Raw genomic sequence first — 106,063 nt, 5'->3', positions numbered from 1 at the left:
CTTTTTTTAAAAAAAGGCCCTACCTTCTAGGAATTTGGAATTTGTTAGGTGTGTGTGAAGATGAATTTTAAAGAGCCCTTGTTTGCCTGCTGACTGTGGCACTAAATAAAGAACGTCGGCTGTGCTTCTGATTACACCAGCTACAGCCCTCCTTAACGGTCCGATTTGGTTGGCTTCCTGGAGACTTCCGGGGCTCGGGGAACAATGCTCGTGCACTAATGACTGGGCTAGTTTCCCCGTTCTCCTCTGATGTTAGCCATTGGAAACAGATTAGCTCTCTGACCAGACAGATCTCTCATTCCCTGCTCCAGGAAGAGAGAAGCTGGCACTTGGCCAGGCCCTGCTGTAGTCCTTTCTGGTCACTGTGCATTCTCCCTTACATGAGCTGTCGTATCCTCACTAAAAAGCTCCCGAAGGAGCAGGACGGTCCTTGGCCAGCTGCTCGCCAGCCTATCAGCACCATCAGCACAGAGCAGGGACTTTCTCAAGGAGAGGGCCTCACCTGAGATTGGGGTGTTGCAAGCAGGTAGCTCAAGATCCATGGCCGGAAGCCCCAAATGGATTTGCCACTGGCCGTGAAAATTAACAATTAAAAAAAGGAAGAAAAGGTGATACTCTATGGTTCTATTTTCATTCAAGACAAGAAAGGACGGAGGCAGAGAAAAGATACACCCCCAAACGTAGATTATTTCATAGATGCCATTGGACCTGATCATCGGTAACACAGACCTTGGGGAAATGGTCTAATTTCTCATGCTGAACCAGGCCACCTTTGCAAGAGTTTGGAAGAGACACTTCTGAGACACAAGCCAGGTTGCCAGGATGGGTGGTGATGTGGTTTACCAGAGGCGAGCTGTGTGTGTTCGTGCGATGACCCTCACCTTTGACGGGGCTGATGAGTAAGGGCCCTGTGCCTCCTCTCCAAAGAGTTCTCGGGGCCCAGCCTCCCTCGTCCCAGAGGCTCCCATGTCTGTCTTTCGTCAATAGGAACTGGGCAGAGAGCCCTCTCGCAGGGCCTGGGCTCAATGGAGTTCATTTGCGGGCCAGTTACTACAAACCTTCTCCTCCCACTTTTGTCCTGGCTCCAACTGTTGCTTATTTCCTTCTGGGATCTGGTATCTTCTACTGTGCAGGAGGAGGAGGGGACTCCTTTCAGGAAAAGACATGATAGTGGAATTCTTAAGCCAGGAGGGAGGTTCATAGCCACAGGCCACCGTCTCTCAGCTTGCCTTCCAATCAAGGATGAAGCTATCCTACGCCCTGCCAGACGGAGAAACCCCGTCTCAGCGCTCTGAGAGCTCCAGGCAGGGGTGATTTCATAGCCCTCCAGACAGTTTTAACCGTTGCTCTCTCCAGAACGTATGGAAGCACAGAAACAAAGCATGAAGTGATTTCTCCTAAGGAGAAATGGCATTGCTCCCATACTTTCCTTTCCAGAGGCAGAAGATAATGCATTGTGTACAGCTTAGGTTCAGGATAAACGAAAAGGCAGTCTGACTTGCATTTAGTTTGTAAGGCTCACTGAAAGAAGCTGGCTTTAGTGGGTGGGAGGGAAGCAGCTTGCCAAGCGAAGAGGGCCCTGCCATCTAGCTTACCACCGTCTCTCTCGACAGCTCAGCCCAGGGAGCTCATGTATCCATTCTGGCAGAATGACACAAAAACCCCGAAAGTAGACGACGGAAGCTCATCCGAGATTAAGCTGGCCATCCCCGTTTTCTTCTTTGGCGTTCCTTACCGCACCGTCTATGTAAGTGGAGGAGAGCCGGGCTCTGCTCTTTGTTTATCATTAAGGAAAACATTTTAAACACCTTCGTCCAGGGTTCCAGGAATGGAAGATTTATTGCCAGCTGGAACGACAAGTTCTGAGATTTCATGAGCTGATAGGTTTTATGATTAAGAAAGTCAAAGGTATATTTAATGGCTAATGTTCATAGTAGAGGAGTATACAGGGCAATAAATTGCTTTTGTGGGTGATTAAACACAGAAGTGAAGCAGAGGCCCCGATGCCATGAACATTATTTCTGCTACGCGACAAGATAAAAAGATACAATGAAGCACAATAGGAGCAATATCATTTTTCTTTCCCTTCTGGGGGTGTGAAAAGTTTAGGCATCTGCTGTTCTTTAGCTTCCTACCAATTTGGAATAGAGCCAGAGCATCGTAGAGGGATAATCAACTATTATATGTAAGTTGTTTGCAGAACTGGCCGTCTTTGTTGGGTCTGAGATATGCCATGGGGTCCCGTTTTCAAACCTGCATGAAGAAATGGTACTGTTTGTGTCAGAGTTCTCCTGGGCACCTGTGTTCTCAGGTTATTATTATTTTTTTTAGGTCTTTGAGTTTCTTGCTAGTGAATGGTGGCACACTGAGAAGGTTCAGAGAAACTGAACCTGTCTCTGTCTTTGGCCTTAAAGCATGGGGTGAGGTGTATGTAGATTCTATCACATTCTATTCTATTCTATTCTATTCTATTCTATTCTATTCTATTCTATTCTATTCTATTCTGTGTCTTGCCCTGAAGGAAGAACTGAAACTCCAATGCCTCTGTCTCTGGCCATCTCTGCACCTGGGACCTCTGTATTGCCCACACTTTGATGTATCTCTAAGGACTGACACCTATCAGAAAGTGGCTCCCTCCTCCACTGTCGAACCAGTGGTCCTTGAACCTGCAGCATCCACATCACTTTGGCGCTTGTTAGAAATGCCACATCTCAGGGCACGCCCCCCCCCCCCCAAACTGCTGAATCAGAAGCTGGGAAGGGAGCCTGGTAATCTGAGTTTTAAGGAGCCCTCCAGGTGATTCTGAGGCCCACAAAAGTCTGAGAACCTCTGATCTTCACTACAGAGTATAAGCAAAACACATGTGAGTCAATACCACCTCCCTCCGCTAGTCTGTGAGTCTTAATGACAGCTGTTATTTCCTAGCCAATACCTTGCTCTGGCATCCTGAGATGCCTTTGGGGGTCCACTTACAGCAGCGCCTCCTTAGTCTGTAACAGCCGATTGTAAATTTCAGAATGTGTTGAGCTGGTTTTGGAGATGAGAGGCGTGTACAGGACTTCCATTCTGGAAGCCTTAGTCTCCCAGACCTCTAGAAAACATGAGTTTCATCGAGCTCCTCTTTCTCCTCTATTGTATCATGGAGTCTGAACAATTCTTGCCCTTGCAAAAGGAGGGTCCTTAATTTGGGGTAGACTTATTTGGGGGTAAAATGTTCCCTGGGTTTCCAGTACTTTGAGTCGTGCAATCTTTTTCGAGCTTCTCCTCTGGGTTGTTGGCTCTCTCGCGCACCCAAGAGGCTCTTAACATCCTTGTAGCTGGATCTCCGCTTCCCTTCCAAACCATACACTGTGGCTCCCCAAACAGATTGATGCACCCTTGGCCCAGGCACTGATAACTTACCGCTGGGATCTGGGTCACTGTTAATGTCCATAATATTACTGATTAAGAGGATGCAACCAACAATTAAATGTATAGGCAAGTGATCTCCAGGTTTTCTGGAGGTGTTGCAAGTGTTCCCATCCCAGACATTTCTGCTGTCGAAGCCGTTGTACAAGCCACAGGTTAAATCAATCTCACGGAGCTGCAGGCACAGGCAGAGGCTGAATTGTGTACAGGTCCTGCATCAATGGAGTGTGCATATTGGCTCTGATTTGCAGTAGGCTCAGTAATTTAATAAGCTTACTAAGCCTTTTGCAAGTCATGAAGAAATCACCATAAGATAGTCATTTACATATACAACGTATAGATTTCACATCTCCATTTTTATGCAGCGATTATACAAAGACGCCATCAGACTGCAAGAGCTATCATGGAATTGGGCATCTGTAGGTTGTAACCTCGTCCTTGATGTGGGTACAGAGTGGTTGTGAAGTCAATTGAATCAATAGCAGTCCTTTAAATGCCTCATTCAGAACAGGGTATGGTTGATCCTGAGATCTGAGTTCAATAATGGAGTATTTGATTTAGCTTTTACTGACTCTCTTCTACTAGGAATCCAGGTGTAATATACAGCTCAACAATTTTTTAATTTAACTTGTTGCTTCCATGGTTTTGTCGTTGTTGTTGTTGTTTTTCTAACTATTTTGCATCTGTCATGCTGGATCTTCTTTATGGTCCACATTACCTCTTGCCTGGCCCAATGCACGTGCGCGCGCGTGCGCGCACACACACACACACACACACACACCGGTAGCATTTTATAAGTGTAAACAGAGATAGGATAAAAAACATGAAAACAAGACTGATTATTAATAAGAAATGAAGCTGACCACAAATTGGAAGTGAAAGAAAACCAATGAGTTTGTCTGGGAGTAAATGAACCTCCTCGTTGAGTGCTGGAAGCTGGTGTTTGGGGGTTCCAACTCAGTGGTTTAAAAGTTGTTTTCATTCATATGATTAGGCCAATGTCTCTACTGGTTTGTGACTCTGACGTCACATTTGCAGATCCATTCTGGCCAACCTGTCTTATTTTTTCAGGTCAATAACAACGGAGTAGTTTCCTTCAATGTGCTAGTGAGCCAGTTCACGCCAGAATCCTTTCCCCTGACGGATGGGAGGGCCTTCATTGCTCCCTTTTGGGCAGATGTGCACAATGGAATCCGGGGCGAGATCTATTACAGAGAGACCATGGACCCTGTCATCTTGAAAAGAGCCACCAAGGACATCAGGAAGTACTTCAAAGACATGGCAACCTTCTCTGCCACTTGGGTTTTCATTGTGACATGGGAGGAAGTCACGTTTTATGGAGGGAGCAGTACCACACCTGTAATAATTCAAATTTTCTGTTTTCCACTTCCTATCCTGACATCTAATTCTTGTCCGTCTTCACTGCTATGACGGAGTCTAATTGTTAGAGCTGAGGAGTGTCAGTTTCCTGAGTTAAACTAATGAGTCTTGCCACCCACTTTCCAGGAAACAGAGGGAGATATCATACCTGAGCAGTCCAGTCAGCTGTAATGATATCTCGCATGTGTCATCTCCATCACTTATCATTACGAATATCTAAAAAGAGCCTCTCCATAATTTTCTGGCAGAAGGTAGCATTCCTATTTTGCAGGAGAGTGATTGAGGTCCTGTGACCCTATCCAGGCCACATGCTCAGGGGCCCGTCAGGAACCCAAAGGTCTTTTTTTCTTGCCAGGGGCACAAATGCCTCTCTCTATCAGCTGATTTCCTTCCCCCTCCTTTTTTATTTTATTTTATTTTATTTTATTTATTTATTTATTTATTGCTTTTTTTTTTTTTTTTTTTTTTTTTTTTTTTTTTTTTTTTTTTTTTTTTTACAAAGCCTGGTAGGAAGTGGAAAATAGGGGGCTGGATTTGGGTACAAATGACCTACCTGGTTCATTTTATTATGTTATGACCTTTTTTTTTTTATTGTGACCAGGTCTGGAATTATTCATATTTGATGCTAATTGAAGTGGGCAGTTAAAGCGTTTCATGAATAAAGTTTCAACATCTGCTCTGAAATCCCAAATGAGCAGTCAAATAAAAGTCAAATAAGGAAGATTATCACTGGCATTATCGTAGAGATAATCAACTTTCTATATAAAGGGACAGAACACAGTTTTCACAAAAGTCTGCAGCTCATTTGGGTGACTTTGGCAGTGGAGATTTTTGAAGTAGCAGACGTATCTCCAACTGTATAATTTCCAGTAAGCAAAGACATTCAAAACTCTGCCCTCTGCTTTCTTAGCATTATTTCCAATTCCATCTGTTTTCCAATTTCCTTGGCAATGAGTCAGTTGTTTAGGGATGGAATAGAAACTACTGAGTTAGAGGCAGAGGTGGAAAAGTGCTGGGCCAGCCATTCACGGCTGCCTGCATTGAGCACATTGTGTTTTAGAACCTTCTGACCCCAGAGCATGAGAATGCACTTTACCGCTAAGAGGTTCTGGAGAACAGAAAGACGCAAGTTTAAACAGTGGATGCGTTGGCTAGAAATAACCTCTCAAGCAGCATACATTTCCCTCTGTCGTGTTATGGATTGCTAACAACTCCTGGAGTGATGTTTTATGTCCTTCAAGCCTCATACCTTACAACGTTAAAATGCAGGATGCTAGTGATCGATAAATTTTAGCGTCAGTGGGGGGGAAAAAAGAGAAGAAATGCCCATCAAATGCTGACCACCATTTTTTCCAAAAAAACTTCCATTGGCCATAAAAATGGCAAGATAATTTAGATACTTTCTGGTTCGTACTTTGGAGGAAATTTGGGGGCTAGGTAAGAACTCTTTCGATGAGGATGAATGAGGCAACAGCTAAGTGCTTTGGGCTCCTTGGAGAAAAGATGGTACAAGCCTTCCAAGCTGCTGATGTGTCCATCCATCTCTATCTTTTAAATTGACTCCTCTTCCATCTGTCGTCACCCCAGGTTTCCCCTCCTCTGTAGGAACACACATCACTGGGCCAAATAAGCAAATGGCGTGAGAAGTCTCTTAGAGGTGGAAGTTGCCATTCATTGGAAGCCTGATAGCAAGGAAGAGAGAAGAGGACATCTCTACTTTCAGGAGGGAAAACCAATGGTTATTAAGAGCTTACTGTGAGCCCAGCGCTGTGATAGGCTAGTTGTGCATTTCATTTAGCCCCCACAGGGATGTTGTGTAGTAAGCAAAACTCATTCCACCTGAAAGGTGGGGCCATAGGCCCAGGAAGTTAAGTGAGCTGCCCTAGTGACAAGCGAGGAGATTTGAACCTCACGGGAGGCCAAGCAAGGTTCAAGTTAACATGCCCTCACTCCAATTCCTGGACTCTCCCCTCCAGCTGCCTCCTCCTCCAGGCATCACTGAAAGTCCTCTGCAAAATAAAAGGGCTTTTCAAGAATGGAAAAAAACACGGTTCCGCCAAAAACAGATCGGGAGGAGCCTAAGAGCAAATGTTGAGGAGATACGTACGCGTAGGGTGTGTGAGAGCGAGGCAGAACGTGCGCGAGGGTGAGCCAGCCCTTGTGGGGTGGTTAGGGTGCTTGGTTGGCTTTGGGGTGACTTCTGGGTTGTTCTCAAGACCTGCTTGCACCAGAGATATTTCCAACTTTATTTCAGGAGAAGGGATACCCTCCTGGAAGGAGAATCCCAGTCTGGAGGAGGGTTGCTCTTCAGACCTCCTGTGACCTTGACTTGATGCCTGTCTCCAGAACCTGACCCTGCAGTGATCTTAGAGCAAAATCTCGAGCTGACTCCTCGGGCATCTCGGTGCCCCACTTACCTCTTTTGTTGAGCGGGGCCAAAGAGTAGAGGCATATACCTGCCCGACCCTATCATGAACGCCATCGGCTATGGCAGGCACCGAGCTGGAGGAGAGAATCCGCATTTACAAAAAGGGCTTTTCTTTACTTGCACCTTGTCTCCGTCCCCGAGACTGTCTAGGATGGGAGATTTGGGGCTTCCAACATCCTCCACCCCAGTCTGATTACACAGGATAAGAATTTGGGTCTTCCTCTGTGTCTGACGGAACGTTAGCCGGGATGGTATCAGGCAGCTGGGGAAAGTGTGAGGCTTGAATGGAAAAGGTCAGCCTCCTCTCTTTTAGCCCTCCTTTTATTTGCATTTCCTGAAAACCCATGTCGAGGGGTAGGGATTAACCAAGGGAAACCGTAAAGGACAGAGTTGGCTACGGCTTGTTTCTGGAAACTGTTCGCGAGGCTTGTTTGAATTTATATAACATCTCTATCCTAAAAAGGTGAAAATGAAGACCGCGTGTAATGACAGTGCACTGAGAGAGAGACTGGGGGCTCCGGCTCGAATCCCATCTTCTGTCGCTAGACCCTTGCAAAATGTCCAGCAATTCATCTCCCTTAGCCCTCGGGTTTTAAGCTCTCAGATGAGAAAGGGCCAAAAAATTGCCCCCCTTAGCATTGGTCTGAGGTACAGGCGGGTGCTGAGATTTCTGCAGATATAAAGTGATACATGCATGCTCAATTAGAAGAGCAATTTCTCCCCAGAAAGTGCTTTTTAAAAACCACATTCCCACTTCCATTTTAAAGAGGGGAGACAGCTCACCAAGATTAGCGGGTGTTTTCCAGGACGCAAGAGAGCACAGCACAGACGTTGGCCCTTAGTCAACACTGACGGGCATTTGATGGCCCTCCTCCCCGCCTGCCGACGCCCCATCCAACCTGCTCAGGGAACAGGTGCTTGTGGCCCTTCCCCTGCCTGGACCACTTCCTATAGTTTATTCTCATGCTGCCATCTATAGGTGCTCACGCATTATCACAAGCCGAGCGGGGCCTCTGACTTCCCTGGTTTGAATCAGAGCTGTAAAAGGGGGTGCTGAGTCAGCCCCTAGGTTCTCCTCAGGCAATTTCTCTTTTCAGGTGCATGCTCCCACATGTCTTGCTTTCCCGACTGGGGGCGAGAACAAAGTCAGAGAGGAGGCAGCGTGTGAGGGCTGGCACTGGAGCAGCTCTGAGCTGCCGGGGGGCAGGGAAGGCGCAGGGTAGAGGGGGCTGGGGAGAGGAGCTTCTGGGAAGGGAAGTCATGAGACCACCCACTGCCATCCTGTAGGTGAACACCTTCCAGGCTGTCCTGGTGTCTGATGGATCCTATACATTCACGCTCTTCAATTATTATGAAATCAATTGGACCACTGGGACAGCGAGCGGCGGTGACCCCCTGACCGGCCTTGGGGGAGTGATGGCACAGGTATGTGGCTCTCCATTTCATGTCCACCCTGTTTCCGAAGTACTCCTCTCCTTGCTTAGTCTGCTCAGCATGCTGGAGGGAACCCTGCCAACCGTTTTGAGCTAGAGAAGCGTGTCTGATTTTGCAGGTGGACCGAGAGGCTAATCTTGCCCATCTGTGGTACCTTGACGTGGGTGTGGCATGAACTAGGCAGGCCTTTCTCACCTGCAGTGGTGGCCCCGGGAACTCCAGGAAAAGGGGTCTCCTGATTTCGATGTGCTGGAATCTGAAAATAAGTTACGACGGCCAGTTAACCCACAAGGGTGGTGTTTGTGTTCACGTCTCGCCTTCCTTTTGTGCTCTAGGCAGGATTTAATGGTGGAAACCTCACCAATTTCTTCAGCCTCCCGGGGTCAAGAACCCCTGATATTGTGAATATCCAAGAGACCACGAACGTCAATGTTCCAGGCCGCTGGGCATTCAAAGTTGACGGGAAGGAAATTGACCCAGCCAATGGCTGCACCTCCAGAGGTAAAGGCTTTTCCTCTTCTCCATATGGCAAAGCAGGGTTTGCTTGGTGTGGATTGACAGGCAGGCTTTTAAGCCACGGGGGCGGGCTCGTTCCCGATGCCTTACTCTTGACATCTCTCAGCTGGGTAATGGAGATCAAGGTAATTTTAGCATGCACATTCATCACACCGGGAGCTGAAACCCTGCATTTGCTCCACAGCAGTTTTCGAAGTCCTTGCCTGGGGTGTGAACACAGCTTCCCCTTCGAAATAACTCCGCAGAAGTGGACGTGGCTCTTGAGCGATTGCTCAGCCAGAGGGACAGAAGGGAGCCCTCCTGCTTAACATTATTCTTGTTGTTGTTGCTGCCATCCCCCCCTTTCCATTTTTCTTCTCCTCTTCACTCCTGCTTTGCCATCTGCACCCTGTAGATCTGCAGGAGTGGGAGAGATCAGAGCGTTGCCACGTCTCCACGGGAGTAAATCAGCACTCCCTAGTGTGATTAGAAAGAAAGGGGGGGGAAGTGTCATCGTCTTCAGGGTAGCGTCTCCTAAACTCGTGTCTGCAGCGGCAAAACATACAGGAGTTTGGGGAGAATCAAAGCTGGCTTTAGGTCTGTGTTCAACAAGCTGTAGCTGAGCCTCTCTTCCTTTACGGTGGCATCCAAAGTTTGGGGCCTTTTCTGAACTATCCAAAACCTCTTTGGATGTGCACAACAGCCTGGGACTCTCACAAGAACATCCTGGCTTATAGATTCCTGCTTCTTATGTGTGTGAAAGTAGTCAGAAAGCCGTATTTCTGTTCGTATTTCTGCTTCTGGAGTGGAGACCCCTGCAACTAGGATCAGGACATCATCCACCTGTCTATCTGTCCGTCCACCCAACCATCTGCCCATCTATCCGTTTAGCCAGCCAGCCAGCCAGCCGTTCATTGCTTCTTTCCAACGAACATTAGAAAGCCCCAACAGGGGGGCTCCACTCCATCAGGTGCTGGGCATGAAGGAACTCTGGCTTTCATGACACTGCTGTGATAGAGGAGACAGCCAGGGGGACAGTGATGACACAGTCTAGGCCACATTGTAATGGACGAGAGGGTAGGGGGGCTGTGGAAGCACAGAGGAAGACACTGGGGGGAAATGCAGATGTTTAAGAAAGTTTTGGCTTGGGATGAAGGTTTCAGGAGGTCTCTTGTCCTCCTCCGATAGGAAGCATGGTCTGGGGACCTACATGTCTCAGCAGCCCTGGGAGGCCTCCGAGTTCTCTCTTGACTCAGCTTCCATTTGTGTAATAGACAGAAAAACCATATCCACCTGTCCTGAGATGCCCACGCCTCCTTCCCCATTCCCTGCACTGCGGCCAGGCTTATCAAACCTCCTGACTTGGCTCGAACGAAAGGTCATTTGTAAAGATGGGCATTTACATGCCTGGGCATCCTTGTCTCTGTAGACTCTATGAAGTCCTCCACATTCCAAAATTAGCAAATAAATGATTTGGAGCTAAGCCGGTATGAAACCGGCTGGGAAAGAATCTAGCTCTTGAGCTCACCAGTCTTGCAGAGATCGTGCCCTGCTCCCATACAGAGTGTAAATACAGCTCCACTTAAGGTCTTGTGAGAGATACAAGACCAATGCCACGTTCTCTATCTCCCCTTGACGGCCCGGACTAGATGCACCCAGTGCCTCTGCCCCTGCGTCCAAGCATCGCAGAGCCGACTGGCTGTGGCCGTGCAACCTGAGTGCCCAGTGACAGCCTCTCGCCTGAGCCCTGGGAATGAAATGCCGTGATAATGGAAAACATTGGCTTGCAGAGCTGTGGAGTTGGTCGGATGCCAGCCGTGTACAAAGTCTCCACTTTGACTTCATTCTTTTCCTCCTGAGTTATGGGTTTGGGTTTCACATACAGGGCAAATTCAATATCCTTATACAGACTGCTGTGCATTTTTATGTGCCACTAGACATATATCAATCTAATGAGAATCGGGTTTGGCCTGGGTGATAGCAGGGGGAGATTTGCATAGAGCTGGTTTATTATATCATCGCTTTGCAAACAGAATTATCTCAGAGAGTCTACCTTTTGGTCCAATCCTCCTCTATTCAAAGGCATTTTCCTCTCATTTATTGGAAGCCTGAAAGCAGAGACTGGAAATCATACTTAGCGGAGGCTGTTAAAATATATGCAGCCTGGACCGGTGCCAAAGAGCATTGAGGTTCGGGGCCTGTCTTCGGGGCTGATGCATATGACCTGCTGGGAATGTGAATAAATCTATTATCCCACATTTGGGCTCTATGCTCAGCAGGTATGAAACATAATTGCCTGTGGAGACATCGTCGTTCCTGCTGCACGGATACAGAAAAGACTGTTCTGGATGCGCCCATGCTCTCTGCTTGGGGTCGTCTTGCAGCCTATGCTGTTCACTGAGTACTCAGTTCTAGAGACGAACCTGACCAATCTTTCCAAACTACAGTTTCAAACAGTCAACTCCCGATGTAGGACATCATTTACATTTCTTCATGTTGTGTCTCTGGTGCTTTCCTTTTCAGACATGTTTCAATTTACAAATGCTTCCACCTCTGTCGACTTGTGTATGTGGACTTGTTGTGGCATCGCTGTTCCCCATGGGACAGGGATGAGAAAATAGCACTGCCCCCCACCCTTTACAGGTTAGAACACTGAGGCAGATAGAAGTAAGCCAGTGGTCTTGGAAGTTGGCTGCGGGGTTTGTGACCATTTTCTCGGTCTCTTGGCTCTGACCCAGCCGAGGACAAGATCACAGGCCCCAGCCCAGAAATGCTTCCTTTTCAGTTGAGGGTTGATATTAATTACTGGCAAAGTTTGAGTTTTTGGTGGGGGGAGATCTTCGATTTAGGAAACTGGTTTTATTTTTTATTATTTTTTTGATTCTTTAAATGTTTATTTATTTTTGAGAGAGAGACACAGAGCGTGGGCAGGGGAGGGGCAGAGAGAGAGGGAGACAAAGGATCCGAAGCAGGCTCCAGGCTCCGAGCTGTCAGCACAGAGCCCGACGCGGGACTCAAACCCACAAACTGTGAGATCATGACCGAAGTCGGGCGCTTAACCGACTGAGCCCCCCGGGTGCCCCTGGGAATTGTTCCAAAGCCTGATTGTCTGCCAAATAAACAGTAGCACATATTAAAATTAGTACATCCCATAAAGGACATCCCTCCCCCAACCTCACTCTCCTCCTAACCTGGATTCTGTCTAGAAGTTCTGCCGGTGGATAAGGACAGGGCCTACCTAGGGTGAGAGAGAAGGCAACTTGTATCATGTACGTTCTGCCTAAGCAGTGTTTGCACGATTTATGAGCCCTTGAAGCTAGAGTTCAGCCCTTTCCAGAACCCTCCCAGGGAGCCTGGGATTTAAACTTGTGTGTCTGCCTCCTGATTCATGCTTATTGATCCCTTCCGGCACATACCGGGCCCTCAGCAAATGTTTGCTGAATGAACGGATGAGCGAACAAGTTAGCACGGGAGGAATCTGTGTTGCTGAGTTTCCAGGGAAAGCTGGGCCTGTTTCTGGAGTACCCTTCTTCTTCTTCCTGGAAGGAAGGGTATGACTCCCGTGCTTCACAGCCTTTGCCGTGGATTAAGATGACGTGTCTTCCCTTGAATGAGAGTGTGCTCTCTAGCCGTGGAGACGATGATGCCAAGAGGTAGACTGGATTCCCACAGCCTCGGCTTAGAACCCTGGCTTCGCTCCTGAGGGGCTGAGCGCTCTGGGCTGAATTGGTGACTCAACCTCCCCTTAGCCTCAGTTTCCTCTTTCATCGAGTGAGGTCGATAATACCTGCCAAATAGGGCTCTTGTGTGGATTCCATGGTATAATGCAGGAAAAGCATTCAGCCCAGCGCCTGGCCGGGAGGGTAAATGCTCAATAAATGTTGGCTCTAATGTCATTCTTCCCCAGGACAGTTCCTTCGGCGAGGGGAGGTGTTTTGGGATGACCTGAACTGTACCATCAAATGCCGCTGTCTAGATTTCAACAATGAGATCTACTGCCAGGAGGCCTCCTGTAGCCCCTACGAAGTGTGCGAACCCAAAGGCAAATTCTTCTACTGCAGCCCCGTGGAGACCAGCACGTGTGTGGTGTTTGGGGAGCCACACTACCACACTTTTGATGGCTTCCTCTTCCACTTCCAAGGCTCCTGTGCCTACCTGTTGGCCCGACAGTGTTTGCAGACTTCCAGCCTCCCCTTCTTCAGCGTGGAGGCCAAAAACGAACACCGCGGGGGCTCAGCCGTCTCCTGGGTGAAGGAGCTCTCTGTGGAGGTGAATGGCTACAAGATTCTCATCCCCAAAGGCAGCTATGGAAAAGTCAAGGTGAGACCCTCTCCAGCCCTCCTGGGAAGCTGGAGAAGCTGGAGAATCTTGAGCCGGGGGAAGACTTCCTCAGATCTGCTGGTTCTGCTGTGTGATGTTTGTACGGAAGAGATTCAGGGCTCTGCTTTCCTTGCAAATAGCTTGTAACATTTTTTTAACTAGGCTAAATTTTATTTGTACAAGAGCCAACCTCAGCTCTCTCCTTGATATTTCTTTCTACTATATAACTTAAAGTACACTGAAATTGCTGGTTACCTCATAAATACGTACACACACACACACACGCACACACGCTGTCACATACGTGCATACATGCCCACATGTCCAAGCTCAGAAGTAACTGGGAAGAGAGGTAGGCTGAGTTTCTCAGGGACCTGGCTTGCAATAGCAGCAGCCACGTGGTCATGCCCTGGAGATGGTGTGCCGACACAGAGTATACATCCATAACTCAGTACGGCCTTTCATTAACAACCCTCCCCCACCCCCCCTATTCTGTTTGCCCAAAATCTACTGCTGCGTTGTTGGAAAAAGCTCCAAATTGATTGGTGTTTCCAGAGGCACCGCTGGTGAGGGCCCCCCCTGGGAGCAGGCTTGCTGAGCTCTTTGACGACGCCGGTGGGAAGGTTCTGAGAAGGCTTTGCCCAAACACCCTCCAAAAGGTTCCCACTCCTGCCTGGAATAAGAGAGGGGAAAGTGGATATCTGCCGGTCCGTTTAGCGTATGCAAATGATTCCTGTCACTGCCCACCTGGATTTCAGGCAGGCACATCCGCAAAGGAGGGAGAGCAAGAAGCCACTGGCAATTACTCAATTTGTGGAGGCCCCAATTTTCATAATGTTAATGAAAACCTTGTTGCAACCGTGTATTTATTCAAGCAATAATAACCAAGACCACGAGGGGTTGATTGCGCAACCCCGTGCGATCCTTAATCCCCATGCATGGAGGTTATTACGGAGATTACAAACCAGCACTGATGCCAATGCGGGGATTTCTTTCTTTCTTTCTTTCTTTCTTTTTTTAATATGTGTTGTAGTTTTAATTGGCACAGCATGTCCAACAAAAGGCAGGACCGAGGAACTAATTCCACTTTTTCTGGCTCTGCCTGGCCTAGGTCTGTGCAGCTTATCATGGTCGTAATTAGAAAAGTGAGGTTTTACTGTGGCCGAAATGTCAATTTGCCTGTTATTTGGCCAGTCTCTCTAGGGACAGTTCTGCATATGAAATCAAGGTCAGAGTTGGGGGTACGGAAGTTTGACGTTTCTCCCTTTTAAATTTCTATTGTGCTGTTGAGCACAATACTTATTCTTGTAGATAGATGCTACTATTTCAAGCCAGAAAAATGTTCCCCAGCTTTCTCCTGCTTGCCTGTATTGTGGGGATGGATGTGTATGATATCTGTACTTGAGGAAGAAAGCTTTATGCTTTATTTCTATTTTCCATTTTGATTAAAAATCTTTTTCACTCACAGTCAGACTTTTTTTTTTTTTTTTTTTTTTTTTCAGAAGGAAAGGAGCATTGCCATTTCTTTCAGGCCCAGCAGCTCTGCTAATTTTGTGTGGCTCTTTTCCGTCGTCCAGGCATAGGGCACGGATTCCTCAATTTTCTGTAGCGACAGGGAGATGTGGACGTGAATGTAAATGTTTCAGAAAGAAAAGGTTATGTGACTCCCAACTGTGAGCTAACAATGGCTTCCTTTTCCTTTGGCCAAACGGCTTCCCAGTGTCTCTGGATACACCTGCTCTGCTGGGTGTGGGGGGGGGGGGTGACTCCACGGACAGTGGAGCCCCCACCCAGGGTCAAATGGGGACAGGCAGGGAGAGGGATAGGAAGCGAGAAGGAGGCTTTGAAATGCCTGTGAGGCAGCTGACTTCTCCAGACACACTCGGCCTGGCCGGAATGGCCAGCAAGATCTGTTCTTGCAACATATAGATCCCCTTTCTCCATATGCTGGGGACTGGTTCCTGTATATGGATTTCCCCCCTTTGGATTGTTTTCAAATAACAAAGCAAACAATTTAGGATTGCATATGCTAATGGGGGCTAAAGACAGCCAACTAACATCCATAATATAATAAATGTCTCCTTCTAGCTAATACTTCTCAGTTTTCATATTTCTCCCCCAAATAAACTCAGGTAGTTTAGGGTGCCCCATTGAAAAGGGCTTCAAGGCCAAATAGCATATGGGGAGGAAGAACTCAGACTCTGGGGTCAGATCTGCACAATCCCTGTGTGACCACTGCCGGCTGAGTGTGCTTTGGGCTTCTTTTTTTTCCATCTGTAAAATGGGGTGATAGTGTCTAGGAGGCAGGGCTCTATGGCCGCAGTATGGCTACCTCTCCTTAGCACTGGGATAAAAGCAGCAGAAAGCAGTGGCTTTGCAGCCCAGCTCATGAGAGTCAGGCCCTGTCACCTCCCAGCCGTGCAAGCTCTGAACCTCAATTTCCTCATCTGCAAAAGGGGAAGATGATAAGGTCCTTCTGAGTTTGTCCTGGGGATGAAATAGAACAGCCGTGTGTGACATCTGGTACACAGCCTGGCACACAGTGGGCACCTAATACATGCTGTTTCCCACATTTCCACTGCCACCCAAATCCCTTTTAGTTCTAAGACCTATGCTTCTACGATTCTAGTTCTCTCTCCTCACCCCACCCTCCCACCCAGTACCCACATCCTAGGAGAGACAGTATCGGAGAGGAAAGTGGCTAGAAGACAGGGAGAAGAAGGGAAGTGATGAGAAGAGGTCCAGTTACCCTTGGCTAGTCAAGAGTTGAGGCCGGCGGGATGAAAGAAGAAATCACCCAAGAGCTCCTTCTCAGAGCACTGTGGGGGACAAACGCAGTATCTCTCTAATCGGTGGTTTAAACGGAGACATGTTTTCTGTTGGGAATGAATGGGGTTGCAATGAACACTTACACCAGGAAGAAGGGTAGAAACTGGGAAATGGTGGTGCCCGTGGTCAGCCTAGGGCTTATGTCAGTCTAAGTGGAACAAGATCTGATGCAGAGGAACTGGGTTGGGGGGGGACTGTTGTAATATCCAGAGACAGTTCACCCCATGGCTTTTGCTTCGAGACACAGAAGACTGCCCTTTGTTAGCAGGAGCTTGAGAGAGAGTGGAGGAGGCCATTGAGGAAATTGAGGCTCAGAGCTTATATGGCTGGCAGGTGACATTGGCCATTGCCAGCATTGGTCAGTGGGCATACCTGGAACTTACAGTTATACTAACCTTGGGGAAGAGTTCATTCTCCGTCTCAGCATGGACAGTACCTAATGGTCATCCAGGGCTCTTGCTAGCTGACCTTCCTTATAACATGGCTTTTCTCACCCTTGTTGGCTAAACTGCTACCTAGGAGATAAGGATAGATCGATCAATTCCTAGGTTTTTCTCTCTACTTGTAGCTCTCTGTAGGATAGCTTATTTCTCAAGCCTATTTTTTTGGTCCCCCCCTCCCATTAGAGGCAGGCCATGGCACAAGACATCTGCGATGGTAAATCCTGGAGAGATGCTTAGATAGGCTACTGCCTCACTTCCTAGAAGACTGAGGAAGTAGCTACAATGGTGGCCGTAAAGACCCTTTTCCTTCCCGTGTGCCCGAAATCGATATAGTTCCAATGTATTGACCGTGCACTCACAGTGTGTACCACCTAGGACTGACCTAGGATAACCTTCCCATCCCAGACTATAAACGTGATGTCTCCAGGTGCTCGGCGTGTTAAATGTGAAAAAGAAGAAAATGAGCTCTCTTTGTTGGAGGCTTCTCAAGCCACCCACTCACGTGAGCCAGATGCTTGAGACTCGCCCTTGACTGTTCCCCATTTCTTGCTCCCCGCTGCAAAAAAACCCACGAGGTCCTACCGAGCAGACTCCATGAGCTTGTCCCACTCTCTCACGTCTGTATGTAGTTTAGGCCCTCATGCTCCATCGCCCCTGGATTTTTGCATCAGTTTCCTGTCTGGTTTCTCTGCTTCTAATCTTGACCTGCTGGCCAGAGTGGGCTTTCTGAAATGCAAATCTGACTATGTCATTCCCTTACTTAAAACCTTTTGGGGCTTTCTCTGCAGCATAGAAATCCAAGTTGTTTTTGCTTTTATGGAATTTGTTTTGTTTAAAACATGGCTTATAAGGCCCTCCAGGGTCTGCACCCAACACGAAAGCCAGAGGAATTCTTTTAAGATGGAAGTCAGATCACGTCCATCCTTTGCCCTAGACACACTCTTGGCTCTCCATCTTGCTCGGAGTCAAGGCCAAAGGCTTTACAATAGCCGACAAAGGTCTACCTGTTCTGGCTGCCCTTATCTCTCTGGCATCATCTGCCACTGCCCTCTCCTTGCTGTCTCTGCTCCAGTCGTGCCGGGAGCACCCAGGCACACGCCACCTTTGGGCCTGGCTGTCACCTCTGCGTGATCCACTGTCACCCCAGATAAGCTCCTGGCTTGCTTCCTCATCTCAAATATCCCCTTCCCTGACCATCCTATTTCAAGTTAAAAACCCTCTTCCCCGGCACTTGTGATCCCCATTCCCTGCTCTATTTTTCTGCATAATTGCTCAACCTGGCATACCTATATATTTTACTTGTTTATTTTGTTTGGTTTCGGTCTCCTCAACTAAAATATAAGTTCCGTGGAGCAGAGATTTGTGTCCATTTCACTCAAAGCGAATCCCCAGCTCTTAGAACAGTGCATGGCACACAGAGAGGCCTAAATTGCCATGTGTTGACTAAATGGACCGTGGACCTTGCTCGTGTCTCCAGCTTCGTTTCTGGCCGCCCCGCCCGATGGGCAACCCCGTATTCACGTAGCTGTTCCTAACCACCCGCCTTTACTCTCTTGTCCTAGAATTCCCTGAGCCCAGTCTTCCTTTGTCTACTTCTGTTCATCTTCAAAGACCCAGGGTAGACTTACTGCCTGCAAAAAATCTTGTGTGACCACCCCCCCCAGGCTGGATATAGTGGTCACTTGCTATCCTCCCATTGTATGATCCATTAATGCGTATTTAAAACAGGGTATTATAAATATCTATTTGTGTCTCTCTTCCTCAGTAGACCGGGACCTCCATGAGGGGTGGGGACAATTATTTTCTTTATTCTTTATTCCTTAGCACCTAACACAGTGCTTGGTACACAGTAGGCGTTCACGTTTGCTCGTGTTGCTGAATGATTACATGACATAGTCCTGGTATCAGGACATGACAGGGTGATGCACTCAGAGAATAACACCAGGGCAGCATGGCACACATTTCAGCTGGGAGGAGGGATCAGGGAGTGCTATAGGCAGTGACGAGGTCATGGAAAAGTTGTGACTTCAGTGGAGACTTAAACAATGAATTTAGACGAGTGAAAAGGAAAACAGCATCACTAGTCTTTCACCAAGAGACTTGAAGCCAGCCCTAGAGCCAGCCAGGAAGGGTTGACAACGACCTGGTCCCCAGAGGAGTCTAGGGCAGTAGTGGTAATGCCTGTCATGTCTCAAATGCACAGTGCTTGGCTGGCCCACGCCACCCGGCTTTTGTGGCTTCCCCCAGGCCTCTGTCTTAACAGAAGTCAAGCTTACCGGAGCCTAGGCCATCGGGGGGGGGGGGGGACCATTCTCTCTGGAGAGTGCTTTGGCCTCCTTTTCCCGACCTCCGCGGGACCCATTGCCCTGGCACCTGCTCACCTGCCTTTTATTGTTACTGTTGTTGGCAGGTTAATGACCTAGTGACTTCCTTGCCAGTCACCTTAGACTTGGGGGCGGTGAAAATCTACCAGAGTGGCATGTCAACTGCCGTGGAAACGGATTTTGGGCTCTTAGTGACGTTTGATGGCCAGCACTACGCCTCCATTTCCATCCCAGGCTCCTACATAAACTCCACGTGTGGGCTCTGTGGGAACTACAATAAAAACCCACTGGACGACTTCCTCCGCCCTGACGGCAGGCCGGCCATGTCTGTCCTGGATCTCGGAGAGAGCTGGCGGGTCTACCATGCCGACTGGAAGTGCGACTCGGGCTGCGTGGACAACTGCACTCTGTGTGACACAGCCACGGAAGCCCTCTTCTTTGGTTCGGACTACTGCGGCTTCCTCAACAAGACGGACGGCCCCCTGTGGGAGTGTGGCACCGTCGTGGACCCCACAGCCTTTGTGCACAGCTGTGTGTATGACCTGTGCAGCGTGAGGGACAATGGGACACTCCTCTGTCAAGCCATCCAGGCCTACGCGCTCGTGTGCCAGGCCCTCGGCATTCCAATCGGAGACTGGCGGGTCCAGACTGGGTGTGGTAAGCTGGCATCCCATCGAAATGGAAGGGCGTGCTCGCGCAGGGGGCCGGGGAGAGGGTTTCCGGGCTCCTCAAAACTCTCCTTGTTAAGACAAATTGCCCAAGAGTGAGGGTGAGGTTAACATAGCCACACGTTATGAAGAATGAACAGCAAAAAGGGTCTTTACTTTTCCTGCCCACCCAATACCATAGCCAGAAAACAAGAAAACCATTTGAGCACAAATGGTCCAGAAACAGGGAGTGAGTGGCAGGAAATGCTTGACGGGAGGAAGGCCCTGTCCCAGGGATGGCTATCCCTGAGTTAAGAAGGGAGGTGGGTGTTCAGAGCGAAGGTGGCTGTGTTTGTGGCCATTGAGCAAACACAGACACTGGTCTGAGTAATCATAACCAGCTTTGGGGGAAATTCACCTCCCAAGTGGAACCAACAGCATCTGTTCTTTGACTCTTCTCCGCCTTCCGTCCCTCTAGGTTCTGTGTCTCTTGCTCTGCCATGTTTTTGCTGACCCACTGGTGCCAGTGGGAAAAGGGCTGCAGCCAGGGAGCACAGAACATCAGGAAAGAAGGCCCTTTTTCAGAAGCGCTAGGTGGTTAGGAGAAAGCCCTAACAGCGTGGGGAAATTCAGCTTCTTTTGAGTTACATTTTTGCATGAAGCATTTTGTACGACTTAGTCGTCTCGTTTTTCTCCTTCTATCCCACTTAAACCTCTCTTTTCGTAATTATATAAACTTTTAAAACAAGCAAGCAAGCAAACAAGTAAAAACAACTCAGCTTCTTGGAATTCTGTTTCTCTCCTGGCCCTTGGTTTTTCCACATGGGTATACAGAACATTATGTCCGTGCATTTTAGATTCCCATGCAGATGAGAAGGTTTCAAAGTTTCTTTCAGTTCCGAGACCAAAGGGAGATTTTTCTTCCCCCTCAGTACATGTTGGATTCACAAAATCGTGTATCAGGTTCAATTCTCAGAGAATTGATCCAACTACGAAGAGACAGTGTTTTCTTATTGCTTGTTGTGTGACTGACCAGCCTCTAAGTATGCCAGGAGCATACTCAAGTTGAGATTGATTATGGATTTTTTTTTTGATCCTTGTATAATCTAAGAACATCCAAATTACCTAAGCAAATTGCCTGTAATGGCTACTTTTTCCCCTAGTGGTCCCATCTTCCACATTGCCCACCCCCTCTCTCTCATGTTAACGCTATGAATTTCAGTTAATTCAGACAGCTAGTTTAGCAGTCCCTTGAGCCCCTGCCTCTTGGATTCGACCCGACTCAAGCATTTATGTAGACTCCCACGTTCTTAAAATGAGAACCAGAGGCTTCTGAGGCAAGAAGGGCCTTGAGGAGACCTCTAGCTCCAACCCAGTCTCCTGGCAGTGCAGACACACAAATTCTTTCCCATAACCAAGGTTCTTTCTTATTTTTAAGATCCTAGAGTACTCATTTTCATAGTCTTCGCTCATCGTCTTTTATAGCCTTCACTTAGGTATTTTGAGTGCCTCCCTGTAAGAAATGTCATGTTTTCAAATGGCCCCTCCCGCCTTTTCATCTTTTCTTTTCTCCTGCAAGTTGGATTTATTTCCTCTTAAGAACAGGCTATGCTGTTTAAGGTCAGATTGACTTCTGTGTCCATCAGCCGAAGATCTTAGAGCATCTGAGTGGTTGTAGATCCTCCAGTAATAAATCGATGTCGAGTAACCAGTGTAGTCCAGTTAGGATCGCCACTTGAAGTGTAATTCAGTCAAGATGATCGCGATTCGAAAAGTCGAAAGTTCACGATCCGATCACGTTGCCCCGTAGCTGTCACAAAGCAGCGAGCTGATGGCTGCGGGTGCAGTCGCAAAGTCTCTCGCCCGATGAGCACCCTTCCCCGTGGGGCTCCCGTGTGTGGTGGCTCCCGCAGTCACCACCCCGGGGCCTTCATCTGTTGTCACGCTCTCTCCTCTCCCCTACGTCAGTGTCCACGGTGCGGTGCCCGAGCTTCAGCCACTACTCCGTGTGCACCAGCAGCTGCCCGGACACCTGCTCTGACCTGACGGCCTCCCAGAACTGCGCCACGCCCTGCACCGAGGGCTGCGAGTGCAACGAAGGCTTTGTCCTCAGCACCAGCCAGTGCGTCCCGCTGCACAAGTGCGGCTGCGACTTCGACGGTCACTACTACACCATGGGGGAGTTCTTCTGGGCCACGGCCAACTGCACGGTGCAGTGCCTGTGCGAGGAGGGCGGGGACGTCTACTGCTTCAACAAGACGTGCCGCAGCGAGGAGGTGTGCGCCGTGGAGGACGGCTACCAGGGCTGCTTCCCCAAGCGCGAGACCGTGTGCCTGCTCGGCCAGAGCCAGGTGCTGCACACCTTCGACGGCGCGGCCTACGCCTTCCCCACCGAATTCTCCTACACCCTCCTCAAGACCTGCCCCGAGCGGCCCGAGTATCTGGAAATTGACATCAACAAGAAGAAGCCCGATGCGGGGCCTGCTTGGCTGCGAGGCGTTCGCATCCTGGTGGCTGACCAGGAGGTCAAGATCGGAGGAGTTGGGGCTTCGGAAGTCAAGGTAAGACTCCGGCTGCCCTTGGGGCTTTTCTGATGCGTCTCACCAAGCCAAGGAACTCTTCGGGTATGCCTTTCTGGCTCTGACCATGAGTGGATTCCAGGAAGGCAACGGCTCCGAAGTGGGAGCGCTGCCTAACGTTCGGCACCGAATCAGCCTCCCCGGGGGTGAAATGGAGTGAGGCTGGAGTCTCTCAAATTAGATACAGCTAAAGCAGGACTAGGTCTCCGTAACAGCCGATGCTTACCGGACGCTTACCGTGTGCCAAGCGCTAGTCTAAGCAGTTGTCACACCTAACCTATGGGGGATATGTTTTCATCCTCATTTACCTTTTACATATGAGAAAAACGAGGCGCAGAGAGGTTAAGTAACTTCCTCAGGGACACACAGCCATAGAGTGATATGTGAGCCCAGGCAGGCTGGCTTCAAAGTCTGTGCTTTTTACCTTGTACTATACCGACTCTCCTCCCTGTAGATGGGAACCCATTGAGGTCAGGCAAAGGGTACCTGCCATCGCACCTCCTGCCCCTCTGACCCGGTCTAAAATATTCGTCGTTAGGCATCCACATCAGTAGTTGAAGAAAGACCGTTAGGAATCATCTAGTACAACTGTTTGTTTGCACATGAAGACCCCAGGGGCTAAGCGAGGGATGGGGAGCTCACAGCTGAGTGGTGGCAGAGCTGGCATGACGGGAGGGCAGGCCTCCCTGCTCCTAGCCCAACATGAAGTCTAATTTGGAAGACAGAAGTCAGCGTGGTGCTGTGCTGTGCAAGAAGAGGAAACACACCTCCGCAGACTGAAAAAGCTGTTTTCATTCCCATTGACACACTGGCAGAGATGAATTTATTAAAAGAATAGTAAAAGGTAGATAAGGTGGATGGACAGCTAGATAACTATATGCCTCCGAGGGGCTAGGGCACAGGAACAAATCTGAAGGAAAGGAAAGGGCCAGAACGGTGGGGAAGAAGGGACGCCACCAGTGAAAAGGAGCCATCACGCAGAAGGAGAAAGCCACATGTATATCAAGACCACGTCTACTCACATTTCACTGTTGTTTGGGGCTAGCCTAGGGTCGCATGTATACGCAGAGAAACAGCAAATGTGTTGAATCGGAGGAGTAGAAAGAAAGAAACAGAGGTGCCCATGAGAAAACAGTTTGCGTCTGTCTGTGTGGTGTCCATAGACTGTCAGCCTCTTGACATTTTCTCAAAGGGTGAGTCGCCGGGCAGAACCGTGTCTCTATTTCATAGCCTAGGAAACGGTGGGTACTCTGAGCGCATCTGGAAGTGATGAGAGTGATTTGATTTTTTTTCAGCTGAATGGCCAGGAGGTAGAATTACCATTTTTCCATCCTTCGGGGAAGCTGGAAATTTATCGCAACAAAAACAGCACGACAGTAGAGTCGAGGGGTGTTGTGACGGTCCAATACACAGACATCGGACTGCTGTACATCCGGCTCTCCACCACCTACTTCAATTGCACCGGCGGGTTGTGTGGCTTCTTCAACGCAAACGCCAGCGATGAGTTCTGTCTCCCCAACGGCAAGTGCACGGACAACCTGGCGGTGTTCCTGGAAAGCTGGACGACCTTCGAGGAGATCTGCAACGGGGAGTGTGGGGACCTGCTGAAGGCCTGCAACAATGATTCGGAGCTGCTCAAATTTTATCGGAGCCGCTCCAGGTGTGGCATCATCAATGACCCCTCCAACAGCTCCTTCCTCGAGTGCCATGGAGTGGTCAACGTCACCGCCTACTACCGCACCTGCCTCTTCCGTCTGTGCCAGAGCGGAGGCAATGAGTCGGAGCTCTGTGACTCCGTGGCCCGGTACGCAAGCGCGTGCAAGAACGCCGACGTGGAAGTGGGCCCCTGGCGGACCTATGACTTCTGCCGTAAGTCGGGGCTACCTCATGCGGGAGGCCCCGGGGAGGTGGGGGAATTGAGCTCCGGGGCAGTCTGACTCTGGTGTGTGGCCTCCTCATCTGATGTGTCCTTTGGAAGGCCCATCACCCCCAACCAAACTGTTCCTCACCTTTATTTCTGTTTCTAATCACACAATATCTCTTCACTGTAGAAGGATTAGCCATCCCGTTGACTCCTGGTTTTATCTAGTGGAGGATACACGTCATATCAAAGACTGGGAGTCTTTGTGATGGCTCCATCGGTGTCTTCTTTCTTGGCAAAGGAGGGCTCCGTTCTTTCAACAGAAAGTGATCGGTCAGGGTGCCTTTCGCGGAGCAGAGATTAGCACCGCTCCCTGGGGCAAGCCTGACAATGGCCGTGAAGAGTCCCATGTTGGTTTTTTTACTTTGTGCCCAGAGTATCTGACCCCTCTCAGCAGGGCAGTGCCAGTATTAGCAGTAATTAGAATAATTGCTGAGAAGACCTGACGTATAGCCCCTTAGGCGATGGGGGAGGCCGGTGGGAATAGTGATGTAGAAAGGCAGGAGAAGGAGTGGCTGAGAGGGCAGGACCCAAGCCTGGACCAACAACTAACCCCACCTGGACTTCAGCACCCATGCCTTTCCCACCAAAAAGATCAGCCCTAAACCCAAACCGATGCCACCATTAAGATTCCATCGTCTACATCTGTTTCTCCCATTTCCACTATATCTCTTTCTAAGTTTGTTTATTTCTCAAAACTTTTTGTTTTGAAATAATTTCACAGTTGCAGAAAAGTTACAAGAATATCTGTGTGCCCATTACCCAGATTAACCTACAGTTAGCATTTTGCCCCATTGCCTTATCATTCTCTCTCACATGCTCTCTCTGCATTTGCAAGTAAGTTACATACATCATACCCCTTGGCCCCCCTAAATACTTCAGTGTGTATTTCCTTAGAATAATGACTGTCATTTACAGAACCACAGTATACTCACTGCCCTTAGGACATTCAACACTGATATAATCATTTAATATCTATATTTCAATTTTGTCAATTGACTCATAATGTCTTTTATGGCATCCCCCTCCCCCCAATATGGATCTAGGCTAGGATACATGTTGTGTTTAGAGCTGTCACGTCTCTTTGGTTACCCTCAATCTGGAACAGTTCCTTGACTTTTTCTCTTTTATTGTCATTTTTAAAGACGACAACCTCCCGCCTTTGAAAATAGAATGGCTCTCCGTTTGGGTCTGATGTTTCCTCATGATTAGGTTCTGCTGTGCGTCCCCTCTCACACTCTGGCAGAGGTGATGTGTGTTTTTCTCACGGTATCACATCACATGTAGGGGCCGTGTCCATCCAGCCTCCTCTCAGTGGCGATGGGCACATTGGTCCCCTGGTCAGGTGTCAAATGTCTCCACTCTGCAGGCACAGTGTTTTTTTCTCTTGCAACTAATGAGCAACCCGTGGGAAGATACTTTAATAAGACGGTGCAAACATCCTGCAGAGAGTGAGAGAGAGAGAGAGAGAGAATGAGCGTGAGAGATTGATAAAGCAAATGGGGCAAAATGCTAACTGTAGGCTGATATCAAAATCCCCTTCCTCAATTTAGTGCCCATTGATGACCTTTGCTTGTATCAGTCTTTAGCATGACGATTACAAGCTGATGGTTTCCAGCTCCAGCCCTCTGTCCACTTTGACCAAACAATAGATGTCAGTCCACTATAAGTAACAGTCTTCCGTCTCTTCTGTGTGTCTGCCTGCCATCTATTTATATCCAACCATCCATCCATTCACTTATCTATCTCAGTCACCTTTTTTTTTAATCAAAGTATAACTTTCACTCTTATACTAGTTTCAGGTGTACAGTACGATTCAACAACTCTATGCAATTCTCAGTGCTCATCACTATAAGAATACTTCTAATTCCCTTGATCTATTTCACCCCTCCCTCCACCCATCCTTTGGCAACCACCAATTTGTTCTCTATATTCAATAGTCTGTTTCTTTTTGGTTTGTCTTTTTTTCTTTGTTCATTTGTTTTGTTTCTTTTTTTAAGTTTTTATTTATTTATTTTGAGAGAGAGAGAGAGAGAGCAAATGGGGGAAAGGCAGACAGAGGGAGAAAGAGAGAATCCCAAGAAGGCTCCACACTGTTAGCCTGGAGCTTGGTGCAGGGCTCGAACTCATGAACTGTAAGATCATGACCTGAGCCAAAATCAAGAGTCAGACACTTAGCCAACTGAACTACCCAGGTGCCCGTATTTGTTTTATTTCTTAAACTCTACAAATGAGTGAGATCATATGGTATTTGCTTTTCTCTGACTGACTTATTTCACTCAGTATTACACCCTGTAAACCCATCCATGTCATTGCAAATGGCAAGATTTCATTATTTTTTATGGTTGAATAATATTCCATTGTGTGTATCTATCTATCTATCTATCTATCCTTATATATATACAGATATATATCGAAAGAGATGTAGATATAGATATAGATGTAGATGCTGATATAGATATATACACACCACTTCTTTATCCATTCAGCTATGGATGGACACATAGCAGCCTAAATGTCAATTATCTATCTTATCAGTATGGACACATAGATTCCTATTTTTTCAATTATTTATATTTCCTATTACACTTGTTAATGATCTTGGTGTTAAAATTATTCCAGGTTTGGGAGCCCTTCGAGTTGCCTCCTATGTCCTTTTGGCACGCCTCTGTCACGTTCTTACTTTCTGCTGAGCTGGAGGAAGTTCTTTTAAATGCCTTTTTTAGAGAGAGACACGTGGACAGAAGCAGCCCAAGAGAACATGCTTTCCTCGGGTGGAGGGTCAGGGCTCATGCTTGAGACATCCCCCAGCGTGCCTCAGCCAGACCTTGCGTACGTGGGTCTGGCAAGAAGGATGGGAGTATGCACGTTTGATTAACGAAGACTTGGGTACTAAGGGGTTAATCTGGTCAGGATCTCGTAGGGTCATTAATCTTGGGGATTGGACCAGGCAACAGCTGCAAATCAGGAACACGATCTTCTTTGGACCTAGGAAGAGACAACCACCGCTTCTGTGTTCAGATATTTTTAACCAGCCTTCTTGTCGGCGGAGCCAGGCTGCCCAATTAAATAATTTCACAGAGGCATTTCAGGGGCCAGGGGAAGTTTTATTACTTCACGTCTGTATGTTCCAGACTTTCAGACAAATTCAGACAACACAATAAGTCATAAAGTGAGAGCCATTTAAATAAGTCATGTTATTTGCTATCACCATAAACCTGCAGTCAATGTTATAACATTCATAATTTAGAGACAAATGTGAAAATCCCTCCATACAGACATATTTAATCGGTGCTGAACTAGCCTTCAACTCCAAAACCGTATGGTATTGTAGTCAACGGGAGTGGAGATGGTCCTTTAGCCCAGAGGAAAAGGATTGGCTTTCAGTACATAGTGCAGAACTGTGGAGTTGGTACTTGTGGGCAGAGATTTCATTGCCGTGCAATTTATTTCTCTGTCGTGTCCCCTCTGTCCTTGGATTGTAAAACACGATTAAGGAGGGATAGCATGCATAAAAGCTAAAGAACGTTTTAAAAAGGCAAGATGCTGTTCTTCCAGGTGGTGATGGGGACCTCCACAGACCTTTAGACTACACAGACGTGTAGGTAGATTTCTTCTGGCTCTGGATTCATCCATGCCCGGGCCAGGTCGAATTCTGACAGACTAAAATAATAAAAAGACATGGAAAGGTTGCCCAGAACTCCATGATGGTAAGCAGCACGTGCAGTTAGCATTTCGTGTGCTGTACTTTGTGACTCAGAGACTTGATCTATCAGGGAAGGCTTCCGGACAGAGGTGCGGTTTGAAACGAATCTTGACAGGTGGGTAGGATTTGGCTTTGTGAGGTCCATCCAGGCAGGGGAGAGAATGTGAGCAAAAGACGGGGTGACCAAGGGCAGAGGAGGTAGAAGAGGCCAGAGGGCATGAGGAGCAGAGAAACGACAGACAAAGACAGAGTCAATCTGTAGAGTAAAAATGCCTACATAAAGTGTATCCTAATAGAAGGAAGGGTGAAGAGGGGAAGGGCATACTATTTAAGGAGACTGTACTATAGACTTCATATATTAGGTCATTAATCCTCAGAATGACTGCACTAGGTAAATATTGTCCTCAGAGATGGTATCCACAGGTCTCTATGGTCCCCAAAGTGCTGATTCTTTCCAGGACGCCGTCTCTGAGTCTCCAGAGTCCTTGAGTCAGGGGACTTGGCACTGGGAGATCTGGATTCGAATCTCTCTGGTACTTACGGGCTGGATTAAGTTAAGTCACTGAACTTGAGTTTGTTGTCTGTAAGATAGGGATGATGAGGCTTTGCTTACCCTCCCAGGTTGTCGAGCAAAGTCACACCAGACAGTCGACAACGGTGCCTGGCATGTAGTGACTGCTCGCTGAGGCTCAACGTCTCAGAATCTTCTACGTGGAGCGCTGAGCGCACCGGGAGCACAGGAGCACGAGGCGTTCACTGAGCCTTTGGTCACCCCAGATGAGGATGACAGTAGTCCAGAGCACACGGCACTCATCGAGCTCACTGTGCCGTGCAAGTAAGAGTGCACGTGCAGCGTGCACACACTCACATGCATCCAGTGAGCGCGCACACACTCTCCCTGACCTCTGTCCCTTTCCTGTCTCCTCCTTGGCCACCCTCAGCTCTGGAATGCCCGGAGAACAGCCATTTCGAGGAGTGCGTGACATGTACAGAGACGTGTGAGACCCTGGCGCTGGGCCCCATCTGTGTGGACACCTGCTCTGAGGCGTGTCAGTGTGACGAGGGCTACGCCCTGCGAGGCAGCCAGTGCGTCACCCGGAGCGAGTGCGGCTGCAACTTTGAGGGGCACCAGCTTGCCACCAACGAGACCTTCTGGGTGGACCTGGACTGCCAGATCTTCTGCTATTGCAACGGCTCGGACAACAGCGTCCACTGTGAGAGCGTCCCATGCAGGGATGATGAGTTCTGCATGGAGGAGGGCGGCCTGTACTACTGCCAGCCCCGCACCGACGCCTCCTGCATCGTCTCGGGCTACGGCCACTACTTGACCTTCGACGGCTACCCCTTTGACTTCCAGACCAGCTGCCCACTCATCCTGTGCACCACGGGAAACAGGCCGAGCTCAGACGCCTTCCCCACGTTCGTCGTCACAGCCAAGAACGAGGACCGGGACCCGTCGCTGGCCCTGTGGGTCAAGCAGGTGGACGTGACTGTGTTTGGCTACAGCATTGTGATTCACAGGGCCTACAAGCACACTGTGCTGGTGAGTAGTCACAGGCCGGACACCAGGAAAGGGGATGTGAGAATGGGGGTCCTGGGTCCGTGGGCCAGGCTGCGCGGCTGAAATCAGGCTGGCCTAGAATCCGAGAAGCATAGGATGTCCGAGCAGAGAGGGGCCCTGGAGATTTTCTGTCGTTTTATCTTGCAGATGAGGGCACTGAGCCTCAGAGCGAAAAATATTCTGCCCAAGTCACGGGCACCAAGTTAGGAACAGAAATGGTATCCTTCATAATGTAGCACAGTGTACTGGAGACAGCACAGACCTCGATTCGAATCCCAGCTTGGCTAGGGCTGTGTGTCCTTGGGCAGTCACTCCATCTGCAAAGGAGGACACATGCCTAGCACGGGTTAGGCGTCTGTAAGCGCTACGCCTGCCCAATCCACCTCCTCCCCTTTGTTGAGATCAGGATATTTCCCTGCTCTGGCCTCCTTCCACCTCTTCCAGTCTCCCCGTTGCCTGCCCCCCCCCCCAGCCCCCCTAGGATCCGGGGATTCAGGAGTCTTGCACACAGTCGGAGCCCATCAGGGGCTCTCCTACAATCTCCCTGTTCACTTGGGTGTCCGTTCCCTCTCTCTGCCCTCCACTCCCTTGATGAGGACGGGGCAGGTGGGGGTTGAGGAGCCCCGAGTGCTCATCACCCAGCCTGAGGACACCACCCGGCGACACACCCAGCCACTCCTCCTCCCAGCTCCTGCTCTGGGCACAACTGGGAGCACTAACAAGCCACCGGCAGCGTCACTTCAGCGTTTCGGAGGAGCTGGTATGGGGTGTGCACCTTTTACCATCATCCTCGCTGATCTGTGGCATCATTTATCTCTAAGGGGACTCCTTTCCATCTTGTATACATGCTCTTCTAAAATTCTGAGCTGTTACTGGAGAGTTCCCTGAGCAACGTTCCAGATCTCGTTCCTTCCTTAGAATCGCCCTAACCTCCTTCTCTGACAAAGAGAGGCTTCTGAGCTTCCTAATTGCCTGCCCTTTCACATTTATCTGAAAATGTGCCTTCTTAGCCTCTAAGGCAGGGGTCTCACTGCGCCCATGTTTCTTCCCTTCCTTGGATATTATACCCAAACCCCCGATTGCTTTCCTCTGTGCTTCCCAGAACAGTCGGCTCCTGTATCCATGATGGCATGAATCATATTGTGATTTGGGGGGATGTTCATGTCTAACTCGCTCAGTACTAGTCGTGGGCCCTTCTCGGAGGGCAGGAGCCCTGCCGAATCCGTCTTTATGTTAAATGAGCACACAGCACCCAGTCACGGCTCCACACGTTCGTCAAGTGGATGAACGAGATGGCGTCACCCTTCTCTTCTAAGGATCCTAGGACTTTTATTTTGCTGCCGGTCACTTCTTCATCAATCTGTGAGATTAAATGGCCACGGAGGTGAGGTAGGAATACATCAGATGCCTCGCCTTTAGCCACGTGAGGTTTCCAGCGGAGGTCCGGGTAGATGAAGCCATCCGGTGCAGTAATAGCCCTCTCCTCTGTGTCGTCATCATATGTGCCAAAACAAGCCTATCAGTCATTCTGTCCATGTGGTTTGCATCCTAGTTGTCCTTTTCTCCTCATCTGATCAACTTCTACCCTTAGACTTGTACATTTTCAGGCGGTTCCTTATCTCCTTGACGTTCGACATTCTTCTACCGTTCTACCTCGTAGGGTTATTTTCTTCTTTTAAAATAGAACTTGCTCGTAGGTTGTCCCAACCAGTGTATTATGAAATTGCATTTTTCTGCCTTGTGTCACATGCTCTTCAGCATTTAGGTATATGGACTCCTGAGACTTGCATGCTGTTTTCTGACCCAGTTATTTTCACACGTACACCATTGGAGCCTCATGAACACTTACTCTTTTTTGTGTGTGTGTGCCGCCCCTTCTCTTGTTCATGGTAGCTGATTCCTTGCTCTCACTGGGAGTCTCTCTCCCTTGCTTCCTGCTCTAGAACCAAGGCCCTAATGGGGCAGCTCACCTTCCAGGCCCGTGTCCTGCCCTGGTCTCATGGGATATGGTCACGGCTAAAGGCAAGAGCCATGGGAACCACACAGCTCGTTTCTTCCCCCATAAAGAGATAGAGAGGGAAGGGAATATTCATTTCCTGGGGCTGCCATCACAAAGTATCACAGACTAGGTGGCTCTAAGCAACAGAAAGTTATCCTCTCACAGTTTTGGAGGCTAAGAATCCAAAATCAGCTCCTAGCTACTGGCAGTTATAGGCGATCCTTGGCCTGTGGCACCATAACTACCCTCTCTGCCTCGTCTTCACGTGGCCTTCTCTCTCTGCACCTTGTTTCTTTGTGCCAAGTCTCTCTCCCCCTTTGAGGACACCACTCATTGGGTTTAGATCCCACCCTGATCTAGTACAACCGCATCTTGACATGATTACATCTGCAAAGACCCTATTTCCAAATAAGGTCACATTCACAGGTACCGGGGATTAAGACTTCAGCCTATCTTTTGAAGGGGGAGGTGGGGGGGGAGGGGGGACACCATTCAGCCCACAACCAGGGGTAATTAGTAATGGGCATCAAGGAGGAATCGATTAAAGGGGTGGAGGGGCAGGGTAGGAGGAGCCCAGCAGGGCCCGTCTTTCTAAGTCACCCAGATACCCCGAATGTCCAAGCTATGAACTCAGAGTATGTAGCTTTCACATCTCTGACATGAAGATCAAGTTCAGGATGCTTGAAGGTTCTTTTCTTTGGGGGCCTGAGAGATAGATTTAGTATTTACTTTGAATTATTAATATGCATTACGGGATCTGCTTGTTCAATGATTTGCATTTGTTTTTCCCATGATGTTATTATTAGTCACCATCTCTCCCTGAGAAAAGAATAATGGCCATCACAATGACAGTGTGCAGTGAAGTGTTGGGCAAAACACAGCATAGAGCCCCGGGTCACTGCTGGTGCTCTCAGAGATGGAGGTGACATGGAAGTGATTCCTTGGGACACAGGGTCCCTCTATGACTCTGACATTTCCTTGCAAAAAACGGTATCAAAGGATGCAGGGAAATCCACTAAGATAAGAGACGCTAGAAATAAATATGCTATCTGTATCCCAGCTGGGGTTATGGGGGTGGGCAACAGAAGGTGAGCCACTCCTGGGGGCAATACAGCAGCCCACGTCTCAGCCATCCACAGCTAGAGCTCAACAGAGACGGCCTCTCCCCTGCCGTGTGCCCCCAGGCTTCAGCACAGCCAGGTTCTTCATGGTCCAGGACAAGGACCCTCACAGCCAGTGTCTTTATCTCTTACTGGCAACCCTGTGGCCACCAGTGAAGGGTGAGGTTTTGAGCATCCCCCTGGCTCAGTTTAGTTTGGTGGACTTTTATCGATGCCTATTCTGTGCCAAACTCTAGGGGTAGAGAATGAACCAAATTCTGAGTTCTGTCCCAAGAGAACTCAGAGTCTAGTAGCAAAGAAAGATGCACTAGCAGGTTACGTCGACGTAAGGTGAAGTGCTCCAAAAATGTGTTGTGTGGAGAGTCGTGAGCACACGGGTTGCCTACGCCAGCCTGGGAGGCTTCAGGAAAGGCTTTCTGGAAGAGGTAACCCAGAGCTGAGCCTTGAAGGAGTATGTTAACCAGGCTGAGAATGAGATAGAAGTATTCTAGGAAAGGAAAACATCAGTGAAGATCCGAGGGGTAGCAAAGTGCGCAGTAGGAGGGGACCTCAGGACAGCCGAAGAGGCCATAGAAACAAATTGGGGCCAGTTGTGTAAAAGAAAGTTCTCTGCCAAAGATCTGGTATGTGGTCTTATTCCTGATGCTTGACTGAAACACATGTCCTGACCTCACCCCCAAGCCCTGTTCTCTTTTTCCTCTGCGGCTCCCTGCCCACCCATCAGGCTCTGCTTCCATCCCAACCTCTCCCTTCCTGTGTCTCTCTCCTCTCCGTCTGCTTCCTCTCTCCCTCCATTAGTCACCCAGAGAGAGAGAGGGGACAGTGAAGTTGGCAATGGGGGTGGCATTCATGGGGCTTCGGAGGCAGACAGAATCCGTGCCTGCCCGGCTGAGTTGAAGGGGGTTCCTTTCTCTGGGTGCTCCTGGGCAGTTTCGGAATTTGCAAGCCCTATGGTTTGAATCTGATTACATTGCCTCCCCCAAAGTATCGCCTCCTGCTTGGCACCCTGTGGCCAAGAATACAGAACGCAAGGAAACTCAGGAGGGAAAGCAAGTGGGCACAGGTGAGCCTTTGGGGGGGGGGGGCACAGCTTTGTTTACCAGTGTGGGTCTTCAAGGCACGTGGGAGTCCCATCGGCTTCCGCTTCCCTCAGTGACCTTCCACACCTGTGTTCTGTGTTTACACCGAGCCCACATCGCCACCTCTGGGCCTCCTGGTTCAGACAGTTGTGTTCCCCAGGCACCACTCCCTCCTGCACTCGGCCTCTGAAATGACCTGTCGTGCCGTGCTATTCACCCCCTCTCTTCCAGGTTCAGAGAAGGAGGCATCCTCTCCCCTCCCCCTCCCCCTGTCCCTCTCTGTCTTGCCCTCTCAGGGGTCTACCTGTCTGTCATCACCTCCCCCTCCTGCGCTAGGTCCTTCTCTTCAACCCATAAACATGTTCATTCTAGAGCAAACCTTGACCCGGATCACCCCCAGCTTCTACTCAGTCTCTCTCCTCCCTCCCTCTCCAGTTTCCTGGAGAGAGCCACCTCTGCTTCCAGATCTCCCATTTGCTGTTGAACTGTGCCTTCTGACTTCTGGCCTCCTCGTTCTGCTGAAGGTCTCTTATTAGGGTCACTGAATGGGAAGAGAAGACAGAATGACTTCTCTCCTGCAAAATGAATGGGTCTTTGTCAGGCGTGATCTCATGGCCTCTGCCATGTGTGACATTGCACCCAAGGCCTTCCATGATCCAGGCCCAGCACCCCCACCTCCCTGTCTTCATTTCCCACCACACCTGGTATTCATCTCATTCCTCCCTGACTGTCCTCCTTTAGGACCAGGTGTGCACATCATCGTCTTCCGCAGGCATGCCCGATTCTGTCCCCAGGCTGAGTCTGGTGCCTGTGCATCTATTTATCTTTATCATTGCTTTTATTGGATGATGTTATTAGTATCTGTTTAGGTACTTATCTCCGCCACGTGCCTGTGAGCAACCAGGGGAAGGGCCCTGGGCTTTATTCCAGCATCTAGCACAGTGCCTGAAACACAGCAGTGACAAATGAATGAATGAATTCTGCCTGGACAAATATTCGTCAAAGAGGAGACAGTTGGGTTACAAGGTGAAGGGTGAACACTGCCCCACAGAGAGGGAGGACAAGAGGAAGGATGTCATTTCTGGACTGGGTCAGGTTCCTTAGAGGCAGAGTCTGACATGGGGATTCTTAGGAAAGTGAGGTAAGCACCAGGGGAAGAGAGCTCAGCAAGGACGTGGTCTGAGGTGGACGTGTTGAGTGTATTCGACATTTTACTCAAGCCATGGAAAGGGTTTGAAGTGTTGGATTAATGGCTTTTGACGCCATTAAAAAAAATGGTGGAGTGTGGCAGTAATGAGTGAATGGAGGAAAGGGGCAATACCAGAGCAGGGGGACCAGTAAGGGGAGTATTCAGTAGTCAAGGTGAAGGTGGTGAGGGTCTGAACCAAAGCAGTAGCAATGGGAATGGGGGAGTGTCAGATAGGGGAGAGATTAAGGTCAGAATCTGGTCAGAGAGCCATCTTAGAACACTCCCAGAGGAATGGCCACCTGCGTCTCTCAAGAAGAAGACCAGCTCTCCTCTCGGCCCTCACAGTAATCTCTATTTTTCATCACGCACCCAGCCAGCCAAGGGCTACAGGATTCAGCTCATCTGAATCCAGAAAGGGGCAGTGCAAAGGCAGTGCAGTGTATGTTAAGGGATTTCCTTTCGCGAATTAAAAATATAAGGGAGGAAACATGTGTCAAGGGCCCTCTCAGCATGAGGCATTGCGCGGGGCACCCGGCAGGTAACGAGGGGAAGATGGATATAAAGATCAATAAAGTGTGGTTCCTGCCCTCAAGTTGCTCATGATCTTGTAGGCGAGACGGGAACGTAGACAACTAACCAGAATATAAGGCCGACTGTGATGTGTGCTGCCCCAACAGCAGCATACATGTGCTTGATCTTGGCCAAAGGTGAAGAAGAATACGAATATAAATAACCTTCTGGTTGCCCAGATGAGAGAGTGATTAATTCTCGCCACAGGCTCAGACAGCCTTGCTTTATAGAACAGGCGACATCTGAGCAGGGTCTGGGAGGAGAGAGGGAGGCTGACGGGTGAAGAATGGCATCCTAGGTAGAGAGACCAGCAAAGTCAAGTCATTCTTCAGGGGGAAAAAAAAAATCTCAAAGGGATTAATAAACTGGGGCTTACCTAAAACAAATTCACAGCAGAGCTGGAAATAGAGACACTGGCGTTCTAGATTTTGGTGTTTTCGTCTAAACTTTAATTGAATTCTTATTACCCTCTCATTACCTTGAGAAAACAGTTTGAACTCCTGGGGGAAATAATGCTATGTAAACAGAAGGCACCGAAATAAATAGGTGTATTAGTGTACAAAGGATAGTCATTTAAGTCTGTTCAAATCCTAATAATAATAGTTGACTGATACAAACGACACTGCACGCCAAGATTGCATTCACCCGGCTCAGACCCCCCTCTGGGGCTGCCGCTCTAAAGACTGATCGTTAGGAGAGGTGGGTGTTCCCGGGGCCGACTGTATTTCTCCACTGCCACCCTCTCTCTCCTGTAGGTCAACAATGAACGCTTATATCTGCCCCTGAAGCTGGGACAAGGGAAAATAAATATCTTTTCCTTTGGCTTCCACGTGGTGGTGGAAACCGAGTTTGGCCTGAAGGTGGTATATGACTGGAAGACCTTCCTGTCCGTCACGGTCCCCCGGAGCATGCAGAACGCCACGTACGGCCTGTGCGGCCGCTATAACAGCAACCCCGACGACGATCTGGAGATGCCCATGGGTCTGCTTGCTTCCAGTGTCAACGAGTTTGGGCAGAGCTGGGTGAAGCGGGACACTTTCTGCCAGGTTGGCTGCGGGGACCGCTGCCCTTCGTGTGCCAAAGTGGAAGCGTTCTCCAAGGTGCAACAGCTCTGCAGCCTGATCCCCAACCAGAACGCCGGCTTCACCAAGTGTCACAGCAAAGTCAACCCCACCTTCTTCTATAAGAACTGCCTGTTTGACTCCTGCATCGATGGCGGCGCGGTACAGACGGCCTGCAGCTGGCTGCAGAACTACGCCAGCACCTGCCAGACGCAGGGGATCGCCGTGACCGGCTGGCGGAATTACACGTCCTGCTGTGAGTCCTTCCCTCTCCCTCTCCCCTTGCGTCTCGGTGGCATGTGGGCAGGCCGGGATCCCAGCCCCCGTAGAAATCCACTGAGCAGTCTAAGGAGAGGCACGTGGAACTCAGTTTGACATCTGAAACGAGATATGTAACCTCCCAGAGCCTCCATTTCCTTATCCATAAAATGGGGACAATACCACCTATTTCATGCGTGGCTCTGAGGTTGGACTAAGATCACGTACGTAGAGCGCAGAGCACCACGTATGGCCTTTGGGCTCAGCGAGGGCACAGTGAAATTTTAAGAAAGGACCGATGGGGGAAGAGTTAGTAGGTAAGTTTGTCCTAGGACCTCAGAGGCCCCTCCCTGTGCTGGTAATTTACATGCTTTCTCTGTGCCATTCAGTTTGGCTCATCTATGTCACCTATCAGTCTTTGCGTTCATGAAACAGCAGAAGGTTAAAAGCGCGAGAAAAAGAATTAGAGCCCCTTGCTCTTTCCTCAAGGGTTGGTGTGACCTTGGAGCAAGTTGCTTTTCCTCCCCGGTTCTTAGTGTCCCCCTGATAATGCTGTGATAACGCCTGCTGCCTATACCCTTTATGCTACAGAAATATCCAGAGGATCAAATTAGGTAATTGTAAGCATAACACACTTCATGCATGCCAAGTGGTGGTGGTGTTACACAAATGGCTTGCTCTGAGCCAAGCCCAGTGCTAAACACTTTATCAACATTATCTCGTTTATTCTCCTCAATAACCCAATTAGTCAGGGAGAAACAGAGACTCAGAGGAGTTAGATAACTTGCCTCAGGTCATATGGTCTGCGCAGCAAAGTCAGGATTCGACCTTCTAACACCAAAGCTCTTGCTCTCAACTCATATCCACGAGGCTGGTGTGCTATGTACCGGAATAATTTGCCCGCATTTAGCACATCATAATAGGAAAAGATTGGGAGGAGAGACCGCTAGGGGGTTGGCTAGTCTGCCTTGGTTCATTTTCCCATCTCTACCCCATTAGCTCTAGCAAATTTCTTTTAGGCCTGACCGTATGAAAAGGCTACAAATGGATACTGAACGCTCAGCTCTCTAAATAAGTGATCCAGTGGGGGTCCCAGAGAATAAACCCCCTTTCCATCCTGAAAAAGGGGAGAGTTGGATGAAAACCCAGAACAGTGCTGTAGTGTGATGCTCACACGGCTAGTTTATATTCCCCAGAATTGGATGTTGAACTTGGAGGAAGGAAGGGAGGAAGTAGGGAGAGGGAGGGAAAAGATGCCAGTACCATTTCATCCAGGCTCAGTCCCTGAGAGAGAGATTGTGGGGAGGATGTCAGCAGGAGTGACTGTCCAGGCTAACTGGCCTCTGGTGACTTCAGTGAAATAAATGCGCCTATAAAAAAGTCAGGGTCTGGATAAGTCCCCAGAGCTGCCCTGGATTCATTGGGGTCAGCATGGGGGAGCTCGAGAGCTTGCCCTCATCTAAATCAGAAAACCAGGCTTTGGCCTCAGGGGCCTAGAAATGGTGTAGGATCAGGAAACTCCTTTGGGAAAGAGACTGCCTGCTTCCTCTTGAGACCTGCTATAGGGAGTTTCCCCTTTTCCTGTGGCCATGCCATGGTGACCGTACCACTCACTAGGATGGCTGGGACGGGCGTCCAGGGCATAGTATTTGCCACAAAGCATTGCTTCTGGCTGCAATATGCAGGGAAATCATAGGCAAGAACTGTTTTTGGAGGAGGCTAATGTCAGGGACTCTCACCTTAAATTACGGGTCTCGATTTCCTCCATGGGAAGGAAAAGGAATTGAGTTAGTAAGCCCTTTCCTTATCCATGAGGAAGAAAGTACCCTCCCCCTGCCCCCCACCTGTGACCCCATGTCTATCAAGCTTGAACCCATAGGGCTAAAAATGTGCAGGATGTAGGATGGGGAAATGGTTTTGAAAAGGTAGACTCTTTAGGATATAAAGACCATTTCTTCTCGTTCTTCTCCCTCTCCACCAGCAACCCTTTCCTCTCCCCTCCTCAAAGTTCTGCATAGACTTTGATTGCCTCCTTCATATATAATAATGGGGAGCTCTATCCAAGGCACTCAGAGCAGAGTCTGTCCTGCTTCACCCCTGTCCTTGGGCCCCATCCCTGCCCAGACCAGTTGCCTGCCAGCAGGGCTTAGGCTGGATACATTATGGCCAACCCTCATTAAGAGGGTTTGACTTTCCCCTACCTTGGCACTTCAGGACAGGGGCAAAGATCCGAAAGACAGCTTCTGTTAAGATGGATGGTGGTAGCGACTAGGAAAAAGAAATGCTAAAATAAGAGAAAAAAATCATGCTTTAAAGGAGGTATGTGGGTGGGGATGGGGGGGCGGGCACAGTTGGAGGCAGCTGAGTTTTCCATTTTGAATTTCAGAAGCAGAGAAAAGCTGCAGGAGACAGAGTCTTAACTCAGCCATTCAATCTGAGATTGGTGAACACAGAAAGCCTGTCGTGAATAGGGTTGTTAGTAACCATATCTGACTTGATGTTAACCTCTGAGCAGTGAGGGCAGGGTTCACAGTCCCCTGTCCCCCACCCCCGAGAATTAATCCAATTCAACACCCGCATGTTGAGATACGAGAACTCGTGTTTTCGGGAGAAAAAGGGTTAAACCGGAATTGTCTGTTAAACTTACCCCTTGTTGGTGACAAGGTAGAATGCTGTTGTTTTTCAATGATTTTGGCTATCCCTATCAATGGGATAATTTATTACTCAATTACCACATCTGTAAATGAAGTGGAAAACTTCACGCAAGTTGAACAAATAGGTTTAGAGGGGGGAGAGGGAGGTCAGTTGTCTTAATTACTAACCCCTCCTTAACATTCACTCAGCTGAGTCCATCATTCCTTCAGCCCCTTAATGGGAGACTTAAATTAGCTGTGTAGTTGGTGAGTCTACAGTAAGCAGGAGGAGAAGAAAATTATATGCATAACAGTGACTTGTCTCTGACTGGGTGCCAGGCACTATTCTAGGTGCCATATGAGTCCTCACTCATATTCTCCTCCCAGCAACCCTGTAAAGCAGGTGCTATTAATAGTCCCATTTTCTGGAGGAGGAAAGTGAAGCTCAGAGAAACGCAGGAACTTTCCCAAGGAAAGTGGCTGCAGGCAGTGGTCTTTCCTCTGGGCAGTGCCGCCCCTCCAACCCTGGGCAGGCCAGGGGCCCCAGGGACTGGAGCCCCCCCTGGTGCTGCAGCAGGTGTACAGGAGGACCTCTGTACAGGATCAGGTCTGCGGGGGCCGCTGAGAATTGAGTGTGATGATGTCTTGTGATCCGTGTGCCACCCCCTGCTTGACACCTGGTGAACGCTCAGTCAAGCTGAGTGTCATTTTCATTTTCCCTTTTATTCAGAGTCCTGGGTCCAAAGTCTGGTAATGAAGGGTTCTCTCCCACATTTTTCTGCAGATCCAATAAATTCTTGTTGAATTTATTCAACTGCTATTCAATTAATAGCAGAAGCTGTCACCGATGTACCAGGCACTGAACTAGGAGCTTTGTAAATTACGCCTCGTTTTATCTTAACAACTAGTTGATGAAGGAACGCTATCTGCATTTTTACAGAGGAGGAAACAGAGGTTTAGAGAGCGTAGGTAACCTTCCCAGGTGACCCTGCTAGTTAGTGCCAGAACCGGGGCTCAAACCAGTCAGTCCAATCCCCCCGCCCTTGTCCACTGTATTCTACTACATTGCTTTTATGGGGGATCCATATATCCTGCCCACCTGGGACACAAAGGCTAAATAAATCAGTGCCCTGCCCACAACAAGAGTCACGTTCACGACCACAGTAGAAATCCAGGGGCAGAGACATCATCCCCCACAGCTCTCGGTACGTCGTTTGGGTGGAGACGATCCACATGAGGAACTTTTAAAGGTTGCTTTCAAGAATCAAATGTTTTATTAACCACCTACCCTGATCTCAGCACTGTTTTGGACCTCATGGAAGACTCAGAAGGACAAAATAGTTCAGAGTCTAGTCGGGAAAATAGGATCAGCATCCTTGGAACAACAGTAGGCTAAATCAGTAGTGGATCTTCTCGGATATTAAAATGTATTGTAGAGCTTCGGTAACAAAACCAAGTTAACACTGGCGCATGAACAGCCAGATCAACCAGTGGGAAGATGAGAAAATCCGGAAATAGGCCCAAACTCTAAAGAGAAATTAACATTCAGTAAAACTGGCATTTCAAATTACTGGGCGGGGGGGGGGGGGGAGGGGGGAATGTATTTATTCTTCAATAGACAGGAAAAGGACAAAGGACAAAATAGAAGAGGGGAAATAGCGAAAGCCTCCTTTCACTCCTCACTCCAAAATAAGATCCAGACAGAACCAAGATCAAACATAAAAACGTAAGTTATAAACGTACTCGGAGAAGACAAAGGCGTTTTCGTTTTTGTTTTTGTTAATCTTGCAGTAGAGAGGGCCTTCCTCAGCAAAACACTCAAAGCCATAAGAAAAACCTCGTAGATTTGACAACTTTAAAATTTTAAATTTCTCTATGGCAAAGAGCATAATCAAATACAGGTCCAAAAAGAAAAAAAGAAAAAGAAGAAGAAGCAATTTAAAAGACAAACGGTAAACATTTTGTAACACATGACAGACAAAAGTCTATTTTTAATTTTTTTTTCAGATTTTATATTTGATTGTGTTCATTGCCTTAGACTTTAAGGGCATTACATATGTAGGCATAGTGACCTCAGGATATGTTACAACCTCTTGTCTCCCTCTTGGTTTTTAGTTATTTATTTCATTTTCATTTCATTTTTTTCTTTTTTTAAATTTACATCCAAATTAGCATATAGTGCAACAGTGATTTCAGGAGTAGATTCCTTACTGCCCTTAACCCATTTAGCCCATCTCCCCTCCCACAACCCCTCTGGTAACCCTCAGTTTGTTCTCCATATTTATGAGCCTCTTCTGTTTTGTCCCCCTCCCTGTTTTTATATTATTTTTGTTTCCCTTTCCTTATGTTCACCTGTTTTGTCTCTTAAAGTCCTCATATGAGTGAAGTCATAGGATTTTTGTCTTTCTCTGACTAATTTCACTTCGCATAATACCCTCCAGTTCCAACCACGTAGTTGCAAATGGCAAGATTTCATTCTTTTGGATTGCCGAGTAATACTCCATTGTGTATATATCCCACATCTTCTTTATCCATTCCTCCATCGATGGACATTTGGGCTCTTTCCATACTTTGGCTATTGTCGATAGTGCTGCTATAAACATGGGGGTGCACGTGTCCCTTCGAAACAGCACACCTGTATCCCGTGAAGAAATGCCTAGTAGTGCAATTGCTGGGTCATAGGGTAGTTCAATTTTTAGTTTTTTGAGGAACCTCATACTGTTTTCCAGAGTGGCTGCACCAGCTTGCATGCCCATATTTTTAATTTTTAAAAAGCTTTTACAATTTAATAAGAAAAAAAAGTTCAACAACACAAAATGTGCAGAAGACACGAAAAGGCAGTTCACAGAAGACATACGAATGGATTATAAGCAAATGTAAAGATAATCAGCCTCATAAAGAATGCAAACTAAGTAAGGGCATAGTCATTTTTTTTCAAGTTTTTACTGCTGTAGAATACACAGAACATAAAATTTACTATGCTAACCATCTTTAAGCATACAGTTCAATGGCATTAAGTACTCACATTGTTGTATTCACATTACTGTGAAACCACCACCACCATCCCTCTCCAGAACTCTTTTTATCTCGCAAAACTGAACCTTTATACCCATGAAACACTAACTCTCCAGTTCCCCACCCACCCCAGCCCCTGGCAACCAACTGTTCTGTTTTCTGTCACTATGAACTTGAAGACCTTGGATAGCTCCTGTAAGTGGAATCATACAGCATCTGCCTTCTTGTGGGCGGCTTCTTTCCCTTAGCATAATGTCCTCAGGATTCATTCATGTTGTGGTATACTGCAGAGTTTCCTTCCTTTTCAAGGGTGAATAATATCCCATTGCGTGCATACACCACATTTTGCTTATCCATTAATCCAACCAGGGACTCTGGGATTACTGGCATGTTTTAGCTATTGTGAAAAATGCCGCTGTGAACATACGTGTATAAAGAGCTCTTGGAGAATCTTCTTTCAAAATTTGTGAGCATGTGTCTAGAAGTGGCATTGCTGGGTCATATGATAATTCTTTTTGTTTCCCACGGCATATTGTTTCCCATATTGTTTCCCACGGCAGCTGTGCCATTTTACATTCCTGCCAAATTGCACGTGTTATCTTTTCACATCTTTGCCAACAATGGGTTTTCTGGGGTTTTTAAAATAGTAGTCATCCCTAATGGGTGTGAGATGGTAGGTATACCTTTCACTGTAGTTTTAGTATTTATTTCCCTGGTGATTAGTGATGTTGAGCGTATATTGGCCACTCATATGTCATCCTCTTTGGAAAAATGTCTATTCAAGCCCTTCGTCCATTTTTGAATTGGGTTTTTGTTGTTGTTGTGTTGAGTTTTAAGAGTTCTCCACATATTCCGGTCAGTAATTCCATTTATACATGGGATGGAAATATGTATATATCATATTTATATATGACATTTAACCTTTGGTATTTCCAAAGATCAGAAGGCTTGGTGCTAAACAATCAGTGAGGTTGTGAGAAAATAAACCCCCTCGTATAGCCTCGGTAGCAGGGCAAATCGGCACAGGCTCTTTTTAGAGGGCAATTCGAATGCATCTATCAAAAATTTAAATGTACATACCCTTTGACCCAGTAATTCCGCTTCCAGGAATTTACTGTACAGATTCATTTACTCAGGAGGTCAAAGATAAACGTCCAAGGATGTTCGCTGCAGCATCATCATAAACGGAAAATACACACCATGTAGCAGGGCAAAACCAATCATTCAAGGGTAATGGAAGGAAAGTCGCCATGAAAAAGCAATGAGCAGGAAAATATGGATACTATGCTCCCATTCGTGTGAAGACAGTGGAGATGGAATACACGCATGCACGTGCGTACACACACACACGCACACGTGTGTTTGTACATGCTTAGAAGATTTCTGGAAGATTCAGCTGCAATTTGTTACCAGAGGTTGCTTTTCTGTTGCACTTTTACATGTATGGCTTGCATTGTCTACCACATGTAGGTACTATCTTTTAAATTTAATGTTTTTATTTAAAAAATTGTTTTTAATATTTATTTTTGAGAGAGACAGAGCATGAGCGGGGGGTGGGGGGGCAGAGAGAGAGAAGGAGACACAGAATCTGAAGCAGGCTGCAGGCTCCGAGGCATCAGCACAGAGCCTGATGCGGGGCTTGAACCCACGAGCTGTGAGATCAAGACCTGAGCCGAAGTCGGACACTTAACCAACTGAGCCACCCAGGCGCCCCTAAATTTAATGTTTTTAAAACCACAGTAGATAGTGGTTTTGGACACATGAAGTATACATCTGTTAAAATCCATAGAACCGTGCACCAAAAAGTCTATTTTTACCATTTGATAATTTAAAATTGTTTTTTTGTTTTTTTTTTTATTTTTGAGAGAGAGGGAGAGAGAAGGGCAGAGAGAGAAAGAAAGAATCTTAAGCAGACTCCATGCTCAGCATGGAGCCCAGCGCCGGCCTCAATCCCACAATCCTGGGATCATGACGTGGGCCGAAATCCAGAGTCGGATGCTCAACCGACTGAGCCACCCAGGTGCCCCTTTACCGTTAGACAATTTAAAAAACAAAATGTGCCCTAAAGATATACTGTATATGGTATAGAGAAGAAGTTCTGACATAATAGTCCTTGTGCTTTTCATATGCATTGATTAAAACAATAGCCTCTACAAAACTTTTAAGCGAACCTATCTTGATTGATCGGCTAACATCGAACACGTCCGTGCTCAGCACTGTTCCAGGCACACAGACCCACATAATTGCTCCCACCCAGCCATGAAGTAGGTGCTGTAAGTACCTGCATTTTACAGGTAAGGAGCTGGGGCCCAGAGAGGCTATGTGACTGGCTCCGGTCTCCTACGGCTGGCTCCGGAGTCCCACTGGTCACCAGGACCCTGACTGTCTTCCATAAGAGCAGCCATATGCATTTGAAAACGGTAGAACATAGTTGACACACCCACGCATGTGCACACACTTGCCTCCTCAGAAATCCGGGGGGAGTTGACACACCCACGCATGTGCACACACTTGCCTCCTCAGAAATCCGGGGGGGTGTCCGGGGAGGGCCGCCGTTTACTCACTCCAGGCTTAGAAAAGATTCTGTGGAAGTTCTGGGGTGCAGGCGGGTTGCCACTGGCTTTACCAGTAAGAGGGGGCTCCACGGAGGGCTGGAAGAGTGGGGGGTTGGGGTAGGCCAAGAGGATGAGGAGGGCACGAATACGGGAGCCCAACAGGAGCGAGGTCTAAAAGCAGGCATGAGTGCCAGGTGCCCCGGGGGGCCAGCAGGGGTGCCCGACTGAAGTCGAGGTGCACGATGGGAGGCGGGGTTAAGGTGGCAGGGTTACGGCGGCCCTCAAGAAGCCAGGCCGAGCAGGGGACAAAGATGCGAGGAAACCCCAGTAGCCTCACCTGCCCTGCGGTCCATGACGGAAGGAAGCCGCGAGGAGTCAGAGGGGGGCTTTCCAGAAGCAGAGGGGGGTTCGCGGCAGGGCTCCCTCCGGGCCAGGCCTCCGCCTCCCTGAGGGCCTAAAGGGCGGGCCGGAAGGAAACTCTGAGCACCGTCCCCGTGGGCGTGCGAGGCCTGACGCGCGTCTTCCGTTCCAGCCGTCACCTGCCCCCCCAACAGCCATTACGAGAGCTGCGTGAGCGTCTGCCAGCCGCGCTGCGCCGCCATCCGCCTCAAGAGCGACTGCAACCACTACTGCGTGGAGGGCTGCCAGTGCGACGCCGGCTACGTCCTCAACGGCAAGAGCTGCATCCTGCCCCACAGCTGCGGCTGCTACGCGGACGGCAAGTACTACGAGGTAGGCGGCCCCGCCCTGCGCGGGCCTGGGCCCCGGGGCCCCGCTGTCAGGCCGCCCGGCGACGCCGGGTTGCCCAGCGTCCCCACTTCGTTACGAGGAGGGGGAGGCGGGGCAGGGCAGAGGGGTCGAGGAGGGGTCAGGCGAGGCTCCCGCTGGCTGAGAACCTGATGAGGAAACGCCCATCTGGGCCTCACCCACTTCCGGCCTCCGTCCTTGGCATCGGCAAGGCCTCCCGCGCTGCTCACCCACGCCGTTCGCTAGCCTGGGCGTCTCTCTCCCCACCTTGCCTGTCGTGAGGCTCTTCTGATTGCCTCTCCTGTAAATCTCGGTTTGAGAGCTTCTGACGCGCCTATGGTTTGGAAATACGGTGGCTATGAATCTGACATTTGTAGCTGTCTTGGCTGAGGACATTTTTAACTGAAAAATATGGCGCTGGAGGCCAAGAGGAACGGCCTTCCTTCTCCGGGCTCTTGAAGCTCCATGAAAGCGCCCGAAGGCTACCATCTCCTCGTGTGCCACTCGTCAGTCGGTGCCCTCTCCGGAGAGTTCTGTCTGGACTGCTTAATGCTCTGCCCCCCACATGCTGCCCTCTGCGCCCCTCTCCGTGGGGGCTTCCGCATAGAGCCGATGAAGATGCCCTTTGTAGAGGCCGCTCAGTAAAACATTACACGATAGATCACTGAATCGCTTTCTTTTTGTGCTTTCCAATGCTTCTTTATGTGCCACGATACAAAGCTAGAAAAGGCCCTTCCTGGGGAAGGTATTTGGTCTGTGGTTCCGCCTCAAGCCCAGTCTCTGTAAACGACACGAACATCTTGTATTGGTGAGTTGACAGGGAACAAGTGCAAGTGTCGAGTATCTGCTATTTGGAGATCATTGTTCTGGAGGTGCTGCTGGGGGTGAGAAAGCATGTTCCCTGCCTTACGGATCTTACGAGTCTTTTAAGGAGAGAAAAACATGCACTTTAAAAAAAAAGAGGTGCTTGGGTGGCTCAGTCGTTTGAAGCATCTGACTTGATTTCAGGTCAGGTCATGAAGGGTCGTGGGATCAAGCCCTTCGCCAGGCTCCACACGGAGCGTGGAACCTGCTTAAGATTCCCTCTCCCCCCGGGGCGCCTGGGTGGCTCAGTCGGTTAAGCATCCGACTTCAGCTCAGGTCACGATCTCACAGTCCGTGAGTTCGAGCCCCGCGTCGGGCGCTGGGCCGATGGCTCAGAGCCTGGAGCCTGCTTCCGCTTTTGTGTCTCCCTCTCTCTCTGCCCCTCCCCCATTCATGCTCTCTCTCTGTCTCAAAAATAAATAAACGTTAAAAAAAAAATTAAAAAAAAAAAGATTCTCTCTCCCCCCTCTGCTGCTCTCCCCCACATGCTCTGTCTCTCTCTTTTTCTAAGAATAAAATACATTTTTTTAGGGGCACCTGGGTGGCTCAGTCGGTTAAGCATCTGACTTCAGCTCAGGTCACGATCTCATAATCCATGAGTTGGAGCCCGCTTCGGATTCTGTGTCTCCCTCGCTCTCTGACCCTCCCCCGCTCGCGCTCTGTCTCTCAAAAATAAATAAACGTTAAAAAAAATAATTAAAAAAGAAAAAGAACACGAGAACAGTTACAGAATAACTATCAACAAGTGAAAAATAATACCCTACAGAACTAATCAATTTTAAATGAAAAAGAATCGCAGCATTAGAAAAAAATCTAATTGAAATGTCTGGACTGGAAATAAATTAGGCAAAAAACAAAGAAAGTCTCCCTTTTTGTAAAAATGTAGTGGCTTGTTCGAGAACAACCAAGCTGATTTTGAGGGTCAATAAAAGAGAATGAATGCGGAAGTTACTTCAGTTCCGCATTGGGTGGGAAGTCTGCTTCGCTGTTCTAGTCGAAAGACAGAAGTGGAGTAGAGGATTAGAACGAATCCAAGAAGACTTCTCGGGGGAGGTGGGTTTAGAAACACCAATTATTTGAGAGGAAAAGGCAGAACACATGAGACAAAAGTAACAGAACATTCATTTTCCTGACAGTCTCAGAGGAGCGATAACCAGGCTCAAAGGTGAAAAAGCACCCTTACAGTCTCTGCTCCCGGATCCAGAGACTTACTGAAATGTTTCCATCCACCGGCGGCATCAGGTGCTCCTCAGCAGGGATCCCGAGGGTCTGTGGCACTATGGAACGGGACCTGGGTTTGAGCCTCGCCGAGCCACCCCTGAGAAACTGCGTCATTTCCCTGAGCGTCAGGAGCCCTGTCTATGAAACGTGGCTAATAACACCAGCTCACTAGCTTGTTGTATAAACCATCTACACCACACGCCTCGCCTAGTGTCTGGCACCTAGTAGTTCACTAATTGGTAGCTGCTATTGTTTTTGTTGTTTTTATTCCCTCAAGTAGCATTTTGTAAATAAAAAAATCCAGGCGTGTTAATGAAATGATGCATATAAAAGCCCTTGGAACTCTCAGGAAAGGCAGGTACGGCTCTCAGCAGCTATTAGTACCATAAACATTATTATCTGATTTTCATCAGACAGTCAGTGGGTTTTGACAACTGCTTATATCTGGGAAGCAGCAAACTCACCGAACAAATAACCCACATCTACTTGCCAGGATTCAGACAAGCTCGGGGGCTTGTGTATACAACAAATTTCTTTGGAAATAAAGGGATAACACATCTAGCCATTAGCATGTAGAGTAATCACCCAGCTGTCATTGCCAGGTCTAATTAAGGTAAAGAAAGCCTCGAGGGGCCCAGTGACTTCACGGTGAAGCTAGTTTCGTGATCAAGTTCTCCTGTGGGATGAGTTATTTACCCTTTATCATATCCACAGATGCCAGGTTATTTTTCTCTTTCCACCCATGTAACGTCTGACTTCTTATCAGAGAGAGGCCAGACCATCCACTCAATTATTCTGCAAATCTGATAAGAGGAATGAAGCCAATTTGCAAGGCTGCTGGCACCCAGAATATTTTACAGGTCTGGGAGGAGGAAAGAGTTGGTTCCGGGAACGACTTCACTTTGAGAATGAAAGAATCGGCAATGGCATCTTGAAGTGCACTGCACTGAGGAAGCTTGTCCTGCAAGATCTTGTTCTCCGTTTGCCTTTGAATCAGAGTCATATCTGCATGGGACAGCCGGGATTTTGATAAGTCTATAGATAAAGCGGAAAGCGGTGACCAGACGGGAGCAGAGGCCTTCTTGTGCCATTAAAACAGCGTTTCCGGAAAGCACTGTTCTGTTCTGGTAAATTGAATCGGTGCTTCCATCTGGATGACACAGTCTGCTTGTTGAGACTACGCCCCACCTGGACAATCATGACCAAATTTCCAACCGAACTCCTTGGAGTTCTCAATCTAGAACAAGTGCATGTTCAAGAGCACAGGCTCCGAGTGGAATTGTGTCTACAGATTATTGCTTGTTTGGGGAAAAATAGGAAAGAATAGCCACCACCATTGAGGATGTACTTTGTTAGAGGTATTTGCTATAACTATATAATTTCTCACCTTCTCAAAAGAGAATGAGTGACTCTTTTCCAGGAATAACAGCGGCTACTATTTATTAACAGTGCCTACTCTATGCCAGGAAACGTGCTTTACACGTCTTATTTAATTTAATCTTCACAGCTGCCCTGCAAGACTTTATTATCTCCAATTTAAAGCTGAGCAAAGGGACCCTCTGGGAGGTTGGTAATGCTCCTCAGGGTGGCCCCTGTAGGGTGGCAGGGCTGGGATGGAAACCAGACACCTCTGTTCTCTACATCTCTCACTTCGGGGGCACGTAGGAATGGAGGTAGTTGCAAACAGAAGTAATTTAGAAGTAGGTAGTATCAGGAAAAAGTTTGGAGCGGTGACTTCAGCGAAATATTGAAATGATTCATCCTAGGAATTGGTTATAACTTTCTTTTAACCTATTTAAGATATGAAAGGCCGGTTTTATCATTCTTGAGCAAATTTTTAAATTTCATCCTCAAAGTGGAGCCGGTACTCGCCGGGATAATTTTCTACCAAATATCCTTCCTCTTCACCTACTGCACACTCCCAGGTTGGCTGTGATTAACACTACAATCCAGCCGTAAAGATTCCCGAGTTCTTGATCGAAACCAATAAAGACCCGATTGCCTATTGTCTGGCATCTGAGTTCCGTGGAACTGCTGTCGTATTTGCACGGCAACAGCCCGCCGCCTGCTCCCTCCTGGGAATGCCAGCCCCGTTAGAGGTAGGCTAGCCCCGCCCGGAATAAGGGTCCGGACGGAGAGGCCTTGGGGTCCCCAGCCCTGCCCGCGGCCGGGATTAATGCCCGCGGCTCCTCTCTTCCAGCCCAAGCAGCTGTTCTGGAACAGCGACTGCACGCGGCGCTGCCGCTGCTTCCGGCGCAACCTGATCCAGTGCGACCCGCGCCAGTGCAAGTCGGACGAGGAGTGCGCACTGCGCAACGGCGTGCGCGGCTGCTTCAGCACCAAGACGTCCTACTGCCTGGCGGCCGGAGGCGGCGTCTTCCGCACCTTCGACGGCGCCTTCCTGCGCTTCCCCGCCAACTGCGCCTTCGTGCTCTCCACCATCTGCCAGAAGCTGCCCGACATCTCCTTCCAGCTCATCATCAACTTCGACAAGTGGTCGGCGCCCAACCTCACCATCATCTCGCCCGTCTACTTCTACATCAACGAAGAGCAGATTCTCATCAACGACCGGAACACTGTCAAGGTGACGAGCCTGACGTTGGTTCTTGAGAAACGTGCCCCGGAACAAGGCCGTGGCTAAGGGACCTGCCGGTTTTCCCAGATAACCAAGTTTGGGGATCATGGGTTGTTGCCCCCTAGGTGCCATACACAGATGGCCAGATTTTAAGGAATGAAAGTAGAAAGATTCTGCAGGCATTAAGAACGGGCCTGGTTTAGCCCTTTGCTCACCATTCCGAGGGCCTCGCAGAAAATGGACAAGGTCTCAGGGCAGTAATGACAGCGTGGGTGCTAATAGAGGCTCAGGTGACAAAATGGTAGATAAGTCTGCTCTTACTCTGGATTAATTTCCCAAAAAAGCATCTCGTTTGTTTTCAAGAGCCTTTAAAAGCGTTCTTGGCTCTGATCAACTGTACCAAGACAAGCTCTTTCAACTCTGCTATCCTTTCTATAAGACTGGAGAAGGCCAGCATTTTCCTGTAAAAACACCTGTCGCACTAGAAACCTGATGGAGCATCCCCCTCTATCAGCGGGCTCCATGGTGACAAAGCAAAGTGAAAGAAAACGGGAGGCTGGGTATGGGGGGTTTCTCTTAGCCTGGCTGGCCGGTTTCGAGTGAATCTTAGGCTTGCATATAAACAAAGCACCCACCCCCATAACTGATATGGCTTCTGGGCTTGGATTCCTCCTGCCCCTTCCATTTCAGAAATAATCTACTCTGATGAACGATTGACAGCGACCCCCAGTCTCTCAGCTAAACCAGGCTGGTTACCAGCAGGCAGACCTGAAAGACGGAACCAGTCCCCAGTGCTGTGATTCCAGCTAGAGAGGGGCAGGTGGAAAGCCAGGACGTGCACATTACCATTTTTCAGAATCGAGTGTTGTTGTATGTATGCTGCTTTCTGCCGTTGGCTCTGGTAATCGTGCATTGAGTGTGTCTTTATTTGAAGAGTCATCAAATAGCTTGGTGTCCAGCATTAGGCAAAAGACGGGCGGTATTTTGCAAGCTTAAAAGGAAGAGTCTGGATTTTAATCGTGGGTTTTGACTTCAGTGAAAGCTGCTACTGTTTTTGACACTCCAATTCCTCTTGCAAATTGGCCCACGTAGACACAACTGCATTGCTCCGGAATACGGGAGCTAGAAAGTAAAAGTGACCACCTGAGAGAGCAGAACTGACATTATTGCTGAATAAAATACTCCAAGCTGGCCAAAATAGTAAAGAATCATATTTTTGAAACTTTTTTTTTTTTTTAAGAAACGAAAGGTACTAATAACCTGGGGGGAAAAAAAAACTCGATTGATATTGTAAGTACAGGAAAAGCATATTATGTTCTGTCCTAAGGGCTAAGAAAAGAAACTGTTAGAAAGTAGGAAAATGATGAATGCAGAAAATATCTTGCCTATAGGACCTTTGGGGAGGGAGGGGGACCTCCAGTCTGGACGTTATACACAAGAAAATAAGAAACATGGCAGTGATCCCCAAATTCATTTTTAACCATTTTAGACACCCCTTAGCACAGGATTGGGATTTCATTTCAGTAATTGGTTTATGCTGGGGAAAGTTTCATACAAAATCCAGCCATTTGTAGAGAACTATACCCTTCTAATGTTTTTTCATCTTTCTGCCTCTGGATTTTGCTTCTTTGGGGGGAACTGTGGACAGTAAGATAAGCAAATGCACTTACACTCTAGGGCAGTGGTCAGCAAACTACAGAATTCGACCAAATCCACTTGCTGCCTATTGTTGTTTTTTTTAAATAAAGCGTTACTGGAACATAGCCTCGTTCATTTAATTATATATCATCTGTGGCTGTTTTCATGCCGTGAGGGCAGAGTCGAGAAGCAGTAGAAATCATACAGCCCACAAAGCCTGAAACATTTTTGCAGTGGCCCTTTATAGTAACAGTTTGCCAACCCCTGCTGTAAAGGTAATCTCTTCCTTTTCCCCCCCAATAGGTGAATGGCACACAAGTGAATGTTCCATTTGTAACTGGACTGGCAACCAAAATCTACAGCAGCGAGGGGTTCCTGGTGATTGACACCAGCCCCGACATCCGGATCTACTACAATGGTTTCAATGTCATAAAAATCAGCATCAGCGACAGGCTGCAGAACAAAGTCTGTGGCCTCTGTGGCAACTTCAACGGGGACTTAACCGACGATTATGTGACCTTGAGGGGGAAGCCAGTGGTGAGCAGCGTGGTGCTGGCCCAGAGCTGGAAAACCAATGGCATGCAGAAGAGGTGAGAGTTCTCGTTGCTAGGCTCAGTGGCCCAAATCCTCCCGCACCCGTGACAGGTATTGATGAGGAATGCACTTTCCATAGCATCACCACTCCCCTCCTGCAAAGGGTCGAGCCCCCCAGGTCTTTGGAGTTTCCAGAAGACAAATGGGTACATCAGAGGCCTCGGTCATTTCTTGAACAGCAGAGGAAGGAATTGGGCTTGCATGATCTGATTCTGAATTGGCATGGCATCCAGCCCCTGGCCAAAGAGAAGAGAGTGCCCAGGATTAGAACACTGAGGCCTTGGCCAGCGCCCACCTGCTGGGAATTGGGCCAGAAGAAGGGCCACCTACCCCTTGCTCCCCAGGGCTGGGCCTAATTGTGTACCTGTGATTCTCACCGGAAGGCTGGGTTGAGGTAGTGCAGGTAGAGGTTGGTGGAGATCAGGAAAGCCTTTTTAAAAACAGAAGTCGCCAAGGTTCTTATGAGACGCCTCTCTTGCCAGCTGAGACAGAATGAACTAAACAAGCTATTCCAAAGGTGCGTAATTCAGGTCACCTCTGAGCTGCTGCGTCATGTTAATACATTGCTGGATCTATAGATAGGCTTCTTTTTCATGGTATTTCTTTCCTTGTATAATGGCTCAATGTCTTATACTTCAACCTACCGAACATCAGCTAAATACCAAGATGGGGAAATGATGCAGATGTAAACTCGATACTACCTCATAAATAAGACTATCCTGAATTATGGGACCAGGAGCTGGAAGAAAACCTCAGGGATACCTAGTCCAATCTCCTCCTTTTCTAGGCGAAATGGAAGCTAGAGCAGAATAAGTTATGTGGGGGGCCCTGTGAGTGGCGAAGTCCAGAATCTCCTCCTGAGGAACTGATTCTGTTTGAGCTCCTCCCTCCCTCACCCCCTTCCTTCCTTCCTTCCTTCCTTCCTTTTCTTCCTTCCTTCCTTCCTTCCTTCCTTCCTTCCTTTTCTTCCTTCCTTCCTTCCTTCCTTCCTTTTCTTCCTTCCTTCCTTCCTTCCTTCCTCCCTCCCTCCCTTCCTTTCTCTTCTTCCTTTATAAAGTATTTCAGCTGGATACCAATTTTCTTGTGAAGGTTTGCTTTTGGTCTCTGCTAGCTATACTGGAAGTGGTCTCCAAGGCTTCTAGACAACTGTTCTACCAACTATCATTATTATTATTGATTAATAATAATGGTAACTCTCATTCTTATTATAGTTATAAGTGGTTATTTTATCAATGCCTGTTCACAGTTATTGTATCAGTTGTATCAAAGGTTAACAGTTATATGAGTATCTGCCTTTCGACTGACACTCTGGCTCACCCACCCACTATTTAGTTTACTCTCACTTCTGCCAGTGATACCAACAGGAGAAACTACTGGGGCACCCGGGTGGCTCAGTCGGTTAAGCATCCGACTTCGGTTCAGATCATTCTCTCGTGGTCCGTGAGTTCGAGCCTCATGTCGGGCTCTGTGCTGACAGCTCAGAGCCTGGAATCTGCTTCAGATTCTGTGTCTCCCTCTCTCTCTGCCCCTCTCCCATTCATAATCTGTTTCTCTCTCTCTTTCTCTCAAAAAAAAAAAAAAAAACCAAAACAGTAGAAACTTCTGGGCTGGAGAGACTGAGACCAGTCCTACCTGACTTAGGTGAGATTACATAGCCAATTAGCATTGGAATCCGTGCGCTTGCCTCACTTCTGGGTTAGCAGAAGAGGTAACAGATGGGGTCTTCCCTTCCACCGGGGATCTCGGGCGGTGGTTTTGGCATCCTGTTATCTGACCAGACTTGTCGCCCCCAGCTGTAATGAGCTGCAGTTCTCGCAGTACGCGGCCATGTGTGACAACGTGCACATCCAGATGATGCAGGGCGACGGCTACTGCCTGAAGCTCACGGACATGAAGGGCTTCTTCCAGCCGTGCTACGGGCTCCTCGACCCCCTCCCCTTCTACGAGTCCTGCTACCTGGACGGCTGCTACAACCACAAGAAGTTCCAGCTGTGTGGCTCCCTGGCCGCCTACGGGGAGTCCTGTCGCTCCTTCGGGATCCTCAGCACTGAGTGGATTGAGAAGGAGAATTGCTGTAAGAGAATTATTTTATTCCTGCGGATTCTTTTCTGAGTTAAAAGCACAGCTTTGCTGGCCGACACCGCCGGCCCCACCTTTAGCCACAGGCCTGCCCCCAGGGTCGAGGAGTTGAGAGCTACTGCAGAGATTGTATGGGGGGCATTTGGGGGGAGCCTCACCCGCCTGCGGTTCCTGTCCAGCTCTGGAATTTGGGACACCGGCTTGGGCGGATGAGGTTCTCTGGGTTGGAGGAGCACCAGTTTAGTGACTTATGAGGTACAGGGACACAGGATGGCATCTTGATTGACGTCAGACCTCAAATTCAGCTCTTCCCCGGCTCCTTTACCACGGGTCAGAGCCTAGCTCAGAAAGGGAAGGCTTGTGGCAAGCGGTGAGCTGAGTTGGGATCGAGTTGACTGTGCCTGGCTTCAAAGGAAGCTGCGGTTGGATTTATGAAAGGATTGTACATATATTAAATTAGGTGATAAAAGAAGATCTATACAATTGTTTTAATGTTTATTTTTGAGAGGGAGTATATGCAGGAGGGGAAGAGAGAGAGGAGACAGAGGATCCCAAGCCCTATGTGGGGCTCGAATCCACGAGCCATGAGATCGTGACCTAAGACCGAAGTCGAACACTTCACCGACTGAGCCACCCGGGTGCCCCAAAATGAAGATTCTATAGATTCTTGTGTTTTTTCTGTAGTAAGAAAACTATTTTGAGATTTACGTCCATTATACTGTTTGTCCATCTTCTTACTATGTGAATCAAAGAGATGGAGCAAATCTGTATATAAATACCTGTAAATGTGTCATATACGTGTATGTGTCCATATACATAAATGGTCACCTGTCCCATTAATGCAGGACGATATTGTGGCCAACAGGACGTGTGCATGTTCCTTGACACGCACCATTAACCCGGTACCACCGTGAAAACGGGCACATCGCAAGACTGCGTGCGTTTCAGTAAATTTGCAGACGACGCCCGACCCAGTGTAGGGAATGCGCTTAATTCAGAACCTAAGCACAATGAGGTAGATTCAAATATGTATCCGGTGACTTGAGAAGCTCTTAACAGGCAAACTACTAGTCTCTGTTGGAAACCAACATAAGTTGTTTTTGATGACTTTAATATTTTGCCCTGTTAATAAGCCACACTGTAAATGAAATGAACTGTCTTAAAACTTTAAAAACCTCCCTCTGTGTAAGGGCGTGTCTTATTTGCCAGCTGGTATAAGGGCCACCGTATTTGTAGGCTATCACCTCCACGCTTTCCATTATTCTCTGGGGTTGTTTTCAAGTTGTGTTAATTACCCATAACGTTTGTTGACCCGCTGCTGTGGGCTTAGCCCTGTCTAGGTCCACGCACTCATCACATAAAGGGATCTTTATAAAAGGAAGCCATTAAAAAAGAAATGTATTTACATTATGCTGACGGTTCCCCTTTAGTTATGCTTCTGGGGATTAAGACAGGGTGATACTAAGCCATTAGCAGAGGTGAACGTCAGCTGGGTCAGGGGAGGCATCCGAGACACACGGGGGCTTTGCTTTGCTTTTAAATTCTTGAAGCTAACTTGGCTCACGCTGGGATTGAACAGTTGTTTCTTGAAGCACTCACCTTCCCGTGCCATGACGAATAGGAGGATTTCTATATCTGACAGGGGGAGAGCTTCTTGAAATAAAGAAATGAGCGTCCAAAAGAAGATGCTCTCAATTAGTGTTTCTCAAACTGAGGAGTTGACGGTCTTACAGGTGGTCTGTGGACTCATCGGCTATGGAAATAATTATTTACAATATGATGGTGATGGCACTCCACATACGTTTGTTTTTTCCTTACAGTTTTACTGCTGTTGGCAAAATAGTAGAATTAATCTAAGTCATTGCTGGCGAGTTGTATGTAGGTTTCGGTTTGTCTATTTTTATAAAATTAAGTACATAGACATTTATGGGAAAAGGAGAACGTGAATCAGAACAGACCAGGAAGTCCTATCTGAAGGACCTCTCTGGGATTTTACTGGCCCTAAGATTTTCGTTCTTTCTTTTTTTTTAAATGTTTATTTATATTTGACAGAGAGAGAGAGAGAGAGAGAGACAGAGAGAGAGAGAGAGAGAGAGCGAGCATGAGCGGGGGAGGGGCAGAGAGTGAGGGAGACAGAATCCGAAGCAGGCTCCAGGCTCCAAGCCGTCGGCACGGAGCCCGACGCAGGGCTCGAACCCACAGACCGCGAGATCATGACCTGAGCCGAAGTCGGACGCTCAACCGACTGAGCCACCCAGGCGCCCCTAAAATTTTCATTCCTGACAGATATTTATTGAACACTCAACTGTGAGGCGTCTGGGTGCGGGGAATATGGAGATAAATGATTGGACCCTACTCTGTATAAGTACAAAGAGACAAATGCGTGTAATGGTAGAACAGTGTGGTGAGAACATTAATCGTGCCGTATCTTGGCAGTTCTCAGTGTCTCTGCCCTCCATCCTCGCCACTTACCTTCCAGTGTGCGGACCTTGGGCAAGTTTCAGCTGCGAAACGAGGGCTACTCAGGTCGCAGAGCATGTGTGAGGGTTGGAGGAGATAATGCAACCAAAGCGTGAAGCCCGGTGCCGAGCCCAGAGCAGGGGCCCCGCCGCTAGCTGTTGTCATCGTTTTCTGGAAGGTGGCTCTGTCTGTTGATTCCCAGCTGCCCTCTGACCACCACCGATTCCCTGACAATGGCAAGTCCAGAGTATAGCCACGTGCTAGCAAGCGTGGGTGTGAAAATCAAGTCGTGCGTGTTTCTGTTTGTTTTCCTTTTTAGCAGGAGTGGTTGAAGATCCCTGTGTGGGGGCAGACTGTCCCAACCGGACCTGTGAGCTGGAAAACGGAGGAGAGCTGTGTGGCTGCATCGAGCCGCCCCCCTATGGAAACAGTGAGTGACACCTGCCCCCTCCCCGTGCGGACAGACCCCCACGGGGGAGGCCTGGTGGCTGCACCGCAGGGCAGCTGGGGTGGAGCCCACGCGTCCCGTGCTAGCTAGAGACCCACATAGCGGAGGTTTCACAAGGAGCATCGATCGAAGCAGGACGAGGAAGCCATCTGACATCTTCAAAGCAGGCTAATGTTCATCTCCTCATAGCGACATCCTTTTCTTCGATAAATGGTAATGCCCAGATGTGTACATGAATAGAATCAGCCACTTCCACTGTGGCCGTGTTCAACATCACAGAGATCCGAATTGATCCTCTAGACTTGCGGGAAAGTAGCGTAGTTTGGCGAAACATGTGAGCCTCAGAGCGAGAGCGCCAGGGGCCCTAAAGGCAGATTCATTGGTTCTGAAGACACAAGGGCGGTCTCTGATGCCAACAGTACATAACCAGGACCCCAGGCCCTGCTCCGAGCCGCAGTCCCCCGGAAGGTAGGAAAGGCCTTGTCCCCGCCGGGCGCACCCGTGAGGTCGGCCTGAAGGGGGGCTGCGTTGCACCCCCGGCTCCCCGCCCCGGCCCGAACCGGGTCACTCGGGAGGCACGCGCTGACCGTAACATCGTCATTGACCAGAAGACTCCCTCGGAGGGTGCCGTTCAAGGGCTCCACCCGAGCAGATCAAACGTGTCCCTGTGTTTCTATAGTGCTCATTAGCCCGTGTTTATGTACTCGGAGAAAATGTCAGTTGGTGCATTATCGTGTCAGAAAGCAAGAGCTCCTGACGCTCGCCTGGGAACCCGCGGGGGGCCTCGGGGTGGGCTGCCCAGGGCTGCTCCCACCTGGGGGTGCGCCCGTTAGCCGGGGTCCCCAGTGAGCTCCCCGGGGAAAGTAGCTCCCACCAGAGTGGGGCGGAGCCCTGGGTCTGGGAAGAAAAGACAAAACACAATCTGCTAGCGTTTCCATCTTTAAAAAAATAAAAATAAAATAAAATAAAATAAAATAAAATAAAATAAAATACAATAAAAGCTTAACAACGCCCCGGTTTTTGCCTTGAATGCATGCAAACGTGCATTTGGTTGGATCAAAGCTTAATTAGAAGTGCCCCAGCGTTTGCGTGAGGATATTAGCCTCTTCCAAAGCAAACGGTGATGGGACGCCTCGCCCCCACCCTGCAGCGCCACCGGCCCCCACTGACTGGCCTTTCGTGATAACTGTCCCCACAGACTCACATGACATTATTGATGCAGAGGTAACCTGCAAGGCGGCCCAGATGGAAGTGTCCATATCTAAGTGCAAACTCTTCCAGCTCGGCTTTGAGAGGGAGGGTGTGAGGATCAATGACAGACGGTGCTCCCACATCGAGGGGGAAGACTTTATCTCCTTTCAGATCAACAACACCAAAGGGAACTGTGGCAACATTGTACAGGTGAGAAACCCGGGGCCGGAAAGAACATCGGGCCGAGGTGGGGACAGCTCTGGGTGTTTTGCACGTGGGTTGTCCTCAAAGCCAACCTCCCGGGGGGGTCTGCTTAGAAAGATCCTCCCCGGAAAACAGCACAAGGCGTATGTGAAATGAAAGACATCAAGGAGAATAGGGGCACCCGGGTGGCTCCGTCAGTCAAGCACCGATTCTTGGTTTCAGCTCAAGCTGTGATCTTGTGGTTTGTGAGTTCGAGCCCCACGTCGGGGTCTGCGCTCACAGTAGGGAGCCTGCTTGAGAGTCTCTCTCTCTCCCTCTCTCTCTCTCTCTCTCTCAAAATAAATAAATAAACATTAAAAAATTGAAAAAAAAAAGACATCAAGGAGAATAATTGGTGCTAATAGTTCGTTGAACTGAAAGATCATGATAAGTGACAGACTCCTGTCCTTGATTGACACTATCTGCTGTTGTCCTTTGCCTAGCACATTGACAAATTTTTGTTACCTCGCTCCTGCTTCTCTTGTTCTTCTGGGTAAATACAGCTGGGTTCAGCTGTTTGGGGGGTAAGGGTGTCCCAGACATCATTTAACAATTGGCTGCACACTCTCAACAATAGCCAAATGATGGAAAGAGCCTAAATGTCCATCAACGGATGAATGGTTAAAGAAATTGTGGTTTATATACACAATGGAGTACTATGTGGCAATGAGAAAGAACGAAATATGGCCCTTTGTAGCAACGTGGACGGAACTGGAGAGTGTGATGCTAAGTGAAATAAGCCATACAGAGAAAGACAAATACCATATGTTTTCACTCTTATGTGGATCCTGAGAAACTTAACAGGAACCCATGGGGGAGGGAAAGGAAAAAAAAAAAAAAGAGGTTAGAGTGGGAGAGAGCCAAAGCATAAGAGACTCTTAAAAAATGAGAACAAACTGAGGGCTGATGGGGGGTGGGAGATGGGTATTGAAGAGGGCATCTTTTGGGATGAGCATTGGGCGTTGTATGGAAACCAATTTGACAATAAATTTCATATATTTAAAAAAAAACAGCTGGCTGCAGAAATACAGCAAAGTCCCACCTTTCAGTGTCAGATTGTCCTACTTATATTTGGCAAACCATCTTGATTCTCTTCCTCCTGTTCCTTCCTGCTGTCTTTAAAAAAAAAAAAAAAAAAAAAAAAAAAAAAAATATATATATATATATATATATATATATATATATATATATCTGCATTCATTAACTCAAAAGGAGTGAGCAGGTGAAACTTGCATTTGTTCCTCTTGGTCCTTGTGGGAAGGTCCGGTAGAAGATCCGGTGGAGGAGAGATTTTGAATTAGGACTTGAAGAAGATTTATATGACCCTGGGATAGCAATACTTCATGCTGTCCCCAGCTTGGGTTCCCACAGATAACTGGGGCCGGTTGTAGTTAGAATTCAGGGTACATGAATTCACCCTCTGTGGACACTCAAGGTTATCAGCCTGAAGGGTGCCGTTGACATCTAATGCGACCTTTTTTGTTGTTGTTGTTAGTAAATGCTGAAGCTAGCTCAATACTGACTTATACCAGCCTCTGGATTATGTATGGAATGAAGCCATTTCTCTACTTTCGGGGCTGTGGATTTGAAATGCAAGCCACTTATTCACTCCCCTCTTTAATGATTTCTGACCTTCCTTTGCAGTCCAATGGCACTCATATCATGTATAAAAACACAATCTGGATCGAAAGTGCCAACAACACTGGCAACATCATCACTAGGGACCGGACGATCAATGTGGAATTTTCGTGTGCTTACGAGCTGGATATCAAGATCTCTTTAGATTCTGTTGTAAAGCCTATGCTAAGGTAAAGAATCTCACGGGCTGTGCACATTGCTCTGTCTTTTCCTTGACAGTTGAGGTTAGCATAATCAAAATTGCTAGCATTTGTCTTTGAAGCACCGGGGAAGAAATAGTTCCTATTTTCTTCACCTAAATGCCTTGGACCAGCACTGTGTAACAGAACTTTCTACAGTGATGGAAATGTACTGTATCTGTACTATCCAATAAAATAGCTGTATATGGAAATTGAGCAATTGAAATGTGGCTAGGGGTGCTGAGGAATTGAATTTTTAATTTAATTTTATTTTAATTGCCACACGTGGCTTCCGGGTACCATTTTGGACTTAGACTTTTCTGTCGTCTGCTTTGCCTTCCCTCTGCGTTTTCAGCTTGCAACTGGTAGTAACTGCATAAATATGATTGTTTGGCATTCCTCCTCACTGCATGCTTATTTCCCTTTCAGTGTCATTAACCTCACAGTTCCAACCCAAGAAGGCAGCTTCACCACCAAGATGGCGCTCTACAAAAATGCCTCCTACAAACATCCTTACCGCCAGGGTGAAGTGGTGTTGACAACTCGAGATGTGCTGTACGTCGGGGTCTTTGTGGTCGGCGCTGACGCCACACATTTGATCCTGACGCTGAACAAGTGCTATGCCACCCCGTCCCGAGACAGCAATGACAAACTCCGATACTTCATCATTGAAGGGGGGTGAGTGGCCTCCTCTCAGAGGACCGTCCGAGAGCTTTTAGGGTAATATTCGCCAGTACCAGTTTGTAGAGAAGGTTTTAGAGAAGAGAATGGGAAGGGGTATTTGTGCTGTGCATCCAGGAACTCTAATTCTCTGAACAAACCTGTGAGGTAGACATCGTAAGCCTCACTTTCTACCCTAGCAGGCTGAGGCTTCGGGAGACCAAGCCACTTGCTTCAAGTCACACAGCAACGTAGTGGTGGGTCCCCAAGGCCCGTGGCAGTCACTACAGAATGCTTTATTCTCACGGTGATCAGAGAGGGGATCCTGTCCTGCCTATTTGAATTGCAGTCTGAGAGAAATGGGGATCACCTGCCAAAGAAGGAATGCCATAACTACAGTCTGGCGAACAGGACATCCATCAGAATATAAAAAGAGCTAGAACCGTAGAAGAGAAGAAACAGAAGCACAGAATACACTAGAATCGTTTATAAAATCGATGATTTTCGTTTTATTCACTGCTATATGCCCAGCACCTACTGTGTGCCCTGACACATATGGAACAAAATTTATTGAATGAATAAAGAAGAAGAAAAGACTATAGACCAATAATAGTTATTTTTCCTTTTTATTTATTCATTAAAATTTTTTTTTATATTTTATTTTTGAGAGGGAAAGAGAAAGACAGAGTGAAAACAGTGATTGGGGGGGGGGGGGTGCAGAGAGAGAGGGAGACACAGAATCCAAAGCAGGCTCCAGGCTCCGAGCTGTCAGCACAGGGCCTGACATGGGACTCCGACCCACGAACTGAGAGATCATGACCTGAGCCGAAGTAGGACATTTAACCAACTGAGCCACCCAGGCACCCCAATTTTTCTTTTTTAAAAACACATACGGGTTATGTCAAGCAACGGTAATTATAGCTGGGTATGAAAATCAGGCAAAGACTAACAGGAGAAAAGCATACAGACGTATTTAATACCAGTTTTCTGTGATACTGAAAGCCTTCATGAGGAAACGAGGATCTCAAGAAGTGGTTGAACCTGAGTATTTTTTGCTAGGTTAGGTGAAGAGTAGACGGTCACGGACAAGTATGAGAGGTCAAAGGGTATGAGGTCAGTGTGGTAAACGGGAGGAGCTTAGCAAAGTCTGTTAGGATTCTTCTTGCTGTCCCTCTGTCTTTGGAGATAAGGATGTTCCTTTCCTGCAGGTGTTGGGGGGGCACCTCTCACATGAGGGCTCTGTGACCTGTTTCAGGGGCAAAGAGTCAGGGAAAGGTCAGAGTGACCTTTCTGCTTCTGCTTTTCTCAAACTCCTTCACCTTAAAATATTAAGTATGCCAAGGTGCCAGATTTGAGGGGTAGCATGTCCTGAATCCTATCCCCAGCCTGGGCAGACACCTACCCTGGCGTGGTCAGGGAGCATTATAGATACTATAATTAGTTTTAGGGTTGAAAAGGAATAGTTTTCCCAAAAGAAGGTGTGGTTCTGGGCAAACCATGAATAACCACTATTTTTGCAGATTAAACAGGTTCAGAGATGTTAGGTACACAGCTCACCTAAGGCCACTCAACTTACCAGGGGCAGAAGAAGAATCCTTCCAAGTATCAGGACACACCGCCACCCTAAGTGGTCAGATGGGGCTTGTGGCAGGGGTCACTGAGGGATTTGTCTTCCTGAGCTGGTTCTTAGCCTCCTTGGAGGCAAAGGGAGGGCCTTGGTGACTACTGGGTAACTCACCGCGTGGATTTCTCTCCTTCCCATCATAGTCGTTTCCCTAAGGGAAAGAGCTCAGTCCTGTAGTGTTGCAAGCCTGGTTGTAGGGTCTGTGCCTCCTTTGAAGGACACAGTGGTTGGCAGTTTTATTTTATTTTATTTTTTAAGTTTTTAAAATTTATTTTCAGACAGCATGAGTTGGGGGATGGGCAGAGAGAGAGGGGGAGAGAGAGAATCCCAAGTAGGCTCTGCACCATCAGCACAGGGCTCAACGAGGAGCTGGAACTCATGAACTATGAGATCATGATCTGAGCCAAAATCCAACACTTGACCAACCGAGCCACCCAGGCACCCCAGTGTTTGGCAGTTTTAAGATAGTGTTTAATACACTTGACCCAGAGAGGAGAGAGAATGAGCGAGTGAGCATGTTCATAAAACTGGGCCTGCCCCAGGGTCTGAGCAAGGGCCTTCAGATGAAACTGTTGTTTGATTTTGTCATATGAGGGAATTTTAACTCATGAGTCCTTCTGACCTTTCTTGGATGGATGTGGTTAATTGTTTTTCCAGTGAACTCATCTGGGCAAAAGCATGAGCAGCAAAATGGGTTCACTTCAGAATTTTGGGGGGTCAGCTCTTCCTCCGTGGCTCTGCAGAGGGTGGCAATGGCACCCCCAGTGACTCATGAGTCCCAGGTCTGGCTAAGACGGAAGGCCTGGGTGAAGGTTGGAGTGCTGTGAACATTTTAGAAACTTTGAACCAATTTAGATTATTCAAATGAATAACAGTGACAAGGAAAAGTATGGCAAGTAAGTTTTCATTTCAAAGCATTTAAGAGATTATTGCCTTGAAGACTAATTATAAAACCTAATAGGTGTGGGGGTGCTGAAGGATAACTTCAGTTTTTCATTTTCCTTATCACTAAGCTGTTTAATCCTGTGGGCTCGGGGAAGGAGCGATTAAAAAAAAAAAAGAGTCACCCTTTTTATCTTTATCATTTTTAGATAACTTCTTGGCTCCTAGAGGCCAGCATTAGTGATGGCGGCACAATCCATTCATTCCCTCGTTTGTTCCTTTACAGAGATGTTTAGATACTTCCCACGTGCCCTGCAGTGTGTTAGAGACACAGTAAGGATCACAACCTGATTTTTTGCGCTCCAGAAATCCAGGAAAAGCCACCTGTTCTTGCCCGGTCAGGGCATTGCGAGGGGTTATTTGTAGAAAAGGGGGGAGCTATAGACTGGTGTTGGGGAAAGAGCGGGAGTAGGCATGGGAAGACTCCCCGACTGGGGAGACTTCACGTGGAAAGACCGTGGGCCCTAAGAGGCTGTGATGCATTTGGGGAGCTCTTAGGTAGCGGAGGCAGGTCTGTGTGCCTGAGGGAGGCCGGTGGCCCAATACCACAAGGGGTGGAGGCAGAGGGAGAGAAGAGGCGCACCTGCAGCCAAGGGAGCTTTAGGTCATCCTGGACTGGTCTTCCCTCTTCTCCAGCTCCCACCGATTTGAATATGTGGGAAGATGACCCAAGAGGGTTTTGATCAGGGGACCCTCCCCAGATGGATAACCAGAGAAAGTACAGCTGTAGCAAGGACTAATCGTGTGCGTGTGTTGAGTTGATATCACGACACTATGTCGGTCGGGTAGTAAAGCACGACACTATGAGGGGCAGAATAGAAACTGAGGTATAGGAAAGTCGGGGGCAGTTCCTGCAGTCATTTTGCTTTTATGCGCTTAGGATACTAGTTTGAGGTGTTATCTGATGCCTTTAAAGCAAACCGTGAAAATCAAGTGGGAGTAAATGTGACACCCACACAGTCCAGAGGTCACTGTCAAAGGCAAAGACGTTTTTACCTATTAAGATGGTTTTATATGAAATAGAAGCAAACGTGTGAAGCGAAGATCCCATTTTCCTCTGAACAGGTGTCAGAACATTAAAGATAACACCATCGGCATCGAGGAGAACGGTGTCTCCCTAACCTGTCGCTTTCACGTCACCGTCTTCAAGTTCATCGGGGATTATGATGAAGTTCACCTTCACTGTGCAGTGTCACTGTGCGATTCAGAAAAGTACTCCTGTAAGATAGTAAGTGAGAGCGTGAAAATGAACTGCCTGGCCCTATTTCTCGCTGCCCCGCTTTTCCCAACGTGGGGATCGTGGACGCCAGGATCTGTGTGGCTCCTGAGAGTTCTTTGGGACTCACAGCACCTGGAAGTGGCTGAATTGGAAGCGTCCCCAGATGGGAAGCCTCCCCAATGGCTCGTCTTTGGTGAGACCGTAAGAGAGAGGATGCGGTAGAATGCTGTCCATTTACTCTCCTTCTCTGTGTCTGAAATCTCTGTCGTGGGCATAGAGCACAAGACCAGGGTTTCTCAGACCTCGGCATTACTGACCTTTTGGACCAAATTGTTCTTGGTCGTAGGGACGGTTCTGTGCACCGTAGGATGTTCAGCAGCACCCCTGGCCTCTGCCCACTAGACGCAAATAGCACCTCCTCCCCAGCTGCCACACCCCAAAAATGCCCCCCCAACACTGCCAAACATCCCCTGGGGGAAGGAGGGGGCAAAATTGGCCCTGTTCAAGAGCCACCACACCAGACTCTCAAGGAGCCAGGCCACCTGAATCTGACAGGAACAGTGGGACCCAGCTCCACTACACTGTAGAGGCAGACCCCTGGGTTCAGGAATTTTCTGCCAGATGTTCTTCAGACGGTGACTTTCCTGCAATTCATCCAGATCCACGCCAGCCGGTGGCTCTGGAGAGGCTTCTGGAGAGGCTGTTGGAAGGTGGTGACAGACCAGTCATCTCTCCCATGTCAGGCTTACATCCGCACCTGAGATTTTATTGCACTGGTATCAGCTCCCTAACCTTTAATATTCCAGCTTCACGTTCTCCCCGATGTTTGCAGAATCACACCATGAATTATGGTCAGAGCTACTTACAGATGCTGCTGCATACCTTATTGCCCGATGTGACCCAACAATCCCCGTTCCTGGGAAGGGAGCATCTTTGAATCTAATTCTTGTGCGAGGAATATATTTAATTCTGCTCAACATAAAGCCCAGAGTCCCAGTGGGCTCCATGATCAAGAATGCATTCATTCTAATTAATCTGAGCAGCGATAGTGCTCGAGGCTGGGACCACTGCCTCTTTCGGAGGTGGAAACATGGTGAAGAATAAGTTATCAGCTTAATTGTGTGAAATTTTCCCTCTGGTCTTCTGTCTTTCAGAATTGCCCCCAAAATTCCAGGATTGCCACAGATTATACCAAGGAACGTAAAGAGCAGATCATTTCAGTGGGACCTATTAGGAGAAAAAGTATGTATGTCCCCTCAAAACACATTATAAATGATTAAAACAATGGGATTTGAAGGCCCGGCCCAACTCTGGGGTGTGTTTCAACTGCAATGTGAATCTGGCGAATGAGGAAGTTGAGGACACCAGGTGGAGAAGATGGGCCGCTTCCGTAAAGAAGTCTTCTCACGGACTCCTAAAATGCCACGACAGCATTGGGCTTTTCTTCTTCCTCTCCTCTGTCTAAAGTCTCACCCTGAGATAGGAGTTCCAGACTTGACCTGTCTGAAGTTGACTTAACCCGCTGCTCTTTTTCAGGGCTGGACTGGTGCGAGGACAATGGAGGGTGTGAGCAGATTTGCACGAGCCGGGTAGACGGGCCTCTGTGCAGCTGTGTGACGGGAACCCTTCAGGAGGACGGCAAGAGCTGCCGAGGTAAATGCAGCCTCCCGTTCAGGGCAGGTGGCTGGGAGCACAGGGAGCTCTTTCCCCTGAGTAGGAGACATTCATCTGTGAGGTCCCCCCAGCAAGTGACCTAAATTCCAGAAATTAAGATGGGAAGATGGAGACAGCACCAAGGAATTGTAGCAGCATCTTGGAGACAGATAGAGATAGAGATAGAGATAGAGATGATAGAGATAGAGATAGAGATAGAGATAGAGATTGATTTAACCTTTGAGCCTTGTTCTTTCATCTAAAAGATGAAGGTGATTTTTTAAAAAATAAGATATCCAACTGTTTAAGGACCAAATATTGGTGCTCAATCAGGTCACCAAGTGTACCTGGGCTGTGGTTGGGACTGGGATGTTTGATCCAACAAACCTTAGGCCATGGTCTCCCTGAGGTTAGCAGGACTCTTCTAAAGGTTGAGTTAATTCTGCTGCTTTCCTGCCTCAGTCAGCACCATTTGGATAAAGTGAGTCCTTGGCCATGAAGAAAGTGGGCTCATTTATTTGGTTGAGTACCACAAAGTGTTTCTGATTCCTGTCCAACAGGTATTTTCCTTCACAGGACTTACTATGTTCCTCTCTGTTCACAGCATCCAATTCTTCCACTGAACTTCAAGTTTGGACGCTGCTTCTCATCATGACCCAGATTTCACTATGGCATTTTGTCTATAAATCAGGCATGACCTCATAATTAACTCAAGGTTGCTATATAACGTACTGTAATTTACTTCAACTCCCTGTAGGATAAAAGGTGTGTACCCTTAAGTCAAAACCTATTTGAAAATGTCCAGCAATTCTCAAAGTGTAACCACCTGCCTCAAACAGTGTGAGTCCCAGAAATGAGTGAAATTCCAAGCTCCACTTGCAAAGCCCACAACAGGGCTTCTAAAAGCCAGTTGTGGAAAGAGCATGTAACTTGCCTAAAATTTCCAAACAGTTGTCACTAGAAACTTCGGTTCACGTGAAAAACCAGTAAAGGAAAAAAAAAAATCCTGGTTAGAGAAGTCTGACCAGAAATCTAACCAGAGAAATCTGTCAAGCCAGTGCTATTTCTGGATCATAGTTTTTCACAGAGAAAGGGCCTGTTGGAACAATATTGAGAAGCAATGACTGGAAGGTTTGGGTCTAAGGAATCTTTCTGATGTTTGGAAGTGTCTGATCTCTGATACGTACGTGTTGCTCACTTCTGTTTATGATGAGCTCCTCCTTCCCTCCCCCCGTGTCCCTCAATCTTGCCATGGCAGCTCGGCAGATTGTTTGCAGACCTGGGGAACCCTGTCTCCATCCCGCACCCGGACCCTTCTCTTTTACAAATCAACCAAATAATTTTTAATGTATTTTATGCTTAAATAAACTTTGTGTTCAAGTATTCTCATTACTTAGTGACTGAAGGAATTTTTGCTGATATTAGGCTTTGCACACCAAATAGCACGCTCTGATTTCAAAAATCAGCAGCGATTGGACCGGGTAGATAACTGCTGGCTAGAGCTTTAATGGGATTTTGTTACATGGCCATTCGTGTGGACTTACAGAGCATCAGCAGGACGTTACCGGGCAGCGTGGAAGAGAAGCAGGTAGTGTCCTCTTTTGTATGTGGTACACAAACTCGCATTTGCTGTAATTAACTGCCAAATGGGGGACTGCTAAATATATCCGTGGGCCGCCTCTCTTTTTTAAGGTTAAAAACAAAGTAAAACCCACTTCAAGTTTATTTTGAAGTTGTTTTGGATTGAAGCTGATGGTATTTTTATATTTTTCTGGGAACTCTGAAAAGCTGAGCATAAATCCTAGTGTCCTTGACCATGGGTGTGGATATGATTAGCGTTGTCTTGCATGCAACAGGCAACTGTCCCTGGGCTGAGGAAGCTGGGGTGTAGACGCAGTCTGTGCTGAGGTGCTTTGACCTCCCAGCCCTCTGGGAGGGTCCACAAATTCTAGCTTGTCTTGCCAGTTACACATGCCATGTGGCTAAGAGGACGGCTGGTATTGCTGGGGGAAAATGTGCACCTGCTTCGACTTGGACGTCTTGAGATCTTCCGGGAAGACGCTGAGCATCGAGGTGGGTTAAGGGACCCAGCCGCCTATCGTAAGTGAGACACAATGCCCCTTCCTCACCAAGAGAGAAACTGATGTTACATGCGTGTTCTGTCTTCACATGAAAAACCTTGTCATTTACACAGTTGAAGGTTTGGATGTTCACAATCAGATCCCAAGTTGAACGCAAGAATGTCTCATTCATTCTTTTACTTGATTTCCTGAGATAAATCTTAACCAAAAAAAAAAAAGAGGAAGTGTTTCAATATTTAATAACTTCCCTTTATTGATTTTCTTATGGGAGTCATGAGAAATTTCCAAATGTCCAAATTGAAGACTATAGTTTGTTGGGTTTGGGTTGTTTTTTTTGTTTGTTTGTTTAGGTTTCTTTTTAGTTCTTTAAACCTGTTCTTCCTACACTTTTATTCTGGCCTTTGGTTTTCTCACTTGGTTGACGTCCTTAGCTTGTCTCATCATTAGGATAAGTTAGGTCATGGTACCATCGCAGAACACCCCAGAATCTCAGTGGCTTACACACCAAGGTTTCTTTCTTGCCTGTGCCTGTGGGCTCCAGTCCTCACTCTCACCCTGGGACAGGTTGATGGAGACTTCACTATTTCTTTTTTTTTTCCTCAACAGAAGCTATTGAACAATTTATCCTTTCCCCATAGAACTGTGGTACTGCCTTTACTGTATAGCAAGTTTCAGTCTCTGTGGTTCTGTTTATGAGCTCTTGATTTTCTTCCATTGATTTATTTTTCTGTTCCTGCTTCAGAACCACACTTCAAAAAATTGGGGGATATAATTGACACGTAACATTATATGAGTTTCAGGTATACAGTAGGCGTTGCTATTTGTATATACTGTGAAATGATCACCACAGGAAGACTCGTTAACGTCTATTACCTCCCACAGTTACCAATATTTTTTCTTGTGATGAGACCTTTTAAGTTCTTGTAAGTAACTCTTACTGACTTTCAAATATACAACGCAGTATTATGAACTATGGTCACTATGCTGTCCATTACATGCCCAGGACTTATTTGATAACTGGACATTTGTACATTCTGACCACCTTCACTCATTTTGCCACTGACCCCCCCCCCCCCACCACCTCTGGCAATTCTGTGTATCTGTGAGCTCTTTTTTCTTTCTTTCTTTGCTGTTTTTTTTTTTTTTAATTCTAGGTGGTCCAGTTGGTTGTCTGACTCTTGATTTTGGCTCGGGTCATGGTCTCACAGTTTGTGGGTTCAAGCCCCGTGTCCGGCTCTGTGCTGACAGCTCAGAGCCTGGAGCCTGCTCGGGATTCTCTGTCTCCCTCTCTCTCTGCCCCTCCCCAACTCACATGTGCGTGCTCTCTCTCTCTCTCAAAATAATGAATCTATGTATAAGTGAGATTATGCGGTATTTGACTTTGATTTATTTCACTTAGCATAATGCCCTCCAGGTCCATCCATGTTGTTGCAAATGACAGGATTTCCCTCTTTATTTTGTGGCTAAAAAATACTGTGTGTGTGTGTGTGTGTGTGTGTGTGTGTGTGTATCACTCATTCTTTATCCATCTGTCCACTGATAGACTCAAGTTTTTTCCATATGTTGGCTATTGTAAGGAATGCTGCGATGAACATAGGGGTGCAGATATCTTTCCCAACTGGTGTTGCTGTTTCCTCTGCGTAAGTACCCAGAAGTGGCATTGCTGGATTGTATGCTCGTTCTAGTATTCGCTTTTTTGAGGAACCGCCATACTGTTTTCCACAGTGGCTGCCCTGATCTCATTCCCACCAAGGCTCTCTTTTCTCCACGTTCTCGCCAACACTTGTTGTCTCTTGAGATTTCATTATCTTTTGATGCTTTTGTTTTCATTATCAACACAAAGCTTTGGGGTTCACCGAGGCAAGTGGGGGGGAGAATGTGGAGACTCACACCCTGGAAAGGACACCAGATCACTTCTGTTCCCATTTCGTCGTCCGCGGTGAAATGTCCAGCGTGTTGCACGGCTGGAAACTAACTGAGAGCAGGGAAGGATGAGCTTCCGGTGAGCCTGGAGGACAGAAGAACTGGAAATCCAGGGTGACAGCTGTCATGTTATCTTTGAGTCAGTCATTCCTGTCTGTGTTAAAGGGAGATAGTTTTACAGAACTAAAACCCAAGACCGTCAGGAAGGCAGAACTGGACGGTGATCCTGATGCTTCTACTAAATCTCCGCTTGAAACGAATCATTCGACAGGGTGATGCCTCAACTTTCCTCTCTGTAAAAGGAGACTATGAAGCTTCTTTTCAAATATTCTTGTGTTAGAAAATGACACCATACAAATGTAAATCATACGGCAGTATATATTTAGATTGACTCCAGAACATTGCCTTTTCCTGCCACTCAAAAAGATTTGCCTCAAGGAAGGGGAGGAAAAAAGAGCACTTGCTTAGCAAAGGTTAAAAAGGAAGTTAATTGGGAATCTTATTAACCTGGTATTTGTCTGATATCAAAAAGAACAACATCGTGGGGTCTGGCATTTCTGACAATTGGGAATTCTATAATTAGTTTCTTAACCAGTAGTAGATGTGTGCACTACTCAAAATCCTGGTGGCAAAACTTGAGAGCATTAATTGTTTTACATTGTCTAATATTCTATTTTTAGAACCATTTGACATTTAGTGAGAGCTTGAAATCTAATAAAATTTCTTTTTAAAAAAAATTTTTTTTAACATTTATTCATTATGAGAGAGCACGCGAGCAGGGGAGGGGCAGAGAGAGAGGGAGACACAGAACCCGAAGCAGGCTCCGGTCTGCGAGCTGTCGCACAGAGCCCGACACGGGGCTCGAACTCGCGAGCTGTGAGATCATGACCTGAGCCGAAGTCGGACGCTTAACCGACTGAGCTACCCAGGTGCCCCCTAATAAAATTTCTTTTGACCAAAGGAATTATCAAAAGGGGATAATCATGTAGGTTTGAGGTAATAAAGAATTACTTATTTACTAATTCTGAATTTAGCCTCTACCCCATTGTGAAGCTCCTAGCCTCTCTCCTGGAACTCAGCTACTTCTTTACCCTATATTTCATTGCAATTTGGCCCTGGTTAGGAGAACAGGGCATTTTTCAGCGCCCCGATGCACTGGCAGTGCGGCACAACACAGTGAAAAAGAAAATCAAATAGCGCCCTCTAGTGTCTTTTTATTTTTTGCATGAAACCCAAATGTATATTGAACCACACCAATCGAAACATGATTTCTCCCCCTGCCCGGAACCTTAGATGCAGAACATTACCAGAATATAGCTTTAGAGAACACACCAAATGCCAAGGACATTTTCTGGAGAACAGTGTGAGATTTATTTTAATGCACACAGTAAGCATCATTCCAGGAAAATACCAGCTTTTGTCATCCCATGCAAATTTTGCCCTTAATATCTATTTCTCTAACGCGTTGACGAAAATAGCTGTCGGGAAAAATTAAGTATCTCTTTAAAATGTTGAGAAATAAACAATCTGATCAGGAAAAACCCATGAAATATTTAGTGGTCTTTCTTTTCCCCCAGCAGAATGTGAAATACTTTCATATGCGTCTGAGGCACAACAGCAATAACTCTGGTCTGACTAATGGAAGGCTCTGTTTGTGATGGTTTAATTATGTTTGCTGAAATACGATCCTCCTGTAAGACAACATCTCCATGGCAGAGGGACAGATCTCTGTGTCTATAGATAGAAATAAAACACAAAAGACTCATCGTTCTGTGAAGAACTTGGCAATCAAATTCTATTTGCTAAGGAAGCAAATGAAGGAAGAACGTTCACTGTACATTTTGTTGTTTCTGTTTGCGTGTAGCCTCTGGGTTAGCTACTGTTTAATCTACTGTTGTATTGCATTGACTGCGAAAGAGTTTTGAAACTAAGATATTCTCCCATCAGATGAAATCTCAGTACCTTACACTCATACAGCATCTTCCATACCTTTCGATGCTTTCCTACGTATATTTAATAGCGTTCAGTCCTAAATCATGCTGTGTTTTGACAGAGAAATCGGAGGAAGAGCGTTAACTCGAAGTTGTATGGCACAAATTATCAGCCTAAAGTACTAACTGAAGAAAAAACCCTACCCACCCACACATGTGTTCTCATGCCTGTAGGTTTAGCTCATCATTTCCAACTTGTAATGAGACGATTAGAATGATAGCAACCTTTTATGTCTTTGAAGCCCTTTAGAAACAAAGAACCTGGACACAGAAGTCTTGAAATTTCCCCTCTAACTCTTGAATTTCTTCATGGGATAGTTTAGGGTACAAAATTCCACAGATAGTACCCTATTCCAGTTGGGCAGATATCTGTTTTTATCAAAAAGGAGACCATATTTCTTTACTCAAGGCCTTGAAAAAAAATCTTTCCATTGGATCTGTCCAGAACTTGTGGAAGTTTTTGATGGAAAGACTATACTCACATAGAAATATGCTATTAATTATATGTTAACCAAAGGCAGAAAATGCATGGTTCCCAGTATTTTTGTCTTACCTGCCATAACATGCTTACTGCAACTGGCTGACCTGGTTCATATCTACGTGGACCATTCAAATCAAGGCGTTACAAGTGGATATTCAATCATCCTCTCCATGCGTCTCCGTATTGATGAGAGCAAAATGCTATTAAGGAATACCTGCGTGCACACCAAAGAGGGAGTCTGCTCTCCTGAAGAGTCCCGATCAGAAAGCAATTTGGCAAACTAATTCGACAAGGACCAAATGATTGAACACATAATGTGAAAGCACCTAGGTGTTGTATCAGAATATTCAAGGCATAAAATGAAGCAGAGAAGAGCTGTAAGAGTATTCTGAATAGTAATTCAAGATTAGCAGAGTCTAGAGATGTTCGGCCACTGGGAATTTGTTCACATCTCCCACGTGTTAGCATTTTCAAATCGCACTTTTATCCGGGTCCTCCTCATAAGCAATTAATTTCAGTAGGTAAGTGGAATCCAAGAACCAAGTCAACAGAGGGAGGGGAATCCTACCTGTGGACCACAGTGAACCATTTACTCAACGATTGTGATCAGTTTAAATGCACGCTATTTAAGCAAATTGTCCGGAAAGCCCAGGCTGCCTAAATCATAGGGAAACACATCATCATACAAGTCTAAATATTTCTGTTTTGTTTTTAATATTTTTTTTTAACTTTATTTAAATCCAAGTTAGTTAACATATAGTGTAATAATTGTTTCAGAAGTAGAATTCTGTGATTCATCACTTACGTAGAACACCCAGTGTTCATCCCAACAAGTGCCCTCCTTAATGCCCATCACCCATTTAGCCCATCCCCCTCACCCAGCACCCTGCTGGCAACCCTCAGCTTGTTCTCTGTATTTAAGAGTCTCTTATAGTTTTGCCTCCCTCTCTGTTTTTGTCTTATTTTTCCTTCCTTTCTCCTATGTTCATCTGTTTTGTTTCTTAAATTCCACATGTGACTGAAATCACATGATACTTATTTTTCTCTGATTGACTTAGTTCGCTTAGCATAATACATTCTAGTTCCATCCACATTGTTACAAATGGCAAGTTTTCATTCTTTTTGATCGCCAATATTCCACCGTGTGCGTGTGTGTGTGTGTGTGTGTGTGTGTGTGTGTGTGTGTATGCGTGTGTATATACACACCACATCTTCTTTATCCATTCATCAGTTGATATGGAAAGATTTGGGCTCTTTCCACAGTTTGGCTACTGTTGGTAGTGCTATAAACATTGGAGTGCATGTGCCCCTTCGAATCAGCACTCTTGTATCCTTTGGATAAACACCTAGTAGTGCAATTGCTGGGTCGTAGGGTAGTTCTATTTTTAATTTTTTGAGGAACCTCCATACTGTTTTCCAGAGTAGCTGCACCAGTTTGCATTCCCACCAGCAGTGCAAAAGGGATCCTTTTTCTCTGCATCCCTGCCAACATCTCTTGTTTCCTGAGTTGGTTAATTTTAGCCTAAATACTTTTTATTTTAGGAAAAGCAGTTTCCAACAGTCATAACATGTGAAGACCTCGTTGTATTTCTAGGCATTATACTCGAGAAACACAGATTCATCAAAACTCAACTTTCCTGGTAGCCCTCCAAAGAGGCACCCACGACTCATAGAAACCGAAGGACCTCACAGCTACATCAGTGTGTCACAGCCATATCAGTGCTATTTCTATTTCCTCTGCTTTTGAGTTTTCTATATTTTGATGGGAGGATGCAACTATCGAGCTTAAAATTGGATGGTGATTTTTTTTAATTTTATAATAAAATGTCACAAGATGTGTGGGTGTAAATTCTAAGTCTTCTACCAAAAAGTATCATTCTGCAGTGCTCTGTTACAGAAACAACAAAAACAACAAAATTCCTTCTCTTCGAGGCTAATCTTAGAAGTGGGTTCTTTAAATGCCACCCCAAAACCTGAACCGGAGTCACTGATCACTGACAAAGTCCTCCTGGGGCTGTTTTATCGGTGCAAACAATTGTCAATGGATGCATTTTCACCGGTCCCTGCATTGTCTATTCCAATCCCATTCTGGGGTTTTCCCTCTCACCAGAAGGGTGTACAGGCTTGGAAAAACGAGACTAGCAGAACCTTTCAGCCTTGTGAAGTCAAGACAGGAAACGTTTCCTTCTGGTGCGTTAACAAAGCGCCAGTGAAGGAGGCAGTGAGCACATGGGGGCCGGGGCTGGCCCTGACTTCTCCTGGGAGCCGGAGGGAGCCAGACTGAGCAGGTGGCATCGAAAGTATTTCTTCCCTTTCCAAAAATGTCAAAAAAGGAACGTTCACTTTTACTAAAACCCCTCAGTAGATTTTATTAAAAGGTAGGAGAGAATGATCTTGTCTTTCTGAGATACTTAGAAACACTATAAAAAGCAGAACGATGACTCCCTCAGATTTAATTCTGTGAGTAAAAATCGAATGGAGCCCAGAACCAAAAAATGAAATGTAAAAGACAGGATTGCCCTGAAGAAGAGAGTTTGACTGTAATAAAATGTTCCTCGCGGACACTAAACTGATGTGAAGAAAAGTACAAAGTGTCTCGATACAATTGCCCTTGGAATAAACTTACCTGATTTTAGAAATTAAAAAATGGAACTGATTACCTTGAACGGTAAGTAAACAAATCGTAAAGCCAATCCAGAAGAGACATCAGAAGCACCAATAATTTTGCCCTAGGATGTTATAAAACAATTTCCCTGGCCATTCCCTTTGACCAAGTTCCAGTCAACAAAGGCAGGTGAGGCTTCATTAATTTTACAGTGGGCGTGTATGTCCAGCAGGCTAAAGCCTCAGAGTGACTTGTAAGGAAATAATACCTTTATGATAAATCTTAAAATCTGTAGTACTTAGCTCTAAGTTTTTCTCCTCCAAAAAGAGTATTTAGCAAGTGGTCTATTTAATTGTCCTGGAGTCAGAAGGCACTAGGAATCTATTGTGCCACCGTGGAAAGCAGTATAAAATGTCCTCAAGAAAACTACAAATAGAAGTACCATACGATTAGGTCATTTCAGTTCTAGGTATGTCCCTGAGGAAAACGGAAGCACCAATTTGGAAAGATATGTCGCACCCCTATCTGTATGGCAGCATTATTTACAACAGCTGAGATATGGAGGCAGCCCAAGTGTCCGTCCATAGATGAATGGATAAGGAAGAGTGATATATATGTGGTGGAATGTTACTCAGCCATTAAAAGAACGAGACCCTGCCATTTGCAACAACCTGGATGGACCTAGAGGATATTATGCTAAGTGAAATCAGGCAGAAAAAGACAGGTATCATCCGATCTCCCTGGTGTGTGGAATCTGAAAAGCAAAACGCAGGACCAAACAGCAACAATTACAACAGAGAAACAGACTCATAAGTGTAGAGAACAAACTGGTGGTTGCCAAGGCGGGGAAGGGGGCGGGGGGATGGGCAAAATAGGTGAAGGGGGTTAAGAGGTACAAACTTGCAGTTATAAAATAAATACGTTGCGAGGATGAAAAGTACAGCATAGGGAATGTAGCCAATGATACTGTAATGCACTACCTGTAGGGAGCATTTCATGAGATGTAGAATTGTTGAGTCACTATGTTTTACACCCGAAACTGATTTCATAGTACATGTCAACTATACTTCAATTACACATTAAAAATTTTTAAATCCATTCAATTCCATTTTTTAACACTTCCAGATTCTCTAAAAATTCTGTGGCTTCCTCCGCCAGCTTGTCCAGTTTTGTCACGATAACATCCAAAGCCTGAGAGGCAGAAAAGAAATTCTGACATTTTTTGTTAGGAAAGCATTATGATCCTCTCAAATCGATCTCAAGAGAAGTGGGACCCAAGACTTTCATTAAGCACATGAAATAGAGGACTTGGCAAATCCTGGAGAGCAAAGTCCTGTGAGACGATAGAAAAAAAAGAAAGAAGGAAAATTTCCCATCCCTAAATACCAGTGTTTGTCTCACTTTGTGGTGTTGTTGTTCAAGGCAGAATCAATGAGCCGAATCAAACTTCTCTTGAAAAGTTAACTGAGAAAAGAACAGGTAAGTTTCCCTATTTTTCTCGTACATTCCTCAAAGCTGCGCCTTGGGAAATGTACATGGCGGGGAAATGTAAACTCAGGAACCAAACACAAATTCTTGGAATGGTACGGACTTCAAACTGGGGCTGGAGCTGCCGGTCACATAGACTCTGAACTCAGTATGGATTTAGAATGCGGTCTGTCCGGACCCGGAACCTGCCTGCAGATATCAAAGGTCCCCTGCGTGGGCAAGCCTCCTTCCTACCTCTCCCTGTATCATTAGTTTCTGAGGACTTGGCATGTTACTCCAGCAACTCCGAACCATGTCGGAACTTAGAAATAGTTTTAAAAAGGATCCCTGGTTAGTTAGCCCTAATGATTAGAGTTTTTCAGTCAACTGAAGAATTAAGACTTTAAAAAAGAGAGAGAGAGAGTCCTACATTTACTACCTGCCCGCCGTAGACTAACCCCACCGTGAGGACTTTTCATCTCTGATTTCCTTCAGTCCACCTAAATGATCCCATGAAATAGCTCTTTCCCCATCTTGTAGGTGAAGAACGAACGGTCGAAACCGGTTAAGTAACTTTCCCAAAGTCATTTGATGTGCTTTCACAGAAAACTTTAAATAGAGTTGATAGAATCATTGCAGGGGACCTTGTCTGGGCATCTCAGTAATAAGCAAAACGCCAAATATGGCCTTGATGTTATCCAGCCTCACTGTTTATTTGCAGGGCACAGGCCAATCAAGCATGACTCTCTTGTCACGGAAGGGTTAGCATATGGATTATTGCATTTTAAAAGAATTTTAGATTTTATACTAAAATTAACTTCACACTACAATTCCACCAAAGACGAATTACTTTTACTCATAGCATTAGAGGTCACAACACAGATTCCAGAGTCAGATTCTGGGTTTGAATCCTGCCTGCACCGCTTACTAGCCAGATGTACATTCACGCGTTCGTTCGTTCGTCAAACATTTACCGCTTGCCTACTTCGTACAAGACCTCAGGTCTACGGTGGTAACTGAAAACAGATCCAGTCCCTGCCCTCAATGGAATTTACAGTTCAGTGGGACAGAGCAATAATAAACAGGCAAACGGATGAAGATAGAATTTGCAATGGAAGAAAGTCCTGTGAAGAAAACGGATAGGAGGTTACAAGAAAACATGGGGGCGGAGCTCTCATTTCGATACAGGGGTCAGGAAAGCCCTCTGAGACAGCATCAATCTTCAGTTGAGATTTGAGAAAAAAGGAGGAAACAAGGAAGGATGAAGGAGGGGATGTCCCAAGAGGCATTGCAGAGAGAGGCTGGAGGAAAGGCAAACTCCAAGACACGAGAGGGGTTTGTTCACAGAGAGGAGACGCCAGCATGGGTGGAAGGTTCGAGGCTGGCATAGCTGGGGTTGGAGAGAAAGGTAGGGGTCTTGGCAGCCACAAAAAGGCATCTGGATTTTATTTCGGAGGCAAGTTGTAAGCCACTAGAAGATTGTAAGCAGGGAGAGTGGTATCATCCAATTTATCCTTTAAATAATATTTTTAGAGCGGTTTTAGGTTCACAGCAAAACTGAGTGGCAGGTGCACAGATTTCCCAAATACCCCCTGCCCACACACTTGCCCAGCCTCCCCACTATCAGTGTCCCCCACCAGAGTGGTTCGTTTGTTACAATCCATGACCCTACGGTAACACGTCACCCGGAATCCATAGTTCACATTAGGGCTCGATCTTGGTGCTGTACATCCGATGGGCTTTGACAAGGGGCAGATTTGAAGCATGTACCCACCGCTAGAGTATCGTATAGAAAACCCTCTAATCCTAAAAGTCCTCCGGGCTCTGCCTATTTATCACCACCTCCCCCCCTTTACATTTTAAAAATAATTCCAAAGACCATGCCTGGGTGGCTCGGTCGAGTGTTCGACTCTTGATTTTGGCTTAGTCTCACAGTCGTAAGCTTGCATCAGTCTTGGCGTTGGGTGTGGAGCCTGCTTGAGACTCTCTCTCTCTCTCTCTCTCTCCCTGTGCCCCTCCCTGCCTTAAAAAAAATTCCAAATACTATATGGAGAATGGATTTGGAGAGAGGAGGGAGCAGGACACATAAGAGTATTAGTGCGGGGCTGGAGTGTTGGCAAAAGCCTAAGGACCAAGGATGTGAAAAGAAATGGAGGGCGTTGAGCTCCATTTGAGAGGCACAGGCCATGACACGAGGTCATATGTTGGATTTGAAGGCGGGAGGAAGATAGAAATAAAAAAAGGCTTCTGGCGTGTACAGCTGGGTGGATGATGATGTCATTCACCGAGACGGAGAAACCTCGTGAGAAATAGTCTCAGGGAGAAATCAAGTGTTGAGTTTTGTACATGATGCGCGTGAGCTGTCTGTAAGAGATCCAAGTAAAGGTGTCGAGTAGGCAGTAAGATCTATGACAGGAACTCGTCAGACTAGTCTGGGGTGGTGATGAAACAGATATAGGAATCATATACATTTAGATGGCATTTTAAATTTCAGACAGAATGGAGAGAGAATAAAAGAGCCTCAATCTCAAGGGGCCTGAGAATCTACAGGGTCAACATTTCGAGGGGAGGAAGGGAGGGAGGAAATCACCAGAGGAAACTGAGGAATAGCCCAGAAGACGCCGAGGAAAAGTCAAGAGGAAGTATGACTGTAGCCAGGAAAGGGGGTATTTGAAGTGGGACCGAGTGGCCAGCTGTGTCGAGTACGAGAAGATCTTAGGCAACTCATTTAATCTTTCTGAGAACCTATAGATTCTAGAAAATAGGGATAATACAATTATCCCCTGTGGTTGTTCAGAGTGTTTAGTGAAGTGACCAGTCTGAGTCACTTCACGTGCGGCTTTGTATACAGTGAGCACACAGTAGGGTTTTTTCTGATCTTTACCATCAAGGTCATCAATTAACCTTGTATGGTGGACGTGCCTGAGAGAAGCTGGTAGAGAATTGCCTTTATGCGAACGCCAGTAAAACTGGCTTTTACTAGTTCTCTTTCCTTCCTGACCTTACCGATTATTAAGAGGGTATAAGAATACATTTCTTCTTGTAGCATAACACTCCTTTTCATTGTCAAGGACGGCTCATACCATTAATTACCTCAAAACCCGTTTTACTCGTCCACCATTCTCCAATACTACTCGTCTGCCCTGTAAAGTGTATGAGTCATTTTTTCCCCCGGCTAATTTTAACTGCAACCTGAGGGGAGACCAAATCAGTGAAGTTGTTAACATCTTAAAAATACTAGGCCACTTACTGTAAAAGCACTCATACAGATATCTCTTTGGGGAATATTCTCCCAAAAAGCTTGCTGGTGTTTCTGGATGCTGAAGTACTATTTAAAAAGGAAAATGATTGGGGCGCCTGGGTGACTCCATCAGTTGGGGGTCTGACTCTTGATTTTGGTTCCGGTCATGGTCCCAGGGTCATGGGATCAAGCCCCCGTGATGGGTTCCGTGGGGAGCATGAAGCCTGCTTGGGATTCTCTCACCCTGTGCCCCTGCTCCACTCACGGGCACGCTCTCTCTAAAATTAAAAAAAAAAAAAAATTTAAAAAGGAAAATGATTAAGCATGCAAGCTTTCCAAAAAAGCGTGAGAAATTAAAAGCCATTAAAAACAGTGAAGCATTGGTAAAAAGAAAATGGGTAGCTTTCATTTATTAAAAATTAGGTAAACACAGTCATTTCAGACCCATTATTACTGTTCTTGGATATTTTTGGCTAAATGTTACCAGCAGGTAGAAATGGAAGATGACAATGTGCTCTGAACCAGCAAGTAAAAATAGAAACTTCTTTTCAAAACCGTGATCCTCACCAAGTTCTCTTAAGACTAGTTGGAATGGTAACAATTAGTTTAGCCTACGAAAATTCAAGCAGTGAAAATTTAAAGATTAATTAAAATTAGTTTTTCTAAGTTCGCAAGAAGAACCCAAGAGAAACGGGGTAAGGACTGCTCCTCTTTGAACGCTTGGACACTTTCCCCAACTGAAAAGATGCGTCTCGAAAGCTTTTACGAAGCAATGGAGACCACTTTATAAGCAAAAATAACAGGTAATTCTCCACAACAGTGGTTATTAATTTGGTAACATTTATGTGATGAATAGAGAATTTGCGGATAAATATCCATCAGAGAGTGAAACGCCCATGGGGGACTATCACAGGGATGGGGCATCTGACCCCGATTTCTGATTATCGCAACAGGGGCATGTACGAGCTGGAGTTTGACTGAGACACTTCGGTCCCTCCTGTCTGCTCATGTCTGCTCTCAGCCACGTTCCCCCTCACGCTCTCTTTCCTCTCTTCCTCTTCCGACGAAATAACCCAAAAGTAGCATTATTTAGAAGTTGGTGAGGGGCACCTGGGTGGCTCAGTAGATCGAGCATCCAGCTTCGGCTCAGGTCATAATCTCGCTGCTCATGGGTTCAAGTCCCGAGTTGGGCTCTGTGGTGACAGTGTGGAGCCTGCTTGGGATCCTCTCTTTCTCCCTCTCTCTCTGCCCCTCCCCTGCTCATGCTCACACGCTCTCTCGCTCTCTCTCTCTCTCTCTCTGAAAATAAGTAAACTTTAAAAAAAGAAGTAGGTGAGAAAAAAAGGGTTAGAATATAAAACAGTATGAAAAATGAGATGCTTTTTTGCACACGATGAAAGTCTACCTAGGTGATACGAGTCACTAATTTGGTTCCAAGCTCCCTAGAAAACAATGCAAAAGTCACTTAATTGAGTGTCTATTTTAAAAAAAAGAAAAACCAAACTGCTTAGAATAACTGGTCAATGAGGCAGAAAAAATAGGTATAATCATTAAGTCCAACCAATGATTCACTTCCTCTGTTGAGATCTACATATCTGCGGGAGGTACATTTTGTCAGCTCTGACAGCCATTTAAACCGAGTATCAAAATAAATTGAACTAAGAACCACACTGCCAAATTGCTGTGCTATAAAGAATAGCGCAATTCTTCTAGACTAAAAGAACTTGCCCCTAAGTGCTCTCATCAGAAGAATTAATACATAAAACAGAATTATAACAAGCAGCAGCCACCATTTATTGAAAACACACTCTGTACTAGGCTCCGCGATCTCCCTCTACACGCCTTATCCCGTCAATTACAGCTTCATTCCAGGTACTGGCACGAGGTGAAAGGGGCCATTTCTTGCTTAAGGAGCCCCTCCGTGCAAGTCAGTGGCATCACGCCGAGGTTCAGTTCGGTAAAAGCAGTTCTGCACAGTCTGGGGACACAGCTCTCTAAAGATGTGGCTTGCCTGTTGTGTCAACGTACAGCAAAATTGTGGCGGGCGAGCCGCTTCCATTAGAAAAGCCCGCAGTGCGGATTCAAACTACATGTTCCGGGGTCTCTCTTCATACTAACTGAATCAGAATCCCGGAGGTTATGTCCAGGAGGTGGCATTTGAAACAGGTGCACAGGAGACCCTTAGCTGCCTCCAGTGAGAGAAACACTGCCTGTTTCCTGAGCAGTGGTCTCTAAATGTTTTAATTGCCCAACCAGTGAGGCGTTTGGGGGGCATGCCTCCTCAATTTAGTATTGTTTTGGTGGACAAATGAGATCTCAGTGCTAGTTTACGCGTACACATACTATAAAGCACACATAAATGTTTAAAGGATGAGGCTTTAAATAATTATTACGTAGTAATATCTGACTAGAAGCGAAGTGATAGAATAAGCTTCATTATTTTTGAAAATTTTAGGTACTTATCCAGGAATTCTAGAATCATCAGGCAAATACCAGCAAATGAAGAAGATTCTCTACAGTTAATGTTATTCTTGCTTTTGAAGGTGGCTTCTGATTTATGAAAAAGCTTTGAGATGCATGTTTGTAAATAATGCCCAAATATGCACTTTGCAGAATTGTAAATGTTTAAATTTTTTGTTGTGAAATATATTGTATATATATTTGTTGTGAAATATATATATAATATGTGTAATAATCATATATTATTATATATGATATATATCATGATATATATGATATATATCATATATCTCATCATATATATATATGAGTGAAAAAAATATATATATATGAGTGAATAAATATATATATATGAGTGAATATATATAATATATATATTATATATATATGAGTGAATAAATATATATATGAGTGAATAAAGATTATTCATAATATATATATGAGTGAATAAATATATATATATATATGAGTGAATAAAGATAAAGAGTTATAATAGGGGCTCCTGGGCGGCTCAGTCGGTTGAGCTTCCGACTTCAGCTCAGGTCATGATCTCAGTTTGTGGGTTCGAGCCCTGCATCAGGCTCCGTGCTGACCGCTTGCTCAGAGCCTGGAGGCTACTTCAGATTCCGTGTCTCCTTCTCTCTCTGCCCCTCCCCCGCTCACGCTTTGTTCACTCTGTTTCTCAAAAATAAATAAGTGTAAACCTATGCACTTAACCCTCCTCTGCATTAACTATTATCTTTTTAATCATTCATTCTCCCATCCTTATACTTTTACCACTACTTAGTGGTGGTTTGTATCCCCAAATAGCGTAGTACTTCCTTTTTCTTGAGTTCACGGTATGTATACAATGGATCAAACTGTACGTGTTTACTGACTTGCCTTTTCCCTCAACATCATCATTGTGAGAACAGTCCATGCTAACAGGTGTCACTCCTGTTCATTCTTCTGCACAGCGTTCATTAGAGGAATAACCCACAATTCACGTACCTTTCTATTATAAAAGGACAATTTCATGGCATTCAGGTTTCTATTATTGCTATTATGGTTATGATTACTATTACTACCACTACAAACGGTGCTACCATGTAGTTTTTTGTTTCTCAAGGTGTGTATCCGGGAGTGGATATGCCGGCTCATAGGGGATGTTCAGCTTTACAACGTGATGCCAACAGTTTCCCACAGGGATTGTATCCGCCTGTTCCCTTAATGACAACGCGCTGGAGTTGCCATTGATTGGACTCCTCGCCCAGGAGGTCTTGTAAAGCCTTCTTTAATTTTGCCAATCTGTTGAGTGTGAAACAATGTCTTGTGTCTTTAATTTAAATTTTCTCGATTACTGTTAAGGTTAAGTATCTTCACATAAGTTTATGACTCAGTCGTGTTTCTTCTGTGCCATCTGTTGGTGTCTTTTGCTCATTTTTCCGACACATTGTCATTTTATTCATACATTTCTTTTATATTCTGGACTGTAATCTTTATGATTACATAGGTTGAAAGTATCTTCTCCCAGTTTGTGTACTGTTTTTACCCTATATTTACTTGACGTATTTTTGCAGGGAATATACATTAATTTTAATATAATTCATTTGTCAATCAATGGTTAGAGGCATCTGTATTTTAAGAAATCTGTATTTGGGGCACCTGAGTGGCTCAGGCAGTTAAGTGCCCTACTCTTGATTTTGGCTCAGGCCATGATCTCACAGTTGGTGGCATCAGCTAACAGCACAAAGCCTGCTTGGGGTTCTCTCTCTCACTCTCTCTGCCCCTCCTCCCCCTCCCCCCACTCTCAAAATAAATAAACTTTAAAATAAATCTTTCTTACCTCCATTTCATAAAGCTCTTCTAAAAGTTTCAAAATTTCAAGTTGTATATTTAAGGATTTAATCTACTAGGGTTTATTTTTTTGTGTGAGATTGGGAGAAGTTCACTTTTTTCTTTCCATTTGGTAACAAATAGCCCGAGCACCATTTATAGAATTATCCTTTCTCCAACTATAGGGGGGGCTGACAACACTCCATCCTTGGCCCTCCATCTTGTTCACGTCCCTGAGATGACCCCCCCTCGAGACTACATGTCCCAGGCCCCAAGGAGGTGAATGAGTGCCCTGACTGGAATGGGAGAAGGCTTGTTCTGACCTTCCCTGCCGTGGCACACAGAAGGCCCCACAGAGCATAGACCCTCTGGTGCACAGGTGGTGCCCATTTGGATAACCACCCTGTGACCTCACCACCATTCGCCTGCGCCGTAAAGCTGGGATTAAGGAGGGTCAGGGCAGAGGAGAGCTGTGGAGGATGGCTGCCTATCATCTGGGTCATTGCCCTTCTGACTCCCCTGACAGTAAGTTGCCCTGCATAATACTGCAGAAGTGGTATGGAGTTGCTTGCTCCGTTCTTCGGTCTTAAAGTGCCTTCTCAAGCTAGAGGATACTTTCCTGGTCCTCTTCCACCTTCTAGAAGTTGGTGGGTCAGGAAAGAGAGTCAAATGGGAACAAGCACAGGTAGAGGGGCCAACTGGGGGAGAGGCCACAGTCTGCTTGAGTCCCACGCTGGCTGGCCACCACTACGTGGGGAGACAGCCAGGTCCCTGGAGTGTTTGAAACCAGGGTGTAAGTAGAGGATGCCCCCGGAACATCTAGGACACCCGGGGGACTGTTACTTTCTCCTAAAGAGTAGGGGAAAGGAAATGGAGAAGGGGACTGAACAAGCTCTCCCGGGTGTAGCCTGGCCTTGATCTGTGTGTTGTGAGTCCCCGCAGCCTGGGAGTTGTAAGGAGAGCACTTGGACAGACGAGGGAAGCGTTGCCTTTAGACAACAAAGGGAATGTTCTGCCGCGAGTTGGTGAAGCTAACCAGCTGCTTTAAGTGGGGGTGGGGGCCCAGGTGGGGGTGGCAGCTTGGTTGTTGAGACTGGGGGAGATGGGATTGTGTTGGATAGGTTTGGGATGTCGGGGATGGCCTCAGTCGCTATTCTACCTGCCTTGTGGTGGAGACAGTGTGATGCAGGCACGGGTGAGAATCACTGGTGCTTAGCTAATTTGATTGATTAGATAAATGCTGGCATGAAGATAACCTGACCCAAGGAAGGGATGTTCCCTCCCCTCCATTATGCTGGACGTCTGTGGAAGAACTACACAATATTGTGCATGAACCGGGGATGAAACCTGCCATTTACACCCAACATTGTACAAGCCCAGACAAAGAATTGTTTTCCTCTGGTAGGAAAGACCCAATCTCAGTCAGCCCTGGGGGCATGGTTCAGGACTTGAGTATCTGGCCTTGCCCCTATGGCTAACTGGCCCGTTGGTACAGTGGCCCCTATGGTGGCTGGCCTAAGTGGAACTGAAAGAATCCATCATAAGGGAAATAGGTTGGAGAACAGGGAAAAAGAAAGAATCCTGCCAACAATAAAATGGTGGAAAGTGGGCCCATCAAGGTGTCATGTAAGCATTGTGGCAAGCCTTAATGTCCTCTGGGGCCCCAAGGAAAATCTAGACCAACAACCCAGTTCAGCCTTGCTAAGACTGGAAGACCTTGCCCAAAGGAAAACCTTTTTCTCTATTGAAAGAAGGCTCAAAAAAGCCTGGTGTGTCATTGAGTGCCCCTCCTCTAACAGAGGATTTTGGGGGTGGATACCCCTACCCCTAGAAGCTAGGGATTAGGCCAACTTTGCCCTCTAGGGTGTTCAATAAGGGGCCTTCTGAGGCTCTATGTGGAATTAAACATTTATTGGTCTCACAATAACAAATGAACTGTACTGGCTCTATTAGACCCCAGAGCTGAACGTGTACTTATCTATGGAGACCACTCAACATTTCAGGGAGAAACAAAGGCTATTGTTGGTATAGGGGGACAAACTATCAAGGTCAGACCAACTAGTCTCTACCTACAGATTGGCACGCATAACAAGATTACCACCATGAGAGAATTAGAAAAGGCAGGGGTAATCGGGCCTGTTGAAAGCTCTTCAGTAGTCTGGTTCATTCTATAAAGAAATCTGCTGGGGCCTGGTGAATGACAACAGATTATAGGAAATGCCACAAATTTACTCCACCCGTCCAAGCCAACTAATATGGCCTTATTGTTAGAAAAACACCACAGCATCCACTAAGACTGGGTGATTTTGTACTGGATCTATCTATGTAATGCCTTTTTCAGCATTCCATTAGGACTTGAATCCCAAGACCAATTCACCTTTATGTGGAATGGGAAAAAATGGACCTTCCAGGCTCTGCCCCATGGTATCTCCATAGTCCCACAATTTGTCACAGGATGGTATAGGTGATGTTATGTTAACTTGTAACTTCTCCCCCCTGTCTCAAGCAGCTGTATCATTACAGGTGTGCTTAGCCATGAGGATGGGAGGTATATACAACACTGTCCAAGGATTGGGTCAATAGGTAAAGATCCTGGGTGTCATATGGGTGGGTAAGATAAAAGTGATGCCAGGGGCAGTCACTGATAAAATATAAGCCTTCCCAATCCCTAAAATGGCAAAGGATTTACAAGCTTTTGTTTATTGGGCTACTGGAGACCTTTTATTCACCACCTAGCACAGACGGCAAGACCTTTATAAATCTTGGTTAAGAGGGGTGCCTGGGTGGCTCAGTCAGTTAAGCATCCCACTCTTGGTTTCAGCTCAGGTTATAATCTTGCAGATTGTGAATTCGAGCCCCACATCAGGCTCTGTGTTGGTGATGCAGAGCCTACTTCGGATTCTCTTTCTCTCTCAAATGAATAAACATTAAAAAAAAAAAAAAAACTTGGTTAAGAAAGGAAGCCAATGGGATTGGGGTGCTAGCCAGAAAGAAGCTCTCTTAAAGGCAAAATGGTAGTAAATCAAGCATAGGCCTTGGGGGTATTAATGCCAGATAGGAGTTGTGAACTGGATATAAGTTCATATCCAGGAGGGTTTGGCTGGGGTTTGTGGCAATGGCTAAATGGGAAATAAATTCTGGTTATTTGCATAAGTTCAATAAGAACATGTTCTTATAATAGGACACCATTGGAAACATTGGGTATATTACCCAGGTTTGACTGGAATGTCCTATTTGAGAGAGATGCATCAGCTCAGATATGACCAGATGGCTTGAAGGAACTAAGGTTGATTTTTACGGAGGCAATGAAGCCCCTTGGGAAAAAAAAATCACCCTAGTCCCTTGTTTACAGAGTTCCCAGGAGCCTTTCCAGATAAGTAAGGAAGGCCAGGTCCTGGCAGGCTCAGGGACCTCAGAATATTTTAGGGAGAGGAAGTAACCCGTATCTATAGGTATTGAAGGCATGTCTGATGGCAGGTGTTTGGCTTGGCTCTTGGCCTTGAAAGGCTGTCAGAGGCTCGATTTGAAATTTCTTACGAATTTTTTAAATATAATTTATTGTCAAATTGGCTTCCATACAACACCCAGTGCTCATCCCAACAAGTGCCCTCCTTAATGTTCATCACCCACTTTCCCCTGTCCCCCACCCCCCATCAACCCTCAGTTTGTTCTCTGTATTTAAGAGTCTCTTATGGTTTGCCTCCCTCCCTCTCGGTTTGTAACTTTTCTTTTTTCTCTTCCCTTCCCCCATGGTCTTCTGTTAAGTTTCTCAAGATCCACATATGAGTGAAAACATATGATAACTGTCTTTCTCTGACTTATTCCACTTAGCATAATACCCTCCAGTTCCATCCGCCTTGCTGCAAATGGCAGGATTTCATTCTGTCTCATTGCCAAGTAGTATTCCATTGTATATATAAACCACATCTTCTTTATCCATTCATCACTTGGTGGACATTTAGGCTTTTTCCATAATGTGGCTATTGTTGAAAGTGCTGCTATAAACATTGGGTACAAGTGCCCCTATGCATCAGCACTCCCGTATCCCTTGGGTAAATTCCTAGCAGTGCTATTGCTGGGTCATAGGGTAGATCTATTTTTAGTTTTTTGAGGAACCTCCACACTGTTTTCCAGAGTGGCTGCACCAGTTTGCATTCCCACCAGCAGTGCAAGAGGGTTCCCGTTTCTCCACATCCTCTCCAGCATCTATAGTCTCCTGATTTGTTCATTTTAGCCACTCTGACCGGCGTGAGGTGGTATCTCGGTGTGGCTTTGCTTTGTATTTCCCAAATTTCTTATGAGATTTAGAAGAACCTGAACCACCAGTCAATGTTCTTGCTGCCCTTATATACATAGGCCAAGTAAGTTAAAACTGGACTTGTTTTACAACTAGAAGTGAGGGTGATTATAGAGTGAAAAAATTATTTCAGTAACACACCTTTATAGTTAGATTCTAAATCTGAGTAATTATCCTTGTATGTTTATTGTTTACCCATAAAACCAGGCTGGATCCTGAGTTCTTCTGGTTTCCTTGCATAGCTAGCTAACTTTTTACCTGATTGCTTGCACACAATAGGCCTGACTTTGACAGCTCACTGGCAGGACCACCTCCTGAAACGAGGCCACTGTTTAACTGAAACGACCTAATCAAGCTCATGATGAAATGTGGAATAAGACGCTAAGACTATACATGGGAGTGCCAAAATAATGGGTCTACGAAGGATGGGGTCTCAACTTTGCACTAGGGACTATCTGTAATGGGATACAAGGCAGTTTCATTCCTCAAATGCTGATCTACGTCCCTTTTTAGCAAGAAGTAGCTAGAGTGAACGTTGCCCTTACTTCTCAAGAATGATGAATGGTGAAAACCCAGGGGTGCTACTGGTTAATCTGTTGCTGTTTCTACTGCTGCTGTGGCATAAGGATGCGAGTGACCTCCCAGTATTCGGCTCATGGAAGGACGGTATGCAAAAGATTGCATGGCCATAAAGATGTCATGAGTGGGGTGTGGGAGTGCCGATAACACCGACCCCATCGTTGGCCCTCCATCTTGTTCATGCCAATGAGAGAATTTCCCTTGGGGTTACGTGTTCCAGGCCCCGTGGAGGTTCGTGAATGCCGTAATCAGAATGGGAGAAGGCTTGTTCTGATCTTCCCTAAAGTGGCGCACAGAAGGCTTCACTTTTGGTAACTGGTAGAGCTGACTGGTGCACAGACCACCGTGCCCCGCGCTCCATGAATGCTGGGGATTCAGGTCTGGGCTGGGCAGAGAATATTTGTGTACCACCTGGATTGTCCATCTGCCTGAACCCACCTGTCAGTAACTTACCCTGAATAAAACTCTGTAAGTGGTATGGAGTAGCTTGCTTGGTTTTTCAGTCTTAAGGTGACTTCTCAGGTTGGGGGATACTTCACTGACCCACCTCCACCTTCTAAAACAATTGTTTGGTGATGTTTGCTTTCTATGAGCTCCATTTGATCTATTGGTCTATTTCTTTATCCCTGCCTTAAAACCACATAGTCTTAATTACTGTGGCTTTATAATCTTGATACTTAGAAGGAAAGCTTCTTCTATTTTGTAGGGGCTGAAGGCAGGCCACCCCAAGAGGAACCACTTTGGCAATAAGGTTATTTAGAGCTGTAGGCAATTGAGACCTTCTAGGCTCAAGAGAAACTTTTGCCTTTAACCACACAGAAGAATCTAAATTGGCAGATTTTCTCTAAATAAGTGTTATTAGCAGAGATAAATTTTATCTGAGTGACCCATCTGAATGGCAGAGCAGTGGCTCTTTTTAACACCCTGAGAATTAGATTCCTTTCCCCTGAGGTCCCATGCCCCTACCTCCTCCTCTTTTGTTCAGGATGACCTAACTTTGCTTGACTGTCTTTGGAATTTTCATGTCTGTGTGAATTCACCATATGTATGCTATTTACTTTGGCTTTCCCCTGTGAATCTGTTTCGTGTCAGTTGCTTAGTCCAGCTAGAAGGCCCTCTGAGGGAGGCAGGAATTCTTGGCCCCTGACAGCTGGCATAGTCAGCAGAACACTTGAACTTGCTGGATGCTACTCACCCAACACTGTTGCAGCTGAGAGGTCCTTGGGAAATTGGACCCACAGCCAGCAGAAGCTAAGGTTTGTTTTTTTTTTTTTTTTACCACGTTATCCTCCCACCATCTCTGTCTGCAGAGTCTGATAGAGCACGAGTGTTGAGAGTCCTTTTTCTCTTTCCATATTTAGATTAGCAGGAGAAAATATTTGTGGAACTAGTTCCTTGGGCTTAGTAACTCTTTGGTTAAATTTGGTAGAGTGCCCTTTGGTTACCGATTTATTTCTTCCTGGAGATGGTCTTGTTTCCTCTGTGTCTCAGGTTGTTTGCATCTGTTGCTAAGGGGACATCTTGGTAGGCACGGGTCAAACACTTAACAACTGTAAGAGTGCTCACCACCTCAAGAAGACCCCAGTGATGGAGAAAGTTGGTCACAAAAGGGGTTAGAGTGACTCTAGGTCACCTGCCAACATGAAAAAAACATGTGTGCAATGGGATACATTGTGAAAGAACACACAGTCCTCAACCCTGCTGCACATCCCTGCTGTGGCTCCGAGAGCCCGACAGTTTAAATAAAGCTGTTAGAACAAGATGAAAGCAAAAGATCTATGACCTGAGAGCTTGGCTTTTTGACAATGACAATATTCTCTTTGGTCTCCACCACTGCAATTACTGGGGAGCACCTTGGTGCTCATATAGACTATGGATCAGAGTCTGTCTCCCTGTCTGGTTGTGCCAACTCTCAGGGATGTTTACCATGAGAGGTGTCAGCCTATAGGAACCTTTGTCATCTCAGCCTTCATTGCTTGTTAGTGCAAGGAAACTTCCACTGCAGAAGCATCTGCCTGTGTCACAAGTTAGTGGGTCTGAATAAAACTGAATACCCTCCAGTCTGTGACTGGAGGTGTCTTAGGTTTTCAAGGGAGACCAGAGACCTCATTTTTACTACGTCATCCTTATAGCCGGTGCAACAAAGTTCTTGGCTTTCTTAGGCTAATTTCAGGAGTAAACTTTTGGATCACAGGGCTGCATCATTTATGCCTTGTCTGGATGCCTCTTGCTTCTTTGGTTAAGCCATTAAAAAGCTTATTGGCTTGAGTTGCTATTAACAGATCCTACTTATCAATGATCAGATGATGAATCCTTTAATTTGGCTTTATTTTTTATTTTAGAGAGTGAGAGTGCACGAAAAGGGTGAGAGAGAGAGAGAATCTTAAACAGGCTCCATGTTCAGTATGGAGCTGGATATGGGGCTTGATCCCACGACCCTGGGATCATGACCTGAGCTAAAATCAAGAGTTGATGCTCAACTGACTGAGCCACCCAGGCACCCCTAAACTGGCTATATTTAAAATAAAGAGTTCTCATGGGGCCCCTGGGTGGCTCAGTCGGTTAAGCATCTGACTTTGGCTCAGGTCATGATCTCGCGGTCCGTGAGTTCGAGCCCCGCGTCGGGCTCTGTGCTGACAGCTCGGAGCCTGGAGCCTGTTTCGGATTCTGTGTGTTTCCCTCTCTCTCTGCCCCTCCCCCGTTCATGCTCTGTCTCTCTCTGTCTCAAAAATAAATAAACGTTTAAAAAAAACGGGGGGGGGGGGGTCAGAGAGAGAGGGAAACACACAGAATCTGAGGCAGGCTCCAGGCTCTGAGCTGTCAGCACAGAGCCCGACGCGGGGCTCGAACTCACGGACCGCGAGATCATGACCTGAGCCAAAGTCAGATGTTTAACCGACTGAGCCACCCAGGGGCCCCAAAAATTTTTTTTTTAAAAACAAAATAAAGAGTTCTCCATTGTCTTAGTGTAACAGCTAGCCTTGGGGACTCCCTTGGCCAGATAAAAGAACAAATTAGATCTAAGACAGAAAGAAACGTCTCCATCCAATGTAAATTCCCCTTAAAATCTGGTCTCCTCTGCCTGTTTTAACTTCCCTTTCCCTACTAGATTAACGGAGATCACTCTGGCCTAATATCTAGGTTCAAAGTACTAGGTTGCACGTGTTAACTGCTGAAAGCCAGGAAATGAAGTTAAGAAAAGTGCTGGACCTTCCAGGGCTCTGTTATCAGGCTCTGTCAACCTTAGGCATTTCTAGACAACATTCCTTAAAGAATGGGTAGGAATGTATCCTACCCACCTCATCCCACCCCCAAACACACTGCAAAAGAATTTGCATCCCTAGACAGCAGCAGAGCTTTCAAAGTCTATAAAGCCTCTACTTTCAAAAGATCCTACCGAATTTAGAGAGTAACTAGAAAAAGTATTTGATTATATTTACAACCTTCCCTTTGCAGAGGAAACAAATGACCAAAATTCCTCTGAAGCCCTCCTATAGATGATGTGCAAAAGACCAATATTCAGCAGCTAATAGAAGCCAAAATTAAGTTATGTACCCAGAAAAAAAAAGGCTTTTGTTAAAATGCTTTATACAGACTTCATAAAGGCATAAATCACTTGGCTCCTATTTTAAATTTCTTCCCGATAATAAAAGAGGCAAGTTTAGTTTAAAAGATGGACCAATCCTTTCATATTCAGGCTATAAGCCAGTCACTGGGGAGTTAGGAACAGCTGTCTTTATTTTACAAATATCTATAAAACTAGAACTACAGCTCTAGAAACAAGTTAGAGCCCATCGATCCCTACCAACCTCCAAACCTTGAATATTCCTCTCAGAATGTTTATAAATGTTGTAAAACATCAGGATATGGGAACAAAATTGTACTTAAAAGTAAATTTCAGAGTCCAAAGTGCTAACCATTACACTATGGCTTTTGAAAATTACTTCTGAAAAGTAAATTTCAAATAACAATTACCCTGAAACTCTAGAAATTCTTTTTTTTTTTTTTTTTTTTTACCTTCTTTGTCCATTGAAATGATAAATCTTATGTCTTTGGAATGTAAACACAGCCCACAGTCTCCTGAGGCTGAAGAAAAAGAGGGAAGTATTTAAAAATTGCACCTGTAATGTCCTCTTCATAAATATTAGTAAAAACAAAATTAAGGTTTTGTTTGCATCTTGTATTTTTGTGTGTCCGTGGATGTTATAGATGAGATTTTCTCTACCTCCAGATGGTATTGCTAAAATTTGTAAACGAGCTTTATTTAGTTGGTTTAAAGGCAAGCACTTGTAAGGATTGCGCATTCTAAAACCCCGAAGGATAGAAACTAACCCAAATGTTTCTCAGTTTTATGTGATTTGGGAAAATATTTGGTATTAAAGCTAAAAACTTCAGGAGTAGAACTCAGTGATTCATTTCTTACATATGACCCCTTATTCCTGAAGCCAAGACAACACTCTATGTTAACTAACTTCAATTTTAAAAAATTTAAAAAACCAAGAGAATTAAATAGATGTAAATCAAACAAAAAGCTTTGTATAAACTTTTAGATAGCCTTTGGTAACCTTAGATTTTAAAGTTTTGCTAAGTTAAATGATGAGTAAATTTCATAGATCATGGAGGTCCTTTCTAAGTAAGGAATCATGTTCAGTACTTAACGTTGCATTATTGTATCTACTTTTCTCTTACTATAGAGAATCTAAAGCTATAGAGGATCTAAATTGGATCTGTTAGTAAACATACACTTTACTGAAAGATGAAAAAAATATTTCAAAAAACTGTGAAATATATTCATAAATTTGCCAGTGTAAAGAGTTCTGGTGTAACCATTCACAATTGCTTACTATTTAGTTTCCACTAGAGATTAAAGTTTCTAAGCATTAAGAATTCTAAAAAAATTGGGGTGCCTGGGTGGCTTAGTCAGTTAAGTGTCCAACTTCAGCTCAGGTCATGATCTCACCATTTGTGAGTTCGAGCCCCACATCGGGCTCTCTGTTGAGAGCTCAGAGCCTGGAGCCTGCTTCTAATTCTGTTTCCCTCTCTCTCTCTGCCCTTCCACAGCTCGTACTCGCTCTCTCAAAAATTAATAAATAAACATTAAAAAAATGAATTCTAAAAAATGTAACTGAGACTACTACAAATAATAAGGGAAACAATTCTGGAAAGTAAGATGTTCTTTGTTTGCTTTTTGAGAGCAAGTCTGAAGAATAAAAATATGTATTTGTTAGGAAAAGAAAATTTTGTCCTAAAGGGAGACTGGTTATTGAAAGAGGGAAAATTTAGGACAAAATCTGAATATTAAAAAAAAATTGAAATGATTTATATAGCATGAATGTTTGGGAAGAAATTTTGTGTGTGGTCAGTATTGGCTAAGATTAGAGTAAATTTAAGTAAATGTATTTTAATATCTAAAGCACACTGACACAAAGTTTTGGTTTTCCCTTTGTTAAAATACAAAGTTTTCTTGAATTACTGTCTGTCTGCTCTTAAGAAACCATAAACAAGTTTTTCTTTACCTTTTTATCTGCCTAAAAGACAATGATTCTGTTTGCCATAATAATTTGCTATATTTATCAGAACTTTGATTACATAAGAAAACTGAGTCTTAAGAGTAAAATAGCTAGGGGTCCCTGGTTGGCTCAGTTGGTTGAACGTCAGACTTTGGTTCAGGTTATAATCTCACGGTTCACAGGTTTGAGCCTGCTTCAGATTCTCTGTCTCCCTGTGTCTTATACACTTATACACTTATACACTTATCTTATATTGGATAAAGGGTTAGCATCTAAAATCTAAAATTTTAGAAGAGACATTTCTCCAAAGAAGACATCCTGATGGCTAACAAACACATGAAAAGACATCACTCCTCATCAGGGAAATGCAAGTCAAAACCACAATGACTGGGTCGCTCAGTCAGTTAAGTGTCCGACTTGGGCTCAGGTCATGATCTTGCAGTTTGTGGGTTCGAGCCCTGCATCGGCTCTGTGCTGACAGCTTAGAGCCCAGAGCCTGCTTCAGATTCTGTGTCCCCCCACCGCTCCTCCCCCGCTCACACTCTGTCTCTGAAAAATAAACATTAAAAAAATTTTTTAAAACTACAATGAAATACCTCACACCTGTCAGAATGGCTAAAATTAACAACTCAGGAAACAACAGATGTTGGTGAGGATTTGGAGGAAGAGGAAACCTTTTGCACTGTTGGTGGGAATGCAAACTAGTGCAGCTTCTCTGGAAAACAGTATGGAGGTTCCTCAAAAAATTAAAAATAGAACTACCCTATGACCCAGCAATTGCAGTAGTAGGTATTTATCCAAAGATACAAAGATGCTGATTCAAAGGGGCAGCGCTATCAACAATCGCCAAATTACAGAAAGAGCCCAAATCTTTCCATATTGACTGATGAATAGATAAGGAAGATGTGGCATATATACACAATGGAATACTATTCGGCAGTCAAAAAGAATGAAATCTTGCTATTTGCAACAAGGATGGAACTAGAGTGTCTTATGCCAAGCAAAATAAGTCCAGCAGAGAAAGACCAATATCATATGATTTCACTCATGTGGAATTTAAGAAACAAAACAGATGAACACAGGGGAAGAAAAGGAAAAGTAAGATAAAATCAGGGAGGGAAACCATATGAGATAAATACAAAAAACAAACTGGGGGTTGCTAGCGGGGAGGTGGGTGCGATAATGGGCTAAATGGGTAATGGGCATTGGAGGGCACTTGTTGGGATGAGCACTGGGTGTTCTATGTAAGTGATGAATCATTGGGTTCTACTCCTGAGAACAATACTATGTTGTATGTTAATAAATTTAAATTTTAAAAAAATGTAATATTTTAGTTATTTTTTAATGTCTATTTATTATTGAGAGAGAAATAGAGCATAAGCAGGGAGGGGCAGAAAGAAGAGACACAGAATCCGAAGCATGCTCCAGGCTCTGAGCTGTCAGCACAGAGCCCAATGTGGGGCTCGAACTCACGAACTGCGAGATCATGACCTGAGCCAAAGTTGGACACTTAACCTACTGAGACACCCAGGTGCCCCTAATATATATATATATTTTTTTAGGTTTTTTGGTTTGTGTTTTTTTCCCATTTGTTCATTCGTTTGTCAAATTCCACATATGAGTGATCATACGGTATTTCTCTTTCTCTGACTTATTTTACTTATTTGCTTATTTTGGTTATTTACTTATTTTGACCTATTTGCTTATTTTGCTTTAGATACTCTCCAGATCCATCCATGCAAGTGGCAGGATTTCATTCTTCTGGCTGAATAATATTCCATTGTTTATATATTCCACATCTTCTTTATCCATTCAGCTATTGATGGACACCAGGGCTGCTTCCATAACTGGGCTATTGCAAAGTTGCAATACACATAAAGGTGCACATATCCCTTGGAATTAGTGTTTTTGTATTCTTTGGGTAAATATCCAGTAATGCAATGTACTGGATCATAAGGTAGCTCTATTTTTAACTTTTTGAGGCACCATCCTACTGTTTTCCACAGTGGCTGCACCAGTTTGCATTACCACCAACGATGCACAAGAGTTCCTTTTTTCACCACATCCTTACCGATACTTGTTTCTTGTGTTTATTTTGCCATTCTTACAGGTGTGAGGTGATAGATCATTGTACTTCTGATTTGCATTTCCCTGTTGATGAGTGATATTGAGCATCTTTTCGTATGTCTGTAGGCCATCTGTAGGTCATCTTTGGAAAAATGTCTGTTCGTCTCTTCTGCCCATTTTTAATTGGATATTTGTTTTTTGGGGGTTGTATGAATGAATTCGTATATATTTTGGATACTAAGCCTTTATCAGATATGTTATTGCAAATATCTTCTCCCATTCAGTAGGTTGCCTTTCAGTTTTGTTCTCTTTGCTGTGCAGAAGGTGTTTACTTTGATGTAGTCCCGATAGTTTATTTTTGCTCTTGTTTCCTTTGCCTCAGGAAACATATCTAGGAAAGTGTTGCTAAGACCAATATCAGAGAAATTACTGCCTGTACTCTCTTCTAGGGCTTTCATTTTTTCAGGTCTAACATTGAGGTCCTTAATCCATTTTGTTTAGTTTGTGTATGGTGTAAGAAAGTGGTCCAGTTTCATTCCTTTGCATGTTGCTGTCCAGTTTTTCCAACACCATATGCTGAAGAGAACTTTTCCCATTGCATATTCTTACCTCTTTGGTTGAAGACTGACTATATAATGAGTTTATTTCTGGGCTTTCTATTCTGTTCTATATTTTTGTGCCAACACCATACTGTTTTGATTACTACAACTTTGTAATATAGCTTGAAGTCTTGAATGGTGATACCTCCAGTTTTGTTTTAATTTTTCAAGATCACTTTGACTATTTGGGTCTTTTCTGGCTCCATATAAGTTTTAGGATTATTTGTTCCAGGTCTGTGATTATTTGTTCCAGGTCTGTGAAAAATGGTGTTGGTATTTTGACAGGAATTGCACCAAGTCTGTAGATCGCTTTGACTAGTACAGACACCTTAACAATATTTGTTTTCCCAATTCATGAGCATGGGATCTGTTTCCATTTGTCTGTATTGTCTTCAATTTGTTTCATAAATGTTTATATTTTTCAGAGTACAGGTCTTTCACCTCTTTAAGTTTATTCCTAGGTATTTCATTGTTTTGGGAACAACTGCAAATGGGACTGTTTTCTTAATTTTGGCTGCTTCATTATTAGTGTATAGGAATGCAACACATTTCTCTATACATTGAGTTTTGTATCCTGCAACTTTATTGAATTCATTTATCAATTCTAATAGTTTTTTATGGGGTCTTAGGGTTTTCTATATATATAGTATCATATCATCTGCAAGTAGTGAAAGTTTTACTTCTTCCTTCCTTACCAATTTGAATGCCTTTGTTTTTTGTTGTGTCGTTGCTATGGCTAGGACTTCCAGTATCATGCTGAATAAAAGTAGGGAGAGTGGACATCCCTGTCTTGTTCCTAACCTTAGAGGAAAAGCTATCAGTTTTTCCTCATTGAGTATGATGCTTGTTACGGGTCTTTCATATAAGGCCTTTATTATGTTGAAGTATGTTGCTTCTAGGCCTACTTTGTTGAGGGTATTTTTCATGAATGAATGCTGTTCTTTGTCAAATGCTTTTTCTACATCTACTAAAAGGATCATATGGTTTTTATCCTTTCTCTTATTGACGTGATATATATTGATTGACTTGTAAATATTGAACCACTCTTACATACCGGAAATAAAATCCCATGTGATTGTGGTGATTTTTTTTTTTTTAATGTATTCTTGGATTCAGTTTGCTAGTATTGTGTTGAGGATTTTTGCATCTACGTTCATCAGAGATATTGGCCTGTAGCTGTCTTAGTGTGTGGGTATAGGTGTGGTGTCGGTTTTGGTATCTGGTTTTGGTATCAGGGTGTTACTGGACTGATAGAATGAATTTGGAAGTGTTCCTTCCCCTTCTATTTTTTTTTTTTTTTTTTTTTGGAATAGTTTGAGAATAAGTATTAACTCTTCTTTAATGTTGGGTTGAATTTGCCTGTGAAACCATCTGGTCCTAGACTTTTGTTTGTTGAGAGTTGTTGTTTTTTGTTTATTTGTTTGTTTTTTGTTTTTTACAGATTCAGCTTCATTGCTGATAATCAGTCTGGTCAAATTTTCTATTTCTGATTCAGTTTTGGTAGGTTGTATATTTCTAGGAATTTATCCATTTCTTCTAGGTTGTCCAGTTTGTTGGCATATAATTTTCATAATATTCTCTAATAATTGTTTTTATTTCTGTGGTGTTAATCCTGGTTTCATTAATCTGTTGTTAGTTTTGTTTTTTTTTTTTTTTTTTAGCTTCTATATCATTTATTTCTGCTCCAGTCTTTATTATTTCCTTCCTTCTGCTGGTCTTGGGTTTTGTTTGTTCTTTTTCTAGCTCCTTTAGATGTAAGGTTAGGTGGTTTGAGATTTTTCTTGCTTCTTGTGAGAAGAAAAGCTAATAAAAACAAGATAAAAGGGGCCAGCCAGATGCCCTGAGGCTGGATACTCCCCTTGCATACTTTTGGCTTCGGTAAACTTGTTTGCCTCCTGCATCCACCAACTGCCCAGAGCGCCACTGATAAGGGCCCCCTCCCCTTTTTCTTTTGTCTCTCAACTCCCTACCATCCCAGCCATGAAAGGAAGCTGATGCCACAGTTTGGTGTTCAGCCTTTGGAGGTGACTCTGCTGGGCCAGCACCAGTGCACAATAAACAGTCTTTTCTGATTCCCTGAGTGCTTGTGGCTTGTCTTTCCTGGGCACCGAGTATTTGCTGTAACACTTGAGGTAGGCCTATATTACTATAAATGTCCTTCTTACAACCACCTTTGCAGCATCCCAAAGATTTTGGACTATTGTGTTTCGTATTCATTTTCATTTGCATGTAATTTTTTATTTCTTCTTTGATTTCTTGGTTGACCCATTCATTGTTTCACAACATGTTACTTAACTTCCCTGTATTTGTGCTCTTTCCAGATTTTTTCTTGTGGTTGATTTCTAGTTTCATACCACTGTGGTTGGAAAAGTTGCATGGCAGGACTTCAGTGTTCTTGAATTTGTTGAGACTTGTTTTGTGGCCTAACATGTGCTCAATTCTGGAGAATATTCCGTGTGTTCTTGAGAAGAATGTGTATGCCACTCTTTTAGTATGAAAATTCTGAATGTACCCATTAAGTCCATCTGATCCAGTGTGTCATTCAAAGCCTCTGTTTCCTTGTTGATTTTTCTGCTTGGATATCTGTACATGGGGTGTTCAAGTTCCCTTCCATTATCATGTTACTATTGATTAGTTCCTTTATGTTACTGGTTTATGTATTTGGGTGCTTCCAAGTCTGGGTGAATAAATATTTACAACTGTTAGATCTTGTTCAATTGTCCCCTTTATTATTACATAGTGTCCTTCTTTATCTCTTGTTACAGTCTTGGTGTTAGTCTATTTTGTTCAATACAAGTATTGCTGCCTCAGCTTTCTTTTGACATTCATTTGCATGCTAAATGTTTCTCTATCCCCTCACTTTCAGTCTCCAGGGGTCTTCAGTCTGAAATGAGTCTCTTGGTGGCAGAATATATATGGAACTTGTTTTTTTAATCCATTCCATCACTGGATGTCTTTTGATGCATTTAGTGGATTTATATTCACAGTAATTATATATGCCCATACATACATATATTACATATATAATATGTATGTATGTATTGCCATTTTCTTGTTTTGTGGTTTCTATAGTTTTCCTACGATCCTTTCTTTTCTTGCTCTCCTCTCTCATGGTGTGTTGGCTGTCCTTAGTGATGTATTTGGAAACCTTTGTCTTTATTCTTGACATATCTATTATTGGTTTTTTGATTTTTTTGGCCACCATTAGGCTTGTCTGTAACATCTGCATATAGCAGTCTATATTTAGTTGGTTGCTTAAGTCTGAATCCATTCTTTCTCTCCACTGCCAACCCCACATTTTAGGTATATGGTACCATACTTTACATCCTTTTATTCTGTGAGTCCCTTGACTGATTTCTATACATATACTTATTTTTACTGCTTTTGTGTTTCCTACTTTTCTTGTTTTCATTTGTGGTCTTTCCTGTCCATTCCACGAGTCCCCTTTAACCTTTCTTGTAGGGCTGGTTTAGTGATCATGAACTCCTTTATTTTTATTTGAGTAACTCTTTATTTCTCCCTCCATTCTGAATGATAGCGTTATTGGGTATTCTTGTCTAAAGGTTTGTTTTTTGTTTTGTTTTTTATTTCAACAATTTGAATATATCATGCCACTCCCTTCTGGCCTGCAAATGTTCTGCTGAAAAGTCTGCTCACAGCCTTAGGGGCTTCCCCTTATATGTAACAGTCATCTTTTCTCTTGCTGCTTTTAAGATTCTCTCTTTATATCAGGGAGCTGGGGTGGCTCAGTCAGTTAAGTGTCCAAATTTGGCTCAAGTCATGATCTTACAGTTCGTGAGTTCCAGACCTGCATCAGGCTCTGTGCTGCTGACAGCTCAGAGCCTGGAGCCTACTTCATATTCTGTGTCTCTTTCTCTCTGCCCCTCCCCCACTTGTACTGTTTCTCTCAAACATAAACATTTAAAAAATTTGTTTTAATTATCTCTATCACTACTTTTTGCCATTTTAATTACTATGCATGTTGGTGTAGACCTCTTTAGGTTGATTTTGTTGGGCGATCTCTGTGCCTCTTGGATCTCGTTTGCTTCCCTGGATTAAGGAAGATTTCAGCTATCATTTCAATTAAATTTTCTGACCCCTTTCCCTTTTCTCTCTCCTCCTTCTGGGATCCCTATGATGTGAATGTCATTACACTTGATGGAGTCACAGAGTTCCCTAAGTCTGTTCTCAATTTGCATAATTTTTCCCCTCTCACCTGCTCAGCTTTATTACTTTCCATTACTCTGTCCTCCAGGGTGCTAATTCATTCCCCTGCTTCCTCTACCCTGCTATTTATTCAATCTATTGTGTTTTAATTTATTGTGTTCACCTCTGATTTAAAAAAATTTTTTTAATGTTTATTTTTGAGAGAGAGAGAGGACAAACGGGAGGGGCAGAGAGAGAGGGAGACACCGAATATGAAGCAGACTCTAGGCTCTGTCAGCACGTAGCCCAACTCAGGGCTCAAAGTCATAAACTGCAAGATCATGACCCGAGCAGAAGTCAGACACTTAAGTGACTGAGCCGACAAGGCTCCCCGGTACTTTTTTTTTTTTTTTTTTTTAAATCTCTTTTAAGAGTTCCTGATATCTTAAATTCTCAAGTCCAGTGAGTATCGTTATGATCATTACTTTAAATTCCCTATCAGGCCTATTACTTATGTCCATCTTGCCTCTGGTGATTTGGTCGTGTTCTTTCATTTGGGACATAGTCCTCTGTCTCCTCCTCTTGTCTCTGTGTCTGTTTCTCTTAGGAAAGCCTGCTACTTTTCCTGCTCTTGAAATAAAGGCTTTATGAAGAAGAGGTCCTGCAGTGCCCTGCAGTGCAGTGCCCCTGTTCCTGAGAATCTGGCACTTCAGAGGGTGTCTGCTATTTGTGTTTGTGCCCTGCTGTTATGTCCTGGCCTTTTCCCTTCAGTCTGCTAATTTGCAGAAGTGCTCTTTGCCTGTTGTGGGCTATGGTTGGTTCCCAGCCAGGGTGTAGTATATAATTTTATCAAGGTGTGTGCCAGTCCTGCTTGTGAAATGAGGCCTATTACCACAGCCAGGGCTAGGGCCAGCCTGGGCAAATCTACAAAGCGTGCATGGGTGTGGCATGCAATTTTCACAAGGTATACCTCCAACTTCTGCAGGGCCTGCTGTCAGGTCAGGATCGAGGCCCCACACAATGCATGGGGTGTTGGCAAGGATTGTACCAGTGTCCTGGGGGAGGGGACCCACAGTGCTGGAACTGAGGCAAATGTGACTGGAAAGGGCAGATCTGCCAAATTGCAGGGTGCAGGCCTTGGTGTAAGCAACTTAGGTATAGTAACTGTCAACACTGCTCTGGTTCCCATAGTTGGCAGCATGTTTATGCTGGTGGTCAAGGGAGAGAGTCTACCAGCTCCTTTGTTCCTGGTGAATTCTCTCAGGAATCTCTGCTCCTCTGGGACATGCTCCAAAATGAGTGCACTCCCCCCTGAATATCCCAGGCATTTTCAAAACTGCTTCTATGCTATATCTCCAAGCTTGTTTGTTGTATTATCTTTTCAAGGGTGGGGACTCAGGTTCCTATCACCCTCTGGGCTCTTCCAGAACACCCTGCTTATTTTTAAAATCTCAGGTCTTAAGTCATGTTGGTTGTAAGAATTGAGGAAATTCAGCCTCTCTGGTTTTCAAAAGCCAAATGTTATGGCAACTTGTCTTCTCATTGTGGGCTCCCCCAGTGTAACAGTTTCTCTCCACTCTCTGCACCCATGAGTCCCTCCCTCCCATAGATGGCCCATGGTCCTTTTAGCTTTCTACCATGACTCTGCCCTTTGTTCCTGCTTAAATATGGTGTCTCTATATTTAGTGGTGGAGTTTGTTCTCCTAGTATTCATGTCATTTTCTGCGTTATATACACTAATGTGGGTGTTATGTACTTGTATCCATGGAACAAGGTGAGCTTCAGGTCCTCCTACTCTGCCATCTTCCCAGCAATCTTTTTCTCCAGATTTAAGTGAACTGTTTCTCTTAAGCTATCTGCTGACTTATAACTGGTAAACACCTTTGAACACTCTTTTCAAAGAGTGTTCAAAGAGAAACATCTTTTCTCCCTAACTGAACTCTCAAAACTTCAGACTCTCAAGTACTCCTATATTTTTATAGCAATATATTTATCTGCATAAATTCAGTAAGAGTATATTCTTCTTATGACAGGACATTGTTGGAAAGAAGGCTTTGACTGGCATATCATATTTGAGAGAGACATGCATAGATTTATATATCACCAGACAGCTTTAAAAAACTAAGATTTATGGAGCCAATGGGCCCCTTGGACATATTAGCCTGGCACCTTTCGTTACAGAGTCTCTAGCAGTTTAACTGGTTGAATAAAGGTCCCCTCCTGGCAGGTGCAAAAACCTCAAGATATTTGAGGGACCTCTAAGACATGAATTCACCCAAATCCACAGGTACTGTAGGCAAATTCTGATAGGAAGTATTTGGCTTGGTTTCTAGCAATGAGATGCTTTTAAAAGTTCAGTCTAGAGATTCCTTATGAAAATTTCCAAAGCAGGTTTAAAAAGTCTGTATGGCCAACCACTATTCTTGCTACGTTTACGTTGACATTCAGACCAAGGTTGTTATTGTTAAGATTTTATTTTTAAGAAATCTGAGCCCCATATTGGGCATAGAAACACATAACCTTGAGATCAAGAGTCGTACGCTCAGGGTGTCTGGATGGCTCAGTCAGTTAAGCATCTGACTCTTGATACTGGCTCAGGTCATGATCTTGCAGTAGTGAGATCAGCTGCCGCATCAGGCTCTGTACCAAGCATGGAGCCTGCTTGGGATTCTCCCTCTTCCTCTCCCTGCCCCTCAAATAAATAAACTTACCAAAAAAAAAGAAAAAAAAAAAGTCATTGTGTCTACTGACTGAGCCAAGTGCCCTTGTTTGTTTGTTTTAAACCAAACTTATTTTGCAAACAAACTAGTGTTAACTTGGCTATCTTTTGTGTAAAAGAAAAGGGAGGGGGCAGTTAGAGAAAATAAATACTTCAATAACACATCTTTGTAGATATTAGATTTTAATGCTACTCATTGTAAACTGGACTAGATCCTGATTTATTCTAATATCCTCCAATGTCTGGCTACAACTCTCCAAGTTACCATTTTTTTCTCCCACCTGACTTCAAATCATTTGAGAACTAAAGCCGCCCTTTGTCCTGAAGCCCTGTGAATGAAGTATAAAGGACTTGATGCAAACTTCAGAGAAATCACCACAGTACCTCATATATAGAAAATAGAAATGCCTTGTATTTAATACCTAATTACTTGAACCAGAATATACTTGCTTTACTGCCTCATGAAATGGGTTTGGCTTATTGTCAGGACCAAGAGACTAACTCAATGAGATGAAACCACTTACCAGCTCATTTTTTTAAGTTGTATCTTTTTTAATCTAAATGTAATTAACATAATATTTCAAGTGTACAATACGATTCAAAAATTCTATACATTACTCCGTGCTCGTCATGAGAAGTGTACTCTTAATCCCTATCACCTATTTCACTCCCTCATCTCCCCTCTGGTAACCATCCATTTGTTCTCCACAGTTAAGAGTATGCTTTTTGTTTTTTGTTTTTTCCCTTCTGTTTCTGAAATTCCACATATCAGTGAAATCATAGGATCTTTCTCTGACTTCACTTAGAATTATACCCTCTAGATCCATCCATGTTGCAAATGGCAAGGTCTCATTCTTTTTTATGGCAGAGTAATATTCCACTGTATATATACCACATCTTTTTTATCCACTCATCTATGGATGGACCCTTGGATTGCTTCTATATCTTGGCTCTTGTAAATAATGTTGCATTAAACATAGGGATGCATACATCTTTTCAATTTAGTGTTTTAGTTTTCTGTGGGTACTCAGAATTATCATATAATCCAGTAATTCTGCTACTATTTTTAATTGTTTTGAATAATCTTCATCCTGTTATCCACAGTGGCTGCACCAGTTGTATTCCCACCAATAGTACAAGAGGGTTATTTTT

At 45.6% G+C, this 106,063-nt stretch overlaps 1 protein-coding gene across 1 annotated transcript; it reads left to right on the top strand.

Moving 5' to 3' along the window:
- The first annotated feature begins 822 nt into the window (after positions 1-822).
- Positions 823-68,319, top strand: TECTA (tectorin alpha). Its single transcript, XM_060607748.3, has 24 exons — positions 823-899; positions 988-1,115; positions 1,614-1,747; positions 4,480-4,767; positions 8,504-8,641; positions 8,986-9,151; positions 13,053-13,465; positions 19,148-19,718; positions 21,677-22,269; positions 23,583-24,156; positions 28,856-29,457; positions 36,189-36,750; positions 45,488-45,687; positions 49,988-50,371; positions 52,304-52,590; positions 54,388-54,668; positions 57,453-57,563; positions 58,780-58,982; positions 60,660-60,823; positions 61,262-61,510; positions 65,124-65,286; positions 66,432-66,519; positions 66,814-66,930; positions 67,535-68,319. Exons 1-24 carry the CDS (start codon positions 823-825, stop codon positions 67,633-67,635), a joined length of 6,594 nt encoding a protein of 2,197 aa, XP_060463731.1. The 3' UTR covers positions 67,636-68,319.
- The last annotated feature ends 37,744 nt before the right edge of the window (positions 68,320-106,063 follow it).

This window comes from Panthera onca, chromosome D1 (genome assembly GCF_046562875.1).
Source record: "Panthera onca isolate mPanOnc1 chromosome D1, mPanOnc1 haplotype 2, whole genome shotgun sequence".
Lineage (NCBI taxonomy): Eukaryota > Metazoa > Chordata > Mammalia > Carnivora > Felidae > Panthera > Panthera onca.
This window is presented reverse-complemented; position numbering and strand designations above follow the sequence as displayed.

Bases quoted from the DNA above. Each gene is read 5' to 3' on its own strand.
- TECTA (XM_060607748.3), top strand. From the start codon at position 823: ATGGGTGGTGATGTGGTTTACCAGAGGCGAGCTGTGTGTGTTCGTGCG. The intron at 54,669-57,452 runs GTAAGAGAATTA...TTTCCTTTTTAG, and splicing joins GATTGAGAAGGAGAATTGCT to CAGGAGTGGTTGAAGATCCC. The intron at 57,564-58,779 runs GTGAGTGACACC...CTGTCCCCACAG, and splicing joins GCCGCCCCCCTATGGAAACA to ACTCACATGACATTATTGAT.